Below are 119,452 nucleotides of genomic sequence, written 5' to 3'. Positions count from 1 at the left end.
TTGTCTTAAGAAAATTTCATGATAGGTCTCTTTTAGATTCGATTGAATCCAAGCTGGGACACTATCTAGGGTTGGTATTTTGATTTTATTTACTTAATTAAATGATCAATCTGAGTACAAATTTGTGTAGATTAAGCTGTGAGAAATTTGATATTTTCACAACAAATGCCAATGGCATCAGGATGGTATCAGTATCCTACTTTTCTTTTGCAACAATAATGATTAACATAATGAATATGATATTCGAAAATAATCACAATTACAACAATATATTATTTTTGAACTCTTTATATATAAATAATAATCTGATAAATATACATAATCTACAACTATTTACAGTTAAAAATAGTATAACAATATTATTTATAAAATCACAGATATATCAAATTAAACAAATTAAATAACAATGCTATGAACTTACATTTAAGAACTAAAACTTAAAAAATGGACGGATTTACTCAATGATGATTTTGTCTAAAATTTCAAATGTTAAAACTCAGTATTAGTTACCATTTATTTAGCTGAATGTATCACAAACTTTAACAAGAGCATCGCTAACGCAGCAATATACGTCCACATTCCTGTTTTGTTTGATATGGTCCAGTTTGCATTGAGGGTCTGTGAAATAAAACTGGGTTGTAGGACTGCTATCAGTTTAACACTTCGTTCACATGAACAGAACACAATTTTTATTTTAAAACAATCGATGTCTTTATTCTAAAAGCATGACGTTTCGAATAGGTATGCAAAGTTTCAAAAGGATCTGTTAAGAATTGCGGTCTGTAGGCAAAACACAGGACACACAAACGTTAGGCGTGGCTCTGTCCCAAGGGGTCGAGCATGCACCAAAAATAATAATAGAGGTCGGCCTTAGGATTAAGGAATAAGTATAAAAAGTAGCCTTAGGCTATAAGGAATAAGTATAAAAAAGTTTTCAAGATGATCGATTAAGAAATGCGGTCTGCAAGTGACACACAGACATAAAAAAAGAAAATGGGCGTAGCTCTGCCCCTGGGTGTTGGGTATTCACCACTAATAATAGGGATGTTCCTTAGGATAGAAGGAATATGTATGCTAGGTTTCAAGGTGATACGATAAGAAATGCGATCTGTAGATGACAAACAAATAAATAAATATAAGGGATGGGCGTGGCTCTGCCCCTGGCGGTCGGGCATGCACCAAAAACAATAGGGATCATCGTTAGGGTATAAGCAATTCATATGAAATTTTTTCAAGACGATTGATTAAGAATTGTGGCCTGTAGGTGACACACAGACATAAAAAGAAAAGAAAATGGGCGTGGCTCTGCCCCTGGGGGTAAAAAAACAATAGGGATGATCGTTAGGGTATAAGCAATTCATATGAAAAAATTTCAAGACGATTGATTAAGAATTGTGGCCTGTAGGCGACACACAGACATAAAAAAGAAAATGGGCGTGGCTTTGCCCCTGGGGGTTGGGCATGCACCCAAAACGATAGGGATGTTCCTTAGGGTACAAAGAATAAGTATGCAAAGTTTCAAGATGATACGTTAAGAAATGTGGCCTGTAGACGACAAACAAACAAATACAAAAAATGGGCGTGGCTCTGCCCCGGGGAGGCTTGCATGCACCAAAAACAATAGGGATCATCCTTAGGGTATAAGGAATAAGTATGTAAAGTTGATACGTTAAGAAATGCGGTCTGTAGATGACAAACAAATAAATAAATATAAGAAATGGGCGTGGTTCTGCCTCTGGGGGTCGGGCATGCACCAAAAACAATAGGGATCATACTTAGGGTATAAGCAATTCATATGAAAATTTTTCAAGACGATTGATTAAGAATTGTGGCCTATAGGCGACACACAGACATAAAAAGAAAAGAAAATGGACGTGGGTCTGCCCCTGGGGTCGGGCATGCACCTCAAACGATAGGGATGTTCCTTGGGGTACAAAGAATAAGTATACATAGTTTCAAGATGATACGTTAAGAAATGCGGTCTGTAGATGACAAACAAATAAATAAATATAAGGAATTGGCGTGGCTCTGCCCCTGGGGGTCGGGCATGCACCAAAAACAATAGGGATCATACTTAGGGTATAAGCAATTCATATGAAAAATTTTCAAGACGATTGATTAAGAATTGTGGCCTATAGGCGACACACAGACATACAAAGAAAAGAAAGTGGGCGTGGCTCTGCCCCTTGGGGTCGGGCATGCACCCCAAACGATAGGGATGTTCCTTAGGGTACAAAGAATAAGTATGCATAGTTTCAAGATGATACGTTAAGAAATGTGGCCTGTAGACGACAAACAAACAAATACAAAAAATGGGCGTGGCTCTGCCCCTGGGGGTCGGGCATGCACCAAAAACAATAGGGATCATCCTTAGGGTATAAGGAATAAGTATACCAAGTTTGAAGAAAATCCATGAAGAATTGCGCCCTGTAGGCGAACCACAGACACACACACACACACACACACACACACACATACATACATACACACACACACACACACAGACAGGGGCGACGGCATAATACGTTCACATTATGAATGTGGACGTATAAAAAGGAGGGAATTTTTCAAAGGTTCGCATTTCAATTTTGTCTGGAATTTTGTAGGTTAAAAAGAGAGAGAGAGAGAAATGGGGTTTAACGTCCACTCGACACAAACTAGGTCATTTCGGGACTAACATATGGTTTAATTTTATATACGCGTAGGGGTCTTTAGCAGTGGGAGGAAACCGGAGGACTGGGAGAAAAGCCACGAGGCTGGACAGGCGCCCCTACTCCTTGCCACGTACAACCGGGGATTCGAAACCACGCCAGTCAATTCAATGACAGACTGTATGATACAGCGCGCACGATAACCATTCAGCCATCCAACCCCCCTCGTAGGTTAAAAAGCGGAATTAGATAAGTTTCATTTAGCCAAATATATATAAAACATTGTATAGAAAAACATACTACAATTAAACTATAAATGGTAATAACACGAACAAACTTAATATTCAACTTTTCACATTTTTTTGAGGTAATGCATAGAACTTTGCAGAAAACAAATTTTATTCGACTTTAAAACACTTTGATTATTGTATGATAATGATGTTAAAAATGTTCTAATAGAACCTTACCCAATGTTCATGTTATACAAATTTGATGTTTTTGAAAGTTCCAAAGGGATAAATTAAATTTAGATATTTAGATTAGAAAAATGCCATAAAATACTACACAAGATAAATGAATATAAAGAGCACTAAAAATATGTGAATTTATTTAGATAATGATGCTACATAAACCCAGACTGATAGTACTGAGTTACAATAAGGATGTATATAAACAGCTAGTGCAAACTCTTCTGCTGATTCTTGTGTATGTACACCAGTAGAATATACACTCTCTACTATTCTGTCTAAATCTACAAATGGCATATTCATAGGAAAACCAGATACCTGCAATAAAAAAATATCACATACTTTAGATTTTGTACTCAATACTTTATTATTTACAAATAACCATAAAGTTGTCACTGTAAGGATATTTTTTATTTCCATCATCTTTGCTGCAGAATAAATCTATTTTGACAAATATAAATTAATAGATTATGACATTTATTATTTAATTATCTTACTTTGTAAGCTGCAAATGAATGTTCTAATTCTGTCAGATGTTGTTCATTTATTTCTTGTCCAGCACTTTCTTCTAATCTAGAAGTATAATATTTTAATATATATTATAAAATTATTTACATCCATATCTTGTATAATTCCAAATACAATTTGTCAATTTTCTGTGTTTTTTTCTAAGAGGAGACAGAATACCGGTAGTTAATTTAGGATACATGTAAAGTATTTGGTAAATCTTAATTAATACTATATGGTTAACTGAATTATTAACTAATATATTCACAATTTTATTTTCTAGGCTAGCTATGAACTGGGTATATGATTTTTTAAAGCAAGAATGAGAATCATTAGGTCCATATTTTGTAGATAGATATAGAGTGGAAGGTGCAAAATTACCATAAATCCACACAGAAAAATATGAGTATAAGATTTGACCAATTAATTGTAGGCTATGTTAGTACATGTCCCATGATTAAACTAAACAAAAGCACTTACTTAGGTAGAAGTTTTCTCATCATTTTAGTACAATGTCTGTTCCATCTAGTCAATGTTCTACTTCTCCAGTCCATTATTTTATTTTTCAACAGTTGCTCAATTTTTTCTTGTAAATCTTCAGCATGTTTTTTATCAGTGTCTATATAGTGAAGTCTCTCCGGCTTAAAGCATAAAAGCAAGATATCTCTTTAAATCTAAAGACAATAACCATGTCACGTTTCTATACAAATTTAGTCATCTAATTAACAACCCTACTTAGTTATTCCAATATTTCATGATTCTCATAAAACTAGACCCTACTTTCCAGTTACACTACAGTAAAGTCTAGCAACACCTTTAAAAAGTTTGTGTTCAACTGACTTAAGGTGAACTTTCATCTAGCCAATAAACAGGCATTTTCCTTTAGTGTAGGCCAACCACAATTGAAATTAGAATATAATATGGATGAAATTTCATTTAGATTGGTGATATTTACAATAAGCTAAATATTAATCAGTGATAGTATTATTGTAGAGGAGGGTGGTGTGTGTGTGTGTGGGGAGGGGGGGGGGCACTTGAGTGGTCAAATGTGTGTGCTGTAGTTCATCAGGTCTGTCACTAAGTCAAGTGGCATGGTTTTAAGAACCAGTTTGTATGGGTTTTCTCTGGGTCCGCAGGTTTCCCCTTTTTGCTAAAGTGCCCTACATGCAAGAGAATTATTGAATAAAATTATACCAGATGTTAGTCCTGAAATGACCTAGTTTGTGTTGAATGGATTTTAAACCCCATTTCTCTCTTTCTCTGTTATGGTTAAATATCCTAAGAACAAAATCCCCACCACCTCCATACAACAGGGACAATTGTTGCTAAGGAGTTCAAGTTTCTAGGTGTTAAACAAAGATATAATATTTACCTGTATAGCACCTAACACTGGATTAGCAAAAGAACGTTCAAATATTGGCCTCCAACAAGATGTATTGTTAAATCGGAAATCTATTTGAACTGGTTTTTCATATGGCTGTATATTGGCCCAAATCTGCAAAAAAGAAATTCCAAAATGATAAAACTAGATACCAAATTTTAAAAATAACAAGCCAACAGTGAGGCTGCAGATGTCCCCAGCCGAAATCTCAAAATAAATAGATGACACATATTAATTAATAGCACATTTACTTTTCTCAAAAGTATCAAGCAATCAAACTGATTATCAACTATACACTAAGTTTCATCATTCTTTATCAGATTGAATCAAAGTTATCTTGTCCCAAAGCATCGACCAATGAAATTGCTTAGCTCTGCTTAGCTTTAGTTTGAAATGTTAATCATCAAACTCAGTCAAGACATTCACCTAATGAACATCTACATCAAGTTTAATCATTCTACCTCAATTAAAAGCAGAGTTGTTACGTTCCAATCAAATTGATTATTGCTCCTTAGCCTAAGCAGAAAATTCTATCATCGAACTTAGTCATGGTAATGATATAATAATGAATCTATACTCAGACTTTCACCACTCTCACTTAATTAAAACCAAAGTTATCATGCCCTAAAGCATCAACCAATCAGATAGCTTATCTCTGCTTACCGAAAGCAGACAATGTTTATCATCGAACTCCATCAAGGCATTCACCGAATAAACACCTACACCAAGTTTGAACATTCTACCTCAATTAGAAATAGAAGGAGGGTTATTTTGTTCCAAAGTCTCGACCAATCAAATTGCTTATCGCTCTGCTTACCCAGAGCAGAAAATGCTCATTATCGAACTTAGTCAAGGTATTGATGTGATAAAACTATACACCAAATGTCCTCACTCTCACTTAATTAGAACTAAAGTTATTGTGTCCTAAAGCATCAACCATTCAAATTGCTTATCTCTGCTTACCCTAAGCAGAAAATTCTCATGTTCGAACTCCATCAAGGAATTCACCTAATAAACACCTACGCCAAGTGTGAACATTCTAGCTCAATTAGAATGAGAGTTATGTTGTTCCAAAGTCTCGAAGTCTCGACCAATCAAATTGCTTATCGCACTGCTTACCCTGAGCAGAAAATGCTCATTATCAAACTTAGTCAAGGTATTGATGTGATAAAACTATACATTAGTGTCCTCTCTCTCTCACTTAAATAGAACTAAAGTTATTGTGTCCTAAAGCATCAACCATTCAAATTGCTTATCTCTGCTTACCCTAAGCAAAAAATTCTCATGTTCGAACTCCATCAAGGCATTCAACTAATAATCACCTATGCCAAGTGTGAACATTCTAGCTGAATTAGAATGAGAGTTATTTTGTTCCAAAGTCTCAAAGTCTCAACCAATCAAATTGCTTATCGCACTGCTTACCCTGAGCAGAAAATGCTCATTTCCGAACTTAGTCAAGGTATTGATGTAATAAAACTATACACTAAATTTCATCACTCTGAATAATTTCATAATGAACTGAATAACAAATGGAATGAAATGGGGTTGAACGTCTTACTTTTCTGTACTGACTGGAAGATTTGGCTAATGAAGACAGGTTTACACAATGCAGTGTGCTATGAGTGAAATTTTGACCTGACCTACTCTTATTTTGAATTCCAACTGTCAAGGGTTCTTTTACATGTCCCATCCAGATGACTAAACAATGTCCTTGCCAGGCCCTCAGTCCTGTACCACTGACAACGGGAAACCACACTGGAAAATCCAGGGGAATTTACTCCAGGATCAAACCCTGGTGCCCCCAGTTAATGAGCCAGCATCTTACTTACTGAGCCACCATGGCTAACTGACTAATAAATCTACTGGTAACTTACATTATTCTGATTCATAACACAGCCTACAACTTGTACTGGACAGAAACTATCCTGTACATTAAAATGTTCACCAGTGGAAGCATTCCATAACCACATTTGAGTACCCTCTTCTGTTAATACATAGGCTGTAGGACCTTCTGGTACAGCTGATCCTGAAATTCAAAAATGTGATAATATAATTAGAATTTTATTGTTCAGAAACAAATGTTATAAAATAGTTATTCATGTTTATTTATCCAAATTTATGTGAAGCTAGTATTTTTTATATTTTTGAAATAATTATCTAGATTTATGTGTATTTTTGAATTTATTTAAATATTAAAATAAACATTAATGGTAAAAGTTTACAAAGACAAGAATGAACACTAAATAATAAGCAGAGCACCAAATTATGCTCACAGATCAAGGTTGTCTTTACCTATTAAAAGATATGCTTTTTTCCCTAGTTCCAAGAAATAATTCATCAAAAGTACTGCATGTTCTTCTTCATCACCTGCTAACATTCTTAAAAATTGCTGAAAATACAAAACTATTATATAGCTGTTTATGCAATTATAAATACATAAAATATTCCAAATTAAAAATTTCCAGAATTACTAAGAATAAATTGCATATGATTTTATAATGGAAGTTGCATTAATTTCATGAAAGAATTAAAGGTAGAAAAGTAAATTTAAAGATAGGTTGCTAGGCAGCGAAACATACGTCCACAGCAGCTAAATTGTCCGGGCAGTCAACAAGAGTTGTCGCATATTTTTACTTGTCGTTAATGAAACATTTATAATACACTAAAATCTGATTAAGCGTAACAACTTGTTAAAGATACATTATGGGAAATTAGATAAAGAGCTGGCAGTTCTCACTATAATACATGTACCTAAAAACTAAATAATGTAAAGGAAATTTGCTGAAAATTTCAGTCAAATTGATCCACTCTGAACTGAGATTTTAGCGATTGAATTTTCGGCCTAGCCTCGATCATCATTACTAAAGTCATTACGATAAAAAACATAGTCTCGATTATCCATTTAATGATTAAATTATGAATGAATGTCGAACAGGAAATCGAAACCTAATCCAATAAACATTGCAGTTAATTATGGTCTGAAGAAAGACCTGCAATAGGCAGATTTAGCTCTTGCATAATGCATGTTTAAGTAATTATCAGAAAATCATTAAAATTTGTTTGGCCCATGCTAACGTTTAGTATACAAAACATTTAATATCATGGATTTAGCTGTTCAAGTTATCAAAAATCATTGAAAATCAATATACTTGTTTGTCTTAAGACCATAAACTCTGTGTATCAATCTAAAGTCAAACGAAACAATTATATATAGGCTAAAAACATGATGTATAAATATAAAATCAATCAGATAATAACTATGGTCTCTAAAGCGTCCACAAGATTTTTCAAAGTGATCAAGGACCATAACTCAGGCAGTATTTATCGGAAATCAGTGAAAATCATTAGGCTTCTTCGTCTCGGATATTAATTTTAGCCTCTAGAGCGTTCACAAGCCGAACGGATGAGGACGATGACAAGATACAACCACATATCAATGTGGGCGTATAAAAATGTTTTAATCTAAATCATTATCTAATTTCTTTGAGCATTGTATTCATAGGTAAAAAGCTTGATCTCATCAGCACAAGAACGTAAACAACTGTCAGGCTAAAAGATAGGTTGCCAGGCAACGAAACATACACCCACAGCAGCTAAATCGTCTGAGCGAATGACAAGGTTGTCGCATATTTATTATTTTGTAGATAATTGAGTGCATTTACAAGACAATTTCATACAGATCAGATTATAATTTTTGTCGTCTGAGGGTTCACAAGGTTCTACAAACTGAAACAAGGGCCTTAACTCTGGAAGTAATTTACAGAAAATTTGACAGGCTTTTTCGTTTTACTAAGGTAAATAATGCATATATATTTCATACAGATCAGATGATAACTTTTGTCATTCGAACGTTCACAAGGTTCACGAAGTAAAACAAGTGCCATAACTTTAGAAATAACTGATGGAAAATGCTGAAACTAAATAGGGTTCACAAATTTAAATGATGCATATAAATTTCATACAGGATGATAATTTTCATCAATCGAGCATTAACAAGATTGAACAAAGTCAAACAAGGGCCATAACTCTAGAAGTAATAAATGTAAATTGCTGAAATTCAATAGGCTTTGTGGTTTCACTAATCTAAATGATGCATATGAATTTCATACAGATCGGATGATAACTTTTGGCATTCAAAAGGTTCAACAAAGTGAAAAAAGGGTCATAAGATTAGACGAAATAAACGAAAATTGCTGATTTCAATTTCTTCTTTTTACTAATTTAAATGACACATAAAAATTTCATACAGATCGGCAGATAACTTTAAATGTTAGAGCAATCACAAGGTGCAACAAAGTGAAAGAAGGGCTATAACTCTAGAAGTAATTAAAGGAAATTGCTGAAATTCAATAGGATTCTTCTTTTTACTAATTTAAATGATGCATATAAATTTCGTACAGATCGGCAAATAACTTTAGATGTTAGTTAGAGAGTTCACAAGGTGCAACAAAGTGAAACAAGGCCCATAACTCTAGACGTAAAAAAACAGAAATTATTGAAATTACATAGGCTTCTTCGTCTCACTAATGTAAGCAACATATATCAATTTTAAAACAAACAGATGATAATTTTTGACGTTAGAGCGTTTTCAAGAAATTGTGGACGGACAAACGGACGGGGGCGACGGCAATATATGTCCACATTTCCATGTGGGCTTATGAAAAGGTAGGCTTGGTAGCTAGCAATGTCGATTAACTTATAAAATTAACATTTAGATAAAGTGTTTGTGTATGTTAAGTTGCATATACAGTAATTAGACATACTTACATCACATGTACTCCATATATCACATAAACCATGAAAGACAGCAGAGTCAGAGACAAATGGAATCATAGAAACATAATGAGCAACACGTTCCTGTAACAGATTGGAGAATATCAGTATCATTATATATAGCTTTATATACAGTAATTACTTTTTTCTTATTTTACTTTACAAACCTTTCCTTCCTTATACCAGTGTTATTCTTTAAAAACTGAAGTATTTTTTAAATAATTAAGGGTAGTATACAGTCTTATGACTATCAAACAGTGGGATTTTATTTTATATGAAGATATTATCCAACGATTCAATGTAGTGTTTTAGTTTATTGTTCATTCATACATTAATGGGATTAAGTTCAAATATGGTTAGAAATGAAATGAAATGGGGTTTAACGTCCTACTGTTCTGCTCCGAAATATGTTTAGATACATTGCAATAAAATGCATTATTTTTGTACTTACAGCTGTTGCATCTGTAGATAAATTCATAGCCTTGATATCATCAGGTATATTTAATGCTTTAAAATATCTTGTTATAAACATATTTTTACCATTAACATCTACCACACTATATTTATAAATACGTTTAGGAAATCGTTTCTCTAATTCATCCTGCCATTTCTCTGAATGAGCTAACAGTTTCTCATCCTCATTGGTAGAGAACTGGAATAAAGAGATATCAAATCAAATTCTATTATGCTAAACTATTCAGAAACATAGAGAAACATCCAAGGCTATAAAGTTCTGTAAGAAATGGCCATAGCTCTGGAGGTAAATATTAAAAAACCTAGTGAAAATCAATAGGTCTCTCTGGTTTAAATGAGATAGACAAACCAAACTTATCTACTGACGTGGACTTCATAACAAAAGGGTATAAATATCAAAAATATTATTCAAAATCAATCTGTTTAAAAGTTAAAAATTTATCTACATATTTTACTGTTGATCTGAGAACATCATCAAAATCGAAGTGAGTAAGTCCTCTGTAATAAAGAGATAAAACATACCCTTTCTCTAACTGGTTCTGGTGTCAGTAACTGTGGTTCTATGGTTAAAAACATACTGATATATGTACTGTGTTCCATCTTAGTAACATTCTCCATATCACTACGTCGTACAGAATCTTCATAAGTATATCCTAACATAACTGGTGGTGTGTTTAAACGGAATGTTCCTACAATCTGTACATAAGTTTCAAAGATTAATAATATCAAAATTAAGAGACAGTAAAAGGGCAGAAAGTTATTGAAAAAGTTTGTTATTTAATAATAGATGAAAAAAAGACTAAAAGGTATTTACAATTAAGAAAAAAAGAACACAAAATTCAGTTTAGATAATCTTGTGATGTTGATGTAAACAGACAGAAATTCTAAATGATTCAACAGGGCAAAGTTAAGAATAAAGAGAATCACACCTTTAAAATAACGATAGCTGTTTTGAGGTCCGTGTGTAACAGTTTATATATATATTGAAATGAATTCATGCAAGAAGTCTTGTAGTCAAATAACAAACAATGTAAGATATATTATTAATAAAATAAAACTGTTCAAAATTATCCGTAAAACAAAATACTTACCTTTGTATTGAGATAAATAGTAGAGAAAGGTATTTTTAAATTACCCAGCCATTTCTTTTCTAATCTCTGATGAATATTAGTACTTCTATCTCTATCATCCTACAAGTACAGTATAATAATATGTCTAATCTAAAGTATATTCTCTTGTCTCTAGAATATATTTCATCAATTGTTCAAAATTTTAAAACCAATTCATCTAATTGCCTGCTTATACTTTTCTAAAAACAAAGGCCCTGTATATCTAGGAACAAGAAACTACATATAACTGTTTAAAATAGGGCATTGTTCTTAGATCTCATATATAGTATCCTACATAAGTTATGGCAAATTGTACAAACCTCCTGAACATCTACAACCATTTCATCAAATAAATTGATATATACAAAATCACTCATAGACTGTAGATTATTAGATGAGAAATCACCATTAGGAGCCCTGTAAAAAATCATAAATGTGGAGCAAAATCATTATCAAGTTCAATAACACATGGCAAAATACTTAGTTGTTTAAGGAATGTGTGTGTACTATTAACATGATAGTTTCACAATTCAAAATAGTTATGCAGAAAAATATTGTCATTATAATATCTATTCTTTAGAAGCACGGTTAACTATTCATAACAAAACACAAAACAAGGTATATATGGATATAACTACTTCTCTATTATTTAATAACGATTTCGTAACACATACAGGTCCAATTTCAAGTTAATGATAAATATCCATGTATAAATAGGCCGGCTAGATGGATATTTATCATTAATTAACTTGAAAACGTGACCTGTATGTGTTACGAAACGTTGTTATTAAATAACAGAGAAGTAGTTATATCCATATATACCTTGTGTTGTGTTTTGTTATGAATTAAAGTATCTGTTGATAAACATTGGGAATCAACTGTATAGAAAAAAATGAAATTATAAATGTGTTTACTTGAGAGGTAATTCTAATTCTTCATTAAAACTAGGATTTGGTCCATCCCCAACACTTGTTCTAACTGTGTTTCTCTGGAACATTACTTCAATATATGGTCTTACAAGTGTCTACAATCAAATACAGTCATAATTATTTTAATTAAAAGAGTATAATTAATTGTCTTAGTTGATCTAATTGAAAGAATATAGAAACAACTGCTAAAAACTGATTCAAATCCATCATTTAAAAGAAGAAATATTATCCAAACGCAATGCATCTTGTAATAATATAACACATATACTTACAACATTACCAATAATCTTCATATCATGATCCCGAGTTGCAGCACTACAAAATAATTACAAATTAGCAATGCAGTATAATTTTTCATTATAACCTCTAACTAATTTAATTACATTAATTGTATCTATTGAAGATGAATTGAAACAAATGAAAGTTTATGTTCTTCATTGAAAGTTTTAAAGTATGCAAATATCTAATTATAAGATGGGTTTTTTTTTTTCATTTGTAAATGATGTTCACTGATTGCAATATTCTTCCATAACATAATGAAGGTCTTCAAGATTTCCTTTTCAGAACAGTAAAGCCTGATTTGAATCTCTAGTGAAGAATTTGAGCAGTGACAAGAAGTTCAGTTTTAAATTTGTGACTTGTTTCTTTGTGAATTCGTAATTTGTGTATCTAAATCTGTGTTTCTCCTTTCAAAAATCAAATTTTTAAAACAATCTAACATTGGTATAACAAATACAAACAACAAATTACCATTAAAAAAAGTTACAATGATTAATTTTAATCATCTTGTGATAAATCTATGCACAGATAATCTTCAGTGTTTTTAATCAAATTAGTGAAGCATAACCATCATAACAGAGAATCTGTATTAAGTCTAGTTTAGTTGAGGTGTAAGACATATTTTTTCAGCTCACAATTAATTAATTATACAGTTAAACTATGTGGAAAGGAAATCTGTGCAAGTATTAGACAGTTTAAGTTCATTTTACACAAATTTAAAGGAGATGGTCCATTATTTTCTACATTCAAATAAAAGAGAGATAACGAGGACAAATTATTCTAGGTGCCCCCCGTTCAAGATATATCCTTAATAAATGAATGTTAGTCATATCAAGTCTACCATATCTTTCAATATGGCATTCCAAAGTAAATCAGTAAATTAATCAAATCTGTTCATATTGTGTGTCGAAATTAATTGTTAGTTGTATTTCCAAATGGCAATTATTGCTAGTTTTGGTTCTAGTAGTGATGTCACAAATACAATCTTATATTTAATGCATTTTTGAACAGAGGATTTTAGAAAATTTATAAAATTTGATTATAATTGCTGTCATTGTTTTCTACTATTTGAATATAGAAATAGGTGGACCATGTGATTGTCACTCTGTGCTTATATAACATAACACCAAACATCTTACCCATCTTCTTTACTTGGTCTACCAGTACATAAATTAGTATAATATAAAATAATATACTTGTATAAAGCTTTTCATTATGGCCTCTATGCTTATTCTAAAATCAGTATAAAGGGCTAGGTGCTAGGTCAACATAATTGCTTGAATTTTTTAATTTTTTTCCTTAAATGCCCAAAGACTGATATAATCAATCCCCAAAACGCTATTTTGGAGTTATTTATATTTCAAAACTTTTTTGTTAAAGCCTTACACAACTTAATAGCAATTTAGGTCATCATAAACAATTTGGCCTTCCTACTCCTTTTTGGAAAACCTACATTCGGCACTGTGTGCAAATTAATAAAGCAAAAACCCTAATAAAATTAAAATGAAAGCCACATCTTTAACACAAGAAAAGTTAAAATTTTGTTTCTCTAAGTTTAGATTCACTGTTAAAGATATATTATGTAAGATTTAGATAAAGAGCTGGCTGTTCTTGCTATAATAGTACAAAAATAGATAATGCAAAATGAATGAATATTTCATTCGAATTACTTTATTCTAAGGAAAGTTATCACTGTTTGTAGTTTTGACAAGATGTGTGCATTGATGGTTTATGGTAACCACGGTACTGGTATATTCAAGACTTAGCTTTGCTTCTCAATTTCTAAATTAAAGGAGCTAAATCGCTAATATTTGGGACCTAGAAATTGACAAAAGTGGGTCGCAACGCATATAATAATCTACTATGAATGTATAAAAAAACTGATTTACATTCAATCATTTCTGTTTTTACAGTAATTTCTAATCAGTTATGTTCGGCAAAATACGCCAGAAGTCTCAATCGAATGGCAATCTCTAGCATCTGGTTATTTACGTCTATACCGATAGTATTTATTGCACATGCTTTCCGGATAAGAATATGGCGTCACTGTTTGACATGACTTGTGGAATATGTCTAGCCTTCTTCTCCAAGTCCGATGTTACAAATGGCACTGAATTGCATTATGGTACAAGATTCGTGTACCAATGGTAAAATGTTTATTTTGTCTTAAATATTGGATATCAATGTTGATTTAAATTGGTGTTTTCAATGTTGAAGACTTTGGATGATATTGAGTTAGAGACATAGCTACTTTAAATCATTAAATGGCCGAACCCTTCTAATCTAGTTAAACTTAAAATCTCGAGCATCCGATGGCAACAGAGTTGATTATGGTCTTGTCAAGTTAATAAATGTCTAATTAATACTTTATATAACATTTAAAACCTAAAGAAAGACTGCAATAGGCAAATTTAGCTCTTGAATAATGTATCTTTAAGTAGAACTTACCCAGCTGCTGATTTGCGTATTGGTATACATGAAGCTCGGATAATATTGAGTAGAATTTTGACTTCTTCCCCTCTAACTGCTGCCGCAGTGACCCTCTTTCTCTCTTTTCTTACAGGTTTTAAAGGTCGTCTTGGTTCACCAAACTGTAGTAATCTTGTAAACACAATGCTGAAATATAAATACTTCTTGATCAACCAATGTCTAGTTTTTCAGAATTATTTAAAAATATTGTCTTCATAAAAGTTGAAATTTCAAAAAATTAAAACTAAATTTAAATGTTTACCCAATGTTTGGTACAACTTCTTCTATAACTACATCCTCTAATCTTTTCTGATGAGCTGCCATACGGAATCTCCTCATTACTTCTTCTCTTACCTGAAATAGTAATACACATATTTGTCCATACTATCTCTTCTTTTATACTGTTTACCTTTACACTACAATAATGTCTAACAACATCTTTAAAAAAAATTGGGGATCACGTGGCTAAGTGGGTAAGACGCTAGCTCGCTAGCCTGGAGGTCGGGTGTTCGATCCCTGCATTGACCGAGAAAGTTCACCCAGATTTTCCGGCGTGGTTCTCCCTTGTCAGTGATGCAGGACGGAGGGGCTGACAAGGAAAGCTGTCTAGTCGTTCGGATGGGACGAAAAACCGAGGTCCCGTGTACACATTGGCGTGCACGTAAAAGATCCCTTGGCAGTTGGAATTCGATATAAGAGTAGGCTGTAGTGCCGCTGTCCGGGCAAAATTTCCCTCATAGCACACTGTATGGCGTATGCCCGTCTTCATCAGCCCAGGTTAGGAGCAGAACAGTAGGACGTTGAACAATTGAACATATGCTTTGTCTTGGGCATGAACAATTCTACCCATTACACCTCAAAGAAAACAGGGCCTTGATAAAGAAGTATATACCTTATAAAATTGTCAATATTAGTGTAATAATCAATCAAAGAATGATTAAGTATGTTAATTATTTACCTATTTAAGCAAAATAGAAGAAAAATTTGGAATAACTGAAGGCAGGAAAAGAAATGAAATGGGGTTTAACGTCCTACTTTTCTGTAACATCTGGACTAATGAACTTTCTCAGCCAGCACTGGGATAGAACATGGGTTAGCGAGACAGTGCCTTATTCACTGAGTCATCATGGCTCCCACAGGTAGGGAAAGAGATAGCTTACCCGTTGCATAAATCTATTAACTGCTGCCCTATGTGATTCTATATCTTCTGTATGTTTTATTCTGTCTTCTTCTCTCTGTTTACGTTCATATTCCTAACCAAAACAAGAAACAAGTGTATAACTTTAACAATAAATTCATATTTAGGACATTAAGTTTTCATATATAACTTTCATAATTAGTGTACGGTACTCTGATATTTTGTTTTAAAACTATTCATCATATATTAACATCTTACCATAAATATATCTCTTGGTAATTCTCTTTCATAAACTGGAACCATTTTTGAATTTTTAAACTCTGGTACCTCATTGTCTCTGAGTGATAATAATTTAAACCGTCTGTTTTGATTTAACTCATGTTCTGTAGTAAAATCAAACTCCTGCTGTAGTTGTTCTAAACGAAAAAAATCTCTTGACTGCATACTGCTGGAACTTCGTGACTAAAATAATGAAAAAAAATCAGATGTTTGAAATAAATACATTGAAGCTATTAAGTGATATACTTCCATGTAGCAATATTTGTCTATAAAAAATCCTAATATTAGAATTATTATATGATCGTTAGATAAGAGAAAGAGAAATGGTGTTTGACGTCCACTTGACACAAACTAGATCATTTTGGCCCTAACATATGGTTCAATTTTATTTCAATAATTTGCTTGCGTGCAGGGGGTCTTTAGCAGTGGGAGGAAACCGGAGGACCCGGAGAAAACCCTGAGGTTGGACAGGCAACCCTAGTCCTTGTCACATACAACAGGGGAATCAAAACCACAGCAGTTGACTCAACAGGCACACGCAAACCATCCAACCCCCCCTGATCGTTAGAATTTTAAGACAATTTTTCAAAAAGTACATAACTCACCCCTAACATATAAACTAAATCAGCATTATTAGGATCATTAGGATCTAGACGAGATTCTTGGAACCATTTAGCCAAACGTTCTATATTAACAACACCTGTTGCTCCTATAGCAGCTACAGGATCCATCATTTTCATAGCACTGGAAATTGAAAATATGCATTTAATATCAAAGCTTGACATTTGAACTAAAATTTCAATTTTTTTACTTTAGATAATCAAAAGAATATGCTATGAAACCTCCCTTACTGATAAGTTACAATTACAAGAAGCTACCCAGTTTAGACAATCATAGGATATGTCAGATTGCTAAATATATGCCTTACTTATATATATTGTTAGTAGAATAACCAGACATTGGTGGTACAAGAGGGGTGCCATCTTCTCCAACAGACCAAGCTACACTACTACACATTATACCGGTTGTCATCAATATCATAGTATTAGTACCATGTATATCAAATGTAAATGGTATACCTGAAAAATACAAAACAAAGTCAATATTTGTTAATCAAATATACATGTGATATCATTCTTTTTTTTAAATTTGAGTTATCAAACATTTTACTATTCAACTCAGTTAACCTCTACCCATTTGTGGGAAGTGGCAAAATAATTAATAATTGTTGTGCAGCTGGTTTCTTGACAGACATTATTCCTTACATTCTTAATATTATTGGTACACAGTTCCTCATTAATTGCAAAGTTCATAATAGCCTCTCTGCTGTAATAACTTATGGTTTCAATTTTTTGTGAAAGTGACTTTTGATGGCATTATTGAGAACAGTGTAACATAAGTTATACATACCACTACCAACACCTTCATGTGTAATATCTATCTTTAGATCTGTACTAAAATCCATTTCTTCTAGTTGTACACTTTGTGATGTTACAGATGGATCAGGTATACCAGCATATAAATCTGCTAATAAATCACTCCCTAACCCTCGTGTTTCAAATATCTATAATATATAATAACAACATAATTTAGCTAATAAATCACTCTGTAATGGTCATGTTATTCATATCGATGATATAATTATAACATAATTCAGCTAGTATATCTATAAAAATAACAACTGTTTCATATTTATAATGAATACTTAACATAATTTAGCTAATAAATCACTGCCTTACCCCCATGTTTCATGTCTATAATATATAACAACATAACTTAGCTAAGTAATAAATCATTGTGTTTAACATTTCTAAACCAGCGGCTGCCAGGCAGGATACGCCCACATTTTCGAGAGATGGATAGAGAACAAGTTAAAAAGAAAGTGATTTTTCCTACAATCAAGGGCAATAATTCAGGAAATTACAATTCGATATGCGCAAATATCGAAAGGAACCGAGATCTTTGGGTTATAAACCATCATTTCAAGTTTCAACAAAATCGGAAAAAAATTGTGACCTCTATAGTGTCCACAACCTTGATATACCATAATTTTACGCTATTTGAGAACGAGGGGCGGCCATTTTGTCTGTCAGTTTTGGGCTGACTTTCACGAAATTTGAACTCAGCCGTCCTTAGAGTGTAACAGTGATATAATAATACAGTTTTTTAAATCGGATAAAAATTATGACCTCTATAGGCTCCACAAGCTAAAAACGTGATTTTTCGTACAATCAGGGGCCATAATTCAGGAAGTTATATTCCGATATGCGCGAATATCTAAAGGAACCGAGATTTTTGGGTTATAATCATACATTTTAAGTTTAAACCAAATCGGATAAAAATTGTGACCTCTACAGTGTTCACAAGCTAAAACGTGATTTTTCGTACAATCAGGGGTCATAATCCATGAAGTTACAGTCCGCTACATGCCAATATCGAAAGGAACCGAGATCTTAGGGTGATAAACCTATATTTCACAAACAATTGTGGACGGACGGACAGGGGCGATGACAAAATATAACAATATAACTCAGCTAAGTAGTAAATCACTTCCTAATCCTAACCCCTGTGTTTCGTATATTTATATATACAATAACATATTATAACTACAGGCAATAAATCACTCATTAACCCTGTCTAAGGGGGGGGGGGGAATTGTTCAAGGGGTAGTAGTCCTAGACCTAATTTAGATTAAAGGAGCTAAATCGCTAACATTTGGGACCTAGAAATTGTCAAAAGTGGGTCGCAACGCATATAATACTGTAATATGAATGTATATAAACTGATTTACATTCAATGGTTTCCGTTTTTACTCCAATTACAAATCAGTTATGTTCGGCGAAATAAGCCAGCAGTCTCAAGCGAGTGCAAATTTGTAGCGTCTGGTTATTCCAGTCTACATACGCCGATTGATTTGGTGCAATGTGTCTAGCCTCGTCCCTCAAGTCTCTTGATACATCTGGGGCTGAAGCGCATTATGGTACACGATTCGTGTACCAATGGTAAAATGTTTATTTTGTCTTAAATATTGGATATCAAAAGCCCATCTTTTTCCGTTAAAATCTAAACATGAATGTTGATTTAATTTGACAAATAATTTGTGTTTTCAATGTTGAAGATTTTGGATGATATTGAGTTAGAGACTTAGCTACTTTAAGTGAGAACTTTTTCTTCCATTCGGAATTCAAAATGCACTGTAAGATACTGCTTTAAAACAACAGCCACCATAAGCACTGCTGTATGGAATATATACCTGGAATTTAACAGATTCTGGCCACTGAACAATCTTTAGGTTATAGATTTGACCAAAAGTTACTCGAAAATCTTGTGAAAGAGGCCTGCAACATAAAAGAATATATTTGTGCACAATTTACATCAACTTTGTAATTGTAATTAACATGTAAAAATACTGTAAGCTTTAGGCTGTTCTTTACTATACTTGTATGTACAGTACAGTACAGTGCACTGCACGTTCTTATTTACAATTATTGATCTCACTGTACAATGTAAAAGTAACATCAAATGAGAATAGAATAGCCAACTTGATCACATGATTTCTTCATAAAACTTACTTGGCAGGTGTTCTTGAGACTTCTTTATTATTGAATAGAATTTTAACAAAAACATTGGTTTTAGAAACATCATCTCTTCTACTCTGTTCTCCTCTAAAATCAAATTTACATGATGCAAATTAATTATTTAATAAACAAGGGCAAAAACATTGGGGAATCAAAGGCGCTACCAGTTAGTTGGGCCCTTCTCTAAACACACAAAATATTCAAATTCTCTTTCTTGGGGCTAGAGCAAAACATAAGGACTTTAATCCCCATTTCACTGTTTCTTGGGGGAATTATGTGCTAAATAATCCTGAAATGACCTAGTTTGCATCAAGTGGACGTTAAATCCCATTTCTCTCTCTCTCCCTCTGTGTTAAAACATGAAAGTGTCTAAACCAAACAATAATATAATCTGGTTAAATTATCCAAGGTAACAAAAAATTGTAATTTTTTTAACAAATGAACAGCATTGCAAAATGCAAACTGTTTTTAATGAATGAACAATGAATGCTGTTTCGCCTGTATATGCCAGACATGTCCTACATGAGTTGGCAAATGCCCAATCGGACATCAAGATATTGTGAACCACATTCAATATGCCACAAAATATTGACTGTACGGGGGGGGTATAACTATTACTTATTCAGGTTGTTGTTGATAATAGGTGGTGTCCATTATGATCACACAATTATCTTTATCTGTAACCATTTTCCTTCATAAGAACAGGCCATGTGGTGCGAAATATTTACCGATTGACATGCGCTAATAATAATACGCAAAAAATAGTCATACCAGTTTCAAAGTGTTACGTACGGTAAGCTACGGATGTAATTTTAAAATATAGTTTTATAAAGAGACAAAGATGTTTTGACATCATGAACTAATCTTATCACAGACTTTTCGTTTTTATTTCATATCGAATAAACGAAGATATGTAATTATTAAGGAATATTACTGACGTGAACTTGAAGCCAGAACTGGAAAGAACAAGCCAACAGTGAGGCTGATATCCCCTGCCGAAATCCCATATTGATTAATTGCACATTTATCTTTTTCAAAAGTACTGAGCAATCAAACTAATTATCTATACTTTGTCTAAGCAGAAAATGTTCACAATCAAAGTCAGTCAAGGTTTTGAAGTAACTGGTAATGAAACTATACACCAAGTTTTATCACTCTCCATCAGTTAGAATCAAAGTTATCTTGTCCCAAACCAATGAAACTGCTTAGCTCTGCTTAGCTTTAGTGGGAAATGTTAACAATTGAACTCAGTCACCTAATGAACATTTACATCAAGTTTAAACATTCTACCTCAATTACAAGCAGAGTTGTTATGTTCCAAAGTCTTGACCAATCAAATTGCTAATCGCAGCTTAGCCTAAGCAGAGAATGCTTCATTATTGAACTTAGTCAAGGTATTGATGTAATGCACCACAGTGATCAGCATTGAATTTTCGTCAGACTGCTACATTCACTAATAAGGATGACATCGATGCGACTTACTGAGCCCCAAATATTAACTTTTTCCCTCTGACAAATTACATTCTAAAACATTTTTTTATGTATTAGAAAAATAAAGACATTTGATGTTTGAAGTATTTGTAGGTAAAAATTATTTCCTTTTTAGTGTAAATGGGTATTAAAATGATTAAAAGGCACCATTCTACCCGAACCAGTAACATCTTATGTAAACAATGCATGATGTAGTGTCACGTGTTGAAGACAATCATGTTTAATAGAGATATTAGAAGACATTCGTAATCATAATCCTCTGTGAAACAGATTGCTAATGAATGCCTACACCCAGTTTAAACATTCTACCTCAATTAGAAGGAAAGTTGTTGTGTTCCAAAGTCTCGACCAATCAAATTGCTTATGGCTCTGCTTACCATGAGCAGAAAATGCTCATTAAAAAACTTAGTGAAGGTATTGATGTAATAAAACTATACACAAAGTTTCATCACTCTCACTTAATTAGAATTAAAGTCATCGTGGCCCAAAGCATCAACCAATCAAATTGCTTATCTTCGAAAGGTGGGGGACAAATATGAAATATAGGGAGATTTGCCTACTTTTGTGTACTAATCATAAACATTATTCAGAACACCATATGTAACATTACATAAGAAATATTTGTAGTTGAAGTCTAATAAATGGAATGGAAGCTTATTGACCCTATTTCTGGAAGTTTTATACTGACCTTGGACATTGTTTAGTTGGGGTAACAGTTGCTGTACTGGTAAGTTCAGGTATTAACTTTGGTTCACCTAGGTTAATAAAATCAAATGTTTAAAAAAGATTCACTCTTATTTTGATGATCCCCATAATATGTTATTACAGACATAATTTCATATTTTCAACTGTTTGTGGAGAAAGGTCAATGTGAAGTTGTATATCTAAAATTACTATATTTCTTGTACAATGCCAATTAAAGATAACCTGCAATTCTGAACAGATATTCAAGACAATTCACAAGCTTGTTGAGTATATCTTGTTTCGATTTGTATTAATTGCAATGTAGGAGCTTAAGGAATGCTATTTAGAACATACTATAAACCAAAATAATGAACTGAAATTTCAACATATTTGGATGAATAATATTTTTTATTAAAACTGCTAAAAAATCTATTTTCCTACAAATTTCGAAAAATAACCATATGTTATATTATTAATATAGACATTACCAGGTCTTCTTCGTATTGCCATAGCTTTAGCTTTGATTTTATCCCTCGTTAGTTTACTATCAAATTTCTCTGGTAATACTGGTTGTGGTAAATCTTCCTCATTTAATAATTCTCTATCTTCTGGCGACATTTGCTTTATAACAAACAAACAGTGAAGATATACAATAAATCATTATATAGTAATGGCAACTAGACATAATGGTAATCGCATGAGTGCATGTTTGATCATCACTTTAGATGGGTGTCGAATCTTTGGGTACTTAGACAAGACACTATCCCAGGGATCCTAATCGCTCATTATTGTTTCAAAAGGCCGATTTATAAAACAATGAACTGGCCAGTATGGTATCCTAAATCAATCGATTTTCGGCTAGATCATAACAAGTTAATTATTACTTGTTGATTAAGTCAATCAACTTACTTCCTGGCTACAATTACAGTCATACCTTAGTGAGAATCTGCTATGTGGTTCACAATCTGAGTAATGAGCACATTTAACAGCAATTTTGAAAATACGTTAAAAAAATAAAACAAGTTTGCTGATTATTCATGAAAGGTCCAGTAAACTGCCTTTGTGAAAATAAGCCATGTGGCGAATAAAGATGATCTCGGCTTGGATTGTGAATCTCAGGATTTGTGCCATCTTCAACGCTTCCTACGAATCCCAGGTAGATATTAAAATAATAATTGGATCACACATTTGATGGTTTCACTGACCAGTTGTTACCGGTAGTTAAATTTAAATAGTCATTGAATAATCCCCAGATAGACACCGAATATTCCTAGAAACAGTCAGTAATAATATATGCATCGGTTGGAATTAGGTCAATAACCAAGCGTTATTGACCTAGCATTTACCATTATGATTTTTTTTGTTTTCTACACATGCTGACTGAGGTTTAATTTAAAAAATATTGTCCTTATTATTGAAGGCTATGGCAAAGTCGTATGGAATTTTATTTTATAACGCAATTTCAATTATGTTTGTCACATGATCATGGCGCCGTTTGTCTATCATCTACCAATGAATAAAAACTTTGCAAGTTACGTGATAAACAACAAAAAAAAACCCCAATGTGTTAAATATGAAGAAATTTTGATACTGGCTGACTGGCTGTAGTAGAAAAATCCTAATCTCAATCAACTGATGAACTAGATCTATATCTTATTTAATACAAACATTTCACTTTATCCATTGAATAAACGAAGACAGTAGGTGTCCCTATTTGTCGGTATTTTTTGTGATAATCACATATATCAGCCTATTCAGAGTACGACATTATCCATAACAAATTACCAAGAATTATTTTTGTTGAGGTCTGGTTATATTAAAGGGAATGGGAGCTTATAATTACCCTATTTCCTACCAAGACCTCATTTTACCCAATTCTGGCAGGCTCGTTTCAAAATGGATTAAGAACCTCGACTCCAGCCTATCCAAAAGCAAGTGGGCAGCAATAGCAGAGTGCAAGATAAACTTAAAGGAGCTAAGTCGCTAATATTTGGGACCTAGAAATTGACAGAAATGGGTCGCAACGCATATAATAATGTAATATGAATGTATATAAACTGATTTACATTCAATCATTTCTGTTTTCACTCTAATTTCAAATCAGTTATGTTCAGCAAAATATGCCATAGGTCTCAATTGAATGACAATCTCTAACTTCTGGTTATTCCAGTCTACACTGATAGTATTTATTGTGTATGCTCTCCAGATAAATACTTGTGGAATATGTCTATCCTTGTTCTTCGAGTCCCGTGTTACAAATGGCACTGAAATGCATTATGGTACACGATTGGTGTACCAATGGTAAAATGTTTATTTTGTCTTAAATATTGACAAAATGTCTATCTTTTCCCAGTAAGACCACTGCATCAATGTTGATTTAAATTGACAAATAATTTGTGTTTTCAATGTCGACATTGAGTTAGAGACTTTAATGTAGGACAGAATAAATTATGCACATTGCAGAGAAAAGGAAAATGGAATGTAAGTCACTGTTACCTCTATCTGCTCATCTCGATCTTCCGCTTCAGTATGTTTTTTATTTTTTCTCCTCTTTTTATTTCTCTTAGAGGCATCTTTCTACAAAAAAATAAATGTTCAATATTATTTAAGTAGTAACATAAATCGGCTGGCTGAAAAGTTCTAAGCCTATCTGTGAAAGACTTGTACAAAGTCGATGGTTTCCATTTATTTTTCTACATAGTCCCCTTTGAGGTGTACACTTTTGCCAACGATGTTGCAAGGCCTGGATGCTGGTCAAGAAGAAATTTTCTTCAGCTGCCCTAAACAGTCATTCACAGCTGACATGATGCCATCATTACTAGGAAAATGACGACAAGCTAGTTCCTTTTTATTTTTGGAAACAGGTCTCATCCAGTTACAGTTTTGTCCATTTCTGGTGATTTCAATGAGGTAGGTTCACAAGATGGTCTAGTACAGTTGCAGTTCTTATGTCTATGATTCATTCAATGATTGTACTTGTTGGCGGCAATTCAACCCAATTGATCTACCGGTACCCTTTTCAGACTTAGAACTTTTCAGACAGTCTTCGAATCTTTTATACCTGCAAATTCAACATCAGATTGTCAATAATGCTATAATAAAATTTACCTTTGCTGCTTGCTGTTTTTCATACATTTCTAACTCTTCCTTATAGATTGCCATTTTTTTCTGAAATTCTTCTTCATATTCTTCTTGAATTTCCATTAATTCTTCTTCTATTTCTTCTTTCCAATGTTTTTGATCTTCAGCTTTATTTGTTTCTTCTCTAAAATACACAAACAACATAATGATAATCTCATCATAAACAAGCCAACAGTGAGGCTGATGTCCCCCGCCGAAATTGCAAAATAAATAGATGACACATATTAATTAATCGCACATTTATTTTTTTCACTAAGTTTCATCACTCTCTATCAGATAGAATCAAGATTATCTTGTCCCAAACCATCGACAAATGAAATCGATTAGCTCTGCTTAGCTTCAGCTCGAAATGTTAATTATTGAACTCAGTCAAGACATTCACCTAATGAACATCTACATATACATCAAGTTTAAACATTCACCTAATAGACACCTATGCCAAGTTTGAACATTCTACCTCAATTAGAAGGAGAGTTATTGTGTTCCAAAGTTTCTACCAATCAAATTGCTTATCACTCTGCTTACCCTCAGCAAAAAATGTTCATTATCGAACTTAGTTAAGGTATTCATATAATAAATCTATACACCAAGTTTCATCAATCTCACTTAATTAGAACTAAAGTTATCGTGTCCCAAAGCATCAACCAATCAAATTGCTTATCTCTGCTTACCCTAAGCGGAAAATGCTCATCTTCGAACTCCATCAAGGCATTGACCTAATCAACACATACACCAAGTTTGAACATTCTAGCTCAATTAGGAAGAGAGTTATCGTGCCCCAAAGTATCAACCAATCAAATTGCTTATCTCTGCTTACCCTAAGCGGAAAATGCTCATCTTCGAACTCCATCAAGGCATTGACCTAATAAACACATACACCAAGTTTGAACATTCTAGCTCAATTAAAAGTTATCGTGTCCCAAAGCATCAACCAATCAAATTGCTTATCTCTGCTTACCCTAAGCGGAAAATGCTCATCTTCGAACTCCATCAAGGCATTGACCTAATCAACACATACACCAAGTTTGAACATTCTAGCCCAATTAGGAAGAGAGTTATCGTGTCCCAAAGCATCAACCAATCAAATTGCTTATCTCTGCTTACCCTAAGCGGAAAATGCTCATCTTCGAACTCCATCAAGGCATTGACCTAATAAACACATACACCAAGTTTGAACATTCTAGCTCAATTAGGAAGAGAGTTATTGTGTCCCAAAAAGTGTGACGGACAGACAGACGGACAGACAGACAGACGGACAGACGGACGGACAGACAGACAGACAGACAGACAGACAGACAGACAGACAGACAGACAGACAGACAGACAGACAGACAGACAGACAGACAGACAGACAGACAGACAGACAGACAGACAGACAGACAGACAGACAGACAGACAGACGGACGAACCCATTTTAATAGTCCCCTGCTTTCTTCGAAAGGCGGGGGACAATTACAGGTAGCACACAAAACTTGTTTTTAAATGTTAGGAATATTGGTTTCCAATGTAATTAAGCAGACACTAAAGTTTTCGAATTAGGTTTCTAACTTTAAAATTTCAGGATTGTGTTCATTGCACCTTTGTTAATTTTTTAAAATATAATTGATGACATCTACTTGTTCAAACTTTTATAAAAAATTTACCTGTCTCGTTCAAGCCTAAAGCCTGGTGCACACTATGCGACAACAAATATCACCGCATCATAAATGGAGTGAGCACACTACATTATGACTTTGGCAATCACACTAAAAAAAAAACGTATCACCTCGTCATGTGACACCCATGAATGCATTTTAGTCGTCATCCCGTTGAATACTTCAATTAATATTGTTTTGTACATGATGAACGACGGTCGAGTGCAGTGCGTTTATAAACCCAGGAGAGTGATTGACTGTCACCCTCCGTTTTCTCGCTACAAGTACTGGAAAAAAGAAACGCCCATTCTTATTACCATCTATGAATCCTAGGACTATATTATCATTTAGTATACTGCTATACAAACGGAACAATCCACTGGGCCTACCATATACATGTATATGACAGCTCACACATTTAATAATAAGTGCCAGAATTGCAAACTTAATTTCCATTAGATAGGCCTAAATTACATTACCCGAGCCACTTATATATGCAACAGAAAAAAAATTCTGAGAAACTTTGTGTGTGTTTATATCACATGAGAAGAATAACCAAAAATGATTGGTTTAATAGGTGAATTTCCTTGGTTGTCGCCTAACTTGTTGCCGAGGTGAGCACATTACACGATTTGTTGCCAACGAAGTGGCGAATCGGGCTATCATATCAAACATGTCTGATATTGACGACCATCGCCGCAATGATTGCTAGCGAGGAAAAATCGCCACCGACCAAATGTGCACACTAGGCGAGTTTTTGATTTTTCATCGTCGGCGACCGAAATTGCCAATGTCGTCGCGTAGTGTGCGCCAGGCTTTAGACCTAATTAAATACGCATTTGTGACATCATCAACAATACCCTATCTTTCAATATGGCATCCCCAAGCTGAAAAATAGGGGCATTTATAACAAATCAAACAAATTTGTTTATTTTGTGTGTAGAAATTATCTGTTAGTCCTGTTTCTACCCTTTCAAATTGATACTGGTTGTTCTGGTTCTGGCAGTGAGTTTACAGCCGCAACCTGTAAGACATTGTGCTGTTTGAATGGGGGTGTCTAGAAAGCTAATAGAAGTGTGGTTTTATGTGTTTTTTGGCAAATAAAAAAACAAAAGAAAAAACTTACTTGATAACTTGTAATTTGATTGGTGTGTTATTATAATTCTGGAACTCCCGTAAACTTTTTAATTCTTTCCATGTATGAATAATATTTTTTATCAAAAGACGATCCGTTTCTTCTTCTTTATCTCTCACTAATCTAGTTTGTCTGTTCAATCAAATTGATAAATATTAGAAATCACAACAGTCAAAATACAAACTCAAATCTTTTGAGATCTTAATAAATACATAATTTCTTTTAACTCTTATATATAGCATATTCAATTAGTGAAATAAAAAAATACTGTAAACCAGAAATAATATTTTCAGGAAATGAATGTGTCAAATGTGACTAATAACCCATTGCATTCATTTCAATATGCATTTTTGTTCTCCATTTCCATGAGGTATGAACTATATAATTTATAGTTATCCTGTAGATCAGTAGCATTGGTCGGAGATAACACCTTCAAAACAATGCATTAATCAACACTGATTAATTAGATGCTACATTAAACAGTGCCACTAATATTACAAAATTACAAGAAACCATCCAGGCAACAGTAGTATACAGCAATTGGCACTAATTTCAATATTTATTTACATCAAACACCTTCAGGTCACATTTATTTAATTACACTTATTTTCTTGGTTTTTATCTATAAGGATGTTAAGAATGTTAAATTACTGGTAATAATTTTCATAAACAATATTAAAGTAATTGTCTTGCCTGATATCATATTTATAATCTTTTAAACGTTTTTCATAATTAGCTCTATCAACAACTGCCATTTCCCCTTTATGGTTTAAAATATATTCATGTAAATGAATTGCCGAGTTCTTTAATGCTTTGACCTGAAACAGAAAGAAAATAATTACTTTATATTGCAAAAAAAAAAAAAAAAACATTATTTCTATTACACTACATTACATTATATTATACTACCTAAAGCTGCTGACTTAAGAAATCTTGTCAATTACAACTCTATCACATAGAGATAAATGACAATCGAGTTTCTAAGTAGACGATATTTAAACAGCATGTGACATCATTATTTTCTAGAGAAGATATACCAGTTTGGCAAAAAAATATGGAAAATTTTTCTACACTGCCAAAAATATACACTTCTATTTCATTTATAAACGTAAAAACAGAACCAGAATAAAGTATGTGATGGTTAGCCTTCACAGGGAAAACAAAGGAAATATTTTAAAATTTGGTTTCTTTCATTATGAAATTCATTCCTACTTTATAACTTTTGTGTAGAAATAAGACATCATATTTCTTACTAAAACGGATCTTACTCATTTATCACTAATAAATTAGATTTTTTTCATTTTTCCTAGCACCCGTGAAATTCTAAAACAATTATTCACCTTTTCTGATAAAAATTCAGTCATATTTTTCTTCTTTCTAGCACCATATTCCTGATAAAGATCTGAAAGTCGTGTAGCTAAAACATGTTCTCTACTAAACAGATGGTGATGGGAGAAGACAATAGAGTTGATATCCACATCTAGTTGATAACGACCATAACCATCCACAGCACCATCTATATATCGACAATCAAAATCTCTCATAATAGCCTGTAATTAGAAAATATAATAACAATTAGTAATAATAACAGAAATGAAATGAAATGAAGACGTACAGTGTGCTATGAGAGAAATTTTGCCTGTACAATGGAGCTACGGCTTTAATATTGAATAACACATGCACAGGACCTTGGTTTATCGTCCCAACAAGACGACTGTCCTGCACCACTGACAAGGAGAACCATGCTGGAAAATCCTGACAAACTTTCTCAGCCAACGCAGAAATCGAACATGGAACCTAGGGAGAGGGGTTTGATATAGGCTATGCCTGTTCCTTAATACCTATTCAGATACAAATGAGAGCAGCTGCTTTAAATACTGTGAAAACAAGCCAGTGCCACCTACATGTATAATCTTGGCTAAAATCTTTTGATGGGCTTTTTATTCTGGTTGGATCAAAGTGGGAAGATTATCTTTTATTAATATTTTGATTTTGTTTTCTTCATTAAAAGTTAAATAATCAACTTGAGTACATTACTGTGTGGATTAAGCCATGATCTGTAAATGACGATCAGCAGCGGCTTTATGCCAAATGTCGGTAATTATTCAATAACAGCAAATATTAACATCTTTATTAAACAAATAAATCAAATATAAACAATGTACATGGTTTTTTACCTTTCTAAAAACTGTTTCCAAATAAGGTTCTGGTTCATCAGTCATTGCAGGTCGAGAAGGATGTTTCTTTAACGGATCTGGTAATGCTATCAAACGACCATCTTCTCCAAACCATTTTCGACCCTTTAAAAAGTAATTTCATATTTTCTAATGTTCAACAGTTAAATATCCTGTACAATTATTTAGTAGTACATCTCGTGTGAACAAATAGACAATAAACTGTTTTGACATATTATTTCTCCTACTCACACAGTACATGACAAAAAACATTCAATTCCAGTCATTCATTTACCTTATCTGGTTCATGAAGCAGACGATTTTCCATTCTATTTAAGTTTCTATTGGCAACCACTGGACGAACACCAACATAAAATCCTTCTTCTTCTAAATATCTTGGCATCTTTTCTTCATCTACCTTTTCACTAGCTGGCACTAAAATAGATAGTTATAATATAAGTACACAATAAACACAAAACCATAATATGGAACACAATTACTATTTTAATTAAAGCGACGTTTTGTTGAAGGTTATCTCAACGTTTTCAAGCAAATGATGATGAAAATAATATACAGAAGGTTTATATACAAAAACAAGTAACAACTAATTAACCATTAATCAATAGGGAAACCATTTCAATATATTAAGTCAAATCATTGTTATAGAATTGGCTGGTGACTTAAAGAGTTAGGCCCTTGGGTGTGATGTTCTTATCGCGTCATTGTAACAGAAAAGACAGATTGTTACTTGCTTTAATATGTTTACCTTCTAATTTACCAATTAAATTCAATGATTTCACTGCCTCATCTCCATATTGATGACGAATATCTTCTTTGAGCGGCATTTAGCAATTGACGTACGTAATCAACACAAAACCATAACATGGAACACAATTGCTATTTCAAATAAAGCGACATTTTGTTGAAGGTTCTCTCAACGTTTTCAAGCAAATGATGATGAAAATAATATACAGAAGTTTTATATACATTAACAAGTAACAGCTAATTAACCATTCATTAATAGGGAAACCATTTCAATATATTAAGTCAAATCACCGATATAGAATTGACCGGTGACTGTATATTATTTTCATCATCATTTGCTTGAAAACGTTGAGAAAAACCTCAACGAAATGTCGCTTTAATTAAAATAGTAATTGTGTTCCATATTATGGTTTTGTGCTTATTATGTATGTCAATTGCTAAATGCCACTCAAAGAAGATTAATAAGTACACAGTAAGTTAAAGCTGCTGATCCTGATTGTGCATTTTTTGGACAATATCTAATTTTTTTCATGGCTTAATCCTTGCTAATAGGTAACATTTGAAGAAGAAAACAAAACCAAAATATCTATGGTAGGTAAACTCTCAGCTTTCATTCAATCAAATTAAAAAGGAGCCCATCGAAACATTTTACCTACAACCCAAAGGTATTGCTGGGCCTTTTTATATCATCTGCTGAAAATAATGAATGTTGTGAAAAGTTCCACTCATCATATCTTTGTAAATAGTGAATGGAAATGAACAATTTTGGACTGATATTCCTTTTAGCGATTCAACTTTCAAATTATTGTAGTTTACCAGGAATTGAAACCACCTTAACTGCTAATCTGTAGCTTTAACTACTTTTGTCATCATATCACCTTGGTATTCTCTATAACTGGTCTCTTTACTTCTTTGATAAACTTACAAAAAGACAAGATATGGTAGGGTTGCATTAATTTCAAAACATATCGTTGCCGATCATCATGATGCATAAATTTCATGACACATTTATTTCTTGTACATGTGTTACAGTAAGAAACTTACTAGAAATAACAGATGGAATAAACAACAGTTGATTATCAGAATCCTCTTTCTTTTTCTTTGATATATATTCAGATTTACGGAATGCTATTGGACCAATTCCTTCTTCATCATGTGGAAATTCATCTAACAGTGGTTGTTCATCTGTAAAATCAAATGTTTTAAATGAAACGTTTTCAGTTATTGAATATTAATAACTTTTTCATAGAACTTTAAAATAATGAATATTGATAGGGGCTTGTCAAGCCCACTGATACTCCCACCAGCAGGTAGTCCTATAACATCAACATACCATATTGTGTTTCTGCTTTTCACACAACAATTTCTGAATAAGACACAACGAACAATCCCTGCAAATTTGATAAAAATTTGTCAAGATCTCTGACTGATCACACGAATTGTGGTTGTTACAAATTTCCTATAAGTCAGACTGCCAAATAATAATTCAATTTAGTTATTCTACCTTCAGGTTTACTCTCATCTTGCTCCTTTTCTTCCTCCTGCTGCAAAAAACAAGCATAATCTTCAATTAGAAAAGAAACAATTATGATAACCACAATTTAAATATAAACTGATTGACAAGTTAGAAATATTTTCATTACGGTAAAATGCCCGTTTTACAGAAATAAAAATTCATTTCATGAATACTCTTATTTAAAAATTACTCTACCTCTTCTTCTTTATCTTTATCTTCTTCATCCCCTTCTCCTTCTTTTTTCTCTTCCTCGCCTTCTGCTCTTTCTTCTTCTCCCCCTTCTTTACTGGTTCCTTCTTTAGGTTCTTCCTTCTTTTGCTTTTTTTTTACTTCTTCTTTTAATTGTTCTTCAGTGACCTCTGGTTCTGGATCCCAATTTCTTGTGAAGAAATCATAAGCTTCCTCTTCTGTGGGCAGACGGTCACCCTGAAGTTAAAATAAAAATTCTTAAAATTTTGGACGAATAACACATATCAAAGTACAAAAATATACATAAAATTAAAATTACATACAAAATATAAATATTTAAGAACATCAGAGAATGACAAAGTACAAAAATATACATAAAATTAAAATTACATACAAAACATAAATATTTTCAGATATAAAAAAAATGACAGCAATGAAGTTGTTGACATCAAATTTAAAATATTTCTAATCATTAGGTACAACTGTAAGCCATGAAATAAATTCACATCTAGTAAAACTGAAGACTTGTATTAAGAAATCAAAGAAATTGAGTTTAAAATACACCATAAATTAGGGCCTTCTGTACTGTCATGGATAAATTTTTATAACATAATATTAATTATTTTTCTCACTAGAAGAACCCTTTATCAGAAAATTAGAAGAAAAAATGTCATGGTTAGGCCTATGTTCTCAATTCTTTAGACATTCAAACTCACAACCACACTGGTGACAGACACCCTGGCTCTCCTTTCTTAAAGATTCAATTCACACAAAATTTTTATATTTAATTGGTCATTAATTTCATGTGGTATGAACATGAACTTCAAGGAAAATATGCAAAATATCAGTGTACCAGTACAAAATCAAAATGAAATGTAGTTGACATACGATTGTGCAATATATACATATAATGGTGCATTTAGATGTGAGGATTTGATGAAAACACAAAAACTTCAGGGTGCATTATAAAGAGACTATTTAACAACTCCAATTTATACATGTAAGTGCAATAAAATATACACAGTGGGAGATTTTCATAAAGCAGGTGAAAAGATAGGTTGCCAGGCAACAAAACATACGCCCACAGCAGCTAAATCGTCCGAGCGGTCGTCAAGGGTTGTCGCATATTTATTCCTTTGTACGTAATTGGGGGTCTTTACAAGACAGTTCCATACAGATCAGATTATAAATTTTGTCGTTTGAGGGTTTACAAGGTTCTACAAACTGAAAAAAGGGTCTCAACTCTGGAAGTAATCTACAGAAATTGTTGAAATTTGACAGGCTTTTTCGTTTTACTAATTTAAATAATGCATATAAATTTCATAAAGATCACATGATCACTTTTGTCATTCAAACGTTCACAATCGCCATAACTCTAGAAATTATTGACGGAAATTGCTGATATTCAATAGACCTGTTTCACAAATTTAAATGATGCATATAAATTTCATACATATCTGATGATAACTATCATCAATCGAGCATTATCAAGGTTTAAACAAAGTGAAACAAGGACAATAACTCTAGAAGTAATTAATGTAAATTGCTGAAATTCAATAGGCTTTTTTGTTTCGCTAATTTAAATCATGCATATAAATTTCACAAAGATCGGGTGGTAACTTTTTGCGTTAGAGCGTTCACAAGGATCAATAAAGTGAAACAAGGGCCATAACTCTAGACGTAATAAATGGAAATGGCTGAAATTCAATAGGCTTCTCCGTTTCACTAATCTAAATAATGCATATAAATTTAACAAAGATCAAATGATAACTTTTGGCGTTGTAGCGTTCACAAGGATCAATAAAGTGAAACAAGGACCATAACTCTAGACGTAATAAACTGAAATTGCTGAAATTCAATAGGCTTCTTCGTTTCACTAACCTAAATAATGCATATAAATTTCAGAAAGATCGGATGATAACTTTTGACATTGGAGCGTTCACAAGGTTCAATAAAGTGAAACAAGGGCCATAACTCTAGACATAATAAACGGAAATTGCTGAAATTCAATAGGCTTCTTTGTTTCACCAGTTTAAATAATGCATGTAAATTTCAGAAAGATTGGATGATAACTTTTGGCGTTAGAGCGTTCACAAGGTTCAACAAAGTGAAATAAGGGCCATAACTCTAGACGTAATAAACGGAAATTGTTGAAATTAAATAGGCTTCTTCATCTCACTAATGTAAACAACATATATCAATTTTAAAACAATTGGATGATAACTTTTGGCGTTAGAGCGTTCACAAGAAATTGTGGACGATGGACGGACGGACGGACGGACCGACAGACGGACGGAGGCGACGGCAATATACTTCCACATTTTAATGTGGGCGTATAAAAATTAATTATGCTCAGCCAAAGAATTGAGATTTTTCTAATTTTGACAATGATCAGAGAACAAAATCTTTTTGAAGAGTGAAATCTGTAAGTCCAAACATTTTTAGGGGTTTAATTAAATGAATGCGTGGTACATAACAAGTGATGCATTCCTATACAAATCCACAAGCAAAACTCTTTTAGAATGTGGATAGTTGAATTGCGAATTCTCTAGTGATTGCATCATACTTGACGATAATATATATTACCCTGTACAAAATGATTAGCTGTAATTAATGATGGAATTAACAATTAAGTAATTAGTATAATAAATTACAAACAGCACTCTTTATGATAAACTGCAGATAAAAATTATGGGTTGATCTAAATAAAAAAATAGATGTTTTGTGTATGTGGTTAGTCATTACATCAACATCTCAAGACATGTTTTAATAAAGTGTGCACTCTGCCTATGATTACAGCATGATAATACACCTCGATAATGTCTTGATAATCAGAGTCTTTCTAAAGATTCAGTAAAGCAATCATCAGTAGGTTGATCTGAAGTCAACCAATCACAATCTGAACATTACTAAATGTGATCTACCGGTATAATGAAATTTCGTTACACTATGTGGAGTAAACAACCAAAAAGTAAAACGGAATTACTTGTTGGTAAAATATTATGTAGACTGTTACACAATATCTCTAGAAGACAAATGATGATATTCCAACCTCTATTGATATCATCTATTTATCTGGGAATATATGAATTCATAAGGAATGACACTAATGACATAATATATGGATAAGAAACAAGTCCAATCATGTATGTTTATGACTCATTTCACTTTCATGACAATTTCGCATCCTCAAGAGATATTACCTATGTGATAGAATCGGATTTTGAAGAAAGAATGTTGCTATGGTTGTGGATCTGCGAAACTGACCTGTAAATTCAGGATGTGATGTGTTATTAAATAAAGTAGAGAGCGGCAATACTACAGGCCAATAATTATCATCTCTTTTTTCTGAAACCTGTCTGTGTAGCTGTTATTGCTTTCTACTTAAGTTAATAACAACAGCTGATTGCCTATCACTGTTTCAAATCCTTAACCTAAAGGTCAATGTCATAGATCAGCCATAGCAATAATCTGTGTAGTATATAGGGCCCCAAGAAAATTTTGAAATTTTGATGTGATTTTTTTGCAATTTGAGTGACTTATTATTAACATATAATGGAAAGCCGCTGAGATAAGAAATTCGCTGGTATGCACAATGACACATTCCTGTCGACAAAACATGAATATGCCAGGAAATAACTGATAGATTCAAAGAACCACAGAAACGTACTTTCCAGTGATGTATAACACCATAATTGGAATTTTGTAGTAAGACCTGTTTGCATTTTCCAATAAGACATTTGTCCTTTGACACATTACTTTTGACGTATTACATTTAACTTTGGCCTTCGAGGTATGTTGACTTTATAATTACCCGTATTAGGACTTTGTACATTGTACTTTTTACATATAATTAATCGACAAGACATTTTAGCAGAGCAATTAATATTGGCAGCGATACCCTTTCATAGACCTATGACGATTTTTTTTTTTTTTTTTGCAAAAAAAGTGCAGGGTCGAAGCCCCCGGCTCCTGTATTTAAAATCAGTGGAAAGTGACTTTATCTTTTAAGAGTCCGGAACTGTAGAAACAACAAGTTGTGAACTATTTCTTTGCTAACGTTTCCCAAAATGTTTAATCTGCAGATATCAAAAGCAATAACCCACAAAGAAATATAAAGCTGGTAAATGTTAGTTTAAAATATATAAACAGCAAGAAATTGAACAATTAAAACAGTTCAACCTTCTTAAAACTCTGAACTAAAATTTACCCTTAATTCCATCTCCTGTTAAATGAAATATACATTGATATAGACAGACATACAAATAAAGCTAAATATATAGGCATATACAGATATAAATAATGAAAATAAAAAACTACATTAGCACTACCAAATGATATAGATCCAATAAATCTTTATGCATCTTTTACTGGTTATCAAACGTGGGATGAAGTATCCAACGATCATGGCAGGGTACTATAAATGCCATCAATACTTCACTAGACTATGAGAGAGAGAGAGAGAGAGAAATGGGGCTTAACGTCCACTCGACACAAACCAGGTCATTTCAGGAGTAACATATGGATTTCATTTTATTTCAATAATTCGCTTGCGCGTAGGGGTCTTTAGCAGTGGGCGGAAACCGGAGGACCCGGAGAAAACCCACAAGGTTGGACAGGCGACCCTACTCCTTGTCATGTACAACTGACGATTTGAAATCACGCCAGTTTACTCAATGACAGGCCTTATGGTACAGCGCACCCGTGCTAACCATTCGGCCATTCAACCCCCCAACTAGGCTATGATTTCTACTGGTAATTTAAGGACAGTCCAGATTGGTGTTGTATTGTTGACCAGTTAAGTTTTCCATGAATTTCCTATCATAAATTTGAAAAACAGATGGGAGCTGGTCTGGCTACATAATATGCTAGTTCTAAAATGATTGTTAATAAAACTGAAATAGCGTTCAATTGTCACTTGATACATGCCAAGAGATTGGGTCTAAACTGTCACTGTCTGCACAACATACTAGACCTCTCAAATAATGACCGGGAATAAAGTGGCTGTAACAAATATCAAAATTACATCCTGTAACACCTAAAAAAAATCTCCAATAAAACAATACCTTTTCTCCTTTGTCTTCCATTTTTTGACGTCTGGATTTCAGAAGTTTTGATTTTTCTTCCAAAATTCTTTCCATTTCTTCCTCATTATACTATGAAACATAGATATATATTTATATTTAAAACATAAAGTAAATGTTTTTCATTACAGAAAAATAAAAATCCACAAACTGAACAGCTTTTCAACAAAGTTATATAATGTTGTTATCTATATTCAGTATTGTCATCTCTCAGGAAATAATAGCTCTTCTTACTAAGAATGTTGTTTAATCATGTGTAAAGAATCCTAACTGTGAAAATAGAACTTTCGAAAAATAATATGAAACGGTATGAGTTAAATAACAACCAACTAACATCTTTATCAAATCTTGTTGACTTTTTACTTCTTTCATCTCTTAGCCTTTTTCTTTCTTCTCTTTCTTCCTCAAGAATTTCATTGTCCGCTTTTTCCTGTAATCATAAGGTTGAAGTCTATTTTTGGATATATAAAGATGCATTATGTAAGAGCTAAATCTGTCTATTACAGATCTTTCATTTGGCCTAAAATGTTATATAAATCATTAATTAGACATTTATTCACATGCCAAGCTCATATTCCACACTCTAGACCACCGGATGGTTGAGAATTTCAACGGATTTAAACATGATCGCAACTTAATAATTCAATTAAAAACTGGATAAACAAGACTTTGTTTATTATCGTAGCAATTGTAACAAAGACAATCAAGACTATACTATTCTTCAAATGACTATAACTCTGCTCAGAATTAAGTAATTTGACTGGAATTTTCATCATCTAATTTTTTTAACTATTATTGCGAACTGTTGACTTTTTATAGAAATCATAGAAATCTTACGTAATGCATCTGTGAGAGAGAGAGAGAGAGAGAGAGAGAGAGAGAGAGAGCTCTCACACTAATTAGGTCATTTCAGAACAAACATATGGATCAATTTTTTTTAATTATTCGATTGCACAGAGGGGTTTTTTAGCAGTGGGAGGAAACCGGAGGACCCAAAGAAAACCCACGAAGATGGGCAGGCAACCCTACGCCTTGTCAAGTACAGCCGGGGAATCGAAACCATGCCAGCTGATCCAATGACAGACAATATGATACAACGTGCACGCGCTAACCAATTGGCCATCCAACCCCCCTTCTTTAAAATGTGTATGATTTCATCAAGGTATAAAATATGACAATTCAAACACAACCCTACTTATAAATAATTTCTTATGCCTAAAATGCTGACAATATTATAGGTTTTATACAACAGCCTTCTATGTTTAAATTAATGATTAAGTGTAATTTTTAGGAGGTACATTAAGGATGTTTGCTTGAAACTGTTGCACATCTCTCAATTGTAATAATCTCTATTAGACAATGAAAATATAGGTCATTCCATGTTTAAGTGGGTCAATTTTAAAATTTTTTGGGAAATCGACCCCCTGGAAAAAATATATGTTATTGTACATGCAAAAACTAGAAACTGTGCGAAGTTTGTGGTCTGTAGCTTAAAAATTGACTGAGACACAGGCATTTGAGTTTCATGAGTTACCGATAAGTTTTTGAAACAAAAGATGTACCAATAATTTACTCCAGTTTCAGATATCTTGTTTTTAACTTCTAGTAAAGAGAGAGAGAGAGAGAGAGAGAGAGAGAGAGAGAGAGATGGGGTTTAACGTCCACTCGACACAAACTAGGTCATTTCAGGATTAACACATGGTTCAATTTTATTTCAATAATTCGCTTGCGCGTAGAGGTCTTAAGCAGTGGGAGGAAACCGGAGGACCTGGAGAAAACCAACGAGGTTGGACAGGTGACCCTACTCCGGGGAATCAAAATCACGCCAGTTGACTCAATGATAGACCTTATGATACAGCACGCATATGCTAACCATTCGGCCATCTAACCCCCTTTCTAGTAAAGATATACAGCCCAAATCTGGTAGTGTTAGAATCTACAATCAGATTACAGGTGAGTGGTAGAGTTCGCATGCTACTTGGCCATGAAAACCGAAAACAAATTGGTGTAATTGTATATTTTCTGGAATTTGTAGTGCTCCAGGAGCTACAAGGTAATAGATATAGACCCAAATTTTAACCTATCCAAATATTACCGGTAGTACTACATAAGAAACATATTATGAGAACACACCAGCCTTCACTAGATTCCCAGACAATTGGCCTCAAATATGGTTTTAGACATAAATTTTCGACAATTGCCTAGTATTTTTGAGCTGAAATAACCTAGTAGATAAGCACCTGAAATTCTGAAACTTGGGGTGTAATTATAGTTTGTACTAATGTCTTCAACATATGTTAAAGTCATTCTTATCCCATGCCATTATTTTTTCGATTTTTTCAAAATGTGTGGTTTGGGTCATTCCATGTCAATTATCACCCAATGAGTTAAACCATACCCACTTCGATTTTGCTGAAATTTGGTTTATATGCTTATTTGGGCTGTAAAAGCTGATATTCCAAATTTTAGCTTTCTGACTAACGGTTCCTGACATTCGATCCACACAATTTTGGGGATTTCGGCCAAAATGGGCGTGGCCACTATTATTTGAATTGTCGGGGAAGTGTCAAAAGGGTGTATCTCGGGAAATTAGTCAAATACACTTATTCGCATTTTTAAAATCTTCCAATTAATATGCACATTTCTGTCTAAGCTGTGTACGCCAATTAGAACTGTTCTGGGTATCATGTGTCCAAATGTTGTATCTTGATTTGTGGAAATTTTGAAATCCACAAGGTTCTATTTCTTAATCTTTAGAAATTCTTAGATACACCCTTTTGACACTTCACCGACGAAATGACCATTTTTCAGTCATAATAAACATGTAAACCAAATTTCTGCAAAATCGAAGTGGGTACGGTTTAACTCATTGGGTGATAATTGACAAGGAATGACTCAAAACACAGATTTTGAAAAAAACGAAAAATATTGAGATGGCATGGGACAAAAATGGTTTTAATATTAGAGACATTAAACTATAATTCCACCAAGTTTCAGATTTTTAGGTGCTCATCAAACCTGGAAATAAGGCACCTGTCACTGACAATTTCAGGCACAGATTCAGGCTTTGTCAGGCATTAAACCTCTGGTGCCTGTCATTTTGTCTGGCACCGATTTGTCTTTTTTATTGATATTATTAATACATGTTCGGCATTAAGTTGAAAATGTCAGGTACTATTTCATTGGTGCCTGACATTTTGTCAGGTACATGTAAAACCGTTATTTCTAGGCCTGCTCATCTACCGGGTTCAATCAGCTCAAAAATATGATAATTGACATAGATTGACTCAAAACACAGATTTTGAAAAAATCGAAAAAATACTGAGATGGCATGGGACAAGAATGGCTTTAACATATGTTGAAGACATGAGTTTCAGAATTTTAGGTACTCATCTACTGGGTTCCAAGGCAATTTTTGAAAATTTGTGTCTAAAACCATGTTCGAGGCCAATTGTCTGGGAATCTAGTGAAGACTGGTGCGTTTTCATATGTTTCTTATGTAGTACTTTTAACAATAACTGGATAGACCAAAATTTGGGTCTATATCTATTACTTTGTAGTTCCTGGAGCACTATAAAATCCAGAAAATATACAATTACACCAATTTCTTTTTGTTTTTTTATGACCAAGTGGCATGCGAACCCTACCACTCACATGCAATCTACACAAAAAGTTCTTTAAGACAACCAAATGTGAGCTGTTGAGACAATCAAATGTGAGCTGTATATCTGCACTAGAAAAAGTAAATAAAAGATATCTGAAATTGAGTAAATTATTGATACATATTTTGTTTCGAAAACTCATTGGTAACTCAGGGAACTCAAATGCCCGTATCTCAGTCAATTTTCAAGCTATAGATCACAAATTTTGCACAGTTTCTAGTTCTTACATGTACAATCACATATATTTTTTTCCAGATTTTTTCGAGGGGGGCTATTTCCCACCCCTGGCCCACTTGAAATGGAATGACTGATAAGTAACAGAAAATTTTTAAGACCTTTTTCTACATCTATGACCACCAATTTAGTTAAAATCTACAGATAAATACGGGGTAAATACTACCTTAGCTTTCTGAACACGACTCCGTAGTCTTTCTCTAACAGAGGCACCACGTAAACTTCTACCTGTAGTTTTAGCTTCTTCCATTGTATCAGCTTGACTATCTATAGTTGTTGATGTTTTATCTAATACCGTTTCTGTTTAAAAAAAATAAATCTCATTAATAAAAATGAAATAAGCAGTGAAAATGAATAATTTCATGATGTAAAAACATAATATATTACAGCTATTTTAATACTGTATCCGAAAACCTCCCATATATTCTCAAATAAGCATTTGAAAACCCTAATTCGTAAATTATTTGGCAACCAAAAAAAGATTTGCTTACATTTAATGAAATTATCAAGAGATACACAACAGACATCAGTTGAGCATTTTATGTATTTGAATTTAAACAGAATTTCTAAATAAATATGCATATTTAATAATTTCTATGATTAAAAACAGCATAATCTTATTCATATATACTAAGCAGCAAAAGAAACGTTATTTTGGTATGTTACTCTAAATAGACGCATTGCATAAAACTTGCCAAATGTTTTTATTGTATATTTGTGACCACATCTCCAACTTGACCTGAGCAATAAGACTCCTTCCCAAACACAGAATTGAACCCAGGAAATGTTCTGAAAAACGCAACCTGGCTTCTAAGATAGTAATGTGTTCTCCATGATTTTCATGTAAATCATGCTGCAAGTGCTGTTCAATGGAACCAGCACTATAAAATGCACTCCCATACCTGGTTGAATCATTCACACTACAATGTCAGCAGCATGCCACAACTCACGACAGATCAGAGGAACCAGGCGCTTGGAAGATTCGACGCTCGACACACTGCCCAAGCCGATGCCAATCACTTCCAGGTCAATGTTCGAACCATCTACAGGCTTCAACAACGCTTTCGGGCCACCAACACCACGGATGAACGCCCCCGAACTGGTAGACCAAGGGTTACCACAATGCAACAAGACTGCCATGTTGTGCGACAGCATGTGCAGAATCCCTTCACACAGGCATCTGAGACAGCACATCAGACAGTGGGAACACACAGAGACCCATCAGTACCGATACAGTGCGCCGACATCTCACTAGAGAGAACATCCTTTGCCGTAGACCTTACCGTGAAACAATCCTCACCCCTCGCCATCGACATGAACGTCTACAGTTTGCCCAACAACACCAAAACTGGCGACACAGGTAATGGAGAACTATTCTGTTCACAGATGAGCGTTGGTATTGTGTATTAACTGCAGATGGCAGGACCAGAATATGGCGTCAACGTGGCCAGCGTTATTATGTGTCATGGAGTGAGACTCATGGGTAGGTCCAAGCATAATGGTTTGGGATAGAAACGCCCTGAACCAGAAAGTGGGTCCTGTGGTGTTCCAAAATCTTGGTCCAGGTAGAGGAGGCGGCATCACAGCAGTGCGCTACATCGATCAAGCTCTCAGACCCGTGTCCACACCGCCAGAGTTACTTGGGACTGTCTACAGCAAAACGGTGTCAACGTTATGCACTGGCCAGCCCTTAGTCCGGACTTAAACCTGATTGAACATCTTTGGTATGAAATTCAGAGGAGACTTAATAACGTCGTACCGAGACCAAACACAGCCGATGGATTGCGCCAGGCTTTTCTGAGAGTGTGGTTCCAGGCGCTGCTGTTATTGACACTCGCAGTGGACACCCCAGATACTGATGTATAGATTGTGTACAAACTCTAAACCTTCTCGTAATGTCTTGGAATTGTGACGAATTAATCACTAATGTGTCAACATACTGTTCACAAAAAATTGCTTTAATCCATTTAGTAGGTCGTTTTCTAGATTGATTTGATCAAAGTGCCTCTCTGATTTTTTTTGCTGTTTAGTATAGTTAAAATGTACCATCTACTGTTTCTGAAATTATTTTTAATTCTTCTTCAATTCTAGTTGTGGTGGTGATAGTTTCATCCACCATTGTCTCCTCCTCTGGCATAGGTACTGTTCCATCTTCTGTGGATGCTGCCAGAGCTGCTCTCTGAGCTTCCATTTCTTCTTGAGCAGTTTCATCTAATTTCTGTCTACTGCGTTTCTTCACGGTTTTCATTTCACCTGCCAAATCATCTTGTGGACTTCTGAGTTGTGACAACTACATGAAAAATAAACAACCGCAAAATCAAAAATGGAATGACATTTGGTATAGAACTCATTAAACACGTTCCAAATATAATTTTAACACCGAGATCATTGTTAAGATAGATGCTTAATAAAGTTTCAACAATCGAAAGTGACGAACGGAAAAGGAAAACCCATGGGAAAAAGACCCTACTTGTCACGAACAACCTTGGCATTAAAACCATACCATTTGAATCAATGACAGAGAAAGAGTGAGAAATAGGGTTTAACTTCCACTCAACACAAACTAGGTTATTTCGGGACTAACACATGGTTCAATTTTATTTAATTAATTCGCTTGTGCGTTGTGGTCTTTAGCAGTAGAAGGAAACTGGAGAACCTGAAGAAAACCCACGAGGTTGGACAGGCGACCCTACTCCTTGTCACATAAAACCCGGGAAAAAAACTACGCCAGTTGACTCAATGACAAACTTTGTGATACAATGCGCAAGCACTAACCATTCAGCCATCAACCCCCCTTGACTCAATGACAGACCTTATGATCTAAAGCACACACATTAAACCATTTGACCCCCTCCCAATATATAACAAAATGATTATTACTGGTAAACCCACCTCTTTTAATTTCCTTCGATGTTTTGTCTTTAATTCTTTCTTTAATGTTTCTGCTTGCCCAGCTTCTAGTATCTGAAATTGAAGATAACAATTTAACAAGCAATCATCCAGCCATAACAAGGGCAGAAACAGTTACTCAAAGAGCTTTACAAAGACATTATACTAAACTTGACATTCAATATTTCTTTATAATATAGGAAGAGGCTTGAGCTCTTACTCTCGTAATAAATTGTGTATCTTAAATTAACATAAACTAAATTAGTGTGAAAATTGAATTACAGAAATAAACTATCTGCTTTTTAAAGATGCATTATGTAAGAGTTAGATAAAGAAATAAAGAGCTGAAAGTTCTCTCTATAATATACTGAGCGCCATGGAAAACGCATCACTTTTTTTCCCAAATATTTTATTACTAGGTGGTTTTGTATGTATAATATTATGTAATACTATGAACTATTGTTTCACACAATGTTCCCAAACGCAAAAAATATCGGCCTGTGTGCACAAAAAAAAATTGCACTAGATGCACATGAAAAACTCAATATTCACGTGCAGCATTGTGTGTGAGCCCTTTAAAAGCATGTTTTCAACTTAACGTGCAGTACATGAACTGTGAAACGTCAATCTGTCGTAATTTGTTGTTGGACGTGTGAAGAAATCGAGCTAGAGATGCCGAGACTTACTGAAAATCAATGGAATGAATCCATGGGAATGTCCCGGGCTGGCAAATCTACACATGCTATTGCCAGACACTTCAAGTGTCATCAGCCCACTATTGTAAGGTTGGTGGAACGTGTTCGAGTTACTGGATCAACACGTGACCGTCAACGTCCTGGTCCACAACGCGTTACAACCCAGGCTCAAGACCGCTACATCCGAGTCACTCATCTGCGTCACAGATTCCGCCCAGCGACTCGAACAAGTGCAGCAGTCGTCGGAAGACAAGGACCAGTAAGTGCCAACACCGTAAGACGTCATCTAAGAGAAGTAGGACTCCGTGCATGACGACCTTATGTTGGCCGTCAACGTGTGTGGAGACGTCTTGGGGAACGTCTTGCAGATTGCTGCGTCTCCGAAACAAATCGATTGGGTTGGGGAAGTGTAGTGGTGTGGGGAGGCTTAACATTTCATCCGCGGACCGCCCTACACATTTCATCCGCGGACCGCCCTACACATTTGCAGGGGTCGCGTTAATGCTGTAGCCTACCGTGATGATGTCTTGCAACCAATTGTTGTTCCGATGTTTCAAGCGCACCCACAACTTCAGCACTTCCAACAGGATAATGCACGTCCGCATACCGCCCGTTTTAGTATGGACTACCTGGCTGCTAACAACATCAATGTCTTGGACTGGCCAGCTATGTCTCTGGACATGGCACCGATAGAACATGTCTAGGATGAGATTGGACGCCATCTGTATCGGAGACCACAGATGCACACCATTGCTGCTTTAGAAGCTGCTCTTGTCCAAGAATGGAACAATTTGCCCCAGGCATTCTTTCAAACATTGGTTAGTTCCATGCAACGTCGCTGCACAGCGTGCGTAAGAGCCCGTGGAGGACACATGCGCTACTGACATCTGTGTCGTACTTTTGGTTTTGACCCCTCTGACTTTGTACCGTTGATTACAGATTAAACATCCATAAGTGTACAAATGTGTGGTTATTGATGTGTTCCCATTTGAATATTGTTCACAATAAGAAGCAAAATAAATAAGATATGTTTACAGGATCATTTTGTTATACGAAAAACTAAGTGATGCGTTTTCCATGGCGCTCAGTGTAGTTAAAAAAAAAAAGATAATGAAAAGGGGACAATTTACTTCATTCTGAGCCGAGTTATTGCTGTTTTCGGAAAAGTGTAGTCTTGATTGTCATTTCTACCGTTGTTATGATAATAAACAAAGTCCTGATTATCCATTCATTATGGACTTGGCATGTGAATAAATTAATGATTTATATAGCATTTGAGGTCAAAGGAAAGTCCTGCATTAGGCAAATTTAGCTCTAACATAGTGCATCTTTAATTAATCTATTTAAGATAAAGAACTGAATTTGGGTTTCATTGGAAATCAGTTTTTATATCAGGGGAAAAAATCAAACAATAACAATTTAACAATGATTCTGAACATGAGGTCATTTTATAAGTCCATATTTGTGTTTAACAATGCGAGAACGTAAAAGAATAAATATATAATAATATTAAACCTCTGCAGCTGAAGATTCCCCATCGGTATGTGACAGAGCCTGGTAAGCAGTTTCTGTATCCGAATCCTGAAAAATATTAACACATTCAATGATGTCATAATACGCATTGACAGTTGAATTAACAATAATAAAATATGAATAAATTTGTTGATATTAATGTTATGTTCACATTAAAATATATCGCCACTGATTTATAATAATACCTTGCAGTTTCATAAGATATATTGTGTAAATAAAGTGGGTTTTGTCGAGCAGGAATAATGATTGTAAATTCATTATGAATGCAAATATCTTGTTTCAATGAGAAGTTCAGAAGTGGTGTCATGACGCTCATATTAAATTATCTTACCACAATCAAATCCCTCAGTATCGGCATCAGGATATATTGTATAAAAAGTAGGTTCTGACGTGCAGGAACATAAATTCAGTATGAATGCAAATAGCTTGTTTCAACAAGACGGTTTTCGTCTATCTCTTGGTAAAACTTTATAATTTGTGTCCAAATTTAAACGGCTGACCAAAGAAATGCCACCTACATGCGGTAATATACATGTAAAAGTTGTATTGGTATTGTTCGTAAATTTGCTTATACCCCCACCCCACCCTAATTTGGAAAAATGATCAGTCAATTATTTAAAACATCCAAGTTATACCAACATAACTATAACTTAATGTTGGGATACCTTTATTCCAACACTGCAAAGAGAATATGACACGGATGTACAGGTCTTTACAAGTACAAAATTGTATATAAATATAATTGAACAATAATTTACCATGGCTGGGTTAGAGGAACCATCTTCAGTACCCTCTTCATTTTCCAACAATGGCTGCTTCTTTGACCGTCGTTTCCTTTTACCATCCATTTTATTCTGTGTATATGTGTCAAGTCTGTAAATAAATATACTTAATTTAACCTATATGTAGCCTTTTATTTGGATATTTGGGTTTAATTCACTTTTACTATAGTCAGCAGTATGTGCCTCTTTTCCTAGCCTTCTTGATAACTACTAAGAAATGTAGTTGATGACCATGTCAGAGTCGGAACAATTAATATTATTGCCCTGCATTATTATTGCCAAATTTTCTGAAGCTGAGGTTTTTAATAATTTACAGTATTTGAGTACTTTATCAGCGAAATTGTATATTGGATACCTTTCATGTGACAACATAAATCACGTTGGCAATCACAGAAAAGTGAGATACTGGTACTCAAGACAGATAGGGGTCTAATATATCTGACAGCTTTGTATGTGGCAGACGTTGGTGAGACAAGACAAAAGTGTTTGGCATTATTCATTGGGGAAAATCAGATGAAGCCTATTGATTTAAATTCTGTAGAATTGCCACATTGTGACATTTGCATGATTTTTTGAATGCCATGGCATTTTCTTTAGTTCACTTATCGCAACAGCGGAGTGATGAAAGAGGAATAAATGACATTAAAGGATTTAAACCTCTAACTCAATATCTTAAAGAATATTCGAAATTAAAAACACAGAATTCAATACTAGTCCAGTTCAATCAATATTGATGTTGTTATCTTACTGTGAAAATATAGTATCCTAATATCCAATATTTAGGACATAATGCACATTTTGCAATCAGTGCACGAGTCATGTATTCTATGGTTTTGGGCGCCATTTGGAACGAAGACAGAAGAATATATTCTACCAAACAATGGGTAAGTATTTAGTAATGACTTATTCACAAACGACAAAATAATAATAACAAAGCGCGTAGACTGGAATAAGCAGGCGTAAATGATAATCGTTCAATTTGGACTGTTCACATATACATGTATCACCAAACATAATTGATTAAAAATCAAAATCACTTTAAAATATCTATTAGGGAATTGATATATTCAGAACATTTCTATATTTAATTAACTGTATCGAATTTGGCACTCTGTATAATACATGTATATATGCACAGATCTCACAATTCAGAAATTTCTGCATTTGGCTATCTGTATAATATTATACTGTACATATGTATATGTACGAAGCTAACCCTAATGTGACATCCAATATAATAGAGTGCCAAATTCAGAAATTTCTAAACTTTAAGCTTTGTATATAAATGTATACATGTTATACAGATTACCAAATTCCGAAATTTCCGAATTATGATAAATAATTGATAAATAATTTGTGTTTTCAACGTGTAAGTAGCAATGCAAAAGCTCGCTAGGGGCGCCACTGATACTGTTTTTATCACTGTCAAAAAATCTGACCGCAAAATGTGCCGTTTTTGTTCCGCGACTTCAGGAAGGTGTATGACCACCAACACCGATGACTTTTTACTTTTCGTGAAGAGGAGAAAACAGAGTCTGTTTCGAGCGTGGTTTGGTCATTCAGAAACGTATTTATGACTGATTTTTTATATTTTGAAAAAATAAAATGAATACAAAAAGGCAAAAACGACGCTCGTCACTGGAAGTAAACATATTTTCTCATAAAATGACCCCTTTTCTTGTTATATTGACCTATATTTCATTCATCAACCGTTGGAACTAGTGCCCGAACCAGGGAAAACAAATCATCAGGAAGAAAAGAAGATAACTCCACCCGATGTGGGTGCAGACCACAGCCGCTTTCTTGTTATTGTGAACATGTTCAACCAAGTTTCCCTTTTGCTAACAGTGGGCTAGTTCAGGGGCACGATTTTCGCATGCACTTTTTAGGGGTATATAGTCTGGTGCACGGTTTGAATTCTTTCTCTTGTATTGTTACAATATTTATTGATTCTAATAACACTTCCATAAAATTAATTGTTTTTTAAAAATTATATCTTGGATTACTTTCTATTTCGTTGGTGATCAAATGACAGCCATATGGAATCTGTTACAAGAAAATGAAATGGAGTTTAATGTTCTACTCCTACTGGGCTAATGAAGACGGTGGGGATGTGAGTGAGGGGAACACGCCATTGCAATGTGCTATGAGAGGAAACTTTGCAAAACAGCCGTCCAACAGCCTAGTGCAGAGCCTACTCTTATTTCGAATTCCAACTGTCTAGGGTTCTTTTATGTGCACACAGGACATGAGTTTTCCATTCTATCCAAATGATTATGTTGTAACTTGCTAGGCCTCCCCTCGTACATCTGGGGGAGGCTGGTGTGTATAACACAATGAATTTGCTCGGCCAATGCAGGAATTGAACACGGCACATCCAGTTGAGTGAGCCAACGTCCTACCCACTGAGCTACCGTGGCTCCCTGTTCCAAGAAAAGAGAATGGGCTAGATGAGTATAGGATGTCCAGTGCTCCATCCCCAGAATTCACTTTGTTTTGTGGATCAGACAACCTGACAATGATAAGTTGAATGAAAAACAATGTTGTGCGTACGTATTGGCGGCACACATCAAACATCCCTAGATACCTACAAATCGAGGAGCAGTGTCGGAAGTCGTTATAAGGATTAATTCTACCAGAATAAAGCAATACCCGTAATTTGAGGTCCATCATATGTGAATTCTATCTTAAAAAGTCTTCAACGCAAATTAACAAAATTTGGGTTTTTTATCCATGTTGCAGACCCAATATCAAAACAAATAAATCATATAGCCCAAATTTAAAAATTCCAATAGATAGTTAATGGTTGGAAGGATATTTCCTGAAAATTTGATGCCAATATCTCCAAAAGTTGCTGAGAAATGGTCTTCGGTCGCTTTTTTGGCATATTTTAAAAAAAGTGTATACTGACATCCATCAATTTGGGGTCTTAAAAGTGCAATAACTTTTTTATTTGTTAACCGATTTTTAAATTTTGGGGGGTTTCTTAAATGGGAAGGGGGTTGGAATGCTAGTAAATATTCACTTCAGTTTTAGTCAGATTTAAAAATATAAAAAAGCTTTTGCATTGCTAGTGTTAGTGTAAGACTTTGGATGATAGTGAGTTAGAGACTTAGCTACAGCTTTACTATAGTAGATGTAAGTAAACTGGTATCATAGCCCATTTTAACACAGTGAGTCGAGTGTGTGGGCTAGACTACCGTTATATCAAAAACCTGTAGGGGAGCCGAGGGATCAGAGAAATAAAAAAAAGCTTTCTAGTTTCTCACATCAAAAATAGACCAAAAAATGTTTTCTTTCATTATTATTGGAATAGTATTTTTGTAATACAACCGCACAATTAAGCTACAAGAGAAAACAAATAAACCTTTACCTTTTACACGATCATTTTCATATAAAACAATAAATTTACAAGAAAAACAACGTGAAACGACTTGTCATATTCGGCGGTGTGGAGGTATTTTGTAAACATTAAAGAATGTTCAAAGGGAGTTAAGCTACAATATTCACGGATTACTTCCCATGATACTACACCACATCGATCAAGATCTCTGTGAAACAGATTGATACTACACCTGCAATGTCACACTGTATCATCTTATGTAAACCAAGTTTTTTGTATAAATTTTTCTGGAATCGAAATTTCTTTAAATTGACTAATGGATAAAACATTAAAAATCAATGTAATAAACAGTGGTTAGCGCTACACTACGTTTTTCGTGAATGCAACGGGAAGTCTGATTGGAGTTCACATGGGCTAAATTGGACCATTTTCAGGTTGCTGTATTCATGGGCTACAATATTCACGGATTACTTCCCATGATATACTACACCTGCAATGTCACCTGCACTGTTTCATATGTAAAGGGAGTTAAGCTACAATATTCACGGATTACTTCCCATGATACTACACCACATCGATCAAGATCTCTGTGAAACAGATTGATACTAGACCTGCAATGTCACACTGTATCATCTTATGTAAACCAAGTTTTTTGTATACATTTTTCTGGAATCGAAATTTCTTTGAATTGACTAATGGATAAAACATTAAAAATCAATGTAATAAACACTGGCTATAACGCTACTATGTTTTCCGGGCATCCTCATTTGATTCATCAGCGGAATTTCTAATGCCATGTGAATGCAACGGGAAGACTGATTGGAGTGCACACGGGCTCTATTGGACCATTTTCAGGTTGCTGTATTCACGGGCTAAAATAGCAGGAAAATGTGTTTGCGACCGTCTAATTTTCATAAATTTAATTTCTGCCTCATCTGGAATCCAGGTGGGCATAAAGTGGTATTTCGATTCCAAAGCCACTAATTATTGGGTTCACATACACACATTGTATGTAAATCATATCTAATGCACTTAAATAATGAGTGACGGATTTAAACATAAATAGAATTATAATTTGGTAAACATAGCGTGTTCCGTGGGAATCAGAATATCATGTTTAACACGTGATTGGAAATTTACTAATTGCATCATACACTGTAACCATCCAATCAAATTTACTATTTGCAAAATCTTGTCCGCGAGAGCACCATGCAGGGGGTGATAACCCTTGGGTCAGGGATTTGGACCAAATTTTTTCTGTGAGATGGGTTAGTACCCAGATACATCCCCACAAAATGTTAGATTGATTCAGTTGATACCGACCTGGAAAATTGGAAAAGTATTTTTTAATCGAAAAATAAGCCAAAAATAGGCAATTTTGGATCCAAATTTGAATGACCTGCTATCCGGACAATAATTGATTAGGATAGACAAAATTTTGGGCATTAGTAGGACCACTCAGGTTCCTCCTTCACACTGATTTTGAAGTTTCTACTGCTTATGCTACCTTGGTACTGGCCGGATACCCAACTCTCTCTGAAAATTGAATTTAATGAAAACCAATGTTTAAGAGACTATAGCTCGTTCTTTGCAGGGACTAGGACCGAAGTTGAATGTTACCCACAACTCGCAACCTTCCTACTAACAAAATAAAAAATAAAAATGACCGGAACAGTCATAATAAAAACAGGAGAAATATATTAAAAACACCAAAAATTAGGATAAAATGTCCCGTCTATCAATACCCCAGATGAAGTATATGTATGGACATCTTTACAAATTTAATATATTCCATTTAGTCGTTAGCAAGGATGATTTACACATGAGAGGAACAAAGTAAAATGAGATTTAAAGTCCACTGGACACAAACTAGGTCATTTGGGACTAGCATAATATGGTGATGCATACTGTATCTATGGACATCATCACAAAGTTAATATATTCGTTAGCAAGGGTGATTTTGAGTTAAGAGAGAGAAATGGAGTTTAAGGTCCACTCAACACAAACTAGGTCATTTTGGGACTAACATATGGTACAATTTCACTTCAATAATACACTTGTGGGAAAAGAGAATATCCATGAGGTTGAACAAACAACACCACACCATGTCACCGGCATGCTGTCACACCACTTAACTCAATGACAGACCTTAGGATCTAAAGTCTATGTGTTAGACCAGGGACAAGTTTCATGAATGTCCAATGCAATTTAAACAGAACAAATCGTCTTCTATAAATATGATATAATGAAAGGTGAAATATGATACACGATTCAGTGTAAGCATATTTTAGCTCTTGGGTAAAAGAAGTGTTTCTGAGGGATGTACTTGTAACAGGTTTTAAGGATGAGGGGATTGTAGATGATCCAGTGACAGTAAGTCGTAGTCACACAATCAGCAAGACGACCATACAACACCTTTTCTGCCAATGTTCCTTGTGCCAAATAGGTTATTTTGGTCAAACATATTTTAGGAATCAGACCACCTTATTCCCATCTGTATTTAGGAGCCGATCATTGTATGGAAACATTTGGACGTTTTCATGGAGAGGCATTACAGATCGGGAGGCTATGATAATTCCATATTGAAATCCCTGAAGGAGAAGAGGTCAAAAACAGTACTCCAAAATAAAACAGTACTCTGTGGTCCAAAAACCTTGAAGGAAGGTCAGAGCGCATTTACACTCGAACGTAGGAATCTAAGTAAGTGAGCACTTCTGCTCGAACGTAGGTATATGTAGGAGTTTGGCACATGCTGTCAACATTATCCTGGAGTGCCATAAATCCTGTTTTGATCTATGCCATGATTCAGAGATTTCAATACCAGACATTAAATGTCCCTACATGAACACTTCTGAATGTTTCTTCTTATAGTTCTTCTTTACATGAGCAGGTGTGCAAATTAAAAGATATCAAGTTTATGATAGTCATGTCAGTCAAATTTATACGATGATCTGCTCATGAATACAGATCTTAATAACAGTGGTCTGATCCCTGCAAAATTACACACCACTCATGACCCTTCCCTATGGCTATCAAGCAAGCGTGAAAGTCAGATTTTGTCACAAAAATATTATGATTTTAAACAAAATGATCTATTTGACACGATTCACGTTGAAATTACGAAATATTACAAGTAATGGTGATGATCAGTAGTCATTTGAAGATAATCGTTGGTCATTGCTGAAAAGGTGCTGCTTTGGTTAAATTGTGCTAATATAAAAGCTTGCTATGCCAGTCCTTACATTTATGCACTTCCGTGCTACTAACTACTGAATACAGGTGAGAATAATCGTTGCCTGATCCTGCAAAATTATACACCAGTTAAGCCCCTTTCACGATGACCGCGAACGTCCGATTTTGTCACAAAAACTTCATGATTTTTAACCAAGATAGTATATTTGGCACAAGGAACGTTCAAGTAACAAAAAATAGTACTAATGTTCATAATCAACGGTGATTTGAACTCTTGAAAATAGTATTCGGTCATTAGTGAAAAGACGAATTTCGTGGAAAATACCGTTTTTACACATTTTCAGAATATTACAGCACTCTAGTGGGTTGCGTTCCGGTCAGTTTTTTTCTTTTGACATTTACTTTGAGAAATGCCCTTCACAACCACACCAAGCAATTCTATGTCAGACCTGCAAAGAAGCAGCTACATGCGTTTTAGGATAGCATAGTTTTAAACATATGTAAAATGACCACTTTATGATCACTCACAGAAAATTCCACATGATTCATTCATTCCCAAACGACTGCAGGATTTTAAGACGACTACTAGGCCTATCATACCTGACCAATATCAAAAATTTAGAGACACAACTTTTCGGGTAGGAGCGTTTTGAAATTAGGGTAACAAATTGGTCGAAATATGTCAACTTTTGCCCAAAAACAACAATTTCCAGTTATACCGGAAGTTGTCAGTTCAAAATTTTTTCACTCCATCATGTGACTTCTGTCGCCTAGGGGTCCCCATAGACCAAGTATGGTTGAAATTTGCTGACCCCCCCGGGTTATCGTTTTTTTCAATTTCTGCATGGTGCTCTCGTGGACACGCTCTTAAAAAAGCAATTCTGTTAAAAAGCCCAAACCAGCCATTTAAGATCTAGATGTCGTTGGGTTCCGGACAGATACCATCTGAGTTCCTAGAGACTGCCTCTGAATTCTCAGAGAGGGTAGACATCACATTGGTCCTTCAAACGACCATATATGATGTAGCCGCTTCCTGAGTCTAGCCATGCTGGTTAGACTTTTACGGGGTCAGGAGTTGGGGTTGAGCGAGAGAGATGTTAATTTTAAGTATGCTAATGTAATCTATTATGCTTAAATCTACGCAATTCAGTGCTTTATATAAAATGTAGAATTGAACTGTTGCATTGTTATTCTTGGTAAGATAAACGTCTTAACTACTGAGATAGTAAGAAGAAAATACACAGCGTGAAAAGGAAACAAAGAAGACAATTACAAATACTAGACGATCACAAGGCTATTAAGATATGTAGTAAGAAAAGAGTGCATGGTCATAAATAGGGTGTGGCAACCGGTTTTAGTGGTCCTACTTGTCCGCTTTCCACGTCTGACAAAGGACCCATTGTACTACAGACTATATCTTATTGCTGTGCCCGTGGGTCGGAATAGCAGGAAAACACGTTTGCGGTCGTCTAAATTTCAAAGAAATTCTGGAGGAGGCCCCCATCACTGCCCGACGTCGTGCTTCTCCCCTTCGGCGCTCGGTGGCGCTCGACTTTGTCGGCCGCGAAGGACATTTTTCGGACACTTCCATTACTGCTCCAAAAAGCTATCGGGCTCGTATACTTATGGTATATATTGAAGAATCCTCGACTTCTACTGTCACTGGTTTGTTAGGTTAGACCCTACAGAAAGGTAAAACTTTACATTTGAAAGCACCAAACGGCAACAGCATGTGGCCATTAATAACTTTTCACCCACCGCATATATATATTAAAGAAGCCTTATGCGATAGTGGATATTCGAAAGAATATTTATGTAATTTTTATTGTCCTTCCATACGTGCTATACATTTAGGAGATGGCAATCCAAGTTCACAATTATGTAGCTCCAATTTGCTTATACCAAGAAAGTATTCAAGGACGGGTTTAAGGAGGAAAATTGTTGGGGATAGCCTATTTCTACATTCGAAACGAAGGTTTAGAACTGAATAACACAAACTATCGCCTCGTATACCTCTAAATATATGCTTATTAATTTCTGTTCCCTTTAAATGATTTTTACTTTCAATACGATTATTTTGTAAGGTTTTGTGAAATTTACATTTCAGTGACAAAAAATTGCTAACTTCTCCGGTGGTGTGGCTTGACTTGGATCCGTGGACACGGACTTTGGACACTCCTAACCTAACATATATTATTAATACTTTGTGGGTAGTCTCTTTTCAAAAACTCTACACAAAATGAAAAATAAGCATATAACTGTTAAAGGAATTTACTAACTTACTGTGTAAAAACATCGAAAGTATGTAAATAATTACATTACATATAAGCAGGGCTGTCGGTAATTTTTCACAGTTGATTAGCAGCACTGCTAATCAAAAAGTCCAATTTTGCCAAATTTGATTAGCAAATTTAAAAATTGATTAGCAGTTTTTCACTTTCAACATAAAACACCTTAATAACAAGATATTACTTTAGTTCATAGCAAATATGATTAGATTCCATTCTTACTATTCTTAGATTTTTTTAGCACTGCCACAAGTACTTGTGACAGTTTGTGAATGTGATGTAGACATTTAGTTAGGTCTTATGTCTGAAGCCAATTCTTAACAGTGACTTCCGAAGCCCCAATCATTTTAATTGTTATTTTTTGTTACGTTAGAAATCTTCGTTAGAAAACAATTTCGTCTGCTTTTTATCGTGTATTGCTATTTTTGTTCAATCGGGCGCACCTCGATTAACTAGACACACGCGATATTTTACGGGAATTTTTACTTTGATTTATCATTTTACAATACGTTAACATATATTTATTTTTTTATATTTTATTTACAATACGTTGGGGATACACTGGATTTATTTCTTTCAAAATGAATATGATATAATTACTTGATGTCTCGCAACGTGAGTGGTACTACTTGATTCCCTATTTCCGGTTTAATAGTCCCTATTCATAGAGTTATGTCCATGTATTATATAGTACCGAAAAATGAATTGTGTCTGGGTAGTTCGAGAAGAAAATGTCACACGGAGAATTCAGTTTTGTTTATAAAATTTTATTCAACATTTTATACACGTTGAAAGTGTTAAGAAAGCCTTCTAGCCTTCAAATGTGGATTATCCTTGTGTCAATTGATTAGCAACGGACAAAATAAGTATCGCAAATTGCGCTGCGATACTGGTTGTCGGCAGCCCTGCATATAAGCAGCTATCTATATATACAAACGTTACAAATTGACAATAGAAATTATTGATTCTACATGTTATAACAGTAATCACCCTCAGAAGATCTTTAAATGTTGATCACGCAAAGGTGTATCGTGCATCCTGTTAATTGTCAATCAATATGGAAAGCTCCACCCAGGATTTAATTTCAACTGCTCCGGTCCATTCTATGAAAAAAGAGAGAAATCCAGCAAGAAAGACAATACCGATCAACTCTTAATGGTTTAATCTCGGTGCAAAGGATTACAGCTATATAGACTGTGCTGGTCATCAAGTTAACGATTAACTATGCTAATGATTAAAACCAGCGGCTGCCAGGCAGGATACGTCCACATTTTCGAGAGATGAATAGAGAACAAGCTAAAAAAAGTGATTTTTCCTACAATCAACTATCAAGGGCCATAATTCAGGAAATTACAATTCGATATGCGCAAATATCGAAAGGAACCGAGATCTTTGGGTTATAAACTTACATTTCAAGTTTCAACAAAATCGGATAAAAATTTTGACCTCTATACGGTCCACAACCTTGATATACCATATTTTTACGCTATTTGAGAACGAACGGCGGCTATTTTGTCTGTCAGTTTTGGGCCGATTTTTACGAAATTCGAACTCAGCCGTCCTTAGGGTGTAACGGTGATATATTAATACGGTTTGTTAAATCGGATAAAAATTATGACCTCTATAGGGTCCACAAGCTAAACACGCGATTTTTCGTACAACCATTGGCCATAATTCAAGAAGTTACGGTCCGATATGCGCGAATATCGAAATTAACCGAGATCTTTGGGTTATAAATTTACATTTCAAGTTTCAACAAAATCGGATCAAAATTGTGACCTCTATAGGGTCCACAAGCTAAAAACGTGATTTTTCGTACAATCAGGGGCCATAATCCATGAAGTTTCGATCCGATACATGCCAATATCGAAAGCAGCCGAGATCTTTTGGGGATAAATCTATATTTCAAATTTCGTCAAAATCGGATAAGAATTGTGACCTGTAGAGAGTCCACAAACGATTGTGGACGGACGGACGGACCGACGTCCGGACGGACAGGGGCGACGGCATAATACGTCCACATGAAAATGTGGGCGTATAATTACTACCAGACAAGAAGCAGTTGACATATACCTATTAGTATCCATGCAGTTTCACAAAGTTAAACATGCATTATGCAAGAGCTAAATCTGCCTATCGCAGGTCCTTCTTTAGGCCTGAAATCTTATCTAAATTATCAATTAGACATTAATTAACTTATCCAGACCATAATCAACTCTCGATGTCAAGGCTAGCCTTCGATATCGACTAGATTAGAATCCTATATGCTGCAAACGCTCATTTATAATTAAATCAAAACATTGGATAATCGAGACTATGCTTTTTAACGTACTAACTTTAGTAATGATGAACGAGGCTAGGCGGAAATTTACAAAGATGATATCTTGGTTCATAATGGACCAATTTGACTGAAATTTTCAACAAATTACCTTTACATTATCTAGTTTTTAACTATTTTAGCGAGAACTGTCAGCTCTTTATCTAATCTCCCATAATGTATCTTTAACATATACCCAGTTTTCAGATGGGAATTGATTTATCATATTTTCACCTTAATTCATTGTTTCTTTATGATAAACTCTGCCAAAGATCTTTTTAACAACGCAACTGTTTCGATTTTGTTCGTATAAAGCCGACACCTAAACAGTGCTGCACTAAAGTTTATAGCATCATGTAATATCTTTGACAAATAAAAGGGTAGTCATATTTGATTCGCCCACCTCAAAAATTCAGTTTCCTGGCTTGCCTTGATTGGCACCCATATAACCTCCCACAACATCAACCTTAAAACATCACCATATGTACAAACACCACATGAAATAACAAACACATACATGGCATAGCTAACTGTAAAGAGACAATTCACCGATCCAGGCTTTATACTTCTTTGGTTCAGATGAACCGTATGCTACCTTTTTCAAATTTTACATCTTTGTTTTCGAGGTTTTTAAATTTTCTATGCAAATGAATGAATGAATGAAATTGGGTTTAACGTCTTAAGTGTCTACACCAACCGGGATAATGGAGAAAGGCATACAGTCTGCTGCATTGGGGTAAATTTTGCCCGGGCAGCAAATGAATTCCGCCTGTCAAGAGTTCTTTTACGTGCATTCCAACGTTTATGGATCTGAGCGCATAGACGCTGTTGCTTGTCACACCTCGTCCTATGCACCGCTGAACTTTCTCGGCCAACAACAAGATCGAACCCCGGACGTCCTTTTAATGAGCCACCATGGCTCCCAAATGCCGTATGGATTAGGAATTATCTTTTTCAAAGTTATATCAATACAGTATATAAGCACACGTTAGTAATAGGCTCAATCCCAACCAGTACCACCATTAATGCGATCTCGAAATAAAAGAAAATTATATCCTGGACATGTGTCATCCACTGTATTAAAAGAAAGCAGCACTGAACGGGCTTTAATGGTCTATGATCCAATGACTTTCTTGTCGTATTTACCCCAAAGAGTAGTTATTGAAGCACTATAATAAAACGACTATAAAAAAAAATCTGCAACAACTGAACATCGCCTTTAATATAATTGCATATTCACATGTCCATAAACACAGGACTCGCTAAAACTAACTTAGTTCAAATAGCTTACGTATGAAAACAGGGTGGATACACACATCCAATAGCAATAAGAAGGTCGACTTAAGTAGTAAGTGTTATAAATGACCCCCACATTTTACTATAGTGATAAATTCTCCATACTTTAAAGAAATACCGGCAGAGTAACCCTTTCTTTCAAGTACATTCTTACAGCAATCTGGATAAATATACCCATAGTTTACACCGCCAACGCAGTAGCACCAGTATTTGTATACACCAGTAAGAACGACATTATGGCAGGTGTAAGTTTATTGTGCTTACATCAAGTTTACATCCCTTACATTTTAGATCACCAATATGTACATTAAGGGGCGGGGGTCGATGATTAACCACAGAGTGTATGAAATTAGTTTAGTGGTCCACTTATATATGGTCATAATACAGTATCTCATAATACAGTATCACCAATATGTACATTAAGGGGCGGGGGTCGATGATTAACCACAGATTAGAGTGTATGAAATTAGTTTAGTGGTCCACTTATATATGGTCATAATACAGTATCTCAAAAGCCTTAAGTAATTTACCTTTACAATAATATATAATAGTAATGATAATTGTCCGCTTAAAGACATATTGAAAAGCGCACTCGAAACACATGCAATAAATAATTACTATACTCTTTTAACACAGTCACAAAAATGATACTAAGAGTTAAATGAAAAAAAAGGTTCTAATTTGAACAATGTTTACATTTGATGTCTTCATAATTCTAAAGACGTCTAAATTATACAAAACTTAAAAATATATTTATTACTTAACTAAATGGACATATCTTTAATGTATCTAATTGTTGTAATCCACAACCTCTGATTTGTACCGAGAGCACTGTCCATGGTTATTTTAGTCAACTTATTAAAGTACCTTATTTGGAATGAGAGATAGAGAGAGAGGGGGGGGGGGAGAAAGACATACAGAGAGATGGAAAGAGACGGGGTTTAACGTTCACTGGACCCCCCCCCCCCCGCCCCGCCCCTCCCCTCCCCTCTGCAAAAAGTTTCGCACCCCTGTGAAAAAAATATCGACAAAAAATAGATATATGTACATTGTCCGTCAATTTTACAGAGAACACTTAACACCCCCTCATTGCTCTGAGTTGGTTACGGCCCTGACTGTTCCAAAGGCCAGTAAGAACTATCCAGTCTTAACGCTTATTGGGGAATATCGCTTTCTCTTTGTGTGTGTGTGTGCGTGTGTGTAGGGGGTGGGGGGTATCCTTTCTGTCACTATGTCCGATAATCAACAGGGTCGAAAATCCCGAGGTCCAGTGTACACCTTGGCGTGCACACCCTTGACAGTTGAAATTCAATTGATTTCCGGGCAAAATTCCCCTTGTCGCACACTGCATGGCGTATGTCCGTCTTCATTAGCTCGGTAATTGGAGCAGAAAAGTAGGATGTTAAAACACTTTTTTTTTCATTCGTTCGGAGTATCAACTAAAACACGTCGGAAATTACTAGAATCTAATGCGACAAGATATCATCTTTATTACACTGGGAATGGGTTTATTTTCAGTGCACTTTGTGGACAGTTTAATTGGAAACTTTCTTGTAATCAAATGATTAGAAAACTGGTGAAAAAGAAGTCCTATCTGCTTCCCGGACGGACGGATCGATGGACTACGCGTGGACGTATAAAATGATTGCGAATTGTTATCAAAACGAGGTGTTAGTGCGCAGTCTCACCCCATCCATTGTAATGCAAGGACTTTTTCTATATTTTTTCGTTTTCTCTCTTCTAGTGACAGTCGGTTCCTGTTTTGAATTGTCAGATATCCTCTCACAGTCTCATATAACAAAAGAACACGAGAAAAATAGAAATAGCCCGTGTATTCCCTTGTTTTTATTCATTCTATACTTACTAAAAACATTGTAATGCACGGACTTTTTCTATATTTTTTCGTTTTCTCTCTTCTAGTGACAGTCAGTTCCTGTTTTGAATTGTCAGATATCCTCTCACAGTCTCATATAACAACTTTTGGTCTTCGAAGAAATTATTAGTTAGCAGAAATTTACCCGTGTATCTGTTATCACTCGTCACTTCAGCGTTCGTCACTTCCGTTTGTTGAAACTTTGATTACGCATCTATAGTAGCGATGATCTCTGTGTTAAAATTATATTTGGAACGTGTTAAACCAGTTCTATCACATTATGTGATAATGACTGACACCAGTATTGTCCTTTAAGCATATTCTTGAGTGCATACAATATCTGAAAAACTGTTGGCTAACTTTTATAAGTTCTGACTTTTGACTATTACTTTCGAGTAGCTTGATTACTTTTTCTAAATGATTTAGTATAATTGGAGGAGGCTTGGTAGGTTGATTAGGGTTTTCCCGAAAATCCCGAACAATTTTCACTGTTTCGGGATCCCGGTATGAATGGTCGGGATCCCGGGGTTTCAGATCTATCTCTTTTTTCTTGCATATATACTAAACAGCAAAAAAACAAAACAAAAAAAACGTCAGTACGATTTCAAAATCAGAGAGGCACTTTAATCAAATCATTCTAGAAAACGACTTACTAAATGGATCAAAGCAATATTTTGTGAACAGTATGTTGACACATTCGTGATTAATTCATCACAATTCCAAGACATTACGAGAAGGTTTAGAGTCTGTACACAGTCAATACATCAGTATCTGGTGTGTCCACCGCGAGTGTCAATAACAGCAGCACAGAGTCTGTACATGGAGTGGACCAGACGATTGATGAACGCCATTGGCACCTGGAACCACACTATCAGAAAAGTCAGGCGCAATCCATTAGCTGTGTTTGGTCTCGGTACGACGTTATTAAATCTCCTCTGAATTTCATCCCAAAGATGTTCAATCGGGTTAAGTCTGGAGTAAGGACTGGCCAGTTCATAACGTTTACACCATTCTACTGTGGAAAGTTCCGAGTAACTCTGGCGGTGTGGGCACGGGCGCTGTCATGATGGAAAACGTTGTTTCGATGACGTGCGAAATGTGGTATGACGTGGGTTCTGAGAGCTTGATCGATGTAGCGCACTGCTGTGATACCGCCTCCTCTCCCTGTACCAAGATTTTGGAACACCACAGGACCCACTCTCTGGTTCAGGATGATTCCACCCAAACCATTATGCTTGGACCTCCCCATGAGTCTCGTCCCATGACACATTGGTCAGAATAACGCTGGCCACGTCGACGCCATATTCTTGTCCTGCCATCTGCAGACTGCAGTTGATACGCAATACCGACTCTGATCTGTGAACAGAACAGTTCTCCATTGCATGTGTCGCCAGTTCTGGTGTTGTTGGGCAAACTGTAGACGTTCACGTCGATGGCGAGGGGTGGGGATAGGGCCACGGTAAGGTCTACGGCAATGGGTGTTCTATTTGGTGAGACGTCGGCACACTGTATCGGTACTGATAGGTCTTCCGTGTGTTCCCACTGTCTGGCGTGCTGTCTCAGATGACTGTGTGAAGGGTTTCTGCACGTGCTGTCGCACAGCATGGCGGTCTTGTCGTCGTGTGGTAACCCTTGGTCTACCAGTTCGGGGGTGATCATCCGTGGTGTTGGTGGCCCGAAAGCGTTGCTGAAGCCTGTAGATGGTCCGAACATTGACCTGGAAGTGATTGGCAACGGCTTCGGCAGTGTGGCCTACGTCGAGTCTTCCAAGCGCCCGGTTCCTCTGAGCTGTCGTGAGTCGTGGCATGCTGCTGTCGCTGTAGTGTGAATGATTCAACCAGGTATGGGGGTTCATTTTATAGGGCTGGTCCCGGTGAACAACACGTGCATCATGAGTTACATGGAAATCATGGAGAACATGTTACCATCTCAGAAGTTAGGTTTTTGAGAACATTTCCTGGGTTCAATTCTGTGTTTGGGAAGGAGCCTTATTGCTCAGGTATAGTTGGAGATGTGGTCACAAATATACAATAAAAACATTTGGCAAGTTTTATGCAATGCGTCTATTCAGGGTAACATACCAACTTGGCGTTTCTTTTGCTGCTTAGTATAGATGCGTCACTAGGCGCATTTTCTCATTTTCTCAAATTCTGGTAGCTCCAAATGCCAAATGGTAGCCCAGAAGCCTCGAGCAACAATGTAGTTGGGTTGGGTGCCAGTGGAATGCGTCAACAAACCCGAGCACATCTGTTATTCAGGAAGAGCTACGGCCCGAAATGCTCGGTTTGTAAAAAGAGAATGTTTTGCCCTGAACTAATTCGGAGAGGAGCGTAGCTCCTTGAATTTTACGTCGTACTGGGTAAAAGGAACCGCTGTCTATCGTTCTGGTACACTTCAAGCGTGGTAACTGTTTCAGTGTTTCGGGCCTTAATATAAAAAGACAGTACATTTACACATATATTACAGATCTTTAACACATTTTGATATTGAGCTAATCGGATGTTCACAGTTTGTTTTAAATGTGCTATATTACATTTACTGACATTCAATAAAGGAAAGATTATGTCATTTCATGTCTCAAACAAGACTGGAGTCCCAGTTTGTTTTTTAAAAGGCTTACGGTGCTGTTTTAAACCGCTCGCTTCGAATTTTGATTGTCTGATCTGATAAACTCGACTATTCGATGTCACTTGTAAATGTATAAGGCGTTGATCTCTATTTTTTCTTTGAAAAAGTATTACACCTTCAAATAATGACCCGGGACTAAAATAAAGGGTTCCACACTGCAGAATTAACCGGTTTTAATCGCCGAAATATAATTTATGTGGGATGTCTCCTTTAACATTGCGGATTTATCAATTTGTAGGTTTTGGATTATGTTTTAATAATCTAATCTCAAACAATATATTTGAAATTCCATTCTATGGTTTTTGGAAGTACTATAGGAGATCGTTACAGTATCATCAAAGTTAGCTAAAAAAAAAAAAAATCTTATCGTGGGATGGACCTAATTATTTTGCACTGAAATAAAAACACATTATGCACCACTATAGGTGTAATGACTGGTACATTCCAAGAATAATGGTAATTGTAAACATCCACACAAGTTCCTAAAATATACGAGATTCAAAAAAATAAAAACATCGACCCTGAAGTAATTCAGAAAAGCCTAATTTTAACATATACAAATATTCAATACGTCTGGAAAATCTCATCATTTTTTTTTTTTTTTTTTTTTTTGATTCACCCACACCTTTAACTATCAGTCTGTAATTAGCAAAAAAACAAACAAAAAAAAACCCCGTAAACATTATCACTTTTGTCTGTGAAAATTATACAGACAGTCAATTAGAAAAATTAACAATTGCAAAACTGACAAAACAGATAAATCTATTTTGTCTATCAAAAGAGCGTAAAAATAGAATATTGTTCATAATAATAATAATAATGTACATTTATATAGCGCTTAATCCATCCATGAGCATGCTCTAAGCGCTGTAAGTTAATGGCTTCTGTGGATAATACATCGTGAACATATGCGTCTTAAGTCTAGATCGAAATTGAGCAACTGTTTCTGAACACTTTATTTTGTCAGGTAAGTCATTCCATAGTCGTGGACCATATACACTGAAGGCTTTATCGCCAAAAGATTTTAATTTAGTTGAAGGTACAACAAGTGATAGATTATTCTGTGAACGGAGTGGTCGGTTTGGTACATAAGGCTGCATAAGATCTGTGATATAGGATGGAGCTGAATCATGCTGAGACTTGTAGACCAGTGTTAAGATTTTAAAGTTTATACGAGCCTCTATTGGTAACCAGTGAAGCGATTTAAGGACAGATGTTATATGTTGACGTTTTGCTGTTCTTGTGATGATTCTGGCACAGTTGTTCTGAATTATTTGAAGTCGCTTTAATAAATGTTGAGATATTCCAGCCAAGGCACTATTACAATAGTCCAATCTTGAAAAAATTAGAGACCGCACCAAAAGATGACAAGCAGCAGTAGTCAATAGATGACGAATGTTTCCTATACTACGGAGATGAAAATTACAAACACGGCATAACTGATCAACCTGTTTTTCCATTGTTAAAGACGGATCAAATATAACACCATGTATCGCGTTATTATTTTTCCGAAATTAATTCATTTTAGCTAATCTCTTTCATAATTAATTCCAGAAGGCTTATTTTAGTTTCAGTCATATACCAATCTGATCAAAAACAGATTATCTTCAATTTTGATGTTATATAATACAGGCCTATTTCATTTAAATATGAATGTTTTGTTTTTTTCGAAGCCTGTGTTCAGATAACGTTAACTGGGTACAAGTTCGAGTTTTATTACGATTGGAGGGGGGGGGGGGTGGTGGATAGGTGGATGGCCGAATGGTTAGCACGCGCGCGCTGTATCATACGGTCTGTCATTCCCCGGTTGTACGTGACAAGGAGTAGGGTCGCCTGTCCAACCTCGTGGGTTTTCTCCGGGTCCTCCGGTTTCCTCCCACTGCTAAAGACCCCTACGCGCAAGCGAATTATTGAAATAAAAAAATTAAACCATATGTTAGTCCCGAAATGACCTAGTTTGTGTCGAGTGGACGTTAAACCCCATTTCTCTTTCTCTCTCTCTTTATTACGATTAATGGGAATTATAAAATCAATGAGATAGAAAGTTCAAACATATGTAGATGTTCATCAGGTGCATATCTTGACCGAGTTGGGCTATTTTATTGTTAGAACACGATAACATCTAATTGAGCGAGAGTGGTGAAACTAAGTCTATAGTTTCATTACATCAATATACATTATACGTGGGACAACAATTCGCTTACGCGTACGGGTCTTTAGTAGGATCCGGAAAAAACCCAGGACCACTCTCCTTATAGGATAAAAAAAAAGTCAGTTTACTCAATGACATACCTTGTGATCTAAAGTGCACGCGTTAGCCCACTCGGCCACCCAATTTTCCTTTTTTCTGCATGTTCCACATGTTTTGTGGCGTTAAAAATAATCAGCAATACTGATATCTACCTAGACTTAAAAAGCACCACCGTCAATAGATTCACATTCCAAGAAACAGGTATGCAGGGTTTCATGCCGATCGATCTTGAATTGACGGAGCCTGCCCTTGGGCTTATTTTTTGCGAGAGCGTGATCACCCCTAAGAACAACAACCAGGGCCCCGTTTCACAAAAACTTAAATCTCCTTAAAATCTACCCTAACTTAACATAGATGCGTTTCACGAAGATCGAAACGCATAAAATTCAAAATGAAATTTTAAATTTTATGCGTTTCGCGAGTAACTTAAAATGCAATTTTAATAGATTTTAGCTAAAATTGCTTGCGCCCGCACAGTGCACAATTCCGGCGAGGGCACTTGGGGTGTAAGCATAAACGCTTCGGAACTGAAAACTGTTGCCATATTGAACTAACCGTTACAATACCAATAAGGTGAGTTCCATACGTTGTAGCTATGTCGGCACATGGTCAGACAGTCGTACAGAGATAAAATAAATAAGTTTATTGTGTATTATTCCTTTTGAAATGTATCGGTGGGTTGGCCTTGAACTTGCATGTCGCTTTCGTGAACTTGGTATATTTGATTTACTCGAAGGCTTCAATTTTCAATGGAAATAATGCGTATCAATAAACTAAATCGGTTGAATTTCATAGTTTTATGGTATTTTGAATAACAGAAACTATTGAGAATTGTCACAAACATTTGATATTTCTGACTCAAACGATTAATCTAGACTGTAAATTATTGTCGAATTTTAAAAGTATTTAACAACTTTTAAACTAATACACGAATAGCCAATGTTCCGGTGCCTTATTTTGAAATGTCAGTCCCATGGACCCTTGCAATAATACTCTGAAAATGCCAAAGTGTCATACTCCTTATTGGATAATGCCTATCTTACTAAATCAAAATGATTTTTCCACAATATAAAATACCCTTGGCTCCTATATAAAACGTGTCTGATTTACGCTATGTTTGTAACGAACTCCTTTATTAAGAAATAATAATAAATTCATATTAGAATTTAATTTAAAAAAGGCCTTTAACAAATTTCAATAAACAAATTCGAGATTATTGATTATCTTTTTACAAATCATCATAACCCCAAAACCATATGAGTAAATACTTTGCAAATGGCGTGTCTAGTATTATAGGATTGTAGGCCTTCTAATACCAAGACATTGGCAATTTTAAACAACTGTAGGCCTACAAAGATCTTTTTATAGAAATTAGATATAAAGTGAGTTCAGAATTTTTTGATTTTTTTTTTTTTTTTTTGTCTATTAATTATTTGAAAATGGTATAATTTATACTTGAATCATATGGTAATATATAAAATATGAACAAGAAGTTTTGAGGATTTTTGTTCTTGAGGTTTTAATTTAGGGCGTCATCTAGGCTAATTGCGTATATTGCCTTACAATAAAATAAACGGGTGGGCCGCAGTTATACTTCCCATGCAATAAAAAGAAATTGAATGAGAATTATTTTTGTGAATAGATAGTATGTTAAAATTATGTGACCCGGGACATTGGCAATATTATCATTATTCCAAATATATCTATATGTCGCAATAGATATAACAACGTACGATTTTAAGTTAGGAGAGGGTGAACCTAAGTTAAAATTGATTTTAGTTTCAGTGATTGCTTGTCTACATCCTTTACGTAAATTACATTTCCGGATTTATAAACCCATAGCACTAGATATTATCCATTCACCAAAGGAAATTATTCAGATATGTTATAGGTAACAATTTTCTTAGATAGTTTATTAGTATATTATAAACTATTTAAATATGACAAGACATCAAGGTGGGTATGGCACCGGCTCACGTAGGCCCTACCAAGGTGTCACGGGTTTGATGCCGTTTGTTGGTCGAGAAAGATCCTTCCAATGTTGGACCTGCTTTCCACTTGTTAGGGCTGGCATGGAAACGTGTTTAATCAGTTCGGACCAAAATTCGAGGTTAATAAGTGTACACCATTGACAGAAACATACATGGAGTTAATTTGAGCATTCTTTCAATGATAAACGTGTTTAAGAAGGTTTTCAAATATTGTTTTTTTTTCAGAAGATATGTATGCAAGGGTATCGCTGCCAATATTTAATTCTCTGCTAAAATGTTTTTTCCATTGATTATTATGTAAAACGTACAATGTACAAAGCTCTGAAACCGGTAATGATGAAGTCAAAATACCTCTAAGGCCAAAGTTAAATGTAAAACGTCAAATGTAATGTGTCAAACGACAAATGTTTGATTGGAAAAGGGCTGTTTTTGGCGTTTCTACATTTTACATCTCCCTCAGTACATTTTACATTTGCGTTCTGTCGCATCTCATTTGACCTTCACGCTTTCTACATAGCATCTTACGCAGAGCATTAGCTATGATATGCAACTTACGCAGAGCATTAGCTATGATATGCAAATGTAGGATATCACGTGACTTATTAACATATACGGAAACTAAGCCGAGATCATCCTGGCACACTATATAAGCCAGCACACGATAAGGGGGAATCAACCTGGCACACTGTAGGAAATTTACTTATCTTGAAGTTGAAAAAACGATCAAATTTGGATGGTACTAAACTATATCACCAAGATTTTTTTTTTTATAAACAATATTTATTCAGAAACTGGGGGGTTTGAGGAACAGGCAAAGTCTATATAAACCCCTCCCCCGATGATTACGAGTCATAATGCGATATTCACGATAGCATGTTACATATCGGCGAAAGCACGTTCATGTATACTCTTTCCTGTCTTGAAGTAGCCTACATGTATATTCATTATTTGATGGACACAATGATTATATTTTTTTTTTAAAAAAATGGATTAAAGTTAATTAGCCTGCACTAAATTTTTTAAGAGAGGGTGTGGGGGCGGTGGCTGTAATATATATCTATCATTCTAAAAATGACCAACCAACAACCATGTGCGTTGAATATCTTTATTCACTCAGGTGCATCCACCCGTGCAACCTCAGGTCCCGTGTCGCTTAATACCATCCAGATTACCCAGACCCTTAAATCTTATATAGTCAAGATACATGTAGTCTTGATTATCTGGACACTATATTACATCTTTCTTTTTTTTACAAAAGATGAAATACACGTAAACTCAATACATCACATTTCATAAATTGATATACAATATATTAATATTTAGTGTCTGTATATCGGCAGGGTTTGACAACTAATCTACCACTAGAAGTTCGTACACCTTGTTATCCACTTGTAGTTTGTTTATCTGCTACCCGTAATGGGGTTTTTAATAACAGTTTAGTTTTAGCTTCATTTGAACCAGTATTAACAGACGGAACTGAACCCTTAGTTTTGAGAATATGTTGTCGAGTTCTACGATATATCTGACCATCATCATTTCTAACTATAACCGAACGCGGTTCTGGCGATTCTTTTATTACAATTGCCGGTTCCCAACCGAATTTAGCTCTTAACCCGACATTTTCACCTGGTTTAATTTCTGGTAATATCCTCGATTGTCTATCATAATCTTTTTGCTTATTTTTTTAAATCGCTAAGTCTATATCGGACTATATTAGGTTGGATTAAATTTGGCATTAACAACGATTCACTAGTGGGTATCAAAGTTTTAGTTCTTCTTCCCATTAGTCTTTTCACGTGTTTGAAATCGTATTTCTGCGAAAACAGGAATCTTGAAAATTGTGGTCCGTTATCTGAATACAATACATCAGGTGTACCATGACGAGCAAACTGATTTACAATGGAGTATTACTTCACTACTTGTTGTATGACGTAACAGATCAATTTCCACAAACCCAGAATAAGAATCAACTAATAATAGATATGTTTTATTATTTAGTTCAAATAAATCAGTTCCAACATGAGATCACGGTCGGTTAGGAAGAATTCGTCGATGCATAGGCTGTTTAATATTATGACGACGAAATTTACAACACACATTACACTGCTGAACTATATGTTCTACGTCAGCACCCATATTTGGTCAAAATATTACATCTCGAGCTAACTGTGATGTTCTTAGAATGCCTTGGTGTGATTTATGAATTAAATTTAAAATTTCTGGTCTCATTGATTTAGGAATTATGATCTTTTCACCTTTAAACAGAACACCGTCATAATATGACAGTTCATCGCGAATGTTCCAGAATGGTTTAACGCCAACATGTACACCACTAATATGATCAGGCCAACCATTTAATATGTATATGTTTTAAGCTGTTGCATAGTTGTGTCTTCATCAGTACACATTTTGAGTTTTTCTAATTTAGGTATTGACATAGGTATACTTTGTAGAATGTTTACTCCAAATTCATTCTTATAATCATCATCACGCGTGTCACACGGCTGTGAACTACAGGCCCTGGACAGTGTATCTGCCACACATAATTCTTTACCCGGTCGATATTTTACATCTAAACTATACTTCTGGACCCTCAAAATCATTTTTTGCAAACGTGAAGGTGCACAATATAAAGGTTTTTTTAGGATTACCTCTAACGGTTTATGATCAGATTCTATATGTACAACTCGCTGACCATATATGTATTCGTGAAAATATTGAAGTGCTGGTGCGTGCGAAACTAAATATTTTAATTTTTCAAAACTATCGATTTGTTCAGAATTAAACTGCCATTCAACATCTTTTTCTAGTAATAAACGTAAGGGTGCAGCGATCTCTGAATAATTAGGAATACACTTTGCAAGATATGTGACCATTCCTAAAAATCTCTGTAACGATGGTTTATCAACTGGATTGTCCATCTAGTTAATCGCGTCTATCTTCTTACTATCTGGTTAAAGACCATCTTTAGTTAACAAATGTCCAATATACGAAATTTCACTTTGTTCAAATTTACATTTGTTTCTATTTAATTTAAGGCACACGTCACGAGCTCTTTGTAAAACCTGTTCAAGTCTAGAATTATGTTCCTCATTAGTTTCACCCCAAACTAAAATATCGTCCACTATGACTTCAACTCCATCTATGTCCTCAAATATTCCAGACATAGCACATTGGAAAACTTCAGATGCCGAAACTATACCAAATGGTAGACGATTGAATTGATACCGTCCGAAGGGCGTGTTAAAAATACATTTCTTAGAGCTTTCGCTATCTAATTGAATTTGCCATGACCATGAGTCGCATCTAACTTCGAAAAAACAGCAGCGCGGGGCATTCGCGAAACTATTTCTTCAATTGTTCTCATCGGAAAATGTTCACGCTTAACGGCTTTGTTTAGATCTTTAGGATCAATGCATAACCGAAGTGTATTATTTGGCTTAACAACCGTCACTAAGCTATTTGCCCAATCGGATGGACCTCTAACTTTTGAAATAACTCCCAAATTTTCCATCCTGTCCAATTCATCTCTAATCTTTGGTCTTATAGCAACTGGCACTCTTCTGGCAGGATGTATAACAGGATTGACTGCTGGATTTGTAACTATTTGATGTTTGATATCTTTAATACAGCCCAGTCCTTCAAACACATCAGAATATTCGTGTAAAAGTTTGTCACAGTTATTTAAAGGAACATCGGTTTTATTCGTAATATTGTATATTCGCTGTATCAAACCCAACTCAACACACGACTTTAAGCCAAGAATATACGGCACATCTGATTCTACCACTTGGAATTCTAATACATGATATTTTTGTTTATATTGACAAACAAAAATAGTCCGACCTAATGACGTCAGCTGATGTCCCCAAAGGCATTTAGTTTTACCCTCGATTTTGATAGAGACCCTTTTGCTAATTTATCAAACAGGGAATTGGGGATAACGTTACATTCTGCTCCAGTGTCTAATTTAAACTTTACTAAAGAGTCATTTATATTTAAAGTGACATACCATTTACTTTCTGTGATATTGGCAGTTTCTACACTTCCTACAAAAAACGAATCTATGTCATCACCATCATCTATACCATACGAATGAACCTGTCGTTTCTGATGCCGGTTGTAATTCTTTTTTCGACAAACTTTAGCCCAATGATTAACTAAACCACAAAACGAGCATGTTGATCCAAATGCTGGACACTGGTTCTGTTTGGAATGATTTCCACCACAACGATAACATCTGTAATATTGCTGATAATCGCGTGCTGTATTTAAAATCGGTGATTTATAAGTGTTAAATTTCTGTTTGGTATCACGATTCCATTCAGGACGAGACTTGTACTGAAACCTATCATTCTGTGTCGATTTTGATTGGTGATACGGCCTTGATTTATTTACCCTTCTAGAAAATTCATGCACGTCTGTACCATGTTCACCTCCCAATGATTTGGCTTGGTTTAAACTAAGTTCATTAGCCCTACAGATATTAACCGCCGTTTCAAGAGTGATATCAGATTCTCGTAATAGTCTAGTTCTTAGCTGATCACTAAGAATGCCACAAACAATCCTATCTCTTATAAGGCTATCACAGAGTTCCCCAAACTCACAGTTCTTGGCTTTGTTACGTAAATCAGAAAAATACTGATCGAACGATTCACCTACTTTTTGGGAGCGAATGTTGAAAATATGTCTCTCATACGTCACATTTCGTTTCGGTGAGCAATATTCTTCAAATTTGTCAAGTACGGGTATTAATTTTAGTCTATTTTCAGGAGTTTCAAATACAAAAATGTTATATATTTCTAAAGCCTCTTCACCTATAGTATGAAGTAATGTTGAGGTTTTTACCTTTTCGGTCTTTGATACGATACCGCTTGCATCAAGGTAAATTTCAAATCGCTGTTTCCAACGTTTCCAACGTCTCCAATTTTCCGATAAATTGCCATCTAAATTAAGAGAACCTGGAGCCTTCAGCTGATCCATTATTAAAATTCTAGCACCACTTCTGACACCATGTAATATATATCTATCATTCAAAAAATGACCAACCAACAACCATGTGCGTTGAATATCATTTTATTCACTCGGGTGCATCCACCCGTGCAACCTCAGGTCCCGTGTCGCTTTATACTATCCAGATTACCCAGACCCTTAAATCTTATATAGTCAAGATACATGTAGTCTTGATTATCTGGACACTATATTACAGTGGCGAGGGTTTAGAATGTCAAAATACGGGTCTTAATACGAAATTCCAGTTATCCTGTTATACATCACTGGAAAGTATGTTTCTATGGCTCTTTGAATCTATCAGTTATTTCCGAAATAAATGGGTCGCTCTCCGACAGTAACCTAATTGCTAAATATAGACTATACTGTCAATCTATGTTAGCGCTACTTATACGCAAAACGATGCCTTGAATCTATGCCACGGTGTAAAACGAAAAAGTAAGATTTGATGACAGGGTTAGGGGTTCAATTGCTACCCATAGCTGGAATAGCCTATATCCTAAAATTGATTTTCGCAAATGGAATGAAATTAAAAAGTACGACTTGATAGGTGAAGAACCTCTGATTTAAAATGCGCGTAGGCGTATATAATTGTTTGTCAATAACACAAGCCCTACCTGTCATTTAACGAGTGCTAATTATGACGTCCTTCCTGTCTGTCAAAACAAAGGTAAAATACGGTTGAATCTGATTAATTATGACATCCTTCCTGTCTGTCAAAACAAAGGTAAAATACGGTTGAATCTGATTAAAACACAAATCCAGTTTCGCTTCGTTTTTTATAGTTCAAAATTTCGTTTTATTTGTCTGTACTACACTAGGAAGCGGGATTGGATGGCCGAATGGTTAGCACGTGCGGGCTGTATCACGAGGCCTGTCATTGAGGCGTGGTTTCGAATCCCCGGTTGTACGTGACAAGGAGTAGGGTTGCCTGTTCAACCTCGTGGGTTTTCTCCGGGTTCTCCAATTTCAACCCACTGTTGAAGACCCTTACGCGCAAGCGAATTATTTAAATAAAATTGAACCATATGGTAGTCCCGAAATGACCTAGTTTGTGTCGAGTAGACGTTAAACCCCAGTTTTCTGCAGGTTAGCGAGCCAACGTCGTACCCACAGAGCCACCGCCATGGCTCCGACTTTTGATGGTTGTGTCTTGCAAGACACAGTACTACTGTAATGTATATAGATGCAAATATATAGCATATCCGTAATCTACACAAAGAACCAAGAATAAAAAGTATGATTAACGTCCATGTGATTTTAGGGTGTTTTTTTTTTGTTTTTTTGTTATGGTGATTTCAGGGGAGGACTGCCCCGTGCACGCTAACGTTCACTTACCCCTACGACCGAGGGAAGCAAGGAAATGGTCGGATGTAAGGCAGGCCGGCCTACTGCCGAATAACGTGCCAGCTCGTTATTCGGGATTCGACAATAAAACAGGTGAGTGGAGATGAGGACTGCCCCGTGCACGCCAGCAAACCATTAAACACCCTATTCGCTTGACAAACGATCGTTTCCTTGCTAGTCGGCCACTCAGCGCTCATTCACCCCTCCGGTCGGGGGGAGCCAGGAAATGGTCGGGTGCAAGGTAGGCCGGTCTGTTTTACTGCCGAATCCTGAATCCCGAATAACGTGCTCGCTTTTTATTCGTTATTCGAGATTCGGCAATAACATACTTGCTTGACAAACGGTCGCCTCCTTGCTAGTCGGCAACCCAAAGTTCACTTACCCCTATGGTCGGAGGTAGCGAGGAAATAGTCGGATGGAAGGTAGGCAGGTCTGTTTTACTGCCGAATCCCGTATAAACTACTGGCTCGTTATTCGTTATTCCCGAATAATGAGCCTTCACGTTATTCGTGATTCGACAATAAAACAGGTGAGTGCGAGGGAGGACTACCACTTTACGTTGCCATGAAGGTTAAAATATATGTCTATATCCAAAAGATTTCGGGTGGATTCAATGTTGGCACAATATATCAGACCGTAACTTCCAGGACTGTACGAAATTCACCCCAATCTGATTAAAATACAGATCTATATTTCGTTTCGTTTTTTTATACTTTCGATGGCCTACACTACATGAAGATCTGACAAGTCATAGCGATAGGTCACGTCAGGGGTCAAAAGACCGACTTATGACCCTATGACGTCAGACATTTGATTAACCAATCAGCATCGATGTTACTAGTGGATTGCCCACAGTTCCGTGAAAAACACGTCTAAAGCTCGCCGTAACAGACCGTTTCATTGGCGTATTCCTGACACCATTCAGAACACGAGTTAAAAAACAACTCTTCCAGATCCAAGTGTAGTAAAGACAAGTAAAACGAAATTTTGAACTATAAAAACGATCTGTGTTTTAACCAGATTGAAATTCACCCACATAGGTGTTAGGATTTCCATTCGATTTTGATTACACAACAATTCGGATGAGTTCAGTCTGAGTGAATTCGGACCTTAACTTCCCGTTAAAATTTCCCCTCCCCTTTACGCAAATAGTGGCAAAGCATGTAATATATATACCTAAGTTGTGGACCCTAAAAAAGATTTGGACGAGTTCGATTTTGGTGCGCACTTTCTTAGGATATCGTGTTATTATTATTTCATTTTTTGGTATTCCCCACGGAAGTCTTTAGTAAAAGGATTTACTCGTTATAAGAGTGGAAACCAGAAACTTCTTGTGTATGGCCCCAGCTTTTTACGCAAAATGTTAAAACTGTAGGAGGTTTGCGGACCCACTAGTTACCACAATCCGATTTAGATGAAACTTAAATTTTAAGGATCAAAAGATCTTGGATGAGTTCGATTTTGGTGCGCATCTACTTGGGTTATGGTCCCTGCCTTTTACGGAAATGTTAAGTACAAAGTTTGTGGACCCTTTACAACCCATGTCTGTTGTCAAATATCAATGAAACTTAAAAAAAATGTTTAGGATCAAACACCGGTATGTATACCTGGGTTATGGCCCCGCATTTTACTTAAAATGTGTAACAAAGCTTTTGTAGTGTGATGAATTGGAAACCTATCGATTTTCATTATTCCTTGCATTTCGTTACATTCCATCCGCCTAACGAAATACCACACGAATGAAAAATTGGTGGGAAGCATTGCATGAGAGGACGACACCAATCGATATTCAGCATTCTGTGACCCTGTGAACGCGATAGAGGCTATATGTTTAACATTTTTTTTTCAAATTGGTTTGAGGCATTCGGATCATGAGAAGAAAAACCCTATCGATAATCAGCGTTCTTGGAAAAATGGGCGTTTCTTTGCATGACAACCGCTTGTTAACCTCGTCTAAACCATGCTAACCAATGAAAGTTTAGACTCCCGCGAGTGTCAGTCTTTTGTTTAAAATCGTATTAAATCATGCCATGAGTATCTCTTCCTCAAGTCCAATTTCTCTACTGCTAGACATTATACAATTTGCATGATTGACAATCAATTAAAGTCTTGTTGAAGTTCCTCAGTTGTCACCTGTAAAAAGTACGGTGACTAATATGAAACGAATGCCCGGAAATGTAAATATACAGCAGGAATTACTGAGCTATTCGTCTGTTTAGGCTGGGAACAATTGGAAAGTAGCACTCTTTGTTTATGCTAAGGTGGAATTTTTTCGCATGACGCCTTTAAGACCGCATTCTTTGTACCTATTCCTCTATAGCAAAGAATATAATTAGATTCCACTTGTATTATGATAGTGATAAACATTTGAACTACTGGCCACCATTTATAGTAACACGAGGTCAAGGTATTTATTTATTATAAACTATCTACTCATTACTAGGCTAATATTAGATCTTTGTGTATAGAATGCAAATACTCTCACATGGTTAACATTTTTTTCACAAATAGCCAAGTGTTGATTAGCTGTCTTCTTTCAGAGATTTGTTTATTCCATCCAGTCTTTTGACTTTGTTTTAGTTTCAAGTTTATTTGATGCGCGTCTCCGTTGTTTTCGTTTTATTCATTGATTTCGTTTACAACCAATATAGATTCTTCCATCTGGATATACGAAAACGTGCGGCACATTTCTAGCGGTACACATCGTAGCATAATCGTCTTATAAACAGGATGAAAATGAGATTAATTTTTCCCTCCGGCAATCTTCACGCCTATCCCGGAAGATTCTTAATTTCTTTTGTTTTTATCTGGCGTGGGTGTGATTCTTTTGATTTCTTTTTCTTTTCTTGGAGGCCTTTTCTGATTTCCATGAATATTTGAACTGGGTGGCACGTTGATTAGTGTGTTTTGAATTCCTTAATCAGTTCTGGTAACAATGACATATACCGCCTATTCGGCCTAGAAAGCTGATGATGTTGAAGATATCCTGGCTCCAATATCTGGTATCGTTAGAAAATCTGTTCTGTCATTTTCTTTTCAAGGAACTTTATTGGTGTCTTTTTTTAGGCTTCAGATGTTATAGAAATTATTAATTAGACCTCTGTAGACCCACGGATGGCTTGGATACAGCTTGGATTTAAACAGTCGTCCATTTAAAATTAAATCAATAAATGGCGGACCAAGCCAACGTTTACCGTTAGTCACTGACGTCACCAACAGAAGGCCCGTACAGCGAGGCTACCATAGCCATTGAGCATGTTACTTGATAATCGAGAATATATGGGTGGAGCTATAGTCTGTCAATCAAACGATCGCCAAGTCTCGTAGACGGTGCAGACACAATTGCTGCCTGTATCTCGTCCAATCTTCCAACCGCGATAATTCCGTTCAGAACAAAGTAATTTGGCTGAAATTTTCAATATTTTTTTTTATCATCTATTTTTGAATTATTATAGCAAGAATGGCCAACTCTTTATTAAACTCTTAACTAATGTATCTTTAACAAAATAATACATTTCATAAACAACAGAATGCCGTATAATGAAACAATGATCTTGGGTCAATTGCGAAAATGCCATGTATATCTTCATACAGATTAAATAGAATCCAGAACAACGATGCCAGGATTATATCATCGGAGTTAAAGTCTCTTCGCTGGTTGCCTGTCGAACCCCGGATGCAGTATAAGTCTATCATTAGTCTATCAATCTGAAAATGATCTCGCTCCCTGATACATGTATGTATTTGAACTTTTGGCAAGCTATAAACCCATACGTATTCTAAGGTCGCATAACAAAAATATATGGTGGCCAAGTGGGTAAGACGCTGGCTCGCTAACCTGGAGGTCGCGTGTTCGATCCCTGCATTGGCCGAGAAAGTTCATCGGGATTTTCCGGCGTGTGTACATTGGCGTGGATGTAAAAGATCCCTTGGCATAGTGCCGCTGCCCGGGCAAAATGTTCCCCATAGCACACTGTTTGGCGTATTAGCCTAGTCGGAGCAGAACAGTAGGACGTTAAACCCCCCATTTCATTTCATTTACAAAAATATACTTGCTGTTCCCAAAACTAAAATAATTTGGCGATAAAAGTTACAGTGCTGTTCTACTTTACCTTTGGAATCAGTTGCCAGTGGACATTAGAGAATCATAACTAAAAACTCATTTGTTTAAACATGCATTATGCAAGAGCTAAATCTGCCTATTGCAGGTCTTTCTTTAGGCCTGAAATGTTTTCTAAAGTATTAATTAGACATTAATTAAAGATACATTATGGGAGATAAGATAAAGAGATGGCAGTTATCGCTATAATAGTTAAAAACTAGATAGTGTAACGGTAATTTGCTGAAAATTTCAGTCAAATTTATCCACTATGAGCCGAGAAAGAAGCGGGTGAAATTTTTCCATAGTCTCGGTCATCATTACTAAAATCATTTTATAAACAGCATAGTCTCGATTATCCACTTTTTTTGATTTAATTATCAACGGCCGTTAGCGGCATATAGGAATCTAATCCAGCTAACATCGAAGGCTAGCCTTGACATCGAGAGTTTATTATGGTCTGGATAAGTTAATTAATGTCTAATTGATAATTTAGATAACATTTCAGGCCTAAAGAAAGACTTGTAATAAGCAGATTTTGCTCTTGCATAATGCATGTTTAACTGATCCAGGCCTTAATCAACTCTCGATGGCATCAGATTTCTCCGATATTAAATAGATTAGAATGGTCCAGCGATACTTTGATTTAATCAAATATAGAGGACCGAGACATAGCTTCGATCAACCAGTACGGTGGTTGAAATTATTGCACACGTCTGTCAAACCTTCAAAGGCTAATATCTTCGCTTGCAATAGAGTAATCATCCCAAACTTAGGCTGCCTATCTACAGCTAGCTCCGGCTGAGAATAGGCCCTAAGCTAATTAACCGACATTTTAATTCCTACATCGACGATTTTAGTCGAAAACACTGAGTATGCGTTTAGAAATTTTTAAAAGTATTTATTTCTCTTCTATTGTCATATTGAATGAAATTAAATATGTTTATTTAGCCGCTGTGTGTATGAAAGATGTCAAACTAATCAAAGCCGAATCACAAAATAGTCCACAAAATAGTCCTCTAATTATTCAATATGGCGGCGCCCATGAAACATAATTTCACAGAGGCGGTTTTGTTTGCGAAAACAAATTTAGGAGTATCTAACCTTGTTTTGAAAGATAAACAGATTGAAACTCTAAAGGCAGTTTAGAATGGTAAAGAATTTATTGCAATATTACCCATAGCACATATTATATATCGCTTTTACGCGAGTTTCAGCGACATGGCGTGTTTACATAAAACACACGTGCGTGGGTTATTTTTACTCTGTTGTCAAAACAAATCGGTGTTTAGTCGATAAGTTCCGCCCCAAAATGATCACGTAGGCGTTTTAAATGGCGGCTAATCGGGGCAGTGTCACATTCTGGGAAGTATGACGTAGATGGGTCGCTGCGTGCAGTACGTAGAGTAATTTGAATAAAATTTTCTAATTATTCATTTTACATCATCTTCTTTCGAACTATTATAGCAAGAATGGCTAGTTCTTTATCTAAATCTTACATAATGTATCTTTAAACTGTCTTATCCAGAATAGAAACAATTTTTGTTATGTGTCTTTTAATGGAAGAGAGACTTTAAATGTAGCGCTTCGAGCATGCGTAAATAGGTGGATTATAAATATACATTATTATTATTATTATTTGCGGTACTAAACTCGCCGTGGAACGGACGCAACAGCCCAAAGCGCTCGTATCATACCGCCCGTCAAAAGTAGTTAAAAGACAATATTTGTGCCAGTCATTATCACATTTATGTGACAGAACTGGTTAAACACGTTCCAAATATTATTTTATCACAGAGATCATTGCTACGATAGATGCGTAATCAATGCTTCAACAATCGAAGTGACGAACGCAAAAGGAAAACTCTATATAACTGACTGAAGTGGCGAGTGATAATTGATACAAATGGCCGAATTTCTGCTCATTAATAATTCCTATGAAGACCAAAAGTTGTTATATGAGACTGTGAGAGTATATCTGACAATTCAAAAAAGTAATTGAACGTCATTAGATAAGAGAACACGAGAAAAATAGAAACAGTCCGTACATTCATGTGTGTTTATTCATTCTATACTTATAAAAACATGGTAATGCACGGACTTTTTTTTATTTTTCTTTCATGTTCTCTTATCTAGTGACTGTCAATTTTTTTTATGGGTTGTCAGATATCCTTTCACAGTCTCACACAACAACTTTTGGTCTTCGAAGGACTTATTAGTGAGCAGACATTCGCCCATGTATCTGTTATCACCCATCACTTCATCTTGGCTCGAAGGCGCCTGGCGAATACCTTCAAACATTGGCGAATATCATTATATGAAAATTTGAAATTCGATGCAAATTCTCGGAAAATGATCTGGAAAACGTGAGGTGGTACAAATGTTTATCACTGCGTAGGAATTTATTTCTTATGTTGCTTGGCTGGTGATTATATAAGATTTGTTCAACTTCGTGTACCATCTCCATTGACCAACAGGACGCCCGGCTTCAGCCGGCGCCCAAATTCGCCAGGGGTTCAATTCGCCTTGGCCCAAATTCGCCCGGGGCATAAATTCGCCGGGGCCCAATTTGTCCCGACCCCAAATTCGATGGCCCTAAAGGGACAATAACACTCTTGCTGGCTTGAAAGCTCCAGAAAATAAATAATATCTCTATCTAAGTACTAGATGTTTAAGTGTCCGACCTGTTGTGTAAATTATCCATTACATCCTATTTTACTTGTCCAGAGGGTTCGAAAATATTTTTAAATCGAAGTTTCATTTGAAAAGGTTTACGTTAGACGTTTCAAACCATTATTTTAAATTTTTCAAAATTTTTAAATAAGGCGTGTTAAGATGAAATTTGTATCATCAATTAATTGAAGTATTCTAAAATAGTACAATTTGTTGACCAGAATAAAGATTGGGACATATTATTCAGTTACAACAAGAGTGGTATTGAGCCTTAAAACATTCACGCTGGTTAAACATGCATTATGCAAGAGCTAAATGTGCCTATTGCGGATCTTTCTTTGGGCCTGAAATGTTATCTAAACTATTAATTAGATATTAATTAACCTATCCAGACCATAATCAACTCGCATCGCTAGCCTGCGTTCTTTAGCGGATTATGAGCCGATTTACTGCATAACTTTAACGATTTTACGATTAATTGGATAATCGAGACTATGCTGTTTATCGTACTGACTTTAGTAATGATAATAAAGGCTAGCCGGAAATTTCAACCGCTTAGTTCTCGGTTCATAGTGGATCAAATTGAATGAAATTTTCAGCAAATTGCCTTTAAATTATTTAGTTTTTAACTATTATAGCGAGAACTGCCAACTCGTTATCGAATCTCCCATAATGTATCTTTAATTTGATACCAGTGGAGGTCTATCGCGGCGACGAAGCGTGATGGGCGAATATACACGCACACAGACATCTTTGATTTTTTACTTAAAATCAATTTTGTAGAGATGTTGGCTTCCGGTACCAAGAACGGAAAAATGTAGACTTTTCTCACAAAGAAATTATTGCTATTTTGACAGTCTAACCCATGCAGCCCACTTCCGGTACCTATGTTTATTGCTCGGTCCCAAGAACGGAAAAATGTAGACTTTTCTCACAAAGAAATTATTGCTATTTTGACAGTCTAACCAATGCAGCCCACTCGGGAGATTGTTTACAAAGGAACCGCCGTTTAATTAAAATATGTCACCATTACATTTCTCTTGGTTCCTATATTGCCTGTCACATTCAGTCAAAATGTACGTAGATCAGTTACATATGTTGTTCCGCAACTTACGTCAATAGACGTATTGTGCGCTAAATTGTTATTTTAGAAGTATTAAAGTCGCGGAAGACAATTCACCTTTCAGATCGAGCCTAAAGGTTATTCTAAATATATGTATTATAATAAACCCATTATATTACTGAATATAGCTATGTGTACACCAGGTAGCCGATTTGACTTTTCCCTGTTCATTCATGAATACGGTTGACATATAGGATAGACGACAAGAAAACATATTGACATTTTAACCGTAGCCTCTAACCTCTCCTTATAACCACAAACATCTCTTTAAGATAATTCGCACCATGTTCAGTTTTGTATATCGATAATGCTTACATAAAGTAAATAATTATTTAACAACATTCATATTGGCTAAATAAAAGTAATTTTTGCGTCTGGAATTTGCCGTTTTGAGAACGAGACAGTCAACGTTTCTGCCAACTCGTCATTAAGTCGCAATCGAAAAACTAGACACTTCCCTATTAGAGCTACCCTGACAAGTGGAACGTGGACTTGGTAATTTTGCTGCAGGTCATTGCTTATCCCGTTGTTCCCAGTGAAAGCAGAGGTCACTTTGTCTCTAGGCATGGTATTAGTATTTCTCTAGACTTTTAAAAGTAATCTCAATCATGCTGGCGGTTTAGTCGCGTGGATACACACATTGCAAAAAAATATGTTTGTAAATAAACAACAGGATTTTTTTCGTGTGCCTTTGTTGTGATGTCTGTAGTGTGCGCCGTTATTTGTTAGTGTCTCATATTTGAACTTCAGGCTCTCTATAAAAACATTATTTTTATCAAATTTATTGGGTTAGATAGATACGTGACTGTAATTTTATCTCAGTTTTCCAACCCTCTGTCGTTGCCGTTCCTCTTTCTTCTCTAAGGTCACACCAATTTGATTTTCTGTTTTTCGGATTCTTGATAAATAGCCACACGAGTTTTGTTTCAAAATTCAATACTTAAAAATTTCAAACTAAAAGCTTTTGAACAATGACACCAGAAAATAAAATTGGTATAGCCTAACAGTAAATAGTTACCTGTGGATTGAAATAGTTTTCCACTGTATCATTTTCATTGAATAGAATTTCGACTCCTAGTAGATCTATTTTGATTACAATTATACGCATGGTCTAGAAATAAAGAAAGAAGCAGATCTGTATGGCTTATTTTTTTCCCGTCTTCATTAGCCCAGTCGGAGCAGAACAGTAGGACGTTAAACCACATTCCATTTCATTTCAGATTTGTATGATAAACAATTAGACTATGTCATCAGATATTATTGTGTAGATTATAAATGTAGGTTAAATACTCAGCTCGAAGATAATATCGTTACTGAAACGAATAAACCTATCAATCTATAAAATCGACTCAAAAAGTGGTCAATAAAACAGTATTCTCTTGCTCTATTTTTGGCGGTTAAATGGCCGAATGATTAGCGCGTGCGCGTTGCATTGTAAGGTCTGTCATTGAGTCAACTGGCGTGGTTTCGATTTCCCAGTTGTACGTGACAAGGAGTAGGACCACTTGTCCAACCTCGTGGGTTTTCTCCGGGTCCTCCGGTTTCCTCCCACTGCTAAAGACCCCTACGCCCCAGCGAATTATTGAAATAAAATTGAACCATATGTTAGTCCCGGGATTACCTGGTTTATGTCGAGTGGACGTTAAACTCCATTTCTCTCTCTGTTAGTCTATTTCATGTACATATCAGTTAATGAGAATGGCACGTCCCATTTAAGGTCGGTGGTGACAAACGTGTCTATTGTAAACAAAAGAGGCAAACTATAAATATCTAATATAGATCCACGCACATACAATACAGATACTAAAAGTAGCATTATCATCTTAATCATCTTCATTTTAACAATATAAAGACGCGCCTGCCTATCCTGCCATAGTTCCAAAACGGAGACAGTTAAAGACCGGAAACTTCACACACACATGGGTCCCATGTTTGATTACCTTGCGTAGAATTGGTATTAATCATACATTATGCAAGAGCTAAATCTGCCTATTGCAGGTCTTCCTTTAGGCCTGACATTAATTATCTTATCCAGACCATAATCAACTCTCGACATCATCGCTAGCCTGCGATATTTAGCGGATTGGAAAACATTTTCTAAAAAGTATAAATTAAACGTAAAAATGGTTATCGAGACTTGTTTTTTTTTTATCGTACCGACTTTAGTAATATGTGTGCGTGTGTATGTGTGTATCTGTGTCTGTGGGTCGCCTACAGGGCACAATCAGGCTCGTAGCCGCACTTCGGCTATAAGGAATACATGTGCCAAGTTTCAAAATGATCTATTCAGAATTCCGGCCAGTATGCGATAAACACAAAAATTAGGCGTGGCTCTGCCCTAGGCAGTCGGGGCATGCACCAAAACTAATAGATGTCGTCCTTAGGCTATAAGGAATACATATACCAAGTTCCGAGACGGTCCATTGAAAATGTTCCCTGTAGGCAACACACAGACACACAATTAAAGAATGTTTGTGGCTAAGCCCCTAGGGGTCGGGCATTAACCCAAAACAATAGGGATCATGCTTAGGGTATAAGTAATAGGTATGCAAAGTTCAAATGATTCTGTTAAGAATTATGGTCTATAGCCTACACAGACACACACACACACATAATATCGGGGTGACTCTGTCCCAAGGGGTCGGGAATGCACTAAAAATAATAGAGGTCATCCTTAGGGTATAAGAATTTCGGCTTGTAGGCGACACACAGACACACAAAGAGAAAACGGGCGTGGATCTGCACCTGGGGGTTGGGCATGTACCAAAAACAGTAGGGTGATCCTTAGGGTATAAGGAATACGTATGCAAAGTTTGAAGATGATCCGTTAAGAAATGCGTCCTGTATATGACAAACAAACCAATACAACAAGGGTGTGGCTCTGCCCCTGGGGATCGGGCATGTACCAAAAACAATAAGGAATAAGTATACAAAGTTCAAGACAATCCATTAAGAATTGCCAGGCCCGTAGTTAGCCCAAAAATGTTGGGGGTGGGCGGGGCAAGGGCTTCTTGTAGCGTCGATGCGGCTTCTTGGGGCGCCGATATGCCTACACTTTACGGTCCACGGTGAACGGCACAATGGACGCGCCTCTCTTCACGGAAGGTCTTTGGTGCTCTCTCCCTGAGGAGAGGAACTATGAAAATGACTGAAAATTTCAATTTTGAGGTTGAATTTGCGATATTGGCGTATTATGATATTTTGATATGAACATTATAAAAATTTGAAAGAAGGAATAGTCTTTAGCGTACCTATAATAATTTATGAGAAAAATGAAAAGTTCGGAATCGGGTTAGAGGGCTACTTCTTTGAAGTTTAAAGATTACCAGGCCTGGTGCGGGCTTGAATTAATCTCATCCCCATCGTGAATTTGACCTACATTCTCCAGTTGGCTTTCTTATGGCAGATATCGTCGTGGGCGGCCAACCAATCTCGGCATTATGGGCGCCCCTGCGGGATTAGGCACCCTGCACCAATCATGCCGTTTTGGGCGCCCCATTGATAAGTAGTAGTCCCCTAGCCAATCTCACTCAGCATTATGCTTTACGTGCGGCCCCACAATTATATATTGTCATTATAAGGCGCCCCACCAATCCGGTCATTATGGGCGCCCCTCCAGGATAAGGCACCCCGCAGATTACGCTGTTTTGGGCGACCAATCAATCAAGTTGTGGTGTTAATCGTGTGATTCATTATGAAGCGCCTCATATATAACGAAATGATTGTCAAGGCGATATCACCTCGGTGGAAGCGGACGTAAAATACAACTAACACTAACTAAGGCGCCCATAAAGCCAAGCGACATTGGTTGGGCACCCCGTCAGTCTCGTTGGTCGTTGGCTTCCAATCTGGTTAAAACACAGATCCTATTTCGTGTTCTGAATGGTATCAGGGATAAGCCAATGAAACGGTCTGTTACGGCGAGCTTTAGGCGTGTTTTGCACGGAACTGTGGGTAATCCACTAGTAACATCAATGATGATTGGTTAATCAAATGGCTGACGTCATAGGGTCAAAAGTCGGTCTTTTGACCCCTGACGTGACCTGTCGCTATAACTTGTCAGATCTTCATGTAGTGTAGGCGCCATCGAAAGTATAAACATACCAAACGAAATATAGATCTGTATCAGATTGGATGGCTTCGTATTGCGTCTAAAGGAAAGGACGCCTTCGGTGCACATTGGGGGAAACGAGTTTTTACAATGCCCACTTGTAGTTATACTGTTAAAATTTTGGTCTTGTGGGTACTAGGACTTGATTTTATGTTTGGTGAAAATTATTCTTTGTGTCCTTAATTGAAAATATCGAGGAATTACTTTGATTCTAGAAGGTTTTGTTGTACATTTCACTTTGAGCTTGTTTATCAGGTGATATGATTTATTGTATTCTGAGTGGCGCATTTTATTAAATGATACGAATCAGTATTATCTCTCACTCTTCATCTTCTGCTTAGATGGCTGGTTCGTTGTTCCTGTAATTCATACAGCTCATTTCCACAAATTGGTAAGAGACATTTACATTACATTTAACTTTAAAATAAATGAATGTTTGGTATGTCATTTGGTTTTGTGAAATCAAGTGTGTAGAATGAATAGTTTTACTGCGACATGATCGAAATTGTGTGACATTGAATTGTATATATTATTACAATTTAGTATGGAATGTATTTTTGTTATTTAAGGGCATGATATTCTTGTTCATCATGTTTATGACGTTCTTCATGTGATGTCATTTTTTATACTTTGATGCCGCATCTTTAACCTATAACCGCGTTCGCAGGATTATAATTATATTTTGTGTAACTATGTAATATATTGGTGATATTTACAAACACTTTTATTAAGTTTTAAAACCATCTTGCGATATCATTTCTCCTGACCCTATCCCGAATACTTAAAGCAGCGAGTCTAAATTTTCTTTAGGCGCCGCATATAGCTGTGACATTATTAGTTTCTGGCGTATAAACACGAGTTCTCTTGATTTAAACAGTATTTATTCAAACTATAATTACACACAATATATAATACATAATAAATTATATGGATTATCAACTGCTCTTGGAGCTGCAAATTCAGCTTGCAAATGGCGAAGTTTTTAGACATGGCGTTATTACAAAAAGGCGACTGAACGTAAACATGTTGGGTGCCATAGTGTACAGGGAAATCCTCACTTATGACGTCATTTAAGTGGGATTTCCCAAAATTTTCAGCGATTCTGTACACGTGAAAATGCAAAAAATCGCACAAGCAAACGCTGCGCTTTTCCGCTGGAGACAACGCATGGAAAGCGGGCCCAACTTTTTAAAGTCCACATAAATTTATACCCCATGTCTGTATCATAAAATGGTAATTTTCGACATTTCTATTCTGTCGAATTCATTTGTTTGTGGTGCGTTTAAGAGATTATAAAAACACCAATCGCGCGTGCTACCGTCGTCAGATTGCAAGATTAATATGCATTTATTTACAACACTCGAACGCCATTTACAGCTACTGTCAAACGCCATTTACAACTACTGTCAAACGCCATTTACAACTGTTGAACGCCATTTACATCTCCCAAACGAGATTTACAAAAGTATAAAAGTTATGCATTTTCATTACGTTTTCAATGTAATTTGAAGTAATGAATACAAAACTAGATATTAGAAGTGTAATGAGTTTTATAAAGATATTTCGGGAATTTATGAAACCATATGTCTTATTTATCAATATCGCGAGCTTTTTTTTCTTCAGAAATTGAATATGTACTGCAACATGTTAATTGTTGAATCGACGACTCGACAATAAATTTTGTCTTTTGTTTGAAAAATGGCATTACCACTTATTGGCAGTTAACTCTAATCAACATGACTCTCAATCAGCATCAAGTCAACTTGAATTAATGATCGGTGTACACCAGTTATACGGAACGTAAATCAAGTGACTGGCTCCAAACATTCGTTTTTCTTATTTTTCAACAAATAAATTGGATAAATTGTTTATTACAATTATATCCCATTTGTATGTTTGAGTATTCCGTCACAGTTCAACTTATAACCATAATTTCGCCCCAAAATGAAGGCTTCAGCAAATTTGAAACCTAAAGGGAAATTGCAAAATAATAGTGATTATTTTTTTCAAAATTTAAAACTTAGTGTGGATTTATTTTGATTGTATGGTTTTAAAAATGCAAGTAAATCGGTTTTAAATCTATAAACAAAACCAACTGAAAGCAAATATATTACTGAGCGCCATGGAAAACGCATCACTTTCTTTTCCCAAATATTTTATTACTAGGTGGTTTTGTATGTATAATATTATGCAATACTATGAACTGTTGTTTCACACAATGCTCCCAAACGCAAAAAATATCGGCCCGTGTGCACAAAAAAAAAAAAATTGCACGAGATGCACATGAAAACCCCAATATTCACGTGCAGCATTGTGTGTGAGCCCTTTAAAAGCATGTTTTCAACTTAATGTGCAGAACATGAACTGTGAAACGTCAATCTGTCGTAATTTGTTGTTGGACGTGTGAAGGAATCGAGCTAGAGATGCCGAGACTTACTGAAAATCAACGGAATGAAGCCATGGGAATGTCCAGGGCTGGCATGTCTACACGTGCTATTGCCAGACACTTCAACAAGTGCAGCAGTCGTCGGAAGACAAGGACCAGTAAGTTTCAACACCGTAAGACGTCGTCTAAGAGAAGTAGGACTCCGTGCACGACGACCTTATGTTGGAGCTATCCTCAGGGATCATCGCCGTCAGCGGCGTTTGATATGGGCTCGAGGACACCAGACATGGAGAAGAGAAGACTGGCAAAGTGTGCTCTTCAGTGATGAGAGTCGCTTTCATCTTTATCACGCTGATGGCCGTCAACGTGTGTGGAGCCGTCTTGGGGAACGTCTTGCAGACTGCTGCGTCTTCGAAACGAATAGATGGGGTGGGGGGGAGTGTAATGGTGTGGGTAGGCTTCACATTGCATCACCGGACCGCCCTACATATTTGCAGGGGTCGCGTTAAGGCTGTAGCCTACCGTGATGATGGCCCGTGGAGGACACACGCGCTACTGACACCTGTGTCGTACTTTTGGTTTTGACCCCTCTGACTTTGTACCCTTGATTACAGATTAAACATCCATAAGTGTACAAATGTGTTGTTATTGATGTGTTCCCATTTGAATATTGTTCACAATAAGAAGCAAAATAAATAAGATATGTTTACAGGATCATTTTGTTATTCGAAAAACTAAGTGATGCGTTGTCCATGGCGCTCAGTATATAATTACTGACGAATGTGCTATGCTATCAAGCCAATATGACTTGTGGTGTAGTAACTTTCTCTGTTGGACCACTCGATTAGTAATCATTCCACTGAGTAAAGAAACTGTACGTAATTCAAGTGAATCAATAATGTTGACACTTTCAGTTCTTTGTTGTAAATCGAACCAAACACCGCGAAATAAATATATTTATATTGTCTCGATATGGGAGCCGCGGTGTCCCAGTGAGTAAGACGTTGGCGCGCTAACCTTAGAGGCCCCTTGTTCGATCCCGGGGTTGGCCGAGAAAGTTCATTGTGATTTTCTGGCATGCTCCCCCCGTTGTCAATAGTATAGGACGGAAGTCCTAACAAGAGACGGCGTATGATTGTTCGGGTGGAATGAAGACCGTGTACACATTGGCGCGCACGTAAAAGAACCTTAGACAGTTGGAATTCGAAATAAGATTAGGCCGTAGCGCCACTGTCCAGGCAAAAGTTCCCCCATAGCACAGTGCGTGGCGTATATAGGGCTCTCACATAGGGGGGGGTGGATGGGAGGGGGGCGGGGCATATACCCGTTGGCGACACTTCTTGGGAGCGGCAAATTATCTAAGTGCATGCCATAAATATTCAAAAGGGGACCCCTTGAATATTTATAGTCTCCTTAGAGGCTGAGATAGCAATTACCGCCGAATGGATAGCGCGTGTCATTAAGTCAACAGGCGTGGTTTTCGATTCCCCGGTTGTACGTGACAAGGAATAGGGTCCCCTGTCTAGCCTCGTGGGGTTTCTCTGGGTCCTCAGGTTTCCTCTCACTGGTAAAGACCGCTACGCGCAAGCGAATTATTGAGATAAAATTGAACCATATGTTAGTCACGAAATGACCTGGTTTGTGTCGAGTGGACTTCCCCCCCCCCCTCTCTCGCTCTCTCTCCAGAACGCGAATCGTTGAGTTATTTTACCGTTTGATAGACTTTTTGTTTATTAATTACTCGTTTTGTTAAGTTTTCGGTTTATCATACCACGGAGGGGGCTGTACCTCATCGACAATGGTGAGATTTGCCATCCAGATCCTGTTGCTATTCCATTTGATTTTTTAATTAAAATTCCTATTTTCATTGATAGCAAGAATTTGTCTACGTTGACATATTTTACTAGTTAAGGCACTACAGTACGATAAAAATGTTATGAATATCTCCTATTGATTTACCATGTTAAAGGAGCTAAACCTGTAACTCGATAGTAACCATATTGATGTTTTAACTAATCGTGAAAATATGTGGTCCTAATAAAAAAAATGAATATTTTTAAATTTCTACACGACTCGTGTATTCTGTGAACATAATGGTCTCGAGTGTCATTTGTTATGACCAAAGAAAACCATATTCTAGAAGACAATGCGGAAGTAATTAAAATGGCTAATTCACAAACGATAAAAAAAAAGAGTGTACAATAGGACTAAACAGGCGCAAATGGCCGCCGTTCAATTTGGACGTTTCTGGTCAACGCTAGCATTTGTTTCTGAGATAAACTGCATCGCTAAACACAGCTGCACTATCCCTTAAGGTTATGCATTTATCTCCGATGGACATTTCCTGTACGATTGTAATTTTTAGATTGTAGAATGTTCACCCGCACTGATAATTTGACGATTACATTAACTATTGTAACACTTAAAGTCATCGTATTAATTTAAAGTAGACCACATATTAACATACTGTTATGATAACCTGGTAGTTTTTATGACCCTTCAAGGGTAGAAGTATGTAGAAATATGACTTGTACGTGGCTAACTACATGATTTCTGTCAAACTCAGTGTAAACTTAAAAACCCACTGTTTTACTATAAGACTGGGACAGGGGCGGATCTAGGAATTTTGAAAAGGGGGGGGGGGGGCGCCGCAAAATGAGGGCACTGACCGCGGAGACGGAGAACGCCGCTGAGAGGGGATTTTTTTTTGGGGGGGGGGGGGGTCCCCCAAGAAAATTATCCGTCATTTCCTTGCATCTGTAGCCATTGCAAGAGCTATTTAGCTGATATTTTCGTCTAAGTAAACGTTCGGAAATTGTTGAAAAAGAGCCTTAAAATCGAGCAAAAAAGCCAGTTGAACATGCGACTCGAAAATTGTCAAGGCGATCTAGCGAGGCATTATGATGGGAAAAAAGACGAATCTATTCCCTAGCCACTTCATTATTTAAGCCTTGTAACTTGTACTTTGTACTGTCCACACATGAAACAATGCTACATAAAGTTGCACTCATGCGCGTCGGTGATGGACATGAGTGTATACGCCGCCTATTCCACAAGATGTCTGTCTATAGTCACTCTATACGATATAAGGGCACCGTCAGCTAAACAACAAGAATTCGTTTGAAAGTGGAAGCATTAATTAGACCAGACTGGTGTGTTTGAATCGATGGTTTGAGTCATTTGAGATCCCTGCAACGGGTTGAGAACGGACACATTTGGGTCTGAGAAAAGGCACTTTCAGCAGTAAAAAAGGGCACTGTCGAATATTATTGGCCTCGCGCCCCCCCCCCCCCCCTTGAATCCACCTCTGTGGGATACTAATAAGGCCGCAACACAACATGACTTATAAATCTTAAATCGAAGTAAAGCTGGATTACGATTTCGTCGTGTATTATTCTGATTTTGGGACTAACATTTATGTCGAAAGTCCCGTGTACTGGATTGCCGAAAATGGCGACAAAATGCAATCAAAAATCGCCGTGATAGGTGGCCAACTCTAAAAGCGATTGCCAGTTTTCTCGACGATAATTGTGTCGATGTAAATCGACTAAGGAAATAATGTAAATCACAAAACGGACAAACTTGCTCTTTGCTGTAAACTTGTATTAAATAATGTATTTCAAGATTTAAATTGACGCGTATACGGTAAATAATGACGACACTGTGTCGATCATGCATGCAGCATGCGTATGTAAATGTTAAAACGAGGTTGACACCTAGCATCATGATGGTATCAGAGTAAGCCGTCTGATCTTGTTGAGCTATTTCTGTTGATAGAACCTTGATGGCGGGAAATGGTTCCCGCCAACGCCGCTACATTCCGGAAAAGGGATTATTATCAATGAAAACAAAAAAAGAACTGATCTATAGACATTTGCTGTAAGTTCAACAAGAATCTGATACACCAATCATGTAATAATGCCGTGGATTTCGTTGTCCTTTTACCCATCGCGTGACAAGTTTTCATGAAACAAATTATGGGCTATATTTACACTATCTGTAAAACGCCATGTCGTAGCGGTCGTATAACTCATTCCTTTACTTCTGCCTCCCTCTCAAATATCATCTGTGCCAATGGAACGCTATATATATAGTCCACATGCACACATATATAAATATAGCCATGGCGTAAGCTTGTTGATTAATGATAGGGCGTGGATAAGGTCTATAAGTGTGTCTATCTGTTAGTTACACCGTGCAGTATAATAACCGGTTTAAAAATTATATAAATAGTTCTTTTCAACTGATATTATAAACGTCGACAAAATTAGGTTTATAGTCAAATCTAAAATACGGAAATGGTAAATACCCTTGAAACCCCTTTCGATGTTTCTTTTGTGACAGTACCAGAATAGCATGCACCAAAAAAGTAAAAAAATAAAACATTTATTTCTTAGCTTGAAAACAAGAATAGATCCAGTTACAAATATCACAAAGCATATCATTTGTACAACAAATATAACATTTTCTTCAGAAAAAAATAAATATAGGACACAATACAATAAATTATGTTTATATACAAAAAGTCACACGTTTACAGTGTAAACAATACATTAAATTGACCAGCTATGTTGACAGTTCACATGGGAACAAGTGCGTTTTCTTGTAAAACCTTTAATTTCGATATCCCATCCAATTTAGCAATGCCCTAATACCAATTATGCATTGGGTAATTTCCGAACACAACTATGGTTTTCTATTTCAGACACTCCCTTCTTCGCGCGACGCGACCGTGCGTCCCTCTTTTCAATGTTGGGCTATAGAGAGATAAAAAAAGCGACGTCGACTTTTTAACACGACGTTGCCCTTCAAAATGTGACGCGCCGCCCTTTTCTAAACGGATATAGTTTATAATTTTGGACATGTATCTTGAGGATTCGTTTGCCGTTTTGTACCTTTTCTCCAATGCAGTAATAATTGGACACAAGGTATTTGCATTGTATATTTCATTTGATGGCGTTTGTGAATGGTGAGTAATATTGCATTTACAGCTAAATTAAGAACCCGGTTTATTAGTCATTAAGAATATATTGTAAAGTGTAAAATAATGAAGTCTCCCCAAGCGAAGTCAAACTATAAATAAAATATAAATTTAAAATGCGACGCGCAACGCAAAAGGATAGGGCGGCGTCGTTTTAAAAAGGCGACGAGCGACGCGGGCAGGGGCTGCAGAATAGAACACAATAGCCAACTGCTCTAAAAAGAACTCTGTTGATATAAAATGAATATCTATAATTCTGCCGTTCATAACAATTTGAGAGTCTTTGCGATACATGATGACCTTGAAACACAATGGCGTAACGGAACCATCGCCTATCTATTTATGGGTGGTTATTAAAATACAAAGACTTAACAAGAAAAATAATTATATTAATAATTCATAATAATGTTCAACAATGCGATGAAACTAATATACGTACAGGTAGAACAAATTTAAAGCCAGAATGAAGGTTAAATATAGATTCCATTTAAAGACCATACACAATCAAAAGTTATTCAAACCGATGAATTCTAAGCTTTATGAGTCGTAATGATAATTATTCTATCTGTTTTTGGGCAGGTCAGGTATACCCAGGTATGCCTAATTACGCAATAATAGTATTTACATCACACCAGTACATATTTTTACTTTCGAAGTACATGGCCAGGCTTGAAAATAAAAAATAAATACAAGAAAATACAAGCACACCCTCCCCCTCACACACACCCACACCCACACCCCGCACCAAACAATCAAATACTCTAAATAGGACACTTCTTAAATTCATTGGGAACTTTGGGGATAAGATTACTTCTCCTAATTATCTGCCTAAGCAATATCACAGTTCTGTATGTGACACAGTAAGGGTTTTATACGTAAATAATAAAGTAACACTCTGCCGTAATGGAATGCTAATAATGGTGCTGGACATTAGAGAATTACATTCCTTTTTACAAACATCGGTGGAATGAAAAAGACTTGATGTGTTGTGCCAACATGGCTAATAAATTAACAATAAATTAAATTATATTCGAATATAACAATCCTATTCACTACAACGAACAAATATTTTTACAACTTATTTTTACAAAATAATTTATTTAACGTGTAACGGCAAATTGATTAACAATATATGTTTTACACGTCACAGTATCAACAACGATTCCCTTTCAAAAGAGCATTTTTGTACATATCACCATTGCACGATTTCCATTCATTCGATAAGAAGATAGGAAAATAATTTCTCGGTAAAGTTTAATACATAATACCTGTTTTAACACAGAAAGAATTCAAATAATTGAGACTATTTGGTTTAAGACTGTATTAGTGCACAACCCGTCATATTCCAAAATTAGAGAAAAATACTAAATAACAAAATGGTCTCCCCATTCTGTAAATGGAGAACAGAATCCCGCCAATTTCTCCTCACGAACACTTGCACTCATCAACAATCATGTCTGGATAATCTGTGTACGTCATGTGCCCATCCTCACCCAAATGTAGCAGGGTCAAAGAACTTAGTTTCGTTGCCGTACAGTGTGGCGAAGGCGCCAGTTTCGGGTTGATTAAATGAAGTAGAGATTTAATTCCGGCAAACGTGTGCGCCATTTTGTAACGATGCGGACACGAACCAGCACAATAGTGAGCATCATAACCTGCTGGAGAAATCACCCAATCGTCCCAGCCGATATCTTTGAATAATATGTGTATTTTATACCTACAACATTTCGTATTACCATCTTCTTTTACGCAATCTGTTGGATCTATCGCCCGTTTTTTTCGCATCGAGTGGCTGACTTTTATGAGTTCTAGTTTGGCAATATTTTCTGGTAGACTGGGTATATCTTCTATATTTTTTAAACTATTATTAGAGGAGATTATAAATAATACTTCATTTGTGAAGGCTTGATATTTAGAGAGTGCGTCTCTAGCGTCAAAAGTTAAAAAATCACAGTCTGGGATTACAGTTTGTTGTGAGATTAGTTGTTTTTTGAACGTTTTGTTTTGGGTTTTAATTAGAGAATATAAATAAAAAGTATCACTATTTGCATTAACCTCTGATCTAGGAATAACAAGTTGGGCAGAAGTTATATGATGATGAGGAACCACCCATGGATCCACAAGAAATGACACCAACTTAGATTCTTTCGAATATGTCCTCTTCTCTCCAACAGTGTTCCATGAGAAATCTGAAAATAGAAAACGATGAGATTTTATTTATCTTATAATTTGATTGACTGGATATTGTCACTAGCAAATTGTGGATTACCGGTTAAAGGGTGGACGGTGACATATTCGTTGGCGTGCTCCTTCTGCGCCATGACGTCATTGTAAACAAGCGGTTGCTATGCAAGATGCGCCCACATATTCACAGGGACCCAGATCGTTGGGATATAAACATATATTTTAAGATTCATCGAAATCGGATAATCATTGTGACCTCTAGAGGGTCCACAAATTTGGTATTATACTTTTACACTATTTGCGTACGGGGAGCGACCTTTTTTTCGGGCAGTTTAGGTCCGATTTTCACAAAATTCGAACTCAACTGTTATTATGGTGTAATAATATATTTAAACGGTGTTTTAAATCGGATAAAATTATGTGCTCTAGAGGGCCCACAGGCTAAAAACGCGATTTTTCGTACAACCAGGGGCCATAATCCAGGCAGTTACTGTCCAATATGCGCGAATATCAAAAGGAACCGATATCTTTGGGATATAAACATACATTTTAAGTATAGATAAAAATCGGATAGAAATTGTGACCTCTCTATAGAGTGTCGACAAACTAAAAACATGATTTTTCGTACAATCGGGGGCCATAATCCGTGAAGTTATGGTCCGATATATGCCAATATAACCGAGATCTTTGGGATGAAAATGTGGGCGTATAAAAATAATTCTGTGTAAGTCTTATCGAGTGGAAATAATTGGTTGACATTCCTGGTATTTCAGCACCCCTGGTATTGCCATATATTTGTACTACCGATGCCGGATGGCGATACTGTCGTCAAATCATTTACAAGTTATTTTTGTCACTGTCTAACAGAAAACCTATAAAGAACCACGCGTCATGTATATCATATGGTTATTCCGAATTCTTCCCATAGGAAGGTTTCATTTCAATTACAATGCATGATTGATTTTAATAGAAATTTTCTAAATAGCACCAGTCGTTAGCGACAAATTCACTATACGTTGCATCCGGACATAGGATATAGCTGACTTGATCAGTTTGGAAATGTGGAGTAGAATAAATAGTGGTTTTAGGAATTACAAAGAGAACAAGTAGTATACATTAAAATTGCATTATTCAACGCAAATATTGGATGTAAGATTTGTTTCTCTTACGCCACGCCCTGATTTATTCTTGAACCCTTACATTCATCAGTAGGTATTTCTGTTTTACCTGCTGATTGGCTGATGTAACTTCCGGATACCGGGGTTAAAGTTGCCATTTAATGAGATTTGATGTTATTTTAATTTGCAATGATCGTAATTCTGAATTTCCAATCTTAATGTGGCATGCAACATATTAGATGGTAAAATGCTAACACTAATTCATAATGCATGTTTAGAGTTATCTGCCCGTTTACATTGTGATTTTTAAAGATTAAAAACTCAATAGAGGTTTAGCTTTATTGAAGATGATGGAAATTATCTTTTCCGTGACATAACTTAGTTGTAAATATAAAAAGAACTGGCAAGCCGCATAGTTTGTAAATCGTTTCAGTTTTACAGGCATTCAATGAGACAGCAAAATATTAAACATTACGTTTTATGTATATAAGATGTGCATACTAAATTTACAAGAGTATCTTTCATGATAATATATTGAATCGAAACTAAAAATACACGAGAATGATTTATAAATTACAGTCCACATTCTGTACATAGTATTGGTGATAACAATGATTGAATACCTGTAAATAATGTAAACATTAAGTACATTTTGACCAGCTGAAATGTCTATTATAGACCCATTAAATTATTGTAAATCTAAATCCAGTATTTAAAGAATGTATGATATTTACCTCTCATTGTCGAGTCTAATGTTTTTGTTTTGATTTGACAGCCTTCGTGATACAGAAAGTACTATTCGAAAAGAAAATATGATGTTCAAAAGATATCGAAGAACCCAAATCAAACATTTATTGTGGCCTAAATCGGTGCGGTCTTAATATTGAGACGTAATGAAAACGCACCTCTTACTGGCGATTATATTTGATCCGACTCCTTTTTTTTTGACCAACGATATTTTAAGACAGGGGGATTTTGTGACATGAACATCTGCCTCAAAAATCAGAAAGCGTGTGCCCACCCCAAGCAGCCACGCCTGCCATGCAACGTTGCCGCATAAAGAATAACAGTTTCTGAATGTTTGCTTGTGGGATCCTTGTGGGATCCTTTTGTACTCTAGTTGCAATGCTGCTTTAAATTGTATAACCCTGCCCTCTTGAATTAACGTAATGGTGCGTTCTCGGTGTTCAGGTATCAACCTTTAGCATATCGTTGCGTCTTCCACAGAACTGTAGGAGTTCTGCGCCATAAAATTCCCATTCTGTGTTTGGGAGAATCGATTTGTGGGGCATTTACGCGACCGTGAAAACATAATTCTCACTTGTTATCATCGTTATCTGATGCTGTTAAATTCAGAAATGCTATATTAAAGTGTATCCCTCAAACGAGATTTACAATCATCCATTTATATAAATGGTGCGCCTCGGTATACAACGCTAAGTCTATAAATACATATAGCAAGTAGACATTGAAATGAAATAATTTAACACTGTATGAACACTAATTGATTGGAAGATATAAATATAGATCCTACATTTCCACTTTTAATTAACATTCATCAGTATGTTAATTTAACAGTTCTCTTCTATAAATTGTGATTTGACATTAAAAGACAATCCCAAATTGCCATGGAAATGTTGCAGAAGAGAAAGCTTAATAGTCAGTTCCTATAGATTAAGGGTTAAGATATGCAGATAGGGATTATTTTTGTCATTTTAATTTAAATATTCGGGTCATTGACCTAGTGAACATAATAATGAAAAATGTTTGAACTCCCACGCCTTTTCTTTATATGTTCGTTCCGTAATTCGTCCGAAATTGAAGAGTAAACTATAAAAAAAGGTATATATGTGGAGGGGGTGGGCGGCTCTAATATTGATTCGGTTCGACAATTTCAGAATATACCCTTTTCCAAAGATCTAGAAAGTTCAACTTTTAAAACAATTCGTGATATTCCTTTATGTTAAACAGTACGGTGCTTCATAATGACGAATTGTGTTATAACGTTTTGAGTGCAGGATAGCTTTGACGAATAGATTGGATAAAATTGTTAGAAAATAATGCCTACGGTCTAAAAGACTAAATTTGTCTTCTTTCTATGCATAGATGTTAGTTACTACTTGATGCTTCTTTACCAATTATAAAAAAACATTGTGGGCACGAAAATCTATAGAATAAAACATAAAGGGAGGGAATTCCCTTGTATCTTAATTTCTTTCAATTTTAGTATTATAATTCTTTCTGAACAAAATCCTTATGCGTCCTGTACTTTTTATTTATGTGGAGCCACGGTGGCTCAGTGATTAAGACGTTCGCACGCTAACCTGGGGATCCAAGATTTTCCGGCGTCTTTCCCCCTTGTCAGTGGTTCAGGACAGGGGACCTGGCAAGGGATCTCGTATAGTCGTGCGGATGGGACGAAAAACACATTGCACGTAAAAGATCCCTTAGCAGTTTGAATTTGATGTAAGAGTAGGTCGTAGTAAACTTTCCCTCATAGTCATAGCACACTGTTTGGCGTATGCCCGTCTTCATTGGCCAAGTTGGGCGTTAAACCACATTTCATTTCCATTTATTCATTTGTTTTGATAAGACTTTCTACGATAAAGCAAAAGGTATATTCAAGTAGATGTATGTAAATAATAAAACATAACATTTGATATAATTAACATGTCTTTAAAAGGCCGCTATGACGTCACAAAAACCTATATTCGTTCACACATCATCACTCATAATCTCATAACCATTGATAGGAAATAAATATTTTACTGCACTAAAGGAATATGGTTGCTAATGTCACAACTCATTTGTATCACACTTTTAAAATAACCAGTATAAACAAAAACATCCCAACAATCTGATTTACAAATTTATGGTTTACCACATTAAAGATGCATTATGTAAGATTTCGATAAAGAGCTGACAGTTCTCGCTATAATACATGTAGTTAAAAAAATACATCTAGATAATGAAAAGGGAATATGTTGAAATTTTCAGTCAAATTACTTCATTCTGAGGGAAGTTATCGCCGTTTGAAAGATAACATAGTCTCGATTGTCATTGCTACCGTTGCTACGATAATAAACATAGTCTCGATCGTGATTAAATCCGTTGAAAATCACAGCCATCCGATGAATATGGAGAGTTGATTATGGGCTTATCATGGGAACATATGTCTAATGAATTAGATAGCATTTGAGGACAAACGAAAGATCTGCAGTTGGCAAATTTGGTTCTTACATAATCAATCAAATTTTTAATCGGTATTTAAGGCCTCTGGTCCATAGTAGTACAGTATAATATAACATACCAACTATTTACAAGGACTATAAAACATAATTATATTACAACAGATAACTAGTTCTTGTGTTGTTAGCCTTAAATATATATTCTGCTACATTATTTATATCCGACATAGCTTTTATATATTGTTATTACAATAGGGTGAGTCGATCGAGGCCATAAGTTGTGATCTAACGTCTTTATAAATAAAATGAATTTCATCTTCGACAGTCATGCAGCCTAGATTTTCCAGACAATATTTACATGTTCGGTCAGATTTATATATATTATACCATCTAAATCTGGTTAATGCTATTCGATATTTATTATTACAATTCATGGTCAAATATTTCTCAGGTTCGAGTTTAGACTTAAAACTATAGGATTTCCACAGGGTTAACCCCCGCCCCCACCCACCTACTCATAATAGGAAAGAGGAGGATAAGGGTTAAACTAGGTTAAAAGTTTTGCTGAATTTAAAAAATTGGCACACATTCACCCTTTTGTGGAATTCTTATTCGGTGGCAATTGGGCTTGATTTTGTCACGATATAAATTGCCTGTCATAGAAAAGATTATCACAGTGGTACATATAAGCCATTTCTTTGAATAGTTTAAAACTGGGTTAAATCTGGTCATAATTGCCCCTTAGTAGCTAATTCCACCTTGATAATAATGGGTGGGGCTTATCATAGTTTCATATTTTACCAAAATCTATTGCAAATATTACTCAAGATAATTGAAAGCTTTAAGTAAAGTATATGCTTTTATTCTGTATATATACTGCAGTAACCTTGTAACTAGACTTCATGGGCGTTCACCAATTTTCATTATGTACATTCATAATCTTGTATGCCTCTTGTATGCTTCTGTGATCATATGAAAACCGGTAATTTGTATCTCAAAGGGACACGGACATTTTTTTATAAGCTTAAATTATAGAACCTTGTTGATGTAGGGGGTTTATATCTAATGTATTATATGATAGAATTATCATTCAACAATTTGTTTACTAATTTTGATTACACCTTTGGCGTACTGTGTTGACAATGAGCGAAAAAAACAATCGGTTATACCTCAACTATGATCTCATAATTTTAAGGCCGACATATTGCCATTCCATAAAACAAATCAAAGTATATTTTGACCATAATGAAACAGGTTTAGCCTCTTTCAGAAATTATAAATTAAGTAATTCTTTTGAGTCGCCTCAAATGAAATATGTTAAATTTGTAGACGAAAAAAGATTTCCTAATTTAATGTCTGCTTTTACAGCAATTACTTTCAAAGATAAGAAATGAATTGACTATTTCTTATCAAGAAAATCAGACAGAAGCATAAAATCTGAAACGAGTCATAGCCCCAAAGATTTAAGACTGCCAATGCCAATGATATATTCTTTCGATTTATGAAAAAAAGAGCCTTCAATTTTATTGAATGAGTCCCTTTAAACTGTAAATGATGTGATGTGATGTGATGTTACACTGGTGTAAGTAATAAATTACCTTTTGGCGCTATGATCAGGTCTTTTTTCCCTATACACCCTTTATGTCTTCACAGAAATGAGAAATATAGACTGGACAGGTGGTTTTTCAAGTGTTGACATTAGATTCAAATTTTAAATCTTTAAGTCATTAATACTTTTTTTCAGTTTAAAAATAGGGTGAAAAAAAGAAGACTGTAAAGCACTGAGACCTTGATTCCAACATGCGATGTCAGACAAAAAATACGAGATTCATTTAAAACGCAAATGCTCAAGATATAGGCTGTCTAAAATTGCGAATTTCACTTTAAATTTGCTTCTTTTCGTTAAGAGACCACGGTGGCCCAGCGATTATGTTACTGTCTCAGTAAAATGGCGGTTCCGGCCTCGACCGCGGTTTTGAACGAGAAATAGAAAAAATTCCCTTGAAGCACACTGCATGGAGCATTAACCTGATTGGGGCAAAAAAGTAGGACCTTAAACCCCATTTCATTTTCGTTTTTTTTAATTCATAATTTAACTAAACCAATGACATTTAAACAATGTTATTAAAATCAGATATCAATTACGTTTCCTTTTATTTTTGAAATAATTATATTCTTTATAGGCCTAGCAGATAAAGTGGCTTAGATTAGCGTAGTGTTAAAGTCCGAAAATAAACTAAATAAGACTGCAAAATAAATGGCTTATCATCACAATACACAGGAGGCAAATTAAATACTGGTATTCTAGACCAGTTAACACTACACGTCTTAAAAGATGCAAATTGTGTAGTCCTAGTACTTTTCAGAGAGATTAACACCCAACTTCGCGCATACTTCTTTGTATAAATATACAAATGTACGTGTAACATTAACACATATATTCTCTGGTAAAACGAACATTTAAATTGTAACTAGACGCCCGGGGAATTTTAAAAAAAAAACCCACACTTAACATTTACCAAAAATATCACAGCGTTCAAATTTTAATAATACGTCTGGTGTTATTAAAAAATCTCATCATTTTTAATGCCCCTACGCCTTCAAATATTGGCCTGTGTAATTAGTTTTAAAAAAAAACCAAATCATAGAAATAAACTGTAGCTTGGTCCTTCAAAACTCATTATCCTGTTTGTCTGTGAAACAACAGCCATCTAGTAACACCTACTACTAACCTATAAGTTTATAGAAATCAGAAATGACATGAAATAGTTTTAACGTCCACGAATGCTGGATTTACTCAAATTATTCTGATTAAATATAATATTATCGATTTGATTGTATTTTTGTGTTGATTTATTTGTGAGGTGAAAATTTGCCATCAAAACTCGACATCTGCATGATCTTTCGAGGTTTTCACATGAGTAATCGAATTAAGACATCAAATTATACAAATTCAACACTTTATTTTGACCTAAATCACATGTAGTTGTAGCTCACAATTGTGGCGATAAACTGTTCCGATAACTATAGAAGTGGTATCAGAGGTCGGGGTAAGCACACCGACTATGTTTTGTAGCTGAATGAAGCAATGCCCAGTAGTGGGTGATTACCGAGATATCCGAGAAGTGTTGTCAAATGTTCTGTAAAAAGCAAGTATATATTCTAACCTGGCACGAACAACAGGTCAACGAAGCGATTATTTCGGTTTGCTTTAAGAACCGTCATCAGCTTGGGAGTTGTTAAAATATAGTTGGCCTTTATATAGCATGTTAACCGCCAAAAATTGGTATCAGATGTTCTACAAAGGGTAAGCATACTCCGACTCGTTCGCCGACAACCTCCACTGCCTGTAACCATATCGAGACTAGCCTATCCTTCTGTGCTCTAGTTGTATTGACTTTTATTCTACAAGTCCGTTTCAGTTATCCAGATGATCTTTATTATTAAAACTAGTTTATTTATAACTTCACCCATAATTTTATAATTATGTCAAACTTGAGATTAGTATGCAGAACACTGACATAGACTATGATAGATATCAATGGATTGTTTGAGTAAAGGGCTGCTGATGCGTGTAGTCTTGTTTCGACACGAGATTGATAGCGTGGGCGCTTCAATTTGACACGAACTGGCGCTCTGTCATGAAAATGGGAAGTCTTTTTCAAGCAAACTACTTTTATTTGGTATTCGCCATGCCTTGTCATATTAGTTATTAATGATATAATAAATTTGATTTTTATTTATAGCGTGATAAAAGGCATTAAGGCACGCGTCTTTTAAAAGTCTCGTGTGTCGGTTTCAATACGCAAAACTTTAAGTCATTGATATAGTCTTTCTACGCCCACATTGTAGTCACACAATTGCCTATGAATGCTCTAGAAGCTAAAGTTATCACCCGATTGACTTGATATTTATAGACAGCGCTTGTGATCATGAGACGGAGAACCCTATCTATTGATTGTCCACAATTTATTAATGTCAGAATTAGCGCCCTTGATCAGTCTGAAAGTTCCTGCCAACGGATTAGAGGCTACAATTATTATCCGGTCGACTTAAAATTTATACCTATTAAAATTACACTATTTCCGATAATTATAGTCAGAGATATGACTCTTGAAAATCGGGTTGACTCTCTAAAGGCCAACGTTACCAAATGACCGAATTTATGCACATGCTGAGATGAAGACATCAATGATTTTTAAGACATCAATGATTCCAATAACTGGAACAGCTAAAGTAACCATTTGATTATCGGTATATGTTCTATGTAATGAATGTTAACACAAGGAGGAATCACAGGTCAAACAAATTTTAACTATTTCTGATAAATACTTCCTGGGTTGGTACTCTTGATCAGTTTTCAGTATCTTGTAAATGCTCCCATTACCGTATACAAAAATATAAATTTGGGACAACCAACAGACATAACACGCTCAAGGAACTAATTTGACAGGATGTGCTGACGGGACATAATACCCTTCACAGCAGTAGTAGTATGGGACGCATTGCCGTCCATGACATTTCATCTCAAAATCATCTTCATTAGCCCAGTTGGTGCAGATAAGTAGGGTGTTTTTCATCCCAAAACCCAGTCAATGTTAAATTGAATATGGATTTTAAAGATACATTATTGGAGATTTGATTACCGTTTGGCAGTTCTCATTTTTATAATTAAAAACTAGATAACGTAAAGGCAATTTGCTGAAAATTTTATTCAAATTGATCCACTATGAACCGAGAACTAAGCGGTTGAAATTTCTGCCTAGCCTCGGTCATCATTACTAAAGTCAGTACGATAAATAGCATAGTCTCGATTATCCATTTAATCGTGTAATCGAGAAGGAAAGTTGTGCAGTAAATCGGCTCACAATCCACTTAAGATCGTAGGCTAGCGATGCCATCTAGAGTTGATTATGGTCTGGATAAGTTAATTAATGTCTAATTAATAATTTAGATAACATTTCAGGCCTAAAGAAAGACCTGCAATAGACAGATTTAGCTCTTGCATAATGTATGTTTAACCTTCCGCCATCTCTTCTGATCCCAGTGAAAGCAGTCTTACCAATGTCATTTTAATTCGATTTAATATAATGTACGGTACGTATAAACACAATAAACGCCATGGCATTAAAATGCCGTTTATTAGGTTAAATGCATTGCTTGAAGACCCCACTACTTTCAATCACAGGCGTTTGTAAAATAGAAAATCTTTCAAAGTCTATTACATGTACGTCCATATTCATAATAGCGGGATAATCAAATTCAAGTGCTAATAACTCGTTTGAAAGTCAAAAAAGGGGTTAAGCGAAGGTAGATACGCGAACATAGTCAATAGAGACTTTTGGCAAGCGTAAATTCCTGGTCCGTATCGCGTATCCGTAATGATTTTGCGTGTGACGTCATCAATTCGTGTGTATTTCTCATACGTGATACGGCACGCGGATACGGCAGCACGTATCGAACAGCTTTAATACGGAAAAAGTCGTCGTCTTTTTTGCTACTTTTAGACGCTGAAATGTTGTGTCGTAGCGTTTTTATGAATCTATATATGTCTATCCTAGAACGAAGGTGTATATTTGATGTGATTTTAACCATGGCAAAGACTGGAATTTAATTATTACTTTGGATGAGATTTTCGCGGAATTTTCATATTTTCCTATCTGTATGCACGCTTGTTGATCTACGTGCTAAATTTAGGGAGGTGGGACCTTTATTTTATATAAGATTCGACACTATTTTTTTTTTTCTTTTTTTTTTTTTTTTAAATAACTCCGCGAGAGTCGAACGACTTTACTCCCTTCAGGAATTTGTAGGCTAGGTACTTGACTAGTACTGATATTGATCTTGGTAGATAACTGCCATCATGCTGTAATAGAACTACGCTCAGCTCAGCTACCCAAAACTCTAAAACTAAATTAACGCAACGTATCACGTGACGATACGGATACGTTATACGGATGGGAAAAATTCCACTTGCCAAAAGTCTCTAATATAATATACCGTTTTCATTTAACTGGTGGGTTCATTTTACACCCCCCACCCCCCAAAAAAATCATTAAAAGAAATAAATATATATAACGGGCTTTAAACATCAACGGTTCAAGATAAAAAAAATTGGCCATGGGCAATGGCCTTTTTAATTTCGTATCTGAACTGGATTCGACAATTAATATTTCTTGGCCCTGAGTTTGTGAAAATATAACAGAAATGACTTGTGGACGTTCAGATTACTCCATCATCTCTAATATCTAAATACAAGCATTAACACTCGCGTCTTTTCCCTGCAAAAGTGAACCCTATAAGTGAATGTATCTGTCGTGGAGCTCGTTGATTATTTATTTATAATTTAGAATCGTACATATTAATGTCCATAAACCACATTGGTGGCTTACGGTACAGTTGTTTGTAACTGAGAAGACTGAATGAAAAAAAAAAGATATAAAGGCCGTGATTAAAAATAGTCGCAAATTGAAAACTGTTTAATTTTTAAATCATTCCACATACTGAGAGATAATGTGAACAAGGTGGCTTTTCAACGGCGACAGATTTTTAAATCACCCCAAATGAGAGAATGGATAGCTTACTACCCCATTCATAAATCACGTTTACAAATGCCGACTTTAAACCTAGTAAGTAAATGTATACACCTACTGGCTATATAAAGGCGTGTTATTCTATGTTGACAGTGCAGTTCACATACTGTCCCACTTCTTCCCACAACCAAATGCCATTTATAGCAATCAAAAATGTAGGCTTTATATAAAACAACCATTTACTTTGATGTGGTATAAATAAACCGTGACGGTTGAAGAGCACACGCCAAGTTTTCCACACCCTTTCTCTAAATTCTAGAACATCCAATACCACTTCCAATTTCTCATACACTTATGTATAGATATCTTTCCTACGATCTGAATTAGAAATGAACTGAAATGGGGTTTAACGTCCTACTGTTCTGCTCCGACTGGACTAATTAAGTCGGACTGCGGCACTACGGCCTACTCTTATTTCGAATTCGCAACTGTCAAGTGATCTTTTACGTGCACCCCAATGTGTACAAGGGACCTCGGTTTTAAGTCCCATCGCAACGACTATACTTTGTCCCTTGCCAGATCCTCCGTCGTGCATCACTGACAATGGGGTCCACGCCGGAAAATCCCGATGAACTTTCTCGGCCAGCGCAGGGATCGAACACGAGACCTCCGTGCCACCGTGGCCCCGATCTGAATTAGATATCAATACCAAAGGGAAAAGTTATATAAATATCTATTGTTTCAACATTAGGGTAGCACTAGTAGATAAAGCTAATGTCGAGCAGTTTACCGTTTAACTTTTATTTGCCACCCGGAGTGGTCCTTGCGTTTGCGCAACTTAGCAGACCATAAGTACCCCTCCCCCCCCACACACACACAAATTGCCACTCGGGTGCTGCTCCGAGTGGCCTTAGGCACTCAACTGATTGTAAACTTGTAAACTCTTTATGTACGCGATTATTATTTTACGTCCTGTTACATCCTGTAAAACTGTAATAGTATTAACACGATGGGCTAAAGGCGAGGATATTTCCAACAACTTCGTGTTAATTTGTGTGTAATTACTGAAAGCTTTCAGGCAAATAGCAACTCCTTCAATTTGTAATCAATGAATCAATCGAGCTGGGGAAATGGCCTTTAAACTACTATACACCTTAGTGCTTGAGTTAACGACTAACAAATTTTGACACATTTATAACAGCAGCTTAAAACCAACCCCCCAGCAGTATAATAATAATTTATAACAATTCGTAACTTAAAAACTAATACAATTATATAATCAGGGTTTGATATCTAAATAGATATAGTGTTTTTCATAAAATGCATATTTTTAGACAAGCAAAACACTGCACGTCATATTTTGTTACATTTCTTTGATTTTTTGTCCAAGATTCCCATTAAACTGGCTTCGCTTAGCACAGGGGTGTTCAAGTTGTGACGGGAAATGGGATTGCCAATCCAAACAACTCAAAACAGAAGGATACAAGTTACGGAATGAATTACATATTAGTCTGTTATTATACGCACCTTACTTTTTTTCATTGAGACTACATATTATACATGTATATCTATACACGTGCTTCCACTAGAGATCTTTACAAATGTTAGTCATACAAATGATATTAAAATAATGTTCGCGTACTGACTAACGAAACAGGCGCGTGTCAAAATAATTGGCGAATTGGTATCTCGTTTGTTAATTGGTCTGTTCAATCCAGAAATGAAAAATATATTGACTATGGCCTTGGATATATGAATTTTACCTTTATTGTATCACCAATTGTATATATTTATTTTCATATGTAACCGCAGGTTTTTCTTTTCTGTTTGAATACAAAAGTACAACAAAAAGAGAGGTGTTATTAGGTGTTCTGAAATTGATGGTCATACCGTATCTCATGCACGACAAATCGCCACATATAACAGGTTTCAGCCGAAGCTATAGTAGAGGATAAGTAAAGTCAATAATGAGAGCGAGGTCAGTGGTTTTTGAAAATGAAATGAAATGGGGTTTAACGCCCTATTGTTCTGCTCCGACTGGGCTAATGAATACGGACATACGCCATGCGGTGTGCTATGAGGGAAGTTTTGCCCGGACAGTGGTGCTACGGCCTACTCTAATATCGAATTCCAACTGACAAGGGGTCTTTTGCGTGCCAATGTGCACACTTGGCCTCGGTTTTTCGTTCCATCCGAAAAACTATACAACTGTCCTTATCAGGCCCTCCGTCCTGCACCACTGACATGGGCAAACCACGCCGAATAATACCGATGGGCTAATGAATACGGACATACGCCATGCGGTGTGCTATGAGGGAAATTTTGCCCGGACATTGGTGCTACGGCCTACTCTAATATCGAATTCCAACTGACAAGGGGTCTTTTGCGTGCCAATGTGCACACTTGGCCTCGGTTTTTCGTTCCATCCGAAAAACTATACAACTGTCCTTATCAGGCCCTCCGTTCTGCACCACTGACAAGGGCAAACCACGCCAGATAATACCGATGAACTTTATCGGAGCGAACCCACGACCTACATTGTAAAAAATATCCATTTTTTATTTGGCCCAATTCCGTAGTTTAACACTCTCTTTTTTTTCTGTTAATCGATGGCTTTTTTTTTTTTTTAGAAATTGTGTTAAATGTGTGAATTATTTCTATGGAATATTCAGTATTAAACAGGAAATTTCCATGAAATGTAGGGATAAAATGTTTTATTCACTTCTATTTAGCGTAATGGACTTAATTCTGTTATTTTACGGGATAAACGGTGGAGCCCAGGAATTTACGGATTATTTCTGTTTGCAAATGCAGCGATAAGTAATCGTATACATAATCATTCCTAATAATTATCATGTTATAGTCTTCATTTCAATTTATTAACCATAATATGAAGAATCGGATTTTGTAAATTTTGGTATATTACATATTGTTATTCATTATACGTTAATCAGAGTGTAAGTATTTTCATAAATGTATAAAAATATGTTTTAACTCTCCGTGTGTATAGGTTGAATTATTCCGTAATCAAGCACGTTTAAATCCGCAAAGCATAACTGATTGGCCAATGTAAGCCGGTTAATCTCTATGGCAGAGGTTACATACCTGCAAATTGATATCATAGAACCGCAAGCTTACATCTGAAAGCCTCTAATCGGTCCAATCACTGACAAGTCAGTGACGAGTAGCCGTTTGTGATACCTTGCGCACTTCTCTCGATTAGGATATTCCGTACTCTTATATTAGCGGAAAGAGGTTGCGTATAAAGATTGTTTGTGATATCACTTCCGTGGAAGCGGACGATAAATAAACCTATTTTACACACGCTTATAAAGACTGATCAGAAGTGAATTTTCGCTAGGCCGCTACAATCACTGATAAGGATGACATCGATGCGACTTAATGAGCCAGAAAAATTAACTTTTTTCCTGCGGCAAATTAAATTCTAAAACATTTTTTTTTATGTATTGGAAAAATAAAAAAAAGAGTTTGACGTATTTGTAGGTAAAAATTATTTCCTATTTAATATAAATGCGTATTAAAATAACTAAAAGGCAGCATTCCGCCCGAGGCAGTAACATCTAATGTAAAGAATGCACGCGCCATTCAGCCAATGATTGACGCCGAGTGCTGTGACGGCACGTGTTAAGGCAGTCATCTTTGACAGAGATATTACTAGACTCGTAATTCTCTGTGAAACAGATTGGCGTATAAAGTCAATGGTTAATTCAATGAAATTTTTATCACTTTCATGCCCAGGAAACAAAAATGACCAGGATTTTGTATTTCTGTATTTGAAAATGGAATTTATGTTAATTGAATGAATTTCTGTAAATTACAGGAAAACAAATACATTTTCCTGGTAATTTTTGTTTCAGGAATCTTTTACATTTTTTCACTTTATAAGGCATACTAGAAAGAATACGCATGTCATGCTCGGCTTTACAGTGGATTGAACCTTTCTTGCATGATAGAACCATCACTTTAAGTTCTATCATGCAAGTAAGGTCACAAATCAGTATCCGCTCCTCTTGGATTCAGTGTGCAGAGTAGCGTGTTTAAAAAAACAAAAAAAAACCCCACCTCAAAACACATCTTTTCCGACAACACTACACTGAATAATTCACTTACACTAGTATTGCTTTTATATTTTTTATGTCCTATTAAATGTTTTTGTACTACGCATTGAGATTGTTTTTTTGTTTTTTTATGATGATGTAATGCGTATAATAATAAATAAATATTATTATTATTATTCATGTACGACACTTGTCACTAACTAAAGGTAATGGACAGTTGGAAACTACTGGTAGGACATACCCTTTGGACCAAAAACGATATCACCAGCTTTAGTTGGCGTTTTCTGTGGAAATAAAAATACTGGAAAAGGGAGACGTCGCTGAACGGTATAACTGATTCAGTATATTAGCGTTTTCCGAGAGTGGGCGGTGAGTGGTAGCAATATATACAAGTTTACGTTTACTTTGTTATTTTTTAAAAGTGCACTGTTCCAATGTAAAGAATACATCATTTTGTTTGAATTAAAGAGAACTAAAAGAAATGTTTATTGTTTAGTTTTTGAAAATATGTCATGATCAGAAAGTGGCGAAACATTAAAGATACATTATTGGAGATTAGATAAAGAGCTGACAGTTTTCACTATAATAGTTAAAAACTACGTAAAGGGAATTTGCTGAAAATTTCAGTCATTGATGCACTCTGAACCGAGAATTTACTAAAGTAAAACATAGTCTCGATTATCCATTTCTTGATTAAATCATGAAAGAAAGTTGAGCAGTAAATCGGATCCTAATGCAGTAAATATCGCAGGCTAGCGATGACATTGAGAGTTGATTATGGTATGGATAAGTTAATTAATGTCTAATTAATAATTTAGATAACATTTCAGGGCTAAAAAGGCCTGCAATGTGCAGATTTAGCTCTTGCATAATGTATGTTTAATTATAAAATGTTAATTTCATCAACGACAGCTGACTGTCACTAATAGCCATACGCTTTACTTATCAAGACTTAATATCGTCTGCGCGCTGTATCATAAAGCCTGTCATTGAGTCAACTGGCGTGGTTTCGAATCCCCCGGTTGTACGTGACAAGGAGTAGGGTCGCCTGTCCAACCTCGTGGGTTTTCTCCGGGTCCTCCGGTTTCTTCCCACTGCTAAAGACCCCTACGCGCAAGCGAATTATTGAAATAAAATTAAACCATATGTTAGTCCCGAAATGACCTAGTTTGTGTCGAGTGGACGTTAAACCCCATCGCTCTCTCTCTCTCTCTCTCTCTCTCTCTCTCTCTCTCTCTCTCTCTCGCGCAAGGTAATTTCAGAGAACTGAATAATACTTTAACAGAAATGGTATGACAATCTAATTAAAATCATGTCTTTTCTTTCGTTTCGAATTGATATATTGCTGGTCTACTCTACATAACGTCTTTACCGTTCTGATTTGAGGCACTTTGATTGTCCAAAATCATTATTGCCAAAGGAAAAGTAAGGTCAGTTGAACACAAACGTCTTAAAGATTTTGTTAGAGTTTACAGTGACAGTAAAAATAACCATGGAGTTTAACGTCCTGACTAACTTTCTGGGCAAGCACCGGTTGTAGTAGCAGCCATGGTATTTTTTAAGATTATTTCCAATATTATAAAGAACCGACTGCCTTGTATTTAAAGTTACGCGAAACGGATCTATGAAACTCGGAGTATGTTGAATGTCAATATAGTAATAAGACCACAATGGAAATTTGTGTGGTTCTGTTATTTACAGACATCCGGTTAGATCAGTGATCGATTTGGCACTGATTCAACGCCCATATATAATACCAAACTTTGATGATGCAGTTATGACTAAATAGCTACTATGGTCGGAAACACGACGTTCTTGGAATACGTTACTCATTTATGACAAAAATGAAATATACACGTGTTCTCTTTCTATGTCAAAATTGTGAATCACAAGGGAAATAAAGTATGTATTTTACTTATTGTTAAACATCAGTGTGCTTATAGTCAACTCTGTCTTTAAAAAAACAACCAAAAACACAATGAAATAAAATGGGATTTAACATCCTCGGTACAAACTGAGGCATATATGCAGACGGGCATACACCTATAGTGTTCTCTGAAGGAAAGCTTGCTCAGACTAACCTTTTAAACTTGGATTTCACCTGGACGATAAAGTCTTTTATTCATAGGTAATTAAAGGAGCTAAACCTCAAACTCAATATTTTTCAACATATTCGAAATTAAAAACGCGAATTAGAATTCAGTATTGGTCCATTTTAATCAACATTGATGTCAATATCTTGCCGTGAAAATATGGGATCCTATTATCCAATATTTGAGACACAATGAACATTTTAAAATCACAAGAGTCGTCTATTCTGTTTTCGGGCGCCAATTGTAATGAAGAATGAAAAACATATCCTACAAAACAATGCTAAAGTAATTAGTATTGGCGGATTCACAAACGACAAAATAATAATTTTAAAAAACGTGTAGAATGAACTCGGCAGGGGTAAACGACTGTCGTTTAACTTAGACTGTTCACGTATTTCACCGAACATAATTGTTTAGAAATTCCAATAATGTTTTTAAAAATTGAATAAAAATCACTTTTTATACATTCAAATTCCAATAATATATACTTTTAGACCGATTTTCGTATATTCTAAGGTTCCAAAGAATAGTGCCATGCGCCCTTTAAATCTTTTTATGGCAGCAATTAATTGGTTTTGGTTTAAGTTATTCAAAACGACACGCATTACGTGGCATAGCGAAAATAACATTATCGAAATTCTCCGTTATTTGATATTGTCAAAGGTCCTTATTGGCCCCCAGGGTTTTCTCCGGGTTCTTATGTTTCCTCCCACTGCCAAAGACCCCTACGCGTAAGCGAATTATTGAATTGAATATGAAACATAGATTGGTCTCGAAACGACCTCGTATTTGTAGAGTGGACGTTAAACCCCTGTCTCTTAATAACTGGTAAGTATATCGCATTCGTGTACCACACACGTCATTAGAGACGTGATGGTATGGATTTCAACAGCATGCCCGCCAACACCCTCTAGATTAATCCAGTAGCTGTCTTAAAGATCTGGCGTGCCAAAATACAGAATAAAAGGCCCTAACCAATCAAGAATACTTTTATTCAAAAACAATAAAAAAACAAAACACCGATCAATTCTAAACTTTAAACCCCAAATTAATCATGTTTTTGGCATTTTTTGTCTGACGGAGGCTGCGACCCCCATTCTTCCTTGAATTATCATTGTCATTTATCTTTAGGTCATGTTTCGGTCGATACAGACATTAAAACGTGAATTAGTTTATACCGAACAAAAAAAGAAGATGTCTCCATATTTCTAGAATATTCATATTAACTATAACATAATTGTGAGAATATTTTAAATTACTATATTTACATTGATCTGAATTGGAGTTGGCCAAAATCAAACAGTACTTTATACAATTCTATAAATATTCAAGGCTAGTCTATACGCCCGTTACAAGTCCTAGACTGTTGAGAATAAGTAAACAATTTTTTTCTGACAAAACAGAAACCTCCACCCTCTCCAATTTGAGATATTTTTTTAATGTGTGTGTGGGCGTATTTTCCTTGTGCCCCTTGTAATATAAGCTTATAAACTCATTATTAATTAATTAATTAATTAAAGGGGAAGTATGTTAGATTAGATAAATAGCTGAAGTTCTCGCTACAATAGTTACAAAATAGATAATGGAAAGGGAATCTGTTGAAAATTTCAGTCAAATTACTTTAATCTGAGTCGAGTTATCGTCGTAAGGAGAACAGTGTAGCCTTGATTGTCATCGCAACCGTTGTTAAGGTAATAAAGTCTCGATTATCCATTTTTAAATTATTATGGTTTCGTCATGTTAATTATTGTCTAATTAATAATTTATATATCATTTAAGGCCTAAAGAAAGACCTGCTATAGAAATATTTGGCTGTTGCATAATGCCTGTTTGATTAATTAATTATAGCTCCAGCTGATACAGAAACAGTCTCTTCGTGAAATGAACTTTCTTTTCGTTTTTTTTCCCAGTGATTATGGAGATATATACAAAAGCCAAATTAGAAGAAATGCCTCTTTAAAGTCTCGCCATGAATAATTCAAGATTGATTTTAGATACAAATTATCACATGAAAGGGGTACAAGTCTTTTACTCATCAAACGTATGTTTCTATATTAAGAAAGACGAACCTCAAAATAAATGTTTGAATTTTGTATTGAGACTGTCGTGGGCGATGTCTTAGAAAGTCTGTGTGGCATTTTCGTTTAATTACTTAGAAATAACGTTGAAATAAATAAGTAACAAGTGTTGGTCACAAACACAATTTACCCCTTTCGGTGGCTATGTATTCTGCTCTACATTGTTGTTGCGAAAGTCTTGCAACATTATGAAAGACATTTTCCTGAAGCAAGAGGTTAAAGCGAGATCGAGCTATTGAAGATGTGTGAAAGATGGCCTCATAACCTCTATATTGTATACGTCACGTCTAGTTTGACTTTATATAATAAGATCACTATTTAGCTTACTCCAGACTGTTTGAAACCACCGATAAAGTTGTAGAACACAAATATAAACCCGGAGTCAAACAAACCATAAATTGATTTGTTGACATGGGTGTATTAATACTACTAATTGGCCCAGGCTAAGTTGTCACTTTTAATACGCCTACTTTTCATGTTGGTATATACAGCCGTCACCTGTTTGTCGAACTTTTTCTTTTGACAACTCTGTACAGTTATTATTGATTTTTGGACCAGGAATTTGTTGTTCTTGTTTTTTGGGGGGCGACGCTCTACAAAAAAGTCTAAGACTCCGCCAATTCACAGGCATTAGATATAAAACTTGGCATGTTTGTTCCATGGACAATTTCGCACTTCGATGTTTTGATATGACGTCACAACTCAAAGATGGCTACGACGATGTCATACTCGGTTCCTCGTTCATTACGCTAGTGCGTGGTTTTTTTTTTGTTTTTTTAGTTTTTTTTCAAGTAGACACTGTTCATTTCCTCAGGATATAAAACACAATCCAAATTCAAAATTTTTCGACCGCAGTCGTATTTTTAAAGATTGCATCAATTGGAGCGTAACCGGGGAGATAAAATTGAAATTTTCTGAATAACGACTGGGTGGCTTTTTACGCCCCCGTTCATGATCCGAACATGTTTTAAAAAATTAAACTCAGAACATTGATTGTCATAAGTTTTAAAGATTAAGATATGGCTGGAAAGATTACTCGATGAAATTTACCTGCCGAAAATTTTGAAATTCGTTATAGTGGTAAACTGTAAGCAGTGACACAATAATCGCCAACTTTTAGTTAGTTTATAGAAAAGAGTGTCAAAGGTGATGAGTGAAATTTATGTTGGTACACATTTCAATATGACATCTTATTCTTGGTATTACACTCTGTGATAAAGCGTTTTTTTTATTTATTTTTTTTATTTTTTTTTTTTTTTTTGGGGGGGGGGGCACGTTATTTACTTAATTTTTTAAATAGCATTTGGCGACACTGGCATCAACTCATTTGCTTATGTAGACGAAAACCCTACTTATTATTAAAAAGTTGCACTTAAGATGATCGTTAAGAGTATCCACTCTAAAACTACTTGTCTTTAGATATTAATCTTCTTATAGTTCAATATACATACTACATATGACTTGTAGTTTAATCTAAGTGCCGTATTCGCGATCTGGCAAATTGCAAGCAACACAAAGTCATTTTGAATAGACCAGGATGTTTAATACATCTCACGATTTTCGAATTTCAAAACTCCCAAGAGGGATAATTTGAAATTAAGACTTTGCCGAGATAGAAATATAATTTTACTATCAGAAAAAAATACGAATCAACGCATTCTTTTGCTGATAGTAACGGTGATCAGCGAATTCAGGATGCTATTTTTTCTTTTATTTCTCCAAAGATATATTTCATCATTATAGTTCTGTTGTTAAACGATAAAACAAATTAACCGCTACGACACCCATATGAATCAGATATAAATTTGAGCAAGATCCACGCAAGAAATTTCAATAATAAATGAATATTTGAAAACTGATCGGCATTTTAAAAGTATCCATATCTGGTTGTCTATTTATATTTCAAGAACATCGTCTAAGTAAACTGTTAATTGTTCGACAATTATAGGGCCTATTATTATCATTTCGTAATCTATAATAAGAGAATCGTGATTTAATGGACTACAGGTGCTAATAATTTAAACGTCTTTGTACATATATATTAATTACATTTTATTACATGAGCGATGTTTCTACATTTTCTTTATCACCTGTATTTCCAGTTCAATTCCTAAATGCAACTGGACGAATTTATTTTTACAATTCTAGAAACGGTTTCAGTCGAGGAAAAATGTCTTATAGTCATACAAACTTCCATTGACAATATATATATATTTGATTTGGATATCGGGGGATCACGTGGCTAAGTGGGTAAGGCGCTGGCTCGCTATCCTGGGGGTCGGGTGTTCGATCCCTGCATTGACCGAGAAAGTTCATCCAGATTTTCCAGCGTGATTTCCCCTTGTCAGTGATACAGGACGGAGGGCCTGACAAGGACAGTTGTCTAGTCGTTCGGATGGGACGGAAATCCGAGGTCCCGTGTACACATTGGCGTGCCCGTAAAACATCCCTTGGCAGTTGGAATTCGATATAAGAGTAGGGCGTAGTGCCGCTGCCCGGGCAAAATTTCCCCCATAGCACACTGTATCCCGTCTTCATTAGCCCAGTTCGGAGCAAAACAGTAGGACGTTTAACCCCATTTCATTTTATTTCGATTTGGATATCATGTCCTGCTAATATATGGACATGTTGTGTCCTATATTTGTTATAAGTTGTTTAAAACAGAAGTGTTTGGGCGGACATATTCATCTTGGCACACTTATATAGTATAATACAAGTACTGTTCATTTAATTCATTATTGAAATACAAATCAAACAGATTCCACCCCACGAAGTCTTGTATGGAGATTTATGATAGATAATCGTTGAGAAATCAAGAGAAACACAAAGAAAGTACAAAATTAGATACTTACAATGTTTATGGTGTTTACTTTCCTGCTAAGCAAGCTGCAATTTTGTCCTTGCTTTCGAATCAATCAATTTTTGAAGGTATTTTATTTGTTGCAGAAAGATGGGTAGGGATTTTGAAAATTGAAATACTAATACGAATTTATTGTATGGTCAGTACTAGAGAACCTTGCCAGGACAGAGGCGTTACGACAGACTCTTCGTCAATTACAACACTCGGTGTGTTTTTTTTATGTGCCCTGTTTGCACACGGGTGGACCCTTGATTTTTCGTTCCATCCGAAAGGCTATATACTCTTAAAAGACTAATCGGGACTCTAGACAATCAACATACATCATATTCTGATATTGCAGAATTGTTTTAATTGAATATCTTTTCCCTTAATTGTTGATCAAATTGTTGTTTTTAACGCTATAGTCTTAATTTGTTATGGGCTGTAGAATTTGAAATGGGGGTGATTACAAAACTACAATAAAACAATGCTTACCTGTATTACTGTATATCTTTTTACTGGCATGCGCTCTTCCACCGCGTTTGTTAAAGTTTTCAAGAATTGTATTAACCTGGGTTTGATCAATGTTAGTAAGATTAAACTTACTAACATCAGGTGGTTGAACATATTTCAAATGCTCTAATACTTTCTTTTTAAACATAGCTTCAAGGTGAGCCTTTTTTCTGTCGTATTCATCCAGTGCTTCATTTCCTAAGCATGTTTGAAAACAGAGCAAAGTTAACAGAGGAGCTACACATACTCCTCTCATAGCGTTTATTCACTTCAATA

At 35.7% G+C, this 119,452-nt stretch overlaps 1 protein-coding gene across 3 annotated transcripts; it reads right to left on the bottom strand.

The window, feature by feature from the left end:
- Positions 1 to 272: 272 nt before the first annotated feature.
- Positions 273 to 51,106, bottom strand: LOC126817800 (coiled-coil and C2 domain-containing protein 2A). Of its 3 annotated transcripts, none has more exons than XR_008787890.1 (44): positions 51,016 to 51,106; positions 47,619 to 47,733; positions 46,843 to 46,908; positions 44,636 to 44,707; positions 43,790 to 44,033; positions 41,910 to 42,043; positions 38,182 to 38,277; positions 37,830 to 37,919; positions 36,974 to 36,988; positions 32,770 to 33,000; positions 32,563 to 32,602; positions 32,103 to 32,243; positions 30,589 to 30,728; positions 30,297 to 30,419; positions 29,460 to 29,669; positions 28,813 to 28,937; positions 28,111 to 28,251; positions 25,318 to 25,474; positions 24,706 to 24,786; positions 22,698 to 22,830; positions 22,214 to 22,280; positions 20,029 to 20,121; positions 19,710 to 19,794; positions 17,867 to 18,020; positions 17,385 to 17,535; positions 17,062 to 17,200; positions 16,436 to 16,639; positions 16,200 to 16,292; positions 15,302 to 15,393; positions 15,019 to 15,186; positions 12,564 to 12,606; positions 12,277 to 12,386; positions 11,683 to 11,779; positions 11,345 to 11,443; positions 10,776 to 10,949; positions 10,231 to 10,431; positions 9,774 to 9,863; positions 7,299 to 7,395; positions 6,881 to 7,032; positions 4,998 to 5,120; positions 4,106 to 4,266; positions 3,616 to 3,691; positions 2,547 to 3,436; positions 273 to 537 (listed from the first exon to the last, which is right to left on the bottom strand). XR_008787890.1 is itself a non-coding variant. In XM_050544949.2 (42 exons), exons 2-42 carry the CDS (start codon positions 47,706 to 47,708, stop codon positions 4,102 to 4,104), a joined length of 4,944 nt encoding a protein of 1,647 aa, XP_050400906.2. In that variant the 5' UTR covers positions 47,709 to 47,733; positions 51,016 to 51,106; the 3' UTR covers position 4,101. The 3 variants fall into 3 exon arrangements, 1 of the variants encoding a protein (XP_050400906.2); XR_008787889.1 differs by lacking the exon at positions 36,974 to 36,988 and adding an exon at positions 13,710 to 13,727; XM_050544949.2 differs by lacking the exons at positions 273 to 537; positions 2,547 to 3,436; positions 3,616 to 3,691 and adding an exon at positions 13,710 to 13,727 and having other exon boundaries at positions 4,101 to 4,266.
- Between the last annotated feature and the right edge of the window lie 68,346 nt (positions 51,107 to 119,452).

The sequence above is a fragment of the Patella vulgata genome, chromosome 4 (assembly GCF_932274485.2).
Source record: "Patella vulgata chromosome 4, xgPatVulg1.2, whole genome shotgun sequence".
In the NCBI taxonomy this organism is placed as follows: Eukaryota; Metazoa; Mollusca; class Gastropoda; family Patellidae; genus Patella; species Patella vulgata.
This window is presented reverse-complemented; position numbering and strand designations above follow the sequence as displayed.

What these genes read in the sequence shown, in the direction of transcription:
- LOC126817800 (XM_050544949.2), bottom strand. Translation starts at nt 47,708, where the DNA reads ATGGATGGTAAAAGGAAACGACGGTCAAAGAAGCAGCCATTGTTGGAA. An exon ending in GTCTCAAGAACACCTGCCAA is followed by an intron (nt 19,795 to 20,028) that starts GTAAGTTTTATG and finishes TTTATGTTGCAG; the next exon opens with GCCTCTTTCACAAGATTTTC. An exon ending in TACCAAGAGATATATTTATG is followed by an intron (nt 16,293 to 16,435) that starts GTAAGATGTTAA and finishes TGTTTTGGTTAG; the next exon opens with GAATATGAACGTAAACAGAG.